At 39.5% G+C, this 144,179-nt stretch overlaps 1 protein-coding gene across 11 annotated transcripts; it reads left to right on the top strand.

Annotated features, from left to right (window-relative positions):
* Positions 1-70,465: 70,465 nt before the first annotated feature.
* On the top strand, positions 70,466-143,383 carry gramd1bb (GRAM domain containing 1Bb). Of its 11 annotated transcripts, none has more exons than XM_088426737.1 (22): positions 70,466-70,797; positions 73,844-73,887; positions 94,159-94,369; positions 95,915-95,935; positions 97,436-97,459; positions 101,070-101,090; positions 101,819-101,842; positions 110,920-111,004; positions 111,636-111,739; positions 113,948-114,043; positions 114,367-114,447; positions 120,141-120,256; positions 125,306-125,468; positions 125,583-125,775; positions 127,722-127,865; positions 127,954-128,072; positions 128,137-128,279; positions 128,369-128,472; positions 129,935-130,235; positions 138,512-138,619; positions 139,070-139,190; positions 139,689-143,383. In XM_088426737.1, exons 1-22 carry the CDS (start codon positions 70,783-70,785, stop codon positions 139,779-139,781), a joined length of 2,331 nt encoding a protein of 776 aa, XP_088282863.1. In that variant the 5' UTR covers positions 70,466-70,782; the 3' UTR covers positions 139,782-143,383. The 11 variants fall into 11 exon arrangements, 10 of the variants coding, with proteins under 10 accessions (XP_088282863.1, XP_088282864.1, XP_088282866.1 ...); XM_088426740.1 differs by lacking the exons at positions 70,466-70,797; positions 73,844-73,887 and adding exons at positions 78,008-78,022; positions 78,504-78,628; XM_088426738.1 differs by lacking the exon at positions 73,844-73,887.
* The last annotated feature ends 796 nt before the right edge of the window (positions 143,384-144,179 follow it).

Genomic DNA, 144,179 nt, shown 5'->3' with positions numbered 1-144,179 from the left:
CCTGCATAAATACAGGGAATTGATGAGGCATAAAAGCTCTGTGAATAGCATAAATAATATACACTTATACTTCCTTTTGGAAATGGAATGTAGTGAGGTGCCTTAATCATGAATAATTTAATATAAAGGAGAATAAATGGTGACGGGACGTCCTATATTCTATATGTGATCTTGCACCTTGGCACTTGAAATGAATGGACTCAGCAGTGACACACCAGCTTTGCTTATAGCGTCCTCTGGTGGCACATGATGTTGAAAACTGCGCTGCTTTGCGTTTACGTACATTTTGCATGTGTTCATTGGAATTGTACGGCACTGGAAATTGAGACAGCTTTCATAACTAAATTTAGAAATAATTGTAGAGTTCTAATCAGCTGCTAAAAGGAGTTTCATTTTTAAGACTTAATTGGTAGAAATCACACGCTTTGTTTTGCTTTATTTTCTGCACCCAGACTCGAGTGATTATTTTGATCGACACTGTTCTAACAATCGTTTGATTTCTTTTTTTAAAATGTAAATATGTACATAATCTCAAAGCAAATGGATTATTCTGCAAGCTTTAAACTCAAATAGCCGCCCTTAATGTATAACGAATGTTACATTGTGGCTCGTGTCATCAGTATATCTCACTATGACAATTTAACAAAACAGATTACAGTAGTTAACGCCATGCTTTTTTTCTGACAGTCCTCGACTTAAAATCTTGATTTTCTTTGCACTTGATGAGGAGTATCTGGTCTGTTTTATCAGGCATGTCAGATATCATTCTGAAATGCACCTAATTCAAGAAAACACTCTTGTCCATTTTATTTTAAATGTGTCCTCATTTTGAATATGATTAAGTTGGATACCAGCTCACGTTTGGTGAGGGGCGGAGTACACTCAAGTCTGGTTTTCAGTCGACTGCAGGTCGCATCAAAATAACCATTCACTGCCACATTCACGCCTCTACACTGTTAGCCTGCGTGTGTTTTGGAATGTGGTGGGAAGCTGTGCAAGCTTAGGTAGGAAATTCTGAAGTTCAAATCCAGAACCTCTTGAGAGAGTGAGGTACAAATTCTAACAGCAAATTCAAATCTGCTTAACTCAATGTATGTTGACAGTTCCAACGTTTTGCCAACTTAAGAGGTGCCATTTCCACAAATAAACAAATTTCAATTGTATACATTAAAGAATTTACACTTTTAGTGGTTCCATCCGAGTTAATTTTTTTCATGAATTTAAGTGAGCTTGAGATCGCTTTAAGATGCTTTAAGATCGGACAGGAAGATTCACTAAGGCTTACACAAAAATAGCAAAGACATGTTGTAAGTTCCCTCTGTGGGTTTAACAAAGTAGAAAATAGTTTGGGTTGTCAGCAGTAACCATGCATACAAAGCAGCTCTGTATCTCAGCACAACCATTCACCTGTGAATAATTGTTGTCAGGTGAGTTCTACTTTAACTGATGCATACATTTTGCTTAGGTTGGACAAGAAGTGTTGTTTATTCCCACAAACGTGATATTGAACAGTTCTAGTTTTTTTTTTTTTAGTTTATGAATTTACACAGCAAGCAAATTTATTTTGATTTCCATTTTCTCTATCGACATAACAAGCCAATATATATAGAGTGACTCAAAATTAATACATCAAAGTCATTACCTTGCAAAAAAGTAAAAAATAAGTCACATTTTGTCACACGAATGGCAACCTCAGGTTGTTGCATATTTAACATCCGCTATGTTTGGCATCAGTCACATCTCAGTGGGACACAGCCTTTTGTCATGTTCGGTAATAGCGAGTGAAGAGAAAGAAGGTAGTGGATCCAAACATGCAGGGAAAGCCAGAAGATAAGGCTCACAAAAATGTAAGTTTAAAGAAACAGAGCACCAAGTCCAAAAAGATCCAAACTGTATTTAAGTAACAGGCGAAATAGAACTAAAAGCTAATAATCCAAAATAACGGGGGACCGACAGGGAGACAGCGAATCTCTTTGACTATCGGCCACTAAACAATAACATAAAGCAATGACATGACAACTGACTAGAAAAACACTGGGTCTTAAATACACTGTACACAATTAGGAGAACATGAAACAGCTGGACAGGAATACAATGCAGGGGAGCCTTGTTGGATGACACATGGAGCGCAGCTACACCGACAGATGGAAACAAATCACGTTAATGAGGACAGATGTGAGGAACCTAAATAATAACAAGACACAGTAACCAGAAAACCAACAATTGACCGTACAAAAAAAAAACTGCAAAACTAACACTGGCCCACAACAGAAACATTTTATAGAGAGATGATGGCAATCTGACTTTTTAGGTGAGTCATAGCCATGAAACAATTTGAAATGAGCTTCATTTTATCTTTTGTTTTTCAGTCTTTGCAATGACCAACAAAGAACCAATAAATTAGCTATAGCAAAACTGTTAATAGGGATCTTTGCAAACAATCACGAGGGAGGCAGGGACCAAAGGGAAACACCAATTAACAAGAGTTTTCTGTGAAAATGGAGCTTTGGGAAAGAAGCTTGTGAACTGTGGTCACAACAGAGCCCCTTATCTACTTTTGCATGAGTCATGACTGTCAAGATTCACCATTTGAAATGTCAACATATGAATTTAGCAGCTGGAGATTTGTGGTCCTACATTGGCACATTGGCTGTTGATTGTTATACGAACCGTCGTGCCAGTGGCCCCTTTTTTTTTTCTTCTAAACCCAGTTTTCAGAACTTTGTACTTCCAAGCCACTGATGAGTGGCGTAGTGGGTTCAAATACCCGAGTGGGATGAACATCACTAATGACTAGTAATAATGACAACAATATTCTGCTGTGTTCCCTCTTGGCTTTATTTATTTATTTTTGCTTTCCTGCACAAACCTCTGATCTGCATTCACTAGGGCAGCTTTGCCCAAATGTTTATACGTCCCCATTTTGTAGGTTTCTCCTGAACACATGAGTGAAAATAATTTTATCTTGGAGAAGGGGGGGGTCATTTATAAAATCTCAGTCGCCCGTTTGAGTGCCACAAAACTGGTAAGAAAATCATGAATTAGGCCACATTTGATGTGGCAAACAAATGAGCTGTTGAAATCATTTGTGTCAGTTTGCTACTGTAGCTGATTCCAAGACACTGTATATGCGTGCATGTGTGTGTATGGCAGTGTGAATCCTGTGTGCGAATGAGCAAACTAATGAGGACTCAAGTCAAAGCTCTGACTACTGAGTCAGTCGGCTCCTGATCTCAGTTGGGAAAATGATCTTTACTTTTCATCCCTGCAAAAGCTCTGATCACCAACCTGCTGAGTAAAAAATCTTGATCATGCATTTCCAATCTTTTGTGGCCTGGATTGTTCGACAAAATTGTTAAAAATGTTATTTGTAGGAATTGTAGCGAAGAAAAAATCTGACGACTTCGGCAGTGTTTTAATTTTTTTTTGCCACGCTCTTATTTCAAAGATTAAAAACAAAACAATGGGTGTACATTCCTTTGGTTGCTCATTTACTCGCAACAAACTGGAATCAGTTATGGTATTGATACAGTGTATTGACATCATGGACGGCGATCATGGAGTGCTTGGAACTGTTAAGCATATACTGGATTCTAACAAACAAAACAGTTACACATACTAAAGTTTGTTTTGAGAGCTTTATAGCAGATGTCTCCAACCACCAGTCAGAGCCCCGGTACAGGTCCATGGATCAAGTTTTACCAAGCCGGACTTGAAATAATGATGTTTTGGAAGTGATTTAGTTAATCCATTAACAGTGTGCTTAATTTGTGGTTTGCTTGCCTTAGTCTTTGTTTATTAGCGCCACATCTGGCTGCTGTTGATGTTACATTTTATAATGAGGAAGGGCGGTGTTGCTTCAATTAAGAGCAGTCACTGTTGGCGATGCAAACGTTGTTCTGTCTCTCTGTGAAATCTGCCCCTACTAATGTATGTAACTTTCTTTGTAAAAATATTGTCATTTATGATAACAGGCCCAAAATGTGTTTGTTTGTTGATCCAACAACTTGTAACTGTGAATAACATGCATGCTAATGTTGGTTCTTATCTTCATCATGTTACATAGTGCTGCCCTGTAAGCGTTTAGCTTGTTCGCATTTTAGTTTGTGCTAGCTATTTCCATCCATCAAACCATCCATCTTCTACCGCTGCATTCTGGGGTCGGGTCGCAGAGGCAGCAGCTTTTGAGCCCAGACTTCCCTCTCCCCGGCCACTTCGTCTAGCTCCTCCGGAAGGATCACCAGGCGCTCCCAGGCCAGCCGAGAAACATAGTCCTTCCACTGTGTCCTCGGTCCGCCCCAGGGCCTCCTTCCTGTGGGACTTTCCCGAAACATGTCCGGGAGGCATCTTAACCAGATGCTCGCGCCACCTCAACTGGCTCCTCTCAACGCGGCGGAGCAGCGGCTAGACAGCAAGTCCCTCCTGGATGACCCAGCTTCTCTCCTTATCTCTAAGAGAGAGCCCGGACACCCTGTGGAGAAAACTCATTTCAGCCGCTTGAATCCAAAATCTTGCTTTTTCAGTCAAGACCCACAAAGCGGACCCCTTCAACTCTTCGGCTGTGCAAGGAAGTTCTGTCCATAAAAGTAATGGACAGAATCGGTGACAAAGGGCAGCCTTGGCGGAGTCCAACCTTAACTTGAAACGATTTCGACTTAATTCCAGAAATGCAGACCAAACTCTGACATCTGTCGTACAAGGACCGAACGGCCCATATCAGGGTGTCCAGTACCCCATATTCCCAAAGCACCCCCCACAGAGTTCCCAGAGGGACACAATTGAACTCTTTCTCCAAGTAACTGCCATGGGCGAACTCCGAGGACCATGCTGAGGGTGTAGCGCTGGTCCTCTGTTCCACAGCCGGGACGAAAACCACACCACTCCTCCTGAATCCGAGGTTCGACTCCCTGACGGACTGTCCTCTCCAGCGCCCCTGAATAGACCTTACTGGGGAAGCTGAGGAATGTGATTCCTCCCAGTCAAACCCCTCCAGGTATCACTTTCATAGATATTTTTTTTTTGGTACATATCAGGACGTTGAAAAGTTTTGCATTGATAAGAACTCATTTGCATCTAATTAACATTTTACAGTGAACCCCCGAATTAGGACATCCCTGCCTCATGTTTTTTTTTTACCTTACGACGTGGACTGCAGCGTTTTTTTGTCCCCTCTTACGCCATTTTTTTAACCTTATGACACCTCAAACATGGCGGTCAGTGCGCACGCATGTCTACTAGGGGGAAGCGCCACTGCTTACGTCACTTCAATGCTGGTCTGCTATTGGTCAGTGTCACGACTCCCAAAGATACTGATCTACTATTAGTCAGCGTCACAGGGGTCACGAAGATGCTGGTCTGCTATTGGTCGCCGGACGGGGTCACAAAATGGCTGCCTAAAGTCTTGATCTCCTTTGAGAGTACTTTCAATATGGTATGTATTGTGCATTTCAGTGCTTAATTCAAACTTGAACTTGTTCGCCATTTGGTCTCAGTATTGCTAGCGATGAAGATGATAGAGAGAAGTAAGAAGATGATTTTTATGGAAACAAAGCTTTATTTTAAGTTTATTGTTAAGGTGAGTTCATGGTGAGTTTTGTGTGCACTTCATATTCGTAGATGAATCACCCATCCCCCCTTCCCCCACCAATCCATAATAAAAATCTCAAGCTTGATTGTGGTGAGGAAAAGGTTGGGGACCACTGCTTTTTGTTGTTGCAACTTGAAATTAACTTGAAATGATTAATATTATTAATCAATTTAATTTTTACTCGATTTCATACAAATGTTTATTCAAATCATGACTACATGCATGCACATTATGTATTCATAGTCTGTTTCACATTACATACTACGCCTATCACACAATTTGACCGACAAATATTTACTGTGGTTTTTCAGTTTGATTTTATTATGCAACCAATTCATCTTTTTTTTTTTTTTTACTTTACATTTTTATTCAAGTCTGCTGCTTTTTCAAGAAACTAGTAATTGGCCTGACTTTTATTGAAAGTGTAGGCAATCAAGCTGATAAACCACAGTAACAGCTAAACCCGCTGTAAGGTAATTAGATACATATAATCCTAACAACAAAACCCATAATCCTCCCTGAATTTACTCCATTCTGTTGGCGTGCAACTGGCAAAACAGTTAACAAAATGCGGCCAGAGAGATTATCAAACTGAGCCCTTTATTGAAGCGCAAAGCACCAGTTATTCAGCATTATGTTATGCCATATGTCATAGTTAAGGCCTAAATATGCCTATATTTATGAATGTGTTTATTTGTTTCTGTGTGTTAGGGGAATTGTTAGCGGCATTGTTGTTTTCACTGGAAAGGTAATAATTTGGCAGTATGCTACACTAAAAGCAATGTGCAGAGGTTTGTGTTCTGTTTTTTCCCACAATTCATAACCATGCATGATACTATGGGTTAATTGATGAGTCCAAATACTAATGGCATACAAGCCTGAACTGAGTGCCTTTTTGCCAGTCCAAGCTGTAACCTGAAATATTTTCTGGGATAGCCTACAGTTAGTTCACTTGCAACTTTAATAATGGCAAGTGCTACAAAAGTAGATTGAAGGAAATGCTGTCACTTTTGTCATTTGTTGAAGTTGGGGCTTTATTAAACTTCAAGGCAGCGTGTAAATGTGAATAGAAAAGGCTTAGCTTAAGTATGAAAGGAATTTATATCATGTCTGCAGATCGGCTCATGTTTATTATTGGGGCTGAGGTCACTTTATATTTGCAGGCAGAACGGTTCACTAATCACTTAATCCTAAAAAGTTTAAAAGCAGACATATTTCAATAAGAAAGAAACCCTAAATTTATGAAGAAAAGACTGCACACTATTACTTGACATTCTGTTCAACTGGCCACTTAAAGTTCAGAGCCAGAAATAGCCCATGGTGGCCATTACATGGGTATTTCTCCTCAATTCACAGTTCAGCCTTCCCAAAGGCATCTCCTTAGAGGCTGATTCTGCCAAGGTCTTTGGTAAATGAGCAAATGCAGGGACATTGATTTAGTCTCTTTCTCCTTTTCTATCTCCTTCCTTTCTAGGCTCAATATAAACCACAGTCTCTCGGGTCGCAGATCAGCAAAGCCCCACCAGAGTTATTTCCTTAGGTCACACTCAAGTACCACATTAATTATCCACCAATGAAAAGTAGACTCCAGTCCAATTAGTGAACATACTGAGTATGCAATGCTGTGCTGCAACGATTTGCTTAAGCGCTGCAGCCTGCATGGCAATGCAAGCATGGATTACTATAGAACATTAATCTCTAGTTTTTTAAATTTCAGTTTACCAAAGTTAGTACAGTGCAGAATGTGTGTTGCCAGAGTGCCTGAGAATTATCAAATGCTGGTATGACCAGCTTTCTCTTGCAAACAATATCCAGAGTTGTGATCAGCCTCTCTGCTCAAATCACGTTCTGCCCTCAATTGTTGAATGCTTGTTTTTTCCCCCTTTAGTATATTCATTACATACTTTTGTTTCTCTGATTACAAATCCAGATGAGCTGCTCCTGAACACCAAATATAAATAATGGAATCAATCAATCTTACATCTCTTCGTGTGTCATTCTTCCTAGTACGTATCCAAACCTTTTAATGCCACAGTTAAAATCTATCTATCCTCCATCCATTCATTATGTTAGCCTTAGACAGTACGCCCTAAAGTAAGGGCTATTATTTTGTAAGTAGTGTGTATCTTGATAACAATTTGTCAAGTGTTGGTCAAATCCGCAAAAGAAAAACATGTCGTGGTGATGGTTACTTGTGTCCACATGGTGGCAGAAAAGCACTACTCTTTCTCTGCTTGCCTTCGTATATTTTCTACCCAAGAACCCTTCTCTCCCTACAAAATACCATTACAAATTTACTCCGTGGGTTCTCCAGGGTTTCATTATTGGTAACGTTGTGAATTCTCAATTATTTTGTCCCAATTATGTTTGCACTCAACACGTCATATTTTGAAGCAGCTACTAGTACATACTTAATATCAAACTTCAGCTTCATCGTTGTTACAATAAACAAAAAAAAATATCTCTTGCTTACGCCTGTTAGGAACAAGCCTTCAGTTTGACGACACGCACGCACTCACGCTCACACGCATCTCCACGCAACGTAAATAAAGAGTTGTGCATTGCGCGCATATTGTCTGGCATTTTGATTATTAAGGTTTATACTCGGGTAACCTGCATTGCACTATTCATAATATCCACGCACTGTCGAGTCCATTTATTTAAAAGCTATAACACAGCCAGGATCCTATTTCCACGTCATGTTGTTTATTGCTTTAGATGAAATATGTGTAGCTCTTTCAAGAATGTGATAGTTTACCAGATGATTAAATATAGGTGAGGTATATTATATTTTTTATTTTTGTTGAATTGGCTCATAGACATAGAAAAAGGGCATTTGAATCATTGTGAGTGTCCTAGTGTGGAAACAGGACGTCCCCATTGCTGGGGAGAGCCACTCGATGAAGATGGAGACCACACTCTGAAGAGAGGACAGTTAAACTTTGACTGTCCGTGATGGGTTGATGAGGCATTATGGAGTGTGTTGGCACACTGACACAATGTGTTGATACTGTGTTGAGATTGTGTCATCAACAAATACTGACTCAAGGGAAACAAAGAATTGCTGACGTTGAATTTATAAAAAAAAAAAAAAATACATCTTTAATTAAAGAGCACCAACAATTACCCATAAAAATGTGCGGAGTCACGACTATGAGGCACAGTTGGGACTGTGAAATATGCGAGTGACAATGTTTCTAACCATGTATTACTATATTTACTAATTAATTATTACTAATTACCTACTTATTATTTACTAATGACTAATTTTGGGCTTTAAAAATGGTTTTTTAAAAAAAACAAAGCTGACTACTTCATGGATTTCACTTTGCGCATGTTATTTTTGGAACGTAACCCCCGCCAAAAACGAGGGATTATGAAGGAGAACCCACATCCATCATTTAGGGTCATGTAAAGCAGTGGTCCCCAACCCCCGGTCCGCGGACCGGTACCGGTCCGTGGATCAACTGATACCGGGCCGCGTGGGCTGCACCTGAAATAATGTTTTGGAGATGATTTTTTGGCAGGCGAGTATTGCCGCAAAGAATAAAGTTGCTGTCGGTGAAAATATTGGCTCTGTCACATCCCAGAAAAGTGAAAGTTCTCAGCAATGCTCTTCTTTCCAGGATCTACCGTAAAGTGCACAGCAAGCTCGATCCACTCCCCTCCCCTCTCCTCGCGTGATAAAAAAAAAAGTGGACAAAAAAATGCAACAGCGACAGAAAGCCCCGTCCATACGTTTGTGATGTGGTTTTTAGCCCCCCCCCCCCGTCCAAAGTCTAAATCTAAGGCGTTGACCGGGCCACGGTGATCAAAAGGTTGGGGATCACTGATGTAAAACATGATAAATGCCATCCAGTAGGGGGGGCTGTTTTTCTCTTATTGTGGTTCCCATTAACGTAAAAAACAAGTGATCGCCGTGTGTGTGTGTGTGTGTGTGTGTGTGTGTGCATGTGTGTGTGTGTGTGTGTGTGTGTGTGTGTGTGTGTGTGTGTGTGTGTGTGTGTGTGTGTGTGCGCTAAAGCTAAATTTCAAAATATAAGTTTTGGAGGCCAGTAATTTAATAACTCTTATACTTCAAGGAAAGTGTTAATGAGAAAAAAATGTGATTGTATAATTTTGACGTCCTGTAGTGGTGACATGAAATATTTTTAAGGTAAATATCTCTGACTAAGTAGCCATCTGGTGGTGAACACAAACAACTTAAAACTGCTCTAATACAGGTTACATATTTAAGAACAGTATTAATTAATTCTGTCATTTATTTGTTTGTTTGTGCTAATTTTGCCTTTGGTGAGAACATAGTAAGTACATGGCCACAGAAAAACAGTCTAAAAACAAAAAACATTGCAGCTGCTTTGCTTTTTATTCACAGGGATTTTTTTTCAGTCTGAGAGGTGTCTGCTTTTATATTCAAGAGCAGCTTGCCGATTTCATTTTATAAACTAAATGTCTTTATTATAATGAGTGTTTGTCCCACTTAGTATGGCAACAAAGCGGGAAACAAGTGGGGTAATTAACTTTAGTTGGTTAACTTTTTTTTAAGACGAACAGGTGTTTGTACCAGCGAACCTCCATGAGCAATAGTTTGTCTGCCATGTTTTGTTTTTTTTAAAGAAATTTTAGAGAGTATACGTTCCAAAGGTTTTTTTTTTTTTTTTTTTTTTATGGGTTGCAGAAGATCTGGCTGTGTGGTTGTCAAAATGACGTCATTTGACACATCTAGCCGCGCAGATCTCACGGACCTGTCAAACATAAACCAAGCCTTGATGCTGACCTTCTCACCACTGCTGCTGCTTTTGCTCGCTTGCTATTTCTCATGCCGCGTTCAGATGGAGCGCGTCGTTCATGCTCCACGCGAGGCGTTTTGTCACAAGGTCAAGATGAAGTTCACTTTTCACGCAACAGCTTTCAGCTGGCTACGCATTTTACAGTAGATCCGGAAAAGAGAGCATTTCTGAGAACTTTCACTTTTCCGGAATATGGCAGAGCCAATATTTCCTCTGACAGCACCTTTCTTCTTCTTTTTTAACACTTCGTGTCCCTCGCTTTACGGCAATACTCATCTGCCAAAAAAAAAAAAAAAGTTTCAATGTCACAATCAAGTGGCCGATATCGTGCTAAATACTAAGCTGTCAGTGCTGCAGTATCGTTCGCTTAGCACAGTAAATATGGTTCAACAGCTGTTAAAAAAGGAAGCAAATGCTGCACATACCAGTTGTCCCAAGTTCTCCCTTCCGCCTTTCTACACGCCAGGTGAGTGCTCTTGCTTGGCTCCGTTTTTGTATTGAAAGCTCAGCTGGCCGTGTTGGATAGCTCTCGGTGACCGCAAAGCGCCCCTGCGTGAGACGTTGAACATTCCCAAAGTTGATTGGCTGTCGCGACGCGACACGCAAATAAAGTTAATTTTTTTTATCTTCATGCGAGAGGCGTGACTTCGAGTGGCGTCTCGCGACGACCCGCGTCACTCCATTCGCGTCCATTGCGTTGCCTGACACGCCATCGCACCCTGCCGTGCAAACTCCATTGACTGCAAAACAAAACTGTCCACTTTTTTGCTCCGATTGCGTTTGGTGTGAACCCAGCATTAAGCTTAATGAAGTCTTAACCTTGTGTTTGCCTCCTGGTGGTAGGACATGTATAGGTTACTGGTTCTTTAAATGTTAATATTGCAGAGGATCATCTTATTTAATCTTGGCAGCTAATATTGTGATCCTAATTAGAATTCGATTAATTGTGCTGCCCTACTTTGAATGCTGAGCCCCACTCGATATCAGAGTCAAACCCCTGAGCCCAACGCTGGGTTATCATCTATTATGTATTCAGGATTTAAACCATTCAATGATTTCTCGAGAATTAGCAGAACCAGTCGTTGTTTTGAGGGTTTGATATGGACCTTCTTCTACTGCAGTGTTTCATCCTCATAATGGACTTTTATTGTTTGCCTTGTTTATCCATCTTCAACCGTTGTACTCTGGGGTCGGGTTGCAGGGACAGCAGCATGAGCAGGAAAACCCAGACTTTCCTCTCCTCAGTCACTTCGTCCATCTTCTCCGGAAGGATCCCTAGGCGTTCCCAAGTCAGCTGAGAGACATAGTCCCTCCAGTGTGTCCTGGGTCATCCCAGGGGCCTCCTCCCTGTGGGACATGCCCGGAAAACCTCTCCATGGAGGCGTCAAGGAGGCATCTGAACAAGATGCCCAAACCGTCTCAACTGGTTCCTCTCAACCTGGAGGATCAGCGGCTTGACGCTGAGCCCCTCTCGGATGACCGAGCTTCTCAGCCTATCTCTATGAGAAAGCACAGAAACCCTGATCTCGTTCTTTCAGTTACGACCCACAGCTCGGGACAATAGGTGAAGGCAGGAACGTAGCTCGACCGGTAAACAAAGCGCTTCACTTTTCGACTCAGCTCTTTCTTCACCACAACAGACTATTAAAGCATCCACAACACAGCAGGCGCCACACTGATACGCCTGTCAATCTCCTATTCCGTTCTACCCTCTTTTGTGAATAAGATCTCAAGATACTTAAGCTCCTCCACTTGGGGCAGGACCTCATTCCTGACCTGGAGGGGGCACTCCACCCTTTTCCGACTGAGGACCATGGTCTCAGATTTGGAGGCGCTGATCTTCATCCCAGCCGCTTCACACTCAGCTGAGTGTTGGAGGTCAGGGCACAGCATCATCTGCAAATCGCAGAGATAAAATGCTGAGACCCCCGAACCGGACACTGAGATGAGTTGGGCAGCATGAAAGGAATTACGGTGAAGCTACATCTCAAACTGGAAAGTAATCTACTGTTCATGAAGACCAGGCCAGTGCCACATGCCTAAAGGCCTCAAGTGGAAACTGATTCGGAGGTGCTGGTCAGAAATGGAATTTTGGAACCTGCAACAACCAGTGAATGGGCCACACCCATAGTCCCTGTACCGAAAAAGGATGGAGGGATTCGGACTTGTGGAGACTTTAAAGTAACGCAAAATCCTGTTCCACAAATTGAGCAGTATCCCTTTCTACTGATTGATTACTTATTTACTGGCCTGAGCACGGTACATAAATTCAGCAAGATAGAGCTCAACAATTACCAGTAGTGTAATGCAACCTGGATGATATTCTGTGTACAGGAGCAGAAGAAGGACAAATGTGAGTTTTTTTCAGTCATTTATGGAATATTTGGGTCGTGTGATTGATGCAATGGGACTTCACACAGCACAATGAAAAATCAGAGTTGTTATGGATTCACTGCCACTCCGAAATGTCAGCCATTTGAAGACTTTCATAGGACTAATGAACGATTATGGACGTTTCATACCAAACTCGGCGTCACTACTGAAATTTTTGGATAACCTGCTGTGCAAAGAAAAAAGCATGGAAGTAGATGTTGGTCTATCAGGAGGCTTTTCAGAAGACAAAAGACGCACCAACAGCTTTAGAGGTTCTGACTAATTTTAATCCGTCACTTCAAATTCAAGTACCCTGTGATGCCTCTCTCTATGGTATGGGGGGCGATAATACCTCATGTAATGCCAAGTGTGAGGAATAACCAATTGCTTTTGCTTTGAGGACATTTAACAGGGCAGAAGCTAACTATGCTCAACTGGAATAGGAAGCGTTAAGCATTGTGTTTGGGGTCACGATCGCTTGCTGCCTCACACCAGTGCTGGGCTTCGCTGTTGTCAGGACATTCATATGACATCAGGTATGGGGAAGGAGAGTCATTATTCCCATGTCACTAAGAACAAAAGTGTAACGGCAACTTCATGCAGGACACAGTGGAATAGTGAGAATGAAGAAAATAGCGAGAAGCTACATTTGGTGGTCAAACATGGACAATCAGATTGGGAAAATAGCCAAACCTTGTTATTCATGTCACAAGTTTCGGAACTATCCACCACCACTCCTCTCCACCGTTGGGAGTTCCCACAGGAACCATGTCAACGTGAGCACATTGACTTCATAGGTCCGTTGGAGGACGGAATGTTTCTTGTTGCTGTCAATGCACACACAAAGTGGCCTGAAGTGACGATCAAGAAGTCAGCAACCACACAGAAGACCATCGAGAATTTGGAGAAATGTTTAGTCGTTTTGGATCTCCTACACAATTAGTCTCTAACAATGGACCTCAGTTGGTTTCACAGAAAATGGATGCTTTCCGACAAGCAAATTGAGTGCAACACATTAAATCAGCTCCATATTATTCTGCAACGAACGGCCTTGCAAAAAGATTTATACAGACCATGAAACATGCATTAAAAGCCTCACAAGGTCAAACAACATTGCACCAGAGACTGCACAAATCCACGTGAAACACTCCACATGCATCCACAAAGAAATCTCCTGCCAGTTTGATGTTCAAGAGAGATCTGCGCGCCACCTTTGATAATCTGATACCCTTACCAGTAAGAGACAATGTGCAAAAGCCACAAAAGAAACAAGTTATGTACATAGAACAAAAAACCAAGGAAAGAGTTTTCATGCCAAGTGATTCTGTGCTGGCCAGGAATTACAGAGGGGGACTAGTCTCCTACACCGTTCAAATTATAGATAACATCTGGAGAGTACACATGGATCATCTCCTGTGTACAACATCAGCACCTACGGAACCTGGACTATCCTCAGGATGCACTTGTGTCCTCACCAGTTCTACCAACTGAAGTGCAGGACTTAACCGGTTCAAAGACAAAGTTCCATCTGTATATGTGTCTGGAAAAGAGGCTGATTCATCTTCGTTTTTTGCATCAACACCAGATGCAAACTTTTCAGTAAAGAGCACAGAGACTATTGTTCCAGCACATTGCTGATACCCTGCCAGACAGTGGCACCCTCCTATTCATCCTAGTTATTAGTTGAATTAGTACTGACCCAAGTTCACAGGGCAGAATAATCCCCATCTGTACAGTCAGGGTTTGAGGTAGTCTCCCCTCATTCCTGCTCACATAGAAAAATAAGTGAACATGGTTAACTTAATGTATGTAAGGCAGTGGTCCCCAACCTTTTGATCACTGCAGCCGGGTCAACGCCTTATATTTAGACTGCGGACCGGGGGGTGGGGGGGTTGCTATCTGCTCTAAAAAACCACATCATCCTTGTCACTACGCCTCAGATTTATATTGATTTATATTGCGCTATCATTAGCTTAGCACAGTAACTACGGTTCAACAGCTGTTAAATGCAGCAAACGCTGCACATACCAGTTGTCCCAAGTTCTCGCTTCTGCCTTTCGACAAGCCAGGTGAGAGCTCTTGCTTGGCTCTGTTTCGTATTGAAAGCTCAGCTGGCCGTGTTGGATCGCTCCCGGTGACCGCAAAGCGGCCGCCATGATTCATTCCTGCCCCTTGAGTGAGCCGTTGAATGTTCCCAAAGTTGATTGGCTGTGGCGACTCGAAACGCGGAAAAAGTAAATAAAAAAATAACTTCACTCGAAAGGCTCTTCTTGTGACCGTGCGCTGCCATTTGGTTTGCTCCATTCGCGTCCATCGCGTCGCCCGACGTGCATTCGCGCCCAGTCATGTGAACGCCATTGACTACAATACAAAACGCTCCGCTTGTTCGTTTCGTTCGCGTTCGGCGCACGCGTACCATTAAACTACATCATCTCCAAAACATTATTTTGTGTGCAGCCCACACGGCCTGGTACCAGTTGATCCACGGACCGGGGGTTGGGGACCACTGATGTAGGGCATCTATTGTAAGACGGGAGGAAATATGGTGTATGGATGGAACGTGAGCTCGACAGGCAGATCGGTGCAGCGTCTGCAGTAATGAGGACTCTGTACCGGTCTGTCGTGGTGAAGAGAGGGCTTAGCCGAACACCAAAGCTCTCTATTTACCGGTCGATCCACATTCCTGCCCTCACCTCTGGTTACGAACTTTGGCCCGGATACAAGTGGCCGAAATGACTTTCCTCCGCAGGGGGTCCGGGCTCTATCTTAGATATAGGGTGAGGAGCTCGGTCATCCGGGAAGGACTCAGTGTCGTGCCGCTGCTCCTCCACATCGAGAGGAGCCAGTTGAGGTGGTTCGGCCATCTGGTTAGGATGCCTCCTGGATGCCTCCCTGGTGAGGTGTTCCGGGCATGTCCCACTGGGAGGAGGCCTGGAGACGACTCAGGACACGCCGGAGGGACTATGTCTCTTGGCTGGCTTGGAAACGCCTAGGGATCCTCCCAGCGGAGCTGGATTAAGTGGCCGGGAAGAGGGAAGTCTGGGCTCCCCTGCTGAGGTTGCTGCCTCCGCGACTCGACCCCGGATAAGCAGAAGAAAATGGATGGATGGATGAACTGATTTTAGTCATCTTATTTGTGGTTGAGGTGGGGGCAAAATGTTTTCTCTTTCCTAGGGAGGGCTTTGCAAAATATAACTGAGAAGCACTGATTAAGCCTAATCACTTGGTTACCTTGCGTAACTAATCACTCACCCACTATTTAATTCTGCCTGTTTTTGCTCTTTCCCGCCAGATTGCCTTACATGTTGAGCACTCTAGCATATCTTCTTGGACTGACGAAGGCCCCTGATTGGATTCTCCCCTCTAGCATTGTTCCGTCTTTCTATGCCGTGTCTCTTGAGCATGCATGTGCAAGTCATCCTCAGTTGCCCAATTGTGTCTTTTCCCCGTCTGCAATAAATCAGTTGTTGATTACCTTTGCCTGTCTTTGCATGTTCTTGGGTCCGTTCTCTCATTGTGATAACTGATTTGATATGATCCATCCAGCATCCATCATTTTTGACTATATAAATATCTACTGTAGTTTTCCGCTCATATGACACACATTCCAAAAACTTGCATGGTAAGTTTTAACTGCAGGAAATATAGTTTGTCAGTTAATTTGTTAAAATGTTATTATTTGTCTTAATAACAACTTTATAACCTGTATTTATTAAGTTTATTTTCTAAAAGTATTAATTAATATGAATTTGTTATTCAATTTGTTTTCGTAACTGTGATGTTGTTTGTTCATTATTACGGTGTATTTTATTCGTTGCCCTGGGGACGTGTCGACTGATACAAAAAAAAGTAGAAGCGAGGGAGCAATCCTATGTGTAACATAAATATATTGTTTCATTGATAGATTTATTTATTTATTTTTCATTAATGTTGTATTTTTTTCTTTATTCATTAGTTGCTTATCTGTTTTGAAATTGTACATAAATATTTTCCTCAATTTTGTAAATCTGTGTATACTGTTCCCTTGGCAATTTACGCTTTATTGTAATATGGCCTATTAAGACTGTTGCCATTTCTGTTTGTTAAATAAAGGTAAAAAAAAAATGTGTCAACTGATACAAGGACAGAGCGGCTCATTTTTCATCAGCCTAACTACTTTTGAAAGTGACTTTCTGTACATTTTTGGACTTCATTCCCCTAGGGTTGGAAAGCAGCAATCGAGGTGTGTTTTCATTTGACACGGTTGCACTTTTTCATTTAATAGCGTTATGGTTTCGTTTGTATAGTAATGTAAATATTGTATCATATTTGAATTTCAATTTGTAATTGTTTACAGTTTGATGATGACGAATTATTAAACGTCAGCTGTACATGACAATCTTGTGGCATGGTTGATCAACTGAAAGGGAGTGACAGTAGGGTAAATTGTACACTGTTCTTAGATGTGTTTGTGAGAGTGAATAATTTTTTCTTTGTGTTTCTTGTATTATGATAGCAACCAGCTCAAGGTGTACACCGCCTACTGCCCGAAGACTGGGATAGGCTGCAGGATGCCCGTGCCACTCGTGAGGATAAGTAGTCGACAATAGATAGATTGGTCTCCATATTTATGAATCACACAATGAACAATATTTACTGCTGTAAACAGTGCTTTGTGACATCATCTTTTGCGCGCCTCAACGTAGAGCTTTGTCGCTTGAATCACATTGTTGCAATGCTTTTGTTGATTTTCCATTGAAAACTCTTGCATTTTTTTCTTCTATTATGAGGTGGATTATCAAAAGAGGCCCTTCATCTGCTCCTGGTCCGGCCCGTTTGTCAAATTATGAAAGCCCTTGTGGCCCTCAAGTCATGAAGATTGTTATTTAAAGTGGGTTATTTAAGTTTATTTTATTTTATTTTTTTCCCGGGGGTGGTGGTGTCAGTCCAGAGAGGTACATGAGAGAGTGGCATCGTGGGACAATCTGGCAGAGAAGAGCAGGCCAGGGAGGCTTACACCGTATACAGTACTGGGTGAGTGATTGGTCACAGCTAGACCACATCAAATGGCAAATCACCTTTTAATTGAAATAAAAATCTTAACATTTAAATCAAATTTCCCATATGGGTAATTTGATAGGTAACAACAAGAAAATAAGCAAATGGTGAATTATGCCTGAGGGAATGAATAGTAAGCTTAATCGGAAAGTTATCTGGAGGTTGAGGTCAAAGAACCATCTTAACCCAATTACATTTATCGCGATCCCAAACTCTTTCAGATTTGTGGGAGTTCCTTTCCAGAGATCATTTAATACTTTCTACGAGTTTTGTACAATATCGTTTTCATAAGGTACTGGCTGCTATGGACATTTGATAGATATGTTTTACTCAAAACTATTAATTTAAACTCGAATTTACACAAGTTGCTGTAATCTTCAATTTTGGTGCTATCTCTGTGTTTTAAAGGCAATTAAATGTAGATTTAGAATATATGAATGTCAGTTTTCATTTTCAGAGATAAACATAACCCTGTAAAAATGCATCACACACGCGCGCACATGCACACACACACACACACACACCCACACACACACACACACACACACATTAGACAGCAGGGGGTCAGTGAAATAAATTTGGTCATTAATTAAAAAAAAATGTGTGTATATATATATATATATATATATATATATATATATATATATATATATATATATATATATATATATATATGGGTGTGTGTTCAGTATGGACCTTTTGTTAAGCTTCCAGGTAGACCCTATTCTGCCAGCTGGTAATTGCTGGGGTCACTGCATGTCTATTTTTATCTATAAGACAACTCCATTGCTCACTACTTGACTCCCTCAGGCTGTTATCCCCTTAAACCAGGGAAATTTTCTGTGCGGTGAGAGAGTCAAAGCATGCGATAGGGAGGGTGGGAGTGTTTCACTTTTAAGACAGCTTCTTCTATTAGAGCATCCTCTTTCTATGGTTGTGCATCACAACTGGAGCTCGAAATAGAACATCCCTACAGATCATCCATTCCAGCACACACACCAGCTTGGAGTGCTTCTGAATGTAACATATATTGTGTTACATTTTTGTGTCATCACAGGTAGCCCGGCTTCATGAATTCTTCTTTTATGGAAGATGACTCATAACATCTGCTTTACACTTGAACCATCTTTCAATTTGTCACAATGCCTTCACACACATTGTGCCTTTTTTAAGTCGTCCATTCAATTTAATTGCACAGGATATAGGAAACCATAACTCTTTTTAAACTCTGCTATTTTTACTCATCCACATTTTCAAGCATCTTTTTTAACACGTGTTCCAATATACAAGAGGATCGTAGATAACTGAGCTAACAGGAGTGTTTTTGTCTGCCTTCTGCTATTTGCATATGATTGTGTGCATGTACGTGTGTGTGCGTGTGTTTGTGTGTGTATACCGCACAGTGCGCTTCTCTGTGGTTGCCCTAGTGAGTGCAAGTCTATGAGAGGGTGAGTGAGTCCAAGTGGAGCAGGACAAGGAAGTAGAGAAAGAGAGGGAGCTGAGTAAGGAAGCTGGAGACGTATGGTGAGAGGGGTGCATTGTGCATGAGCAGCAGTGGGAGCAGGAAGAGGTTCTGATTCCTCAAAGAGAGCATCCATCTCTCTTGGCTCCAGCCTGAAGGAGGACATCCCTAGCTCCCCCCTCTCCTTTGGAAGTACATCTCTATCCCCTCTAATGTAGAGGGAGTGAGGAAGTAGAGGTGTCCTGACACTTTCGCAAATCCGCTTGACAGATGGCAGAATGATTTCTGGCTCCGCTCCACACCAAGGTAATGTATACCACCTCCTGTTCCCATTTTTAGTTGCAATACAAAGCTGCATGTTGCACACGTCAGTCCTTCGTGCATGGTTTGCATTGAATGTGCTTGAATGAATGAGCCACTAAGCAAACACGCTTACATTAAATGTTTGGGCAGCGTCAGGAGGGATGTGGTAGCTCAAAAGTACTTTGACCCCATCACCACCTCATCAGCACCTAGACGGAGTAGACTTTTTTGACTTATCAGGAGGTTTGAGATGAATGTGTTTCACCTTCATTTGCAGTCAGGTATTCTGAGGTAAACAAGAAGTGCACCGCTTCAGCGTCATCCCAGTGTTGCGTACCTGCCAACAGCCATAAATAAAGTCAGCATTGTTTTTTCTCTGCAGGACATGAACCAAGAAAGGTTGGCTTGCTAGAAAGAGTAAAGCGTGTCTGTAAAACGGAGATGCATCTACTTAATTGTGAAACACATGAACAAAGTCGTTAATTGTTCATAACCTTCCTGATGTCACTTTGTGATGAGAGAAGCAGAATGCAAAACCCAGATCATTTGGACCTTTTTTCTTACTTTCTGCTCTGTTTGTAACTGAGGATTAGCATCAGGTGACTTGGATACAGGCCATATTTTCTTTTTATAAAAGTCTTCACACAATGTTCTAGCTTCTCCCAAACATCTGACTCCATAGGACACATTGTTTGATTTCCTTAAGAAAATACAAATCGGACAGTTTTTCAATCTAGGGAAGTTGGCTCCCAAAACAATACTGTGTGTTACTCAGACATGCACACGCACACATACTTGCCATGATACTCATAACAAAGCTTCAATCAGAACATGGATTTGACCTGATTATCAAGTCAGCATAATAATTGGAAAGTGAGTGTTGCTTCAAAAGCTATTAGACATGATTAGATCTACTGTAGAGTGGAACTTGTAAGACTCAACACCAAATATCTTCTGTTAATCTAAGTAATTTAAGTCAAGGTCAAATTTATTGAAAAAGCCCTTAATCACAACAGGGTCTCAAAAGGCTTCACAACTGAACGCATCACAGAGAACGGACTTTGAAAACCTTTATTGAACAGATGCGCTTAGAATGGAAACTCAAGTTATGAACGTGCCTGTTTAATATAAAAATAGTGTAGAAAAATGACGTATGATTTGGAAGCACTGGTGTCGTGATTATTTGATATTTTACGAGAAGATATATTCGTAAAAAACACACACTCACAGGATTTGCTTTGACATGAACATTGGTCAATTCGAATAGGCCAGCTCTATAGTGGAACCTCCAGTATCAGTGTGTAGACTTAATTCTGACAACAAGCTTTTCCCAACTTGTTACATACATTATACAAGAATAATGAGAGCAAACCTGGAAGACAGACAGCGCCTGTGTACAGGATATTCTGCAGTTCCAAAGTGGGATATTTAACACCTGATGAGGACTACTTCAACACTGTGGGTGCAAAGTCGTGCTGAGCAATAATATCGATATATTGCGATACGAAGTGAGGCAATAGGCAATATGCGTATTGCAATACGTTTACTTTCCATATCATGTATCAGTTTTTTAACTCCTTATTTTCATAATATATATATATTTTCAATTTGTGCCTCAGTGGCTTTCGCATCATGATTTTTGTCGTATTATGAATCGTGTTTTACATTGAAATAATTCCAAGCACTTCAAAAACATCACAATAAATGTTACAATACTTTTGAGTGAGGCCATGTTCCAAAGCCAAAGTGGCGGCAGAGGAAGCCGGCAAACAGCAAAAAAAGAAAACTATGATATGAAGATAACATTTCCTGTTTCAGGCGTTGTTGTTATATCTCCGGCGTTCTTCTCCTGTTCAGGTTCTCCATAGTAAGCTTTTATATGTGTTCCCAAGAAGAGTAATAATAATCAATTTGTACTACTTCCCATCAAGCAGCCATATTAAAGCGCAGCACAATCTCATGTTACGTTTCAAACAAATGGGAATTTTGAGATTTTTGAGAAGTTTTGCTCTGTTTTTTTTTTTCATTTTGTTTGTTTTTATATACTAAGTAATTTTGTAATATGAAGAAAAAAAACCTTTACACAAGCGACTGTATCTTGAGGTTTCACTGTGTTTGATAGATCAGTGGTCCCCAACCCCAGTACCGGTCCGTGGATCAACTGGTACGGGGCCGTGTGGGCTGTACCCGAAATAATGTTTTGGAGATGATTTAGTTTAACAGTTCATACGTTTGTGCTTTATCTTTTGATTTTTGGCGCCGCTTCTGGCCGCTGTTGATAGGTTTTGTCCTATTTTTTTTCACGAACCTGAGTGATGTCACAGATCTGTTTTGTTTACGGTTGAAGAGCAAACTTGGCAGGAAAGAGAAAGAGTAAGAAGTGGTGTGCAATAAGAGGCTTGTGTGGCAAAGTGCTGCCTCTGTATTCATGTCACATCAGTGCCGTCTGAAAAACTGCTGGGGACATATGAACACAGTCAAGGGCCAGCTTGAAATAAAAAATGTGGACATGCTTTTTTGAAAAAGAATGTTGAATGTGTGATAATAGATGCCGATGATGTGTGGCTCTTAAAAAAAAAGTAATTTGTCTATTTTAATAATTTCCTATTGTTTTTTCAGTCATTGTTAATTAATACGCCAGAGATTTTTATTCTTTCATTTTTTTACAAACGCCCAATATATTGCAATACATATCGCAATATGCCTTTGCTGTATCACAATATATTGCATTACACTTTTAAGAGACAATACCTAGCACTATTCCAAAGGCAATTGTCAGCGTCCATCTAGCATTTCATACATCACGCCAGAGAAAATGGTGAATGACATTGTGACACATTGAATCTAATTATCTGTTTGTGGGATTGCCATGTGGGTGACTGCCGGTTGTTATGTATTGCCTCACAATTCTGAACTGAAAAACTCAGTTGGGGCATTCTTTTGTGCCGTTTGAATTTTCTCCTCATGCTTGCATCGGTTTTTTATCGGATGAAAGTAGATCTCTTAAGTCATTCATCCATTATCGTAACCACTTATCCTCAAGTGTGTCACATGAGAGACAGATGAGCAAACCAGATTTCCATCTTGTTCCCCATCACGCAAAAATAATAAAGAAATCAGAAGTGCTTTTACTGAAGTTATTTGTACAAACAAATCCAAATTCTGCATGATGAGGTGAAAATGCTAAACTTTCTGCCAAGGTGCTGCCTCCTTAGCGATCCTTATTCATAAACAACCTTTATTAACATTCCTGCACTAATCTCCTGCGTGCCAATTCCCCATAAAAATTACAAAAGCTTAGCATATTTGACATACTTGACTGGTATTAGAAAGTGTTAATAGGAGCCACATTGACCCCATTTTGTGTCCGCAGAGATTTATGTAGTATATATTGCATTTTGACGGTCAACAGTCATTGCCATATTGACATGAATTAAGTTCCAAAATAAATAATTGATTGTTGCCAAGTATGAACATTATTTTTGATATCAACAGACATGGGTCTTTTTGTGATTCATCTGCTTTGATTAATTCCTACCCCCCAACCACATCTCTTTCTTACACCGATGTGCTCGTCATTCTGCTAAAAAGTAAATGCTAAAGTGTAAATATAGACAAAAACAGACTCATTATACCTGATGACCGTTTCGGATTCCCATCCTGTTGTACATTCGCAAATCTTAAAACAAAAAATGTTTTCTGATTTTTACCCAACTCAAACAAAAGAATATGAATTGTGCATTTCACTGGCCTTCAGTAATTGGCCCTCTCATGCACACACGTACGCATTACTAAGCTATGCAGGCTATTTTTCAGAGAATTTAAACATCAATAAACCTGCATCAGCAATTAAAATGTATTATTCTATGTACCAAAACTTGCAATAAGTAATAATATTTTCAAATTATTTGTCCATGAAGTCCACTTACATCATAGTCTACGTGTGGTTTCCTGAAGGCGTTTTTATGGTTTATGGGCTATTGCAGCTGTCTAAAATAAATACAGTGGGCCCCTGTGTTACTGTCACGTCTTTTGCCTTTTTAGTTTGTGTTGATTTGCAGACTCTCTCCTTCCCCCGCATTGGGCGGGTCCATCAGACACTCACACCTGTTGTGCATCTCGTCAGAGGGCTTTATAAGCTGGCCGGCAATTACAAGCCTTTGCCGGGTTATTCCTTCGCCAAGCTTGCTTGCTGTTCCGTGATTCCCAGCGCTCTTGTCCTCACGTCCTCCCTTCCCGAGTCCTTTTGGTTTGTACTTTGTGCGTGTTATGTTTTTCAGTTTGTGAACGATTTCTGTTGCTACTTTGTTTGCAGCCGTTTCCCGTGAACTCACGCCCTCCTTGCTGCCCTTCGTTCCCGTGGACTTTTGATCCAGACGTTCTTGTCTCGCTTTGTGTTGGTACTTTGTGACTTTAATTTGCTACTTTGCCTTCGGACAGTTCTTGTGTTTTTTCTCACGCCTTGTGCGCTCTTTTTGTTAATAAACTCTGTATCACCACCTCTCGTGCCTGGTTGGGGTCCATCCCCATTTGGGATCCGCGGGTTATTCGCAAAAGTTACAAACTTAATCTGTTCAGCGGCTATGCTCGTAACTCGAATTGCTCGTATGACGGGCAATCCAAACCTATGTTAATTAGTGAATGCGTGCAACGCGTGCAAAAACCTTAGGTAAAAACATAACGAATTTATACACATATTAAAAATTAGTAACATAATCTACTGTACAGTTAAATTAAATAACAAATATACAAAGCAAATATGACATTTACCCTTGGGGCGACGTGACTTGAGCTGGGTGGAGGCGGAGGGGAGCAGAGACCAACCCGCAGAATTTATTTATTTATTTTCTTAAACGAGATCTTTTTTCAAACAAGAACATATCACCGGCAATTTCCTTCTCTTTAATCCATAATAGAAGAAGCCTCTCCATTTTTTTGTTGACCGAGGTCCGTCCCCTGGCAAGGAAAGTCTTGCCCTTAGAAGATTGTGGAACGGTTACGGCCATACTCACTAGCAAGGTTAACTATGCATGCGCCTCCTTCGAATTTTTTTATTATCTCCTGCTTCGTTTCTATTGTCATCATCCTCTTACTTCTTCCTTTAACGCCACTAGCAATTTTAGAAGCCATGTCTAACAGATAAAGTTTGCAAAGTCTTCACAACACACCGACCAGCTGTGCCAACAAGCTAGATAAAGGCGTTTGGCCAATAGCATATCGGCATTTCTGTGATTGACGTGACACTGGCCAATAGCATATCCGCATCTCCGTGACTGAGACCGGGACTGTGACCTTAATCGACCAATAGCATATCGACATCTCCGTGACTGAGACCGTGACTGTGACCTTATAAGACCAATAGCATATCGGCGTTTCCGTGTCATGCGAGTATAGTGAATTTGTTGATGCAGCAAAGCGAAAAAAATAGTGCGGACACACTGACCGGCATGTTAGATTGTTCGTAAGACAAAAGGTTTGTGCATAAGAGGGGGGCAAAAAACTCTGCAGTCCACGTTCGTAAGATGAAAAGTTCGTAAAACAGGGAGTTTGTAAACCGGGGGCTCAAAGTATGGGCCCGTACACAATATGTGATTGCACACTGCACAGAAGCCTTCGACTGTTCAAGCGAATGCTCAGCATCTCCGGGATCAGGCAGACATGAGGTCTGCCATGACATCGGCCTGGCGACATATGTTGGGTGAATTTTAAACTGGCTAAAAGCTCTACACTAAAACTGCTGCATCTAGGGGGAGTGTGACCATATGGATATAACACGAACATCCTATTAATAAATGGTATCAAAGTAATACAGTAAGTGCTATGTATATATAATGTACATGTATACGATTAAAAACATCATAAATGAAAAACATAGAAAGGATTTATTTACCTTTATGTGACGAGCGTGTTATGGCCATATTCCCTAGTGAGGGTAGCCTAGCTATCAGGGCTGTCAGGGTCAGGGTCATCAAGGCCTCTGCTGGCCTAACATAACATACATATATATATATATATATATATATACAGTCGGCCCCCGGTTTACGAACACCCTCTTTTACGAACATTTCGACTAACGAGCGTGGACCGCAGAGTTTTTTGTCCCCCACTTACGCGCAAACCTTCCGTCTTACGAACAATACGAAATGCAGGCCGTTGTATTCATACATTTATTCGTACTTTTATTTTCGCTTTGCTACGTGAACTAAATCAAAAGTTGACGCTCATCCCGGCAATGTTGAACGCTATTGCTCTTACAATGTCACAGTCACTGTCTCAGTCACGGTGTCAGTCACGGTCTCACTGACGGAGATGCTATTGGCCGGCGTCACGTCAATCACAGAAATGCCGATATGCTATTGGCCGGACGCCTTTATCTAACTTGATGGCACAGCTGGGCGGGATGGAAGGAAGGAGAGAAAATGAGTGACAGCGGAAGGAAGGAATGTTGTGAAGACTTTGCAAACTTTATCTGTTAGACATGGCTTCTAAAATTGCAAGTGGCGGTAAAGGAAGAAGTAAGAGGATGATGACACAGTAGATTATGGAACTAATTTTGAATATGTGTGTAAATTCGTGATAATTTTAACTACGATTTTGCCACACGTTGCCAGTCATGTGTACGTACAATGGACCTTTCTTTGCTACATCAACGAAATCATCTGCTCACGCATGACACTGTAACTCTGATATGCTATTGCTCTTACAATGTCACAGTCACTGTTCCAGTCACGATGTCAGTCACAGAGATGCCGATATGCTATTGGTCGAATGCCTTCATCTAGCTTGATGGCACAGCTGGTCGGGACGGAAGGAAGGAGAGAAAATCAGTCAAAAACGAAAGGAAGGAATGTTGTTAAGACTTTATCTGTTAGACATGGCTTCTAAAATTGCTAGTGGCGGTCTCTGCTCCCCTCCGCCTCCACCCAGGTCAAGTCACATCGCCCCAAAGGTAAATGTCATTTTTCCTTTGTATATGTTATTTAATTTAACTGTACAGTAGATTATGTTACTCATTTTTAATATGTGTATAAAGTCGAGATGTTTTTACCTAAGGTTTTTGCACGCGTTGCACGCATTCACTAATTAACATAGGTTTGGATTGCCTGTCATACGAGCAATTCAAGTTACGAGCATAGCCGCTGAACGGATTAAGTTCGTAACACAGGGGCCCACTGTATATATATATATATATATATATATATATATATATATATATATATATATATATATATTACACATACAAGTTGGTTTGTATTAATTTTTCACTTTGTCAGTGTTAAAATGATTGAGAAGCACTGATCTAAAGTAAACAGTCTTCCTGAACTTTATCTAAAACAAGAATACACCTAAAGTAAGTTGACATTTGAAATAAAGTCATTACTTGTGTGAGCAACCTGCAGCATGTGCTGGTGCACCATGTGTTTTAATTGGACACCCATGATATGTGTAACAATCAAGTCAGGGGTAGACTTATACTTGTGTTCTTGTAAAATTCACCAAAATTGAAGTTAAAAAGGGGAGCGGGGAGGGGGGTGTGAAATATGGTTCTTAATACTGGGTCAAAGTATGACAAGCAGAAATTGGGGTTGAAATTATTTCTATAATATACAAAACTGAAATGTATCTCTTTTTTTTGGGGGGGGGGGCTAATAACTAATAATAGCTGTTTTCTGACAGTTTAGCTTGTAGCTCATAAAAAATAATAATTTGGAAGTTCAAATTTAGCTAGTGTCTCTTAAAAAGATGAGGAAATATTGTTCTAATAGAAATACTTAACCATCCTAAGTCCTTATTAATGCCAAATTCTGAAAACCCCAAAATCTTTTTTTTTTTTTTTTTTTAATGTAGTTTGCATCAACTGTTGGCCTAGACCAGGGGTTTGGTAACTCAAAATGTTGAAAGAGCTATCTTGAAGCAAAAGAAAATAAAAGACAAAACCTTCTGGAGCCGCAAAAACACTGAAAGTCTTCTATAAGCCTTAAAACGAAGGCATCACATGCTGTGTCTATGTTATCTATATTCGTCTATAATTCCAAATAATTTTATCATTTGAAAAAGATTAATATAAAATATATTATAAATTTGACGTAACAATGTCAGAGATTTAAATCCACATAACCACGTCATTAAATAAGTACCGGTGATAGGATTTAATTTGTTAATAGGATTCCACTCAGGCGTTTGGGTGTGAATCAAAAGCAAGCTTTTTCAAAGAGAAGGGTCCTTTCAAATGAACTGTAATATTTGTTTCTGCCAGGAGAGGTCCCTAATTGTTACAGATGCTTCCCAAAATTAAGCAATTTTCCTAATACTGTAATTGGTCCTGAATGGCCCACAAAAAATTAATTTGATCCTCACTAAAAATGTGCATGGATTATCCTTAACATTGAAGCCTGATAAATTATTGAAAGCTCCGTATTCTTTGCTGTTACATTCCACTATTGTCTGCTTGACGCATGTGCAGTGCGGCTGACTCACAGAATGATTTTTTTTTTTTTTTGACTCACAGAATGATTTACTTTGCCCAATAGCTTGGGTCGAGATTCACACGAGAGATTCAAGCACAGACGTGAAATTCTGTCTTGTGAAGAGTCAGAATTGTGCAAATGAATTTTACTCAAAATACTTGCAAGGTTTCAATTTGTAGTCACAAAAAGAAAATAAAAACATGTACTCACACGAAGACAATTGAAACAACACAATTTAGAGTCATGGTTAAACATGCATGCACATTTTGAGTGATCTTACTTCATTGGTCCAAGCTCTGTTTTAACTGGCGCCAGCCGTTTTTCCAAATAAATGTCGGTTGCTAGACATCTTGGGTGGTGTACTCAACACTGTCTAAGATTCTGCTCGGCGTACAAAGCAGCACAAAAAGCAGAGTACCAAACGACTAAGTCAAAACAAATGAGGAGTACTGTTGTATAATCTCATCCCCTTGCCGTTCAAGGCGAGCTGAATGAAATGTGCGAAGCAGGCACCATCATTTCCCATTTTCAACCATTTTGAAAAAGTGCCAGGGAGACACTAGGGCAACACTAAAAAGTCGCATGCGGCTCTGGAGCCGCAGGTTGCCGAACCCTGCTTTCGACAAACAGATGTCAATGAAAGCGTATCCCCGCAAGACGATTGAGCGGTTGTTCACTGAATGATAATGTTGTGGTTCCTCCCTTGGTGAATCACAAATCACTTAGTTTCACTACTAACTGGTGTATTATTTATTGCTTATTACTGTTTCAAATTTCAAAGTAATTAGTTACATTTCATTATTACTGGATTTGTAATGTACTGTAAGACATTACACTAGTATTTGATTACTTTTATATTACTCTCTCCAACATAACAAACTGTCGTCTGTACTCACCTCTGTAGTCGGTACTAATAACAGAATGTAAACCTTTTGCCCTGGACATGTTTCTTGTGATCTCGTGGAATTTTTGGCAAATTTGGGAAAAACAAAAACAAAAAAAGAAACCACCACTTTCAGGTCAAAAATGCATTGTAATGCATTGTGCTAATCTAATTTGTACCGAGTAAAAAATTACTATTTTTGTGTGTGTAATCCATTACACACTACTGTGTTGAAGCAAAAAGTAATGCCTTACAGTAATTTCATTATGTTTTTCATACAATACTCCCAACACGGGTAATGGCAGTAACTTAACTGATTTGTTCATGAGATGCAAACAGATCAGTGGGAATAGCTTTACATTTACTTAGTGGCTGTGTCATAATGTTATCCCCCTAGCTCTGAACTAAAACTCAAAAACCCTATCTAGTGAAAAAGCGAAACATTCAGAAGGGACCGGGGAGGAGCCCCCTTCCAGGCTCAAAAGTAGCACTAGATGCCGAGTGCTAAAAATAACACGTTGTGTCATAATAAGCAGGAAGTGTAAAGATGCCTTGACGGCAGTCTATCCGGTAAGATCATCCTCACAGTCTGGCCAAGTGGGTCCATCATAACAAAAGCCACATCGTTAAGTTGAGTTTCCCTGTTCCAATATTACAATGAGAACAATTCAAATCAAAAGTATATTTCCTTTTAGCTGTGGATTATACCAGGCATAAAATGATCTATGAATCAAATTGATTCTTTTACCTTGTAAAATTAGTTAACTTCCGTTTTGCATTCGCTCCTCATACAAAAGACATTTCTGAGGTAGGGAGTCAAATTGCAGTTGCCATGAGCCCATAAATGTAAAAGCTTACCATAATCGTAAGATAATGAGCCAAGTCCGACCCTTATTGCACACCCCTGGGCAAGCTACACAACACAATCTCCACTTGCACGATTCAAATTGCGAATAGAATAAAGAACTGAATTACATCTTCAAGCGATCACAGAAATTTTCCTCTAGCTTTATGATGTTGAAAAGTCCGTGGTCCTCTTTAATCTGAGCTAATGAATAACTGAGATGGGATTTTATAAGCATCCCATTGGCCAGTAATGTGGTGTTTGAATGGCAGACATCGTTACTGAGTGTGTGCCATGAATTACTCTTGGTGACCGCACATTACAATCACACCATCAATCCAGAATTTCTCTCCCTTACAGTATGTGCTTAGTTCTAACCACACTCTTATCACGCAAAAGCTACAGTACATTATTAGCCTATGTTTTCAAAAAACAAATGTGTAAACATAAGGGAGTTAACAAGTCTTATTACAATGGAGGGATAAGCTCCAGTGATTTTAATCATATCTTGAGCTGTGAAATATCACGGTTATCAAACTCTATTCGTGTCATGATTTGGAATTGTTCGATTAAAGGAACTCAGAGCCTTGGTCTTGCCGGTGGGGATGAATTGAAGTTTCCATCAACTGAAAATATGAGGTGTTGAGGCCAACTAGCATAGATCTTTGGAGTTAAGTGTGGTTCTGTCTTTGAGGCATATGATCAAGCTTTGCTGTGTATTATATTGCTAGGTTGAAAGTGAACATCTGTGTTTTTATACATATGATGGGTTTTAATAAAATTAGGCTTAGGGCTCCAAAAAGGGAAAGTGAGATATTCATATATTCTTGTTAACTTTAAAATGATGTATTGAAGAGAATTATTGTCACACGTTTAACACAAAACCACACGATGAAATTGTGACTCTGGTCAATGCCATCATGCTAAACATGCCATTAAATTTTATTGCTATGCTGATGACACCCAACTATACATGCCTTTAGAAAAAGCATTTATACATATCCATCCATCCATCAATTTTCTAGAGCCCCTTATCCACTCAGGGGTCGCAGGCTTGCTGGCGCCTATCTCAGCAGGATTCGGGCAGTAGGCAGGGGGACACACTGAACTGGTTGCCAGCCAATCGCAGGACACACAGAGACGAACAACCATTCACGCACCAATCACTCCTATGGACAATTTAGTATGTCCAATTCACGCCGGAGTGCCCGGAGAGAACCCACGCGGGCTCAGAGAGAAAGCTGCCCTTTTATACATATATATATATATATATATATATATATATATATATATATATATATATATATATATACATATATATATATACATACAGTATATATAGACATACATATATATATATATATATATTATATATATATATATATATATATATATATATATATATATATATACACATATTGTGTACAGGCCCATATTTTTGTTGGACAGCTGCAATAGCCAATCGACCCTCACGTAGAACGTGTCGTAACTGGATGCTCACTGCATGCAAGCGGTGCTATATTGATCCACCATGGAAGAAGTTCTAGAAAAAACATTCTGTTCAACCAGCTAACGTTAGCATTAGTGTTAGCGTATATCGAAGCCAGACCCGCAGACATTTTTTTAACCCACAATTGGAGGAAAACGGAAATTGGACCGACACGACTTTCAGCAGCGACGTCCATGTCAATGAAAAAGGATTTACTATTGGCAATGAAACGCAAAGACAAACCCCAAGTCATGAAAGTCTGAGGAAAAAATGAAGAATGGATTTTGTATTGAAAGAACTTTGGGTCAGGTGTTTTTGGTGAGTTAATATGTTTTTGTCATTTTATGTCATTCATATTCAATTCATATTTAGTCGGGTTTGGCTATTGTGAGTTTGTGGGGTTTTGTCTTTATTGTCTGCCTTCTCATTAGACTCATTTGGTCCACCTGTCTGGTGATATTTTGTCCAGTTTTGTCCTGCCTCAATTCCTTGTTAAAACATCCTTTTTTCAGCCACGTATTTTTCAGTTTTCCTGCATTTTTTGGGTTCCTTTCCTTCCCAGTGGTGTAGTGGGGATCTTTTAAGTGGTTGTACGCGATTTTGGGATGTTCTATATATACATACAGAACATCAATCATAGGCTACAACACCAGTTGAACTAACGTTAAATTTAATGTTTTACTTCTCCAAAATAATCACAGGCCAATGTTATTAGGCATAACTCGAACCGAAATAAAAATTGAACGTGGCGTCGGGAGAAGTGGGTGGACGGCGTACCCCCGCGTACCACGCCCACTACACCCCTGTTCCTTCCTCCTACGAACTAAACATGCCCAGACGTGACACTTCTATTAAATTGCCATTTGTAATTTAGCGTACAATCTTATCAAAGCTATTAAGAAACTTTGTGGACAAATAATTTGAAGTTATTATTACTTATTCAATATTTTGGCATGTAGAATGATCCATTTTAACTGCTTATGTGGGTTTATTGATGTTTAAATGCTATGAAAAATAGCGTGTGCTGCCCAGTAACATGAAGTGTTGAAATTAATATCATTTGCAATTCAGTTATATGATTGATTTAATTTACGCAATTTGTGTACGTTGTATACAATCTTTAACAAGATTGTGCGCTAAATTACAAATCACACAAATCATTTTATTCCTGTACCACTAATTGAATGTGAAGGAAAATTAAATTACAAAAACATATTAAAAATGAAAAAAATAAATCAAATGCTCAACTCACCTTTTTCAAAACAAAACCCAGTCCTCAGAAAGACTTCAATGACTTTTTTGAGAGTTTCTGCATTTCATTTACAATAATAAATCCTTCTGTATTGACATGGACGCCAATGCTGAAAGTCGGGTCGGTCCAATTTCCATTTTGTTCTTCTTCAGCCATTGTTGGAAAAAATAAAAAAGCGTGGGTCCGGCTTCGATGTACGCTGTGCTCATGAGCTAAAGTTAGCTGCTTCAGCAACATGTTTTTTTTTTCTTTTTTTTTAAATTAAGTTTATTTAACTACTTCCACCATTAAACTTGGTAGATCGATATAGCACCACCTTCCTGCATTGAGCGTCCAGTTACGTTACGTTCTGCATGAGGTTTATTTGTATTTCGTAAAAAACAATTTAAAATGAAATTAACTTTAATTACAGTTATTATAATGATTATAGTTTATTATATTTATGATAATGTCAGGTTATATTAGGACAGCAGAGAAGGCCTTGCTGGCCCTGACGGCCCACCACTGAAATGTATCCATCCATCCATTTGCGAGAGCCGCTTATCCTCATAAGGGTCGCAAGCTTGCTGGCGCCTATCTCAGCTGGCTTCGGGCAGTAGGCGGGGGACACCCTGAAGTGGTTACCAGCCATTCACAGGGCACAACCATTCACGCAACCAATCACACCTAAGGACAGTTTAGTATGTCCACTTCACCTGCCATGCATGTTGCCGGTGCGCCCAGAGAGAAGCTCAGGCAGAACATGCAAATGACACACAGGAAGGCCTGAGCCAGTTGGATTTGAACCAGGAACTATATATATATATATATATATATATATATATATATATATATATATATATATATATATATATATATATATATATATATATATATGTATATATATATATATATATATATATATATATATATATATATATATATATATATATATATATATATATATATATATGTATATATCAGTGGTCAAGTCAAAATGTCTCTTTGAATGTTAAAGGTTGCCGACCCCTGGTCTAGCCCTAATGATCGCTCTCGGAACTAATATATATAATAATATAATATATGTAACAATATAATATATAAAACAATGTAATAATATTTTCATCTATAGATCGCTAATTATAATATTAAAAATAGAACACGGGAAGTGAAAGTAGCAGTAGCGTCCTCCAAGAATAACAGGTACCAAAAATGTGCTAAAATGTCTGGATCTTTGGAAGCGCTGTCCTGGCATCACAGCATCGCTATCGGGTCTAGTAGTAGTGATGCACAAGTTATGGTTCAAAGGCATTTTCATACAAACAGTTATTTGCAGTTAGTTTATCGCTGCTTAAATGCAGCAATTGTTTCTTAGAACAAAGAGTGCAGATGGAGGACACTTTCAACATACAATATTTGCATGTAAAACCAATAGCACTTTGCTTCTAGTCCATCCATCCACCCATTCATCCACCCATCCATCCTCCATCCATCCACCCATCCATTTTCTATAGTCGCTTATCCTCACAGGGGTCACAGGCTTGCTGGTGCCTATCCCAGCGGACTTGGGACTATTAGGCAGGGGTCACCCTGAGCTGTTTGCTAGCCATATGCAGGGCGCACAGAGACCAACAACCATTTATGCACCCAATCCCACCTAAAGACAATTAAGTATGTCTGCCACACATGTTTTTAGAGTGTGGGAGGAAGTTGGAGTGTCCATAGACAACCCAAGTAAAAGTTTTACCAGACACTAATCCTCCTTGTGTGGGCGTGAAGTCAATTGGCTTGACCATGACACATAATGTGTGCACTCATGGTTTCGGTCACCAATTATGTCTTCGGTCATTCCAACAATCTTTAAAGCATTGATTGATTCCAGCAATGACCCTGCACCCAAGCAGTTTTTGCCATACACGGTGTTCTCTCAACTTCAAAGTGAACACTGTATTTATCATTTAAATAAGTGATTTTTTAAAAATGCGTTTGGCTTTAGGAAACACAGTGTGCACAATGTGTCTCATCAAAACTCATCATGCTTAATTCATTAGTGTTCTTTTCCTAACATCTCTAAAATGGATTTATATGCATGGGTGAATGTAAGAGTTCCTGGAAGAATACACATAAAATCTTCAGTAGATTTTAGATGTTATTGCTCCATTAGCATTATCAAGTCTGTGCCGTATATTACCAAAGGAACTCATAGCTCTTGTCATACTGCCCTCCAAAAAGAGCACAAAAAGGACAACATACAGTCCAACATACACTGGACAATGAACCAGAGGTAATGTTGTTGTAGTCTTTCTCTATTGTGGCTATCAAATTTACGGATCAAGGACATGGTGCTGTAGTTTAAAAAAAAAAAAATCAGAGGTAGACAACCGACATAATTTTGCTGGTTCGACATTGGTCATTCGTCAGACACTGCCCCCTTTCCATCACCATCAGTCATTTAGTCAAGCTAGACAAAATTGTAATCGTTGGTTCGTCTGTCCGCCAGTGTATTTTTGCTTAACATTATACCACCACTAGAGGGCGACATTTGACTTTTTTTTCTGATACGTCATTCGTCAGACGCTAGACTACTTCTGTCTGCGTTCACACTAATTCCTTTCTCTGTTTTAGTACTCACACTTAAAATTAACACCATCTCTATGGTTCTACAGTTAACTGCAATTAAAACACAACACAATAATATAACAATAATATAAGTGTAACATGACAACAAAGCCAGCTGAGGGGTTTAAATCTAGGCTATAATACACCATCATGTTTATTATCCCACATTTGAGAAATGCATGGTACAAGAGTGCAATTAACAATCATGTTTACTAGATGGCCTATAATGCTTTCCACGTCAATCAATTGATGGTCAGTTCTCATTTATAACTACTGTACATTAGAAGATTAACTGATACACCTATAGACGATGGTTTTATTAGCATCTGTCACATACACTACAAGTAAAACAAAGTATTGCTGAGGTTAAATTTACTATAAAATGTCTTTAATTATAGATTAAAAAAACCTTTATTTTGCAACTCCTGGCCAAGAGCCAATCGGAGAAAGAATGCAAAATTTTCTGCATTCCCAGACCTGAAACCAGGACTAAGAAAGGGATAGACTACAACTAAATCTCCGGTAAAGTCAGCTGTGTTGTAGCAGTGAATGACAAGTAGTGAATTGAAGCAACCCAAGTTTATTGACTCAACGAAACATATTTTTCCGCTGCTTGGTGTTGCTATTTACACATTGACTGCAGGTTGATTGTAGTTTGTACTTAAAATACAGCAATATGTGAGGTAAACACTCAAGTCAGTTGACGGACCTATGATGGAGAACTGAAGATACGACTGTCCCGATGATTACAACGAAGGATTGCAAATTGCAATTATAACATTTTCAATTTTACATTTTTTTTTGACATTCCCGTCATTTATCGGCAGAACGCGCAAGCGTCAGCGACAGACAGTCCGTCAGTGCTGATGAAGTGCCCACCTTTTAAAAAAAGTAATGTGACATTTGATGCTCTCTGTGACATGTATGACTGCTAGCCACCTACAGGACTAGATAGGAATAGCATCACCCAGCATGAGTTCAAATGATCTTACTCTATTAAGTGCATCATGTTTGTCCAGTTTCAGGGTATGTACAGCACACCCCTATGTAAAATCATAGGTGGTTAAGTGAACTATTCAAAACACTTTTTTTATCGACTGTCCAAATGTTTGCTTGCCTCCCTAATCTCTGACAGGGACACATTGCTTAGAATAGAAAGGCACTGAACCTCCAGTAAGTTAAACTTTGATGATCCGTAATGATGAGTCCAAAATAATCAGTGTGTAAAAATTTGTACTCCGTGTACAGAGATATAACTGTCATCTCAGTCGCAGCTGTAACAGCAAAGCTCCTCTGTGGTTGGTCCATCTGTTTACGGCATTAATGTATGCGTGACAAAGTTCTCAACTGCGTCGCACAAGATGGCTTGACTGCTCGCCTTCCTCCCGCTGCGAGCTCTGATTTTTAATATAAGGGAGTGCTCACAATGCACAGGTGTGCCATCTCTTGCTATTAAATATTTTTTCATTCATTTTTAAATCCAGTTCACCTCCTCTATAAATGTGAAAGAATAAACTCATCAACACTCAGTGAAGTTGCTCGAATAACACGACATTCTGTCACAGCTCACTGAGTTAAGCCTGGCAATGGCAGACTTTGACCCAAAGCTGCCAGAATGTGTGAGGCTGTAATGAGAAACGTTGTCTAGCCATTATTAATTCATGATGTTTTCCTGCTTCCCCACACCAGCCTCCAGGTCACAGGGAGTGTGTGCTGTCATTTTGCCCGCAACCATGCATATAAGATGGTTTGGATGTCGGCTGTCATTTCCTTTTCTTGTACTGTGTTATGGTTCCTCTTTTAAATTTCTTTGAATAATTGTCCGCGCCACACTCCCCTTCCGCCATCATCGGTCTGCCATTTTTTTCAAGCCAAAAATTGTAGTCGTTGGTCCATCGCTCAGTTGCATACACACCCCACCACCAAAAAAACCCCTCTATCACCCAAATGAAAAATAAAAAAAGATTAAACCCTTAAAAAAAATACTATTAACTCTTTCAGTTTCATGGACAAGAATTCCCATCTTCTAAAATGGTAATAAAAATAATAAAATTCTCACCAAACACAATTTTATAGAGGGTGGCTGACACCCTTGACTAATGCCTATTTAATAGTAAGCCATATGAGCACTGTAGTGATAACTGTGACCATTGGATGGCAGTGTTTTCATACATACAACACATATATTATATATTTGTAATTCCAAGTAAGAAATGGAAAACAAGCTTTCATATGCTACCACCCAAGTTTACATAGACACAGAACACAATATTCTGTCGGGCAAGAAAGAGTGAAAATGCTAAACATATTGGCAAGCTAGAGGTTGACTTTTCTGATAACGCTTGGCACCGAAAGAGTTAAATAATAGCAATAGCAAATAGCAATCATGTCACGAAGCAGCATTATTGTGCTTCAAATAGTTTTTAACCTCTGCAGTACGCCGTCCACCCATCCAACTTTTTAACTACATTAAAAAATATTTAATGTGACAGTTGTATACAACAATATAATGCTTTTTGGGGGAACTTTAATAACGTCTATGTTGCAATTTCTGGCTAAAAGCCAATCAGAGTATGATTGTCACTTCGTGATGTGCCCATTGGTCACTTGAATGAAAAGTCATCAGCCGAACAAAATGGTGTGCAGTATGTACTTTAGTTCTTAAAACCATGAGTGAAACACAGCACCAAAAATGACTTCCCAGCCATGCTGGCTCCTTTTAATTTACAAAAAGTGTTGCTTATTGCAATACTTTAAGGACAGTTTCTCTCTTAATAGTAGATACTGCATACTAATGCTCTCGTTTTCAGCCAGTTACTCCTGTGTGCATGTATGTAAGCTTGCTGGACTGTGCTTACACTCCCATCCTCCCAAGTAGATGGCAGTTAAAACATCTCTTGGAAATTGGAAGAGTTATCTGAGTGAGGTGACAAACCATTACCGACAATAACAGGTGACACGGGTGGTGTCGATAACCAACAACTGATTAAAATGGAGATGCATGGACCAAATCCACTGTTCTGTCAGTCTTAGTTCGCATCGTTTCTAAATGTGCTGTCATGTGGTGGTCCGTCTGTAAAATGTCGGTTCGTCACACAGTCCATCGGTATCTACAAACTGCCCACCTCCGGTGTATGTTCACCTATTTCACAGCACCTAAAAGGTTATTAAATGTATGAGATTCGTGAGCCAAAATTACAATTAACAATAGCTCAAATTTATTGGATAACTGTTTAAATGATTTATCATTATTGATGTAAATAATTCATTATATTTAGTTTGTATGTACATGTGGATTGTTTAATGTCTTTTCTACTCTTTTGTTAAAAACCTATTTATTTTAGAACTAAGAATTTATCATTGATAACTGCTGATTTGCTATAATAAACCTATGAGGAAGACAGTGGAATATTGACTGATACATTTGGACTGGTGCTAGGTGGTGGCTTCATTTTGATTTAGGATACGTTTATGTGATAGTAACGTTTGCATCTTTCCACAACAGTTCTGCCTTCTTTTTTGTGGTTGAATCATTGCTGTCTACTTATGTGTTTGTGTGTTATCAATCAATTGCTTAACTTGGCCATCATCACCCTCAGGCTTGCCTGAACACTGCAGTCCTATCACCTTCCTCTAACCCTTAGGCTACACAACTGTGTGGAGACAAAAATACCCTGGAGAACAAGACTGGACTTCAGACCCAGCCCTGCAACAACCACCATCAACATCACAATAACCTCATCACATGAGTCCAGTGACTTTAAACTACGGCAACATATGTATTAGCGGTGTCTTCTGTGTTACAGTTAGCAGAAAACACGAAGGTGAAAGCTATGGCAGCAAGGTCTTAACCAAAGGCAGTGCGTGTACCTTGGCTGGCAGGTCCACTGAAACGAGTGGGGAGTTAGGTTTCATTTCCGTACATGCCTTATACATGTTTCATCTGCTGCTCAGAACAAAAGCCCCTTTTGTTATATGATACGGCCTCCCTGGCCTGAGAGGTTGAAATTTGTACCATAAATTAGCCACTCACAAAATAGGTGCGTACCGCGAAACAGACTTGTCAGACCTTAGATACTGTAGCTGCATTCATTCATTCATTACTTCACTCTGCATTCTGGTGTTTGACACAAGGACTCGCGCAGTCCATTAGGAAAGTTGAGCCAGCAGCGTGAGGACCACCTATTACACAAGGATATAAATTGTGCTTGGTTCCAGTTCTTCAGAAGTCCTGACCCCTTCAAGCAACAGAGGTGTCATTTCTGAATTGAATCAGTAAGAATTATAGTTGCCATGAGTGACACACTCAGACCTCCTTCACTCCAAGTGAGTGTTCCAAACGATGCACCGGTATATTCCGATGGAGGTAACAACATTGTGTCCGATTGCTCCATGAGATCCACTTCCTCGACCCCGACGCTCCGCCGCAAACGCTTCAAGATGCGGCGCATGAGAAACGTCCCCAGTGAGAGGGTAGTGGAAAAGGAGCAGCTTGGCGGCAGTCGCCTGAAGGCTCGTTCGCACTCTGGCGCCAAGGAATACCTTCAGCTGCCGTCCATTGAGATCACGCCATCCAGTGATGAAGATGCTCCCTCTTCGTGGTCTAGCTGCTCGACGCCCAGTGCCTCACCACGACGGAAGCGTTTCCTGTTAAGGAAGTGGCTGAAAGTCAGAGAGAAGACGGAGCAAGGCAGTGAGAGCAGGTTGGTATGGAGCTTCCCTACATAGCTATCTTTTTCCCACTATTGCTCCACTCATCACCTTCATCCATGCTGCTTCAGAGCACATGCTAATTTTACTGCACATTACCACATGCCACTAACTTTTGTAGAATAGCTGCAACACATTATCAAGATTGGAGTCTCGAGACAAAGATCAAGACTGCAAAAGGGGAAAAAAGCTTGGGCAAATGTAACTCGTGGGTCTTCCAACGCTAGTTTTCACTGCCCAGCTGTCCCCCCCTGGCTTTTATGGAGTAGAAGCATAGCAGATTACAAGACACAACAAAAGAGCCAGCCGGGCGCCACCGGCAGCTGGGCCAAGGTCCCGGTTCACACTTTCGTGCGTCAACAGTTCTATCTAAGGACAGGGTCAAGATGAACTAGGATTGCATAAATGGGTAACAATGAATTAAGCACATAATGATAACAACCTAATATATGATTCCCTTCACAAAATGTCTTCGACTGCGACCAGACAGAGACCCTTAAAAAGCGTCCTTCAGACCAGTGGTCCTCAAAGTGGGGTGGCCTGACTGCAGGGTGTTCATGAAATAATTTGCATTACTAATAAAACAATATAAATATTTACGTTAATTTCATTTTATATTTAATTGGGAAAGTATTCATGACTCTTCAAGAAAGCAAACAATTGAACCGGTTAAATATATTTTTAAACATGTAACGATTTAGTCAAAATGCATTTGGTGTGTACAATTGCTTGCTAACGAGGTGAAGTAGCAGCAAAGCTAAAGCAGCATTTTATTTTATAGTGCTGTTTTTTACTAAATATTTGGATTTGCTAAGGGGCTCCTTGGAAAATTTACTTTATAAAAAGGGTCCCTGACTCCAAAAATATTGAGAACCCCTTCTATAGAGCGCTCAACAACAAGATCATTCTTTATAGCTAAAAGTCTAATAGCAGCTCTGATATTATTCAGAGTTGTTACGATACATCGGAAATCAATTCAATATTGATCTAATCAGGTTAAAATATGCATTGGTGTAAAAGAATTGATGTGAAATGCCAAGTTATCCAGTCAATCTCGTGTGCCTCTACTGTAAACAAACTGCATACACACACTGCGTAAATTACTTGACTTGAAATGATTTTGTCATTTGTGGAAGGCTGCAGCACCAAATTAGCTCACAGAGACAAGCATCGTAGTAGTAGTAAGCGACTTTAAAAAAAGATGACCCTCCAGCTAATTTGAAGTCAGTTGTGTGGCAGCATTTTGACTTCCCTGTGTTTTATACAAAAGAAAATGTAGAATACTTCAGACAGGGTGAAGCCTGCTTACAAGTATTGCAAGAGACTGATAGGACGTCCAACATTTCCTAACATATTAGCTGGTAACACGGTGTCCTGCCAACACTACCACCAAAGTGAAGTCAAACTTGCATATGGATACCTTAGTTGAGACATGGAACAAAAAAATTCTCCATTTTAAGACAGTACAGAATGGTACAGCAAAATTGAAGTAAGTAAGTAAAATGTTGATCAAAAAAGATTTGTAAGTCAAACATATTTTTTCATGTTTAGTTCTGGCACTAAGAAAACAATGATCCCAAAACAAAAATGTGTATAAATTATTGTCAAAATTCAGATGCAGAGCTGACAATTTTTGACCACATTGAGTCATTGGTCGCTTGGTTGTAGCGGTGGTGGTGGTGGTTTTTGTTGGGTGTCATGTATCGTGCAAGGGGGAGGGATTAATTTTTAATGTTACGTACGACGGCACCTTTCACACTGAATAACAAAATAATTGAGCATGCAATAATAAGAGTTTGAGCGAGCAACGATGGATTTTAAGCACAGAAAACTTTTTGCTTGCTCAAAATCTTTGATTGCTCACTCGAAACCGATAGCCCTCCCTCTCTCGCTCAATATCTGGCTCTACACTCACTTGAGTTGCGTCCCCTCTGCGCGCTCAGTTCGGCACACACACGTTATGAATGAACATAACACAAATAATATTAAACATTCTGGCATACATTACTTGTTTATAAAAATTCCCATTTCCATAGATTAGGTTACAGACCCATGGATTTTTTTCTCCCATTGATATTTTGAATAGTAACAACAACAACAACAACAACAACAATAATAATAATAATAATAATAATAATAATAATAATAATAATAATAATAATAATATAAACGTACCAGAGAAGTGAAAATGATCACCAAATGCCTGTAATACATTTTAGTCAGTGTAATCTACAGTATAACACATATATAACACATTATCAATATATTTCCGCAGTACTAGATGGTTAATTGACAAAGCAAGACCCCTTGTTGACAGTGCATGGGCCCAGCACTGGCTTGTAGTGCATGGAAAAGCTGCTAAAGGCCGCTAGAATGTGTAGATAGGTGTGTAATGAACCGCTGTGGTGCCATTTCATCTCATTGCTACCATTTCTATACCCACTGCCATACAGTATTTTGAAAAGGTGTGGGCTGCATCTTCCCAACGTGAGTGAAAGGATTAAAACAAACTTTTATACACTGAAGCATGAGAATTGGTCAATACACAAGGTGAAGGAAATTAAGATAAAATTGATTACATCACTAAACTGAGACTATCAATCCCAAAACAGAGGTCCGATGCATTTTCTACACTTATTCTCTTCCAGTCTGATTTAAGCCGATATATAGGATGTATGCTAGGTAGCTCACCATAGAAATGTTCTAGCAAATGGGCAGTAAATGTCTCCAGTTTGCCCCACCTGCTATACCTGTATTTGTCTGAACTTTTTGTTTTTCATCCAAACAGAAGGTCTCAAAAACTAGCCAAAGTGGAGATTTGCCAAATCATCTGGAACCACGTTTGCGTGTAGCAAGCGTAAACCAAATATTTATATAATCACTCTACTCATTTCATGCCAAAAACACCAATGCCAGTGATGTTAAGAGATGGAACTTCTTCCTGATTGGACAGAATTCGGAGACACAACTTTTGCCTTGCGGCTTCAAATCTTCATCGGCCAAGAAACGCAACATTTATGGAAAGTCAATTTCTCTAACAAAATAAACACTTAACAGCAAATTGCTTACTGCACCATAGTGTGGACTTCTATTACAGCTCAATTAACTCAGCACATTGGCTGCACCTGTTTATGTGAAGTGATGTCCACATAGCTCTAGTTTCAACTTGGAGATCTTTTTAGCACAAGAAAATAAAAACTCTTGTTTAAATAGTAATGTTTTGAAGCACATTTCAAAAAAATGTTAACCTGCACAGTACTAACCATGTAAGAAATTCCACCAAAAGTCTTTTATTTAAAAAATTCAAACCCAATGAAGTTCTGTACAGTACTACAGTAGACAAGATAAACGCTAGACTTGCATGCAAGGACATAAATCAAATGCAACCTGATGGTTTCTGAAAGAAGTGTACCCCTCATTTTCCTTAGGCAAAGTCATAAAAATGACTCTCCCCCAATCACGCTCACCTTGCTTTTTCTCACAGTTAGCAGTGATAATGCAATTCAGAGTGAGAAGTACACAATCATTTTTTATCCTTGCCCCTAATAAAATGACAATAGTAATAATCATACTCATTAAAAAAATAAAAAATACACACAAAAAAAAAAAAAATTGAGGTTGTAGTCAAAGAGAATAAATCATCTAACAGTGTCCAAACTTTGCGGCGCCTGACTGGTCTTTAAGCTGCCCAGTTAATATACAAACATAACAGCTGATTATAGTTCGCGTACGGACTACTTGCCTCTCTTGCTTTACAGGCGTTACTCTTGTAGATAAAAGTGTAGATTCAGAAATTGACCAAACAATAACTGAAAGCTTGCCCACATAATACCATGGGTTTGGATCTGAGTGCTATAGGTCCAAATGGGTAGACACGGGTTAAAATTTAATGCTTTTCCACTTTTCCACTAGTCACTGCATTTAAATCTTTTTTGTGATGGGTGTATTTTTTTTTCTGCTATGCTGCTATATTCCAAGTTTTTGTCTTTCTACACACACAAAAAAAAGAAGGTACTTGCATTGATCACACCAAATCAAAAACATCCCAAAACAGGATTAAGAGTTGAAAACAAATAGTGGGTTACAGCTTGACCGGCACACGATTTTGACATCTTTTATGTCAGCAAACCAATACCAACAATTGTCTCAATGAACCAACAAGGACAGACAGAAACCAGAAAACTTGAATAAAAACAGACCAGACAACAGGGAAGACCTGGACAAGAGACAAAGGCTGGGAAGGAGTTTATAAATTGACACAAGAGACGGGATTGACAAGCAATCGTAAAAAGCTATATATAAAACTTAACGAGACAGACAAGGGTCACAAGAAAAACGAGAGAGCAAATCTAAAATCTAACCAAGTCAACAAAAGACAAATCAGGACAGTTTGAAATGTATTGTTCTTAACAATACATAGCACTTGAAAGAGCCACTTAGGCTGTAGAGTTGCCATAAATAAAAACAGATGAGTGAGCACTTTTATTAAACCTTCGTTACTAACCCATCAGGAACATCACATTAACTATACAATAACTAAATTCATTTACTGACCCAACCATAACTCGAGATCGTCAATGACTCACAAGGACCGGTTTTGCATCGGGTAAAAGTTCACTTAGTTTAACAGGCAAAGCTTTAACACAAGGATGCACCTTGTGCCCAAACATTAGTGTCTTGGTAGTGGGCCGAGAGTCAGCGAATTCTCTAAAATGCTGGAAGGCTTCGATAATTGCTATAACAACTTAGAAGATGCGAGGAGAATCCAGAGCAGGTGATCACTTTGTATGACTTCGATTTTGTAAGATAAGTACAGTATTAATGAAACTAGTAGCTGGCGTTGGACAATGAATTGCATTCACTCTTTCTATGTTATCTGAAAAGACAACACCGTGAGTGCAAGCCGATTTCAAGCATTTTACGCATTTTTCAAGACCGACAGAATATTGTATTGTATGTCTAAGCAGATACTGGTGGTACCATCTGAAAGATTGGATTTAATTCTTTACCTGTAAAAAGAAAGAAAGATTTTACTTTATTATCTTCTTTAGTAATAACTGTTTGAAAATAGGTCACTGGAGTGACAAAAGCTATTCTGGACAAAAGGAGAAATTAAGCATTTTGGTGACACAAATATATTTTAGTAGCATCTGAAACATCTCAACAATCCAAAAACGGTTTCCAAAAATGTGTTTCTGGTGGCAAAATAACAGTTGTGTATGTATATAAGCACATTACAACAGTATTCAATTGGCATAATATTAAAGTAGCGCTGGCCACGAGTGTTATCCATCCATTAATTAAAAACAAAAACAAAAAATAGGTGATAAGAATTCTTGTCACTGGCATACAACCGAAGTATTTTACATGACGAGAATTCTCGTCCATGGCACTGAAAGTGTTAATGAAGCCACTACAGTTACTAAACCATTTGAATTTACATATATTGTCGGTTGAAGAGTACATTTGTAAATTAGGCTGCACAGGGATGAACCTTGAAAATGTCTCTTTACATTTTGCTATCTTAAAAAACTACAGGAAACCAATAAATGGATTCATTGAGATTTTTTATATATATATATATATATATATATATATATATATATATATTTTTTTTTTTTTTTTTTTTTTTTTTTTTTTTTTAGATTTTTATTGTGATGGGAAATTTTATCTTTAAATGTACTGAACTTCTGTTTTGTGCCTTTAGTTGTACTGAGTAGAATAAGAATGTGCTACTTATCTTTTAACTTCATGAGATAGCCTTGCTTTGACTGAATAAGTAGAAATGCATAGTGTCTTAACCGCTTCTAGAACAAATTAATCAGCAAACAATTATGCACTATCAACACAATTCTCATTTTATCTCTTCTGGTGATGGATTTCAGTGTCAGCGTCATGTTATTTAGGTTACGTCTTTTTGCTGTCATGCTCAATGAGCTATTGCATTAATTCTACATGACTAATGAATAAATTAGAGTTAGCCCATGCCATGTTAACTTGAGTCCTGTTTTCATGTGAACAAGTGCCAAAAGGAGACATCCAGGTGCTTGAACCTAACCCAAACACACCCACCCATGAAAGACCCATGTTGTGTACTGGTATTCACGCTTTGTGTAGACAGTTGCTGGTTCAAACCACTTTAGAATATGTTTGAGCTGACAGTGTTTCTATGGTGGTTTGAGTCCATACAACCCCCCCCCCCCCAAAAAAAAATAAATAAAAATAAAATAAATAAATAAATAAACATTTTGATCAAAATTTTTGTTTTTAGTTATTCTTAAATAAATTCTCCTGTAGTTGCTATTTATTATGAGTCATATTCAGTTGAGACTTAGCCACCACTTTATATTTCAGGCATACATATTGCAGACTAGGAATAACCAGTATTGCGCATTGTTCTGATTATAATAGAAATCCCATCACATATTATTTTTTCAGGGGGGTGGGGGGGGGGGGGGGGGGGGGGGGGACACACACTATCGACTTACCGTAATGTCTTTTTTTTCTTCAAGTCAGTTTCAAGAAGCAGAAGAGAGTAAACATCGTCAAGGATGTCATTTAGCACCCTCTTGTGTCAGTACATGATATGTACATGATAAACCTATAACTAAAAATAATCGACCGTTAACAAAATCATTTATCAATATTCCTCTGTTTATGCTTTGGTTGTTTTATTGATTGAATGAAAACGCGGTGCGCATGTGAGCGTGCATGGGTGTTTGTGTGTGTGTTTGGTAGGTAATTTTATCAAGGATTTTCATTGTTCTCCATAGGTTTCCTAATATAGTACATTAGGTTCTTTTATTGCACGTTTATCAGTGCAAAACATCTGTGGTGGGTTGTTTAGCTGATTCAGCTGGAACAGCAACACATTTAGGGCAGCATGATGGATAATGCCCTACTTTTGCTCCATCGGACTAAAGGTGCTACGAAGCAAAATTATCCTACATTCATATAGAAACTGGGACAAAGCGTAGTTAATATTATTTCCCGTGCCCAAGATGCTATGCGGTTCCTTTCCCACCTCTGAATGAATGAATGATGTGAGAAATACCGTTTTTCTTTTGTGTGACTGCAGCAGTCAGCAAAGCAGCCAGCAAAGCAGCCAGCAAAGTAGCCATGAAGATGACAACACTCGTTTCTTGACTCCATTCATTAGAGAGGAGAGGTGAGTAATATATTTTACATTCTTTGGAGTGTGCTTAAATTATGACTATGGCCGCTGATTGATTCCTATATGAGAGTATATAAGAGTATTGAGTTCCCACTACACCTCTAATATTCCTTTTACTAGACGTACTTACTTCCAGTGTCCACTAGAGAGCATGCCCTATCACCGGGAAATTATTACTTATACGGTTTCTCACTGTATCGAATGTATTTACACATCTACTGTACAGTTATCACTGTAGTTGGTATGATGTTTTGCCTGCAGAGGAAGGATGAGGAAAAATGGTGTTTTTGCCTTAGCTCGTACCTATTTCTATTTGGAAACAAGTACACTTGTCCAGTGAGACACTAATTGTGTGAAGGTGGAACCTTCACACATATGTTATTGTGTTCGGCCATTTTCTTTATTATTGTGTGAAGGTGGAACCTTCACACATATGTTATTCTACCGCTTTATTATTATTATTATTATTATTATTATTATTCCGCCCTGTTTTTCGGCACGTTTCAACTCATTCCCAGTTTATTTAATTCACCCCGTTCCACTTTCATGTTATTCCACTTATTCGGGAATGAGGGGTTTCCATTTTTCACATTCCAAATATTCACAGTTTTCCCAGAATTCCCGGTTTTCCACCCCAAAAAGTTCCATTGACTTACATTGGGTCATTTTTCGTTTCATTATTACAGCTTTCCTTTTTAATATTTTCAATATTTAACTCATACATCTCGTCTTAGGGATCCTTCCCGTCATTCCAGTAATTAATACATTTCAATATTTTCCCATAATTCCATATTTTTCCATCTTTAAATATCCATAATTCATTTCCAATGGGAGGGCTTCCCATTCATTCCCAATGGGAGATTGAACATTTCACATTTTGAGCTTTCCTTTTTCATATTCATAACATTTAACTCATTCATTCTGCCTTATGGCTCATTCCCATCATTCCTAGAGTTCATAATTATTCATATTTTCCCATAATTCCATATTTTTCACCTATTACAATTCATAATTCATTCCCAATGGCCGATTTAACATTTCTTATTTGAAGCTTCCCAATACCACATTTAAATCATTCAGCTAATGCATTTCACATTGTCATCATTATACATTATAACACATTCCAGTATTTCATAAATATATTAAAAATATTACCCATAATTCCTCATTCCCATTTTATTCAACAAAACTTTGTAACGTTCTATCTCGGCCATTCCTGCTCCGATTCCCACCGTTCCAACTTTAATCGATTCCACTGATGCCCGCCATTCCATTCGTGTATCCATTTACCTCTTCTCAAAATTAAAAATTTTGTCACAATTCCACACACTGTACCTTTAATAAACCAATTCATTTTCAATGAGGTCATTCATTGTGTGGGCGTTTCGCCTTCGGTGACTGCTGGTTAGGAAGACAAAGTACTCCGTTTCCCAAGGGGTCGTCAAGCGGCCATCTTGGACACTTGCCCACATACACTGAGACTCCATTTCCCATCAACCCTCAGGGGCGGCCATCTTGGATATCTGATCAGACATCTCTTGAGCGCTCAGCCCAACTTCCACCCAGGATGGCGGCCATCTTGGTTAACTCAGAACAATAAAAACAACACTCTCCTAATGTTGAACATCCAAACTAATAATTATAATCCCCCAAAATTCAGAATTTGAACTTTAAGTGTACTTTTTTCTTACTTTTTGAAATTTTGTGATATTTTACAAAATTCAAAAAATTGTTGTTTTTTTCACTTTAATGACTACAGGTGTTTGTCCGATTCAGTTTGACTCAGCGTTTAACCGTTCATCTTGACCCTGCCTATGACCTCAGGGTGTCATTTACCCACAATGCATCTGTTTTGCATAAGTAGTAGCCCCCTAAAACTCGCGAAAAATGCAATTTTTTTTGTTTCCTCTTGTGATATCTCCATTTGCGTCCGACCTATACTTATCATTCCAACTTTAGGTGTTTCCCATTCTGGGTTAGATTGCCAAGAACACCCCCGCACCAACAATTTATAGTTTTTCCCATTTTTTACCCATAATTCCTCAGTTAATTGTTCTCGCCAAAACATTTTAACCTTCTGTCTTTGCCATTCTTCATCCGATTCCCACCGTTCCAACTTTATATGATTCCATTCATCCCCGCCAATTCATTGGTGTATTCATTTACCTCTTACCAGAATTCAAAGATTTACCACAATTCCACACACTGTACCTTTAATGAACCAATTCATTTTCAATGCGGTCATTCATTGTGTGGGCGTTTGGCCTTCGGTGACTACTGTTCAGGTAGACAAAGTACTCCATTTCCCATGGGGTCGTCAAGCGGCCATCTTGGACACTTGCCCACATACACTGAGACTCCATTTCCCATCAACCCTCAGGGGCGGCCATCTTGGATATCTGATCAGACATCTCATGAGCGCTCAGCCCAACTTCCACCCAGGATGGCGGCCATCTTGGTTAACTCAGAACAATAAAAACAACACTCTCCTAATGTTGAACATCCAAACTATTAAATATAATCCCCCAAAATTCAGAATTTGAACTTTAAGTGTACTTTTTTCTCACTTTTTGAAATTTTGTGATATTTTACTAAATTCATAAAATTTTTGTTTTTTTCTCTTTAATGACTACAGGTGTTTGTCCGATTCAGGCCAAGTCAGCGTTTAACCGTTCATCTTGACCCTGCCTATGACCTCAGAGTGTCATTTACCCACAATGCATCTGTTTTGCGTAAGTTATAGCCCCCTAAAACTCGCGAAAAATCTGATTTTTTATGTTTCCTCTTGTGATATCTCCATTTGCGTCCGACATATACTTATTGTTTCAATTTTAGGTGTTTCCCATCATGGGTTAGATTGCCAAGAACACCCCCGCACCAACAATTTATAGTTTTTCCCATTTTTTTACCCATAATTCCTCAGTTAATTGTTCTCGCCAAAACATTGTAACCTTCTGTCTTTGCCATTCTTCATCCGATTCCCACCGTTCCAACTTTATATGATTCCATTCATCCCCGCCAATTCATTGGTGTATTCATTTACCTCTTACCAGAATTCAAAGATTTACCACAATTCCACACACTGTACCTTTAATGAACCAATTCATTTTCAATGCGGTCATTCATTGTGTGGGCGTTTGGCCTTCGGTGACTACTGTTCAGGTAGACAAAGTACTCCATTTCCCATGGGGTCGTCAAGCGGCCATCTTGGACACTTGCCCACATACACTGAGACTCCATTTCCCATCAACCCTCAGGGGCGGCCATCTTGGATATCTGATCAGACATCTCATGAGCGCTCAGCCCAACTTCCACCCAGGATGGCGGCCATCTTGGTTAACTCAGAACAATAAAAACAACACTCTCCTAATGTTGAACATCCAAACTATTAAATATAATCCCCCAAAATTCAGAATTTGAACTTTAAGTGTACTTTTTTCTCACTTTTTGAAATTTTGTGATATTTTACTAAATTCATAAAATTTTTGTTTTTTTCTCTTTAATGACTACAGGTGTTTGTCCGATTCAGGCCAAGTCAGCGTTTAACCGTTCATCTTGACCCTGCCTATGACCTCAGAGTGTCATTTACCCACAATGCATCTGTTTTGCGTAAGTTATAGCCCCCTAAAACTCGCGAAAAATCTGATTTTTTATGTTTCCTCTTGTGATATCTCCATTTGCGTCCGACATATACTTATTGTTTCAATTTTAGGTGTTTCCCATCATGGGTTAGATTGCCAAGAACACCCCCGCACCAACAATTTATAGTTTTTCCCATTTTTTTACCCATAATTCCTCAGTTAATTGTTCTCGCCAAAACATTGTAACCTTCTGTCTTTGCCATTCTTCATCCGATTCCCACCGTTCCAACTTTATATGATTCCATTCATCCCCGCCAATTCATTGGTGTATTCATTTACCTCTTACCAGAATTCAAAGATTTACCACAATTCCACACACTGTACCTTTAATGAACCAATTCATTTTCAATGCGGTCATTCATTGTGTGGGCGTTTGGCCTTCGGTGACTACTGTTCAGGTAGACAAAGTACTCCATTTCCCATGGGGTCGTCAAGCGGCCATCTTGGACACTTGCCCACATACACTGAGACTCCATTTCCCATCAACCCTCAGGGGCGGCCATCTTGGATATCTGATCAGACATCTCATGAGCGCTCAGCCCAACTTCCACCCAGGATGGTGGCCATCTTGGTTAACTCAGAACAATAAAAACAACACTCTCCTAATGTTGAACATCCAAACTAATAATTATAATCCCCCAAAATTCAGAATTTGAACTTTAAGTGTACTTTTTTCTTACTTTTTGAAATTTTGTGATATTTTACAAAATTCAAAAAATTGTTGTTTTTTTCACTTTAATGACTACAGGTGTTTGTCCGATTCAGTTTGACTCAGCGTTTAACCGTTCATCTTGACCCTGCCTATGACCTCAGGGTGTCATTTACCCACAATGCATCTGTTTTGCATAAGTAGTAGCCCCCTAAAACTCGCGAAAAATGCAATTTTTTTTGTTTCCTCTTGTGATATCTCCATTTGCGTCCGACCTATACTTATCATTCCAACTTTAGGTGTTTCCCATTCTGGGTTAGATTACCAAGAACACCCCCGCACCAACAATTTATAGTTTTTCCCATTTTTTACCCATAATTCCTCAGTTAATTGTTCTCGCCAAAACATTTTAACCTTCTGTCTTTGCCATTCTTCATCCGATTCCCACCGTTCCAACTTTATATGATTCCATTCATCCCCGCCAATTCGTTGGTGTATTCATTTACCTCTTACCAGAATTCAAAGATTTACCACAATTCCACACACTGTACCTTTAATGAACCAATTCATTTTCAATGCGGTCATTCATTGTGTGGGCGTTTGGCCTTCGGTGACTACTGTTCAGGTAGACAAAGTACTCCATTTCCCATGGGGTCGTCAAGCGGCCATCTTGGACACTTGCCCACATACACTGAAACTCCATTTCCCATCAACCCTCAGGGGCGGCCATCTTGGATATCTGATCAGACATCTCATGAGCGCTCAGCCCAACTTCCACCCAGGATGGCGGCCATCTTGGTTAACTCAGAACAATAAAAACAACACTCTCCTAATGTTGAACATCCAAACTATTAAATATAATCCCCCAAAATTCAGAATTTGAACTTTAAGTGTACTTTTTTCTCACTTTTTGAAATTTTGTGATATTTTACTAAATTCATAAAATTTTTGTTTTTTTCACTTTAATGACTACAGGTGTTTGTCCGATTCAGGCCAATTCAGCGTTTAACCGTTCATCTTGACCCTGCCTATGACCTCAGAGTGTCATTTACCCACAATGCATCTGTTTTGCGTAAGTTATAGCCCCCTAAAACTCGCGAAAAATCTGATTTTTTATGTTTCCTCTTGTGATATCTCCATTTGCGTCCGACCTATACTTATCATTCCAACTTTAGGTGTTTCCCATCATGGGTTAGATTGCCAAGAACACCCCCGCACCAACAATTTATAGTTTTTCCCATTTTTTTACCCATAATTCCTCAGTTAATTGTTCTCGCCAAAACATTGTAACCTTCTGTCTTTGCCATTCTTCATCCGATTCCCACCGTTCTAACTTAATATGATTCCATTCATCCCCGCCAATTCATTGGTGTACTCGTTTACCTCTTACCAGAATTCAAAGTTGCACCAAATTCCACACACTGTACCTTTAATGAACCAATTCATTTTCAATGAGGTCATTCATTGTGTGGGCGTTTGGCCTTTGGTGACTACTGTTGAGGTAGTCAAAGTACTCCATTTCCCATGGGGTCGTCAGGTGGCCATCTTGGACACTTGCCCACATACACTGAGACTCCATTTCCCATCAAACCTCAGGGGTGGCCATCTTGGATATCTGATCCGATATCTTCATCCGATTCCTACCGTTCCAACTTTAAACGATTCCCCTGAGTCCTGCCATTTCATGGTGATATCCTTTTTCTTTTTCCCAGAATTCAAAAACTACCCACAATCCCACTTTCAGTTTTTCCCTTGTATCTTTGTCATTCCTGCTGCGATTTCCACTGTTCCAACTTTAATCGATTCCCCCAATGCCCGCCCATCCATTTTTACCCACAATTCAAAAATGACCCACAATTCCGTTTTTTCAGTTTTTCCCTTATATCTTTGCCATTCTTCATCCGATTCCGACCATTCTAACTTTAATCGATTCCCCCAAGTCCCGCCATTCCATGGTGGTATCCGCTTTCTTCCCAGAATTCAAAAATTACCCACAATTCCACTTTTTTCAGTTTTTCCCTTATATCTTTGCCATTCTTCATCCAATTCCGACCGTTCCAACTTTAATCAATTCCCCCAATGCCCGCCAAAGCATTTTTACCCACAATTCAAAAATTACCCACAATTCCACTTCTTTCAGTTTTTCCCCTATATCTTTGCCATTCTTCATCCGATTCCTACCGTTCCAACTTTAATCGATTCCCCATATTCCCGCTATTCCATTCGTGTATCCATTTTTCTCTTCCTACAATTCAAGATTTTCCCACAATTCCTCATTTTTCAGTGTTTTCTTGTATCTTCTACATTGTTTGACCTTTTCAAACAATTCCAAATCTGTATCATTCACATGATGTCACAGATTCAAGCACTCAAACTTTCAACATCACTCTAGCGTTCAGCACCGCTACCTTCAAAGGTTACACCTTCACACGCAATTTCTTCAGGAATTGCATATTTTCTAGTTATTATTGTGTGAAGGTGGAACCTTCACACATATGTTATTGTGCTCGGCCATTTTCTTTATTATTATTATTATTATTATTCTTATTCTGCCTGTTTTTCGACGGATTTCAGCTCATTCCCAGTTTATCCGATTCACACCGTTCCAATTTCACATTATTCCAGTAAAGCGCCCGAAGGGCGTTTCCATTTTTGGAATTCCAAGTATTCACAGTTTTCCCAGAATTCCCGGTTTTCCACCCCAAAAAGTCCCATTGACTAACATTGGGTCATATTTTGTTTCATTATTACAGCTCTCCCTTTTCATATTTTCAATATTTAACTTATTCATCTCGTTATAGGGATCCTTCCTATCATTCCAGTAATTAATACATTCCAATATTTTCCCATAATTCCATATTTTTCATCCTTCAAATATTCATAATTCATTTCCAATGGGAGGGCTTCCCATTCATTCCCAATGGGAGATTAAACATTTCACATTTTGAGCTTTCCTATTTCATATTCATAACATTTAACTCATACATTTCGCCTGTTGGCTCATTCCCACTATTGTAACAATTAATAATTTTCAATATTTTCCCATAATTACATATTTTTCATGTATAACAATTCATAATTCATTCCCAGTGGCGGACTTAACATTTTTTATTTAAAGCTTCTCCACTTCACACTCACATTAATCAGTTAATACATTCCCCAATTTGAATACTACTCATATTCACACCTTCCAGTAATTCATAACTATTTTCATATTTTTACCCATAATTCCTCATTCCCATTTTCCTCATCCAAAACTTTGTAACCTTCTATCTTGGCCATTCCTGCTCCGATTCCCACCGTTCCAACTTTAATGGATTCCCCCAATTCCCACCATTTCATTTGTGTATCCCCTTTCCTCTTCCCATGATTCAAAAATTACCCACAATTCCACTTTATCAGTTTTTCCCCTCTATCTTTTCCATTCTTTATCCGATTCTGACCATTCCAACTTTAATCAATTCCCCCAATGCCCGCCACTCCATTTTTACCCACAATTCAAAAATTACCCATAATTCCACTTTTTCAGTTTTTCCCTTCTATCTTTGCCATTCTTCATCCGATTCTGACCGTTCCAACTTTCATCAATTCCCCCGATGCCCGCCACTCCATTTTTACCCACAATTCAAAAATTACCCATAATTCCACTTTTTCAGTTTTTCCCTTCTATCTTTGCCATTCTTCATCCAATTCTGACCGTTCCAACTTTAATCAATTTCCCCAATTCCCGCCATTACATGTTGGTATCTATTTTCCTCTTCCCTGAATTCAAAAAATTACCCACAATTCACCATTTTCAGTTTTTCCCTTCTATCTTCACCATTCTTCATCGGATTCTGACCGTTCCAACTTTAATCAATTCCCCTGATGCCCGCCACTCCATTTTTACCCACAATTCAAAAATTACCCATAATTCCACTTTTTCAGTTTTTCCCTTCTATCTTTGCCGTTCTTCATCCGATTGCGACCGTTCCAACTTTAAACAATTCCCCCAATTCCCGCCATTACATGGTGGTATCTATTTTCTTCCTACCTGAATAAAAAAATTTACCCACAATTCCACTTTTTCAGTTTTTCCCTTCTATCTTTTCCATTCTTCATCCGATTGCGACCGTTCCAACATTAATCAATTCCCCCAATTCCCGCCTTTACAGGATGGTATCTATTTTCCTCTTCCCTGAGTTCAAAAATTACCCACAATTCCACTTTTTTAGTTTTTCCCTTCTATCTTTGCCATTCTTCATCCGATTCTGACCGTTCCAACTTTCATCAATTCCCCCGATGCCCGCCACTCCATTTTTACCCACAATTCAAAAATTACCCATAATTCCACTTTTTCAGTTTTTCCCTTCTATCTTTGCCGTTCTTCATCCGATTGTGACCGTTCCAACTTTAAACAATTCCCCCAATTCCCGCCATTACATGGTGGTATCTATTTTCCTCTTCCCTGAGTTCAAAAATTACCCACAATTCCACTTTTTTAGATTTTCCCTTCTATCTTTGCCATTCTTCATCCAATTCTGACCGTTCCAACTTTAATCAATTCCCCTGATGCCCGCCACTCCATTTTTACCCACAATTCAAAAATTACCCATAATTCCACTTTTTCAGTTTTTCCCTTCTATCTTTGCCATTCTTCATCCGATTCTGACCGTTCCAACTTTCATCAATTCCCCCGATGCCCGCCACTCCATTATTACCCACAATTCAAAAATTACCCATAATTCCACTTTTTCAGTTTTTCCCTTCTATCTTTGCTGTTCTTCATCCGATTGCGACCGTTCCAACTTTAAACAATTCCCCCAATTCCCGCCATTACATGGTGGTATCTATTTTCTTTTTACCTGAATTAAAAAATTACCCACAATTCCACTTTTTCAGTTTTTCCCTTCTATCTTTTCCATTCTTCATCCGATTGCGACCGTTCCAACATGAATCAATTCCCCCAATTCCCGCCTTTACAGGGTGGTATCTATTTTTCTCTTCCCTGAGTTCAAAAATTACCCACAATTCCACTTTTTTAGTTTTTCCCTTCTATCTTTGCCATTCTTCATCCAATTCTGACCGTTCCAACTTTAATCAATTCCCCTGATGCCCGCCACTCCATTTTTACCCACAATTCAAAAATTACCCATAATTCCACTTTTTCAGTTTTTCCCTTCTATCTTTGCCATTCTTCATCCGATTCTGACCGTTCCAACTTTCATCAATTCCCCCGATGCCCGTCACTCCATTTTTACCCACAATTCAAAAATTACCCATAATTCCACTTTTTCAGTTTTTCCCTTCTATCTTTGCCGTTCTTCATCCGATTGCGACCGTTCCAACTTTAAACAATTTCCCCAATTCCCGCCATTCCATGATGTATCTATTTTCTTCTTACGTAATTTCAAAAATTACCCACAATTCCACTTTTTCAGTTTTTCCCTTCTATCTTCACCATTCTTCATCCGATTTTTACCGTTCCAACTTTAATTAATTCTCCTAATGCCCGCCACTCCATTTTTACTCACAATTCAAAAATTTCCCACAATTCCACTTTTTCAGTTTTTCCCTTCTACCTTTGCCATTCTTCATCCGATTGCGACCGTTCCAAGTTTAATCGATTCATCCAATTCCCCCCATTCAATGGTGGTTTGAATTATCCTCTTTCCAGAGTTCAAAAATTACACACAATTCCACTTTTTTCAGTTTTTCCCTTCTATCTTTGCTATTCTTCATCCGATTCCAATCGTTGCAACTTTAATCGATTCACCCAATTCCCACCATTCCACATCATTCAACACCTTTGCCTTCAGAGGTTACACCTTCACACGCAATTTCTTCAGAAATTGCAAATATTCTAGTTATTATTATTATTCTTATTCTGCCTGTTTTTCGACGGGTTTCAGCTCATTCCCAGTTTATCCGATTCACACCGTTCCAATTTCACATTATTCCAGTAAAGCGCCCGAAGGGCGTTTCCATTTTTGGAATTCCAAGTATTCACAGTTTTCCCAGAATTCCCGGTTTTCCACCCCAAAAAGTCCCATTGACTAACATTGGGTCATATTTTGTTTCATTATTACAGCTCTCCCTTTTCATATTTTCAATATTTAACTTATTCATCTCGTTATAGGGATCCTTCCTATCATTCCAGTAATTAATACATTCCAATATTTTCCCATAATTCCATATTTTTCATCCTTCAAATATTCATAATTCATTTCCAATGGGAGGGCTTCCCATTCATTCCCAATGGGAGATTAAACATTTCACATTTTGAGCTTTCCTATTTCATATTCATAACATTTAACTCATACATTTCGCCTGTTGGCTCATTCCCACTATTGTAACAATTAATAATTTTCAATATTTTCCCATAATTACATATTTTTCATGTATAACAATTCATAATTCATTCCCAGTGGCGGACTTAACATTTTTTATTTAAAGCTTCTCCACTTCACACTCACATTAATCAGTTAATACATTCCCCAATTTGAATACTACTCATATTCACACCTTCCAGTAATTCATAACTATTTTCATATTTTTACCCATAATTCCTCATTCCCATTTTCCTCATCCAAAACTTTGTAACCTTCTATCTTGGCCATTCCTGCTCCGATTCCCACCGTTCCAACTTTAATGGATTCCCCCAATTCCCACCATTTCATTTGTGTATCCCCTTTCCTCTTCCCATGATTCAAAAATTACCCACAATTCCACTTTATCAGTTTTTCCCCTCTATCTTTTCCATTCTTTATCCGATTCTGACCATTCCAACTTTAATCAATTCCCCCAATGCCCGCCACTCCATTTTTACCCACAATTCAAAAATTACCCATAATTCCACTTTTTCAGTTTTTCCCTTCTATCTTTGCCATTCTTCATCCGATTCTGACCGTTCCAACTTTCATCAATTCCCCCGATGCCCGCCACTCCATTTTTACCCACAATTCAAAAATTACCCATAATTCCACTTTTTCAGTTTTTCCCTTCTATCTTTGCCATTCTTCATCCAATTGCGACCGTTCCAACTTGAATCAATTCCCCCAATTCCCGCCATTACATGGTGGTATCTATTTTCTTCTTACCTGAATTAAAAAATTACCCACAATTCCACTTTCAGTTTTTCCCTTCTATCTTTTCCATTCTTCATCCGATTGTGACCGTTCCAACATTAATCAATTCCCCTGATGCCCGCCACTCCATTTTTACCCACAATTCAAAAATTACCCATAATTCCACTTTTTCAGTTTTTCCCTTCTATCTTTGCCATTCTTCATCCGATTCTGACCGTTCCAACTTTCATCAATTCCCCCGATGCCTGCCACTCCATTTTTACCCACAATTCAAAAATTACCCATAATTCCACTTTTTCAGTTTTTCCCTTCTATCTTTGCCATTCTTCATCCGATTCTGACCGTTCCAACTTTAATCAATTCCCCCAATGCCCGCCACTCCATTTTTACCCACAATTCAAAAATTACCCATAATTCCACTTTTTCAGTTTTTCCCTTCTATCTTTGCCATTCTTCATCCAATTGCGACCGTTCCAACTTGAATCAATTCCCCCAATTCCCGCCATTACATGGTGGGATCTATTATCTTCTTACCTGAATTAAAAAATTACCCACAATTCCACTTTTTCAGTTTTTCCCTTCTATCTTTTCCATTCTTCATCTGATTGTGACCGTTCCAACATTAATCAATTCCCCTGATGCCCGCCACTCCATTTTTACCCGCAATTCAAAAATTACCCATAATTCCACTTTTTCAGTTTTTCCCTTCTATCTTTGCCATTCTTCATCCGATTCTGACCGTTCCAACTTTCATCAATTCCCCCGATGCCCGCCACTCCATTTTCACCCACAATTCAAAAATTACCCATAATTCCACTTTTTCAGTTTTTCCCTTCTATCTTTGCCATTCTTCATCCGATTCTGACCGTTCCAACTTTAATCAATTCCCCCAATGCCCGCCACTCCATTTTTACCCACAATTCAAAAATTACCCATAATTCCACTTTTTCAGTTTTTCCCTTCTATCTTCACCATTCTTCATCCGATTTTTACCGTTCTAACTTTAATCCATTCTCCCAATGCCCGCCACTCCATTTTTACTCACAATTCAAAAATTTCCCACAATTCCACTTTTTCAGTTTTTCCCTTCTACCTTTGCCATTCTTCATCCGATTGCGACCGTTCCAAGTTTAATCGATTCATCCAATTCCCCCCATTCAATGGTAGTTTGAATTTACTTCTTTCCAGAGTTCAAAAATTACCCACAATTCCACTTTTTTAGTTTATCACTTCTATCTTTGTCATTCTTCATCCGATTCGGACCGTTCCAACTTTAATCAATTCCCCCAATTCCCACCATTCCACATCATTCAACACCTTTGCCTTCAGAGGTTACACCTTCACACGCAATTTCTTCAGAAATTGCAAATATTCTAGTTCTGTAATGAATTGGTGTTTTCCGTATTATTTCTGCCAAGTGACGAGATTAAGGACTAATGTGTCTGGTGGGAAATTGTCACGGTCTGATGTAACAAAAGTTGAACATGCAAACACTGCTCACAATCCAAAGAAAACTATACTCAAAGTTGTAGTATTGTGCATTGGGGCTATTTCTGTTAATAGGCAAAATGGAAACAATTAAGAACAGTCCAAAATTGTTACGCTTCTGATGGATAGGAAAAGAATGTCAAGAAATGCCTACCCAAACATCTGAACATTATATGGCATGTGCTTTCTGGCATACATGTGACATGAGTTTGATGAAAGAGATTAGTTAATTCTGAACACGGCGGTAATTACAATTGGTTGTGCACACATTTGTAACATGATCCCAATTTTGTGATGCCCTCGCAAAAATGATGCATGTTATCTTTCAAAAGAATTGTGCAGGTTTGAGGTCATAGTCATGGAAGGAAAATGTTTGAAAACTTGTCTTTTGAACATTTATCTTATTTACTGTATAGTGCTAGCCAGTGTTGGGCAAGCACTAACTTCAAAATTGTATTGCATCATTTATTACTTATTACTCTCATTTCAAATTAATTAGTTAGATGACAAAAGTACTGTATTCATAAGGCATTACACTACTATTGCATTAGTTTTATATCACGGCCACTACCATAACTGGAAATATGGATTTGCCGTTTTAAATGTAGCTCATTACGCTCATTGTACATCCAACGGAAGGTTGGCTTAAGCCTAAAATCAGTACAAATCATTTAGTTGGTATTGTAAACCTTTAAAGACAAGATACAAAATCTTTTCTCTATATTAATCCCTTTATTACTTCGCCTCACAGCAAAGTGATGCATTGTTTATGCTTTAGGCAGAAATGGTTAGTGCATTCCACAATTTCAATGTTAATATTCAAATTCAACTTCAGTCAGCTTGATTAGGTGCAGACATTTCAAAAATAGGTTTCACTGGGGCTAACTTTAGCAGCTAGCCAAGGCACAACACACATGAGTCTCCTAACCTCTTGCGGCATCCCTTGGCGAGAGAATGATCATTTTGCCTGCTTTGTTTTATCCACACTCTCAATCCTCTGCATGTTTTCTTTTCGCTAAGTCATGTTATTTTGGCTCCGCTCGAAATGGTTTGTCAAATTACTGGTGCTATTTGGCGAGGTGGACAGCTCTTTAGGTGCTAACTTTTATATTCTTCTTGTCTTTGTCTCTGATGAACTACAAGAAATGGGCATATATGTCCATATTGTTTACGTGTTGTTCATATTCAACCAGTCGTCTGCTGCTGCCGCGCTCATCTCTGCTGTAGCAGTTACTAATAACAGAAAGTAAAAAATTTTAGTTGGACTTTCTTTAGTTGGACAATCTCGTGGTGTTTTGGGTGAATTTGGGGGGAAAAACACCACTTTCTGATTAAAAATGCATTGTAATGCATTGTGTTACTCTCATTTCTACCAGGTAAATTATTATAATTGTTTTAAGTGTAATGCGTTACAGTAATTACGTTTCTTTTGAAATGCATTACTCCTAACACTGGTGCGAGCATAGTAGCCTTTGGGAACCACACAGAAGTCTGTCTCTGGTGGCTAGATAACATATATGAGTGTATTTTGAAATGCAAAAAAATGTAAGCGCACCACCAGCCGGGCTAGACAGTCTTGGGTTCCGTGCAACGCTCAGCACACCTCCACTTATTCTTTCTGTGCTCCTCTCTACACGCTTCTTTCTCGGCGTGTCCCCTCCTACGCGTCGTTCTAGCACTGTCTCTTGCATGAACTCGGAGCAGTACCCATGGAATGCCTTGCTGCTCTCTCTTCTTGCGAGGGGCTTTTGCAGTTCTGTGGCCAGCATTAGAGGGCACGGGATGTCATGTCTCCTCTGCAGGTAAAACAGCGGCATGTTTGCTGGGGTTGGGGGCGCTGCACTGCTGCCTGTTCCAGACTCGGCCACCTCCATTCCTGTCAGTCTAACTGCATTCACGTGACTTTTTACTGCTGCAGTCAGGTTGCTGAATGCTTTGTGTGCAGATGTACTGTATTTTCTGGTAGCAGCAGGCTGCTGGCTAATTAGTGCTGCTGCTGCTGCTGCCGGCTGTATCAGGACACTGACCAGTTTCGTGTCATTGTCAGACTCAGAAATGTTCTTGTGGAGTTCCTTCCTTAGAACTGCATGGATTATCTTTCTATAGTAACACAATGTGTCTTTGCAAAAGACATGAAATATGACTCATGGGTGAATATGACACAGCTTGTGAGGTTCAATGAGACGTCACCATGTCTTTATATTGAAAAGGTTTATGTAAAAACACTGACAGACGGTATTGCAAATGGACTTTAAGTTCAAACTTAGATACACGAACCGTATGGGCTAAACCTCGTCAAATTAAACATACATGTCACGTCACATAGACAAGTAATTATAACTTGCTTCTGAGTAATATGAATGTGTACATTACAGGTCCAAAGTTTTTAAACAGTTTGAGTTTAAAGTGAATGATTTTTTTTCCTTCCTTTACTCAAATTTAAAGTGTTGTAGAATTTAGTTTCTTCAAATTAGGCTTCTTTGCCAAGATGGCAACTTTGCGCGATGATGCTTTATGAGCTGGAAAACTTTAGTTCACAGCTGTGCATTTCTAAGCATTAATTGCTTGAATTTATAGCCCTATTAATGTGTTTGAGACCATTTGAACTTGAAGATCTTTCCAAACCTTTAATCAGGACCCTAAATACTGATGACTGTTGTGACAGTCAGTAAACATTGAAGAAATCCTGAGATTCTGATATGCTACATTTTTGCTAGGCTATTTAAATACTACGATGTAAGATGGTTTATGATGTGGGAATGGGAGAATGTCTCTTTGGATGTTTTGAATTCCCGTTGTACCATTAAACCAACAAAACTGTGTTTCTGCTGTTTTTGTGTGCGCAGGTCTGACAGTGCAGCTGACAAAATCAGGTGAGTGAGCATTGTGACCCACAAAAACAGATGATGTTGTTGGGCTTGAAATGCAGCAGGGCACAGTGGGGTTGCCGTCTCTCTTATCCCAAGTGACCCTCCCATCCCGTGTGTGACACATATTGACTGCTTTGTACGTGACAAGCAATGTGTCTAAATGTGCTTTGACTGTGGACTCAATGCAGTTGCAAGCCATGGAATGCCATTGTTGGTTTGGATTGCTGGAACAACGCAAACAAGGGGGGTTGTGAACTGTGAATACAGTGCTGTGGAGATGTTAGTGTTTTAGGCAGCTTATTCGTGTGAGCCTGCACGGTACCATATGCTTCTGATGGGGTTAAAGCTGAAAAGGTATGTCAAGACGTGATGATAGATGTGAGATAGTCCGATGAGAATTTTGTGGTCATTCCGTTTTTTTTTTACATGATTCTATGTTCTGTTGTAGAATTCTCAGTCAATGTTTTGGTGCACTCTGGAGGTCAAACATTGTTTCCATACTAAGTATTTGCATTAGTCTGACTGTGTTCATGTATGGTGATTGGTGATGAGTCAGAGACGTTTTGCATATGTAGTGACTTTGTGTTTAGCCTATATCAAAATTATAATTTTTGTGTCACATATGCTCTCACAGGGAATATACTATGAGAATCTTCCATTAAGTGCCTTCCATTAGGTTATTTCCTGGACCATCTGTGGTGACAACTATTTTTTTTTTAAATATTTTTAATAACGCAATAATTACTTGCAGAGGTTTCGACTAATCTGTTTCCATGTCAATGTTGCATGGAGCAGCTCAATATACAAATTGTGATAGACCCAACAGTGGCACCTCTAGTCGAAGCCTAGTAGTGCAGAATATTTGCCTCCAATGCGTCAGACTCATTCACTCATAAATCTTTCGACACAATCAAATAATTTTGAACAATTATCCAAGTTATTTAATGTGGCCATCCCAAATTGGCATCGCCAGGATGTTTATTGTTGTGGTTATGGTTAGACATGCGGTACACAGATATGTATTCATATGTTTTATTAAACAATACAGCCAGTATGCATCTTGTTAAGTGAACATGAGGGATATGAGCACTGTTTAAAATAGAAAAGAATGTCTCTATTGCAAAGCAGGTACACAACAAAATTAGGAGTGCTACTCCGATTGGTGCATATGAAATAAATATGAATATTAAATAGAAGCAATAGAATAAAATATAAATCGTAGTTTTACAAGAGTACAGTGTTAGTAGTATTTTCAGGGTGTCCTTATTTTGTTGTTCGTGACATCTATTCTGCATTGTTATGAAATAATGCAAAAAAATATATATATATACAGTTTGCCCTCGTATGAGAGCACCAAAACTCACCACTATTGTGGTCGCAAACATGGCATTAAAATAAAGACAAAATATTTGAAAAACTTGAGTTCTATTTTTAAATAGCGACCAAACAATAGCCACAGTTGAATCCCTTTTGTGAATTCTATTGTTATAACAGGGGCAAAAGCAAAGTCAAAGGTCAAAGGTTTCTTCATTTATACCTTAGGGTAAATTTTCTTTGCTGGCAGAAACTCAGCAGTCAGGGTAAAAAGACACAAACATCAAATAACAATACATCAGACAATACAATACTTAAAATGCCAGTCATTAAGAGCCATAAAATCCTATATCTCCTAAATCCAAAGGTTCAATGGAGCCCATTACTCCTTCCTCTCTTTGCCTCGCTGCTGAGGTTGTAAATGGCTGCTGGTATGAAACTGTTTTTGTCGTGTTTGGTCCTGATCTTGGGGACCATGAAGCGGCAGCCGAAGGGAAGGAGCTGGAACTCGCTACGCAGAGGATGCGAGCTGTCCATCATTATGGTGTGGGCTTTAAGCCGCAGCTGGGCCTCATAGAAAGCTGTTGAGCGATGTCCTTTTTAATGAGCGATTCTAGAATATTATATTTTGAAATTCCCTTCCCTTTGTCGTAAACAAAATGAGTGTGTCTACAATACATCTATTAAAGAAAACCCAATTAGGTTATCCCTCTTGTTTGTTGTTTCCATTCTTTATGACATTCCTGCAGGTACTTGAGTTCTAAGTGGTCCACACAAAGATTGATTACATTTGTATAGCAGCACATGGTCTAAATAATGCATGTTGAAGTGGCTTGCTGTTCTAGAAACTTCGAGGTTGCATTCAGGTAGTTATAATAATGCATCTAAAGGTTCATGTCTATACTAGTTTATCGTGTTTTTCTGTGTGTAAATGTTCTTTATTGGAAATTTCAGTGCTCATTTTGATGCTGTTACATTTGCAGATTTTGTTCAAATGACTCAGTTTCGTTTTTAGTCGTTTTTAGTTTTATTTTCGAAGTAATGTCCTCGCTGCTCTTCCTCTGTTCTGATTGCAGTATTATTGATTTTTGTCTGAGGTTTGAGATGTGCTCCGTCTCACATGACCTCAGCATAATCTGATCTTTTGAGTCAGGAGCCTGACAAAAACTCATTCATATCAAGGCTTCAGGTGAGCTGGCAGAAAGCAAAAAATATCCATCCATACATCCATTTTCTATAGCTGCATATCTTCTCTGGGGTTGCTAGTTGCCGGTGCCTATCCCAGACCTTTAGAGGGGGACACCCTGAAGTGGTTGTGAGCCAATTGCAAGGCAAAAAGGGACGATCAATGACATCTAAGGACAAATTTAGAGTGTCCAATACACCTGGCATGCATTTTTTTGGGAATGTGGGAGGAAGCCAGCATGCCGGAGGAAACCCTTGTAAGCAAGGGGAGAACATGCAAACTCCACGCAGGAAGGTTGGGGCGAGCTGGAATTGAAATTGTGACCTTGAAACTGTGAGGCAGACAAGCTAACCACCCCTCCACTGTTCCACACCAGCCTCAAAATGTTTATCCTAAAAAGGTTTTCTCTTTCCTTGGGGGCCTTGGCAAAATATAATTGAGAAGCACTGAAAAAAAAAAAAAACATTCAAATGAATTTGGCAACTATGATGTCAGAGCACCAATATGCTGTATAGCACACCAGTGTCACAATGTGAAGGAAATGGCACCACAGAAGGTATAGTTACAATTGTATTCATATTTAATTTCAAATATCTTAACAATTTCAAAATATGGTTGTGTAACATATGCTGGGTCAAATATTTTGGCCAAAAGAATATGTCCAAAATCAATGGATTTGACAACATGAAATTAATTCCTTCATGAAAATGGTATTGAGAATAACAGATGTCTGGTTAAACGACTCCTTAAAAAGGAGAGAGAGGAGAGGAGGAGAGAGTATTTTCATTTACTTTGTAGTAAATGTTTATTTACAAAAGTGTGTCTACTGTAAAGAAAAAAAAAGGAATGCAACAACTGCCATTGGTTAAATGTTTTTTTTTTTAATTAAAATAATTAAAAAAGGTATTAGTTACATTGAAGTGAACTTTCTCATTTAAATTTCTGGTTAATGTATATTTTTTCATTGATGTAATTTAACTCACCAATTGTAATGGATTGTTTTATTTTAAGCATGTGTAGTACTTTAAAACGTCAGATGAAGTTTTCTCGCTGCAACTGCAGATTGGACTTGAGTAGATGTGACAGACATTGACAAACTATTATTATATATATATATATATATATATATATATATATATATATATATATATATATATATATATATATATATATATATATATATATATATATATATATATATATATATATATATATATATATATATATATATATATATATAATATATATATATATAATATATATATATATATTATTAATAAAACCTGCAAATAACCTGCAAATAAAATAGATCATTTTGGCTTAACCTGAACAATATCCTTTATGTAAACCATTAGAACAGAGAATGTATCTTAATAATTTCTCACATATTCAAATTTTCACAACACTGAATTAGAAAACTATACTTAATGTGCATTTGGAATGACTGGCAAGGCAACTTTAAATACAAATTGCATGATTACAACATTTCAAAGCATGAAAAAAAACTGAAGCCATTTCTTTTTATTTACAAGAAAAATAAAAGTCTTCAAAACTTGATTTGAAAATTTGTTTTAAAGGAGTGTAGCCATATAGGCATGCGGGACAATCATCATAGTTTTTAACAAAAGGGAAACGAGTTCTGGTCCCAAGTGTTCCTTCAGTGGCTTATAACGTCTTTGGGGCGGGGCAAGGTATCTTCTCACCATCATGGTTACGTGCTCAACGTTGTCAGCCTCATTTCCTGTAATTGCAGAAAAAGCAACGATTGCTAGGAAAGTGAGACGAAAACACAGCTGAGTAAAGAATTGGGGGGGTAAAAACTGACTTTATATTTCTGGATACATGACATTACAACTGTGAGTATAAATTAATAGTGGTGCTTAAAACAGTACTTACATATCTTTTTTTTATTTTTTTGATAGCAATTTGCACATAAAATTTAAAGTAACAGATAAAAAGACATAAAAAGGCATTCATTGAAGGTGTGCCTTTATAATCCGATGCATTTTATAGTGCGGAAAATATTGTACTTATGCTGCACCTGTGTTTGTTTTGGAATAAATATCAGCTGGGTTTATACATTGGTTTGCTGACTCACTCTTTTAGTTCCAGTTAGGTGCAGGCTTACTTGGTATTGGTATTATTGGTACTATACGTACTTAGCCGGTTTTGATTTCATGTCCAGATATGCGGCATTCTGAATGTTAGTCTGAATGTCAGTGCCGCTTACCGAGTCAGCCCAGGCAAAATAACTGACCTAGGGTGAAAGCCAGTACTGGGCGATAATATCGAAATATTGTGATACAAAGTGAAATAATGCACGTATTGCAGTGCGGCATTCAGTTTCCAATGTATCGCATATTGTTTTTTTAAACGTCTATTTTCATAATATTTCGTTACGGCTCCACAGTGGCTTTTGTATCACTTTTGTCATATGAATCATTCCAAGTGCTTACAAAACACCACACTAAATGTTACAGTACATTGTTACTCATTGTTAATATTAAATCCATAGATTTTGGGGTGGTCACACCAGACCAAGAGAAGCATCTGCAATCATGTCACAGCTTCAACGACGGGAGGGGCTATGTGGCGCGTGCACACCTTTGTGTCGATCTTGCTGGAAATCAAAATCCAACACTGACATTTTAAAATCTGGATGATTCCTGGAAACAAGGAATGACAGTCCCTATTTCAATTGACTTCTGTTTCTCGGTGCCCATTCATAGATATCGGGAAGTTTAGAACCCTTGTGCTGTATTCATCCAATCCTTTGAACTTGACATCAAAGTTGTGTTACATCAAAAGGAAAGCATTGAAAAAGACACTAGGGAGCTGAAGTTTTACCCAGATGGGGACATCATGTCAAAATTTGAAATGAAATTACTAATTAGTTTTCACACTTCCTGGAGTGCGCCATTCCTTGGCTAAAATATAGTGAGTAGAGTATGGAAGAATGTGTCCAAAAAAATGGCACAATACTGCACAATTTATAATAATAATGCATTCTGGACACTCAAAGACACTTCACAACAGATATATTACTTGTGCACGTGCAAATTTATGCACCTTCATCTCCTCCGACCACAAGCAAGCATTCTCACCAAGTCACACACCAGTGTGAGTGACACTGAAGGCAAGGTGGAAGGAGTGTCTCGCCAAGTACATAACGACACATGACTCAGACAGAGTTGGATACGCACAGCGTAGTTGCTGGTTGACCTGTTCTACTGCCAGAGCCATGGCCGCTCCTATTAGGTGACTTCTTCAATCCCAGGCGAAACCTACAGTAGGTCTTCTGGGACACAAACGTTGTCCCTTAGCTCAAATGTATCACTTCAACCCTGACCATTGTACTAATTTCTTATTGGAGAGTGATTTGGCGCCATCTCATGGCATTGTGGGGTGTTAAAAAATAATATTTTGAGGATGTGAAATGAGTGTGATTGTGTTGTTCTACAACCATGCCTTTCTCAAATGGTTTCATACGTTTACTATTACAACAATTAATAATTCATTCAACTGTTACATGTCATCAGTGTTGGGCAAGTTACTTCAAAACTGTAATGCATTATTTATTACTTATTGCTGTCATTTCAAAGTAATTAGTTACATTACGATATTACTGTATTTGAAATGTAAGACATTACTATTGGAAACACAAACGTAAATGTAAACCTTTAAACAAGATACAAAATCTTGTTTTTGTATTTTAATACCTTTATTGTTTAGCTTCACAGCATAATGATGCATTGTTTATGCTTTAGGCAAACTCACTGCATTACACAATTTCAATGTTAATATTCAAATTTAAGTTCAGTTGGCTAGGTTAGGTACAGGCTTTTCAAAAATAGATAGTTTTGGTGGGGCTAACTAACAGCTAGTTTACGTCATTCTTATTGTGTTTAACTTACTGTTTAACATAGTTTTTGTGTGCTTCATCTTGATACACATTGACCACATTATTTATAGACTACTATTAATAGCATTTGTACAGTGAAAATTAGCATTAGCTTACCTTGTCATTATTGCTAGTTTCAAAATGCTGGTGAATCCACTGTGGAACACGGCGGCAAGCCTTTTACGTCCGACATACTCCACCACGAGTCTCCTAACCTCTTGAGTGAGATTGTGTGCTAATTTTGCCTGCTTTGTTGCATTCCCACTGTCAAAACTCTGCATGTTTTCTTTTCACTAACTTCATGTTACTATGGCACCAATCTAAATAGTTTGTCAAATTACTGCTATTATTGCTATTATTCAAAGAGGACAGCTTTTTTAGTGTCGCGCACAAAGTGCAATTAAATATTATATTCTTCTTGTCTTTATCTCTGATGAACTGGAAGTAATGGCCATACTGTATGTTCATCTTGTGGACGTATTATACATATTCAACCTGTTGTCTGCGGCTGCATTCATCTTGGCTGTAGTAGATACTAACAGTACGTAAACACCCCCAGACCTTTCTCCTCCGATCTTGCTGTGTGTTTTGATGCATTTGAGGAAAAAAATCCCCAACCACTTTCAGGCTAAAAAAGCATTGTAATGCATTGCTTTACTCTGATTTGTAACGTGTAAAATATTTCTATTTATTGTGTGTAATAAATTACACTATGGCATTACAGCAAAAAGCAATACATTACATTACTTTTGTAAGGCATTACTTCTAACACTGCATGTCATTGAGTTGAATAGGTGTACCAAATGAAGTGTCTGACACAGTGGTTGTTGATGCTATGAAACATCTGCTATGTATTGTTGTAATGTTTGTATCCTCCTCAGCAAGCTCAGTGCACTTGCTCAGCGGGCCCAGCTGCAGCTGCACATAAGCTCTGCAGGATGTTATGACTATGATGTAAGAACGTGTCTTGGTAAAATTAGGTCACAGGGCTTAACCGGGTAGCTGTGTCTGAAAATGATGAATTTGGTGATGCGGTCGCAGCCTAGTTTCATCTGCTTTCCTGCTTATTAAGGCTTGGGGAGGGAGAGAATCAGGCGGAAGGAACATGTTGAAGCCAGTAGGGGATGAAAGGTAGAGAAGGACCACCCTTATCGAGCACAGCCATTCTCTGTGAGCCTACCAAAGGGGCCTTCCCACACACACACCATAGCCAGCCAGCCAATCAGAGCACTTGCATCCTTGAGCCGTCCTCCCTCGTGCGGCTGCTCATCCATGCCTCAGCGACTCACATTTGAACCGATGAGTTTGGAAACGAGGTTGTGCGCCGCTAAAGCAACCAACAAGCTAGTTCTGCTTTTTTCTTTTTCTTTTTCTTTTTAAACCTCCTATTAATGACAAACAGCAAAGACAGCTTTTTTTTTTAATGTGCTTGTGCTGAAACAGAAACGTCCTTGCTGTCTGAACATCCTCTGGCTTCCTAGCAGTCAGTTTAGAAGAAACACTGATCACTTATGCATCCTAAGGACTTGTCATCCAGTGCAAGAGGATTTGTGCTTGGGAAGGTAATGTGGGGATGTAATGAGGCTAGGTGATTTTTTTTTCTGGACAAGAGAACAAAAAAAGAGAAGAGCTGAAGTGATTGAAAAGAGGCCATGAGAGCGAGAAGAGAGGCAAGGATGGTGTCCACCTGTTCACCATGCACAAACAGAAGGTCAGGTTGGATTTCTGTTTCCCTGGTTAATATACAGTCCTGTACTTTATATAGGATTGCATTATTGAAATCAAAAATGACCTGAATTGTAATAATTTTAAAAAATCCAGTGTATAAAACATGTCTGTTTGCAGCAAATAATTTTGACCCCCTTTACAAAATCACATTTGATACACGCTTTGCAAAATATATATTTAAGAAAATGCTGTTTCAATACCCGTAGATGCAAACTAGTGCTCCTATTACAGTACTTTTATTTTTATGATTCATGTAATTTACGCCTGGGCATTGAATCATCCTGCAAGGTATTTCTGAAGTACATGCAGTATGATCTCTTTATCATCATCATCATCATCATCATCATCATCATCATCATCATCATCACCATCATCATCCACATCATCTGTAGTATATAATAAGTTAAAATCCCCCACAATATAGTATTCGTTTTAGGGAATCATATGATATGAGAGTCTGTTTATGCTATTAAATGAAACTTGGTGAGGATATTTAAGTTACGTTTATAGTGTAAGCGTGACAATGAAAAACCTAATTCCATTATGATTATGAACATTTTAATGTGATTGTGCAGTTGTATTTTCCTACTGTATTATATGAAAACTAATCTTAGTTTTATTTCTTATTCAGACTGGTCTCACACCAAATGTTATTTTTTTCTCCTCCTTTTTGTTTTGCTGAAAGTATAGCCATAAACGCATTGGAATCATATATTCACATCCTTGTCTGGTTTCTGACCAGTAGCAAAAGTCACTCATGCCATTGTCTTTGTGAATATGATTGAGCTGGTTGGGGTTTTACCAAGCCAGTCTTAATAAACACTTGTTTATTTCTTTTATCGAGAAGGAGAGCAGTACTTGGGACCAATTCAAACAAAAAAAGAGTCACATAAACACACATAGACACAAGTTCCACACTTCAAACCACTTGAATGCAACAGCCTCTTAAAAAATGTGATGGTTGGGTCGCAACCCACATCATGCAATCCGGTCGTCCACCAGGTACCCTCAGGATTCTCTGCTATCATCCTAGTTCAAGGGTCACAAACCAAGGTAGTCTGTCATGAGACGACAAAGGAAACAGCTGGCTGTTCACTTCTCCAGATGCGCCATGGAACTGTCCTGCACTGGGAAGCTTACAGAGAATGATGTATTAGCTGGAAACACTCTCATATTTGGAGCAGAAGCTGCTCCCAATACACCTTTGCCGGACCAGGGACCAGCAGCCTCCCTCTACCTCATAGCCACTGTCCTTTTCATACGGGAGAGAGGGATTTTTCTCCCACTTGTGATTGTCCCATCTGGCGAACACGCCGATATTTGATTGGCTAATGTCCTTCAAGTGCCTCTAATGTGTCAATTTGGTCCAGCTTCTTAAGGAATGCAATCAGGCACGCAAAATCCCTCGACCCACAAAACAGTGAAATAATAAACAGACAAAAAAGAACCACGCATTAAAATGACATCGCTTTGACAAAATGAACAATTTATATGTTTCATATTAAATAAAATTAATCAGTTAATTTCTCTGAAACCATTCTTAAAGGGATAGTGTGTAAGCTTTAGACCATTTTTCATTTCGGACAGCAGGAGGTGTTGTAGGTGCTGCATTTACCATTGTTCGTAGCTATGACAAACATGGCCGACTCCGGAGAAGTGCCACCCCCATGTAATATAATTTAATGATAACTAGACCTTTGATTTTGTACATATATATATATATATATATATATATATATATATATATATATATATATATATATATATATATATATATATATATATATATATATATATATATATATATATATATACACATACACACACACACACACACACATATATACGTTTGGTCAAGAACACTTTCATTTGCAACTTTTGAAACTTACAATCATTTAATGAGTCCTTTTTAATGAAAAACTGTCTAAATCTTACACACTGTCTCTTTAATGCATTGCTTATTTTATGTCATTGAAATCATCTTAAATGTAGACTGAATTGATCTTAATTCGTGAGTTGGGGCTCATTGTCAATTATAGCTAAATTATACCATTTTCTTTGTGTTGTACATAGTTCCTGCTTGCTGTATTAAAAAAAAAAAAAGAATCCACAGATGACATCAGTGGTGTTTCACACTTGCATTCGTGGACCATGCGTGTGCATTCATGACGCTGAGTCATCTCGAGGCTGGCTCACTGTAATTTTTTTTGTAAATTTATCAGGCCACAAGTTAACGTACTATAAATTTGAATGCACACACTGCTATTCTGGTGATAATCCACAGGGATGAAACATAAATCGAACCGCATGAATGAAGATTCTCTTTGCTTGGTCTTCAGCATTTTTTCCATCTTTTGATCATCCTCTGCTGTGTGTTTGTTCCACAACATCCATGACCAAAAGGTACATCGTTTATTACTGACATGATCATTGATTAATGGATCCTGCCGATACGCCAGTGTCTCTTCCAAAACCTTTTACTTGGCTCACTTTGTACTCAAGAAATAATTTAGTCAATGGAAAGTATCCTCCTGCCGTCTTGTTTAAAAAAAATCGCACACCACTTATAGTATTTCGCATGTTGAGTTTCACTGACACATCATTGACCGCAACATCCAATGTCATGATCGAGTGTCAAAACGACAAGAAAAACATCGGTGAAGGAGCAGTAGTGGGTCTCTGATCACAGTGATTCATGATGCATGTGGGCTCCTATTATTGAGTCACTGACACTGGAGTGAAAAGGGCTGTGCTACTTTGTACTCTTCTTGCAATTAAACACACACAAAAGCATTCTGCGTGAGGTCTTACTCAGAATGACGGAAAATGAGTGTCTTGTTCCTCTGGCAACATCCCTGGTTATGTTATGTGATTCTAAGGTGAATGTTACAGTATGATAGTGTTTCAATATTTGAATTGAGGACATCTGTTCTAATATACAATATACACATTGAAACAAGCTTCTCTCTATGCTTGCCCAAATATGATAGCAAGGCCTCTCACTTACTTTTCTGTACCTTCACTGATAGGCCAAGCAAAGGAAGTGGAGGAAACTGATATGGAAACCTCAAAGGTAGGATATAATGATATCCCACACATTTAGCAGTAATGCTTGAAACATTTATTTGGATCTTCATTTTCTATCAGCAGGATGACATCTTTGAACAACGTTTACAAATCATACACATGAACATTACGTGGCATTCTACTGATTATATTGGGTTTATGTAATCCTGTTTTTTCCCAGTGTGAAGGTTGCAAAGACTTTTTCAAAGCTGAAATGCTTGAAAGGTGTGAGACCTTGTTGCTTTGTCTTCACAAGTGACGTGGATCATTCACGAGGTTGAAAATAGCCTCAAGTGGTGTCCTTGTCAGTGCTTTGTGGGTGATAATGGAATAGCATGCAGATAAAGCCAAATTTTGAAGTCAGTGTTTGTGCTTCAAGACCGTTTAATGATTCCATTTAATATAATGCCTAAAGTCTGTCATTTACATTGCACACAGCAATACAGTACTGCTTGTTTTGAGAACAGCTTGTAGAGTTCTGTCTTGACATGACTTTCATGGTTAAATAGGTGCCCTGAAACCAGCACTAAACAAAAGGCAGTTAAAAAAGGTGTGGCATTTGCCAAGGTCCACAGTCTGTGCAAAGGACAGGGTGCTGAAAAAGTGGCAAATGCTGGATTTGTGAGAAGAATGACTCGAATTAGATCACAGCCACCGGGGACCAATTGGAGCCAGCGTGGCTCGGAGCTGCACCCATTTCATTTTGGTGACGTAAATATCATGGTCTGAGGTTACATCTAATATGGTGGTATGAGTGGAAGGCAATATCAGTAGCCTAAAATATCAAGTTGTATTTGCCGCCTCTCACATTTTCACCCATAAAAGGGGTCAAGCGAGCATTCCATCCCATGCATCTCTACATCACAGCCCAAAGAGCTCCAGGATTGGCCAGCCCAGGCACCAGCTACTGTATGAACATCCACGAGTTTGTCTGGAGTAGAAAGAAAGCAAAGTTGCATGGAAGACCAAACCAAAAAGTATTGATAACTCTGGGAGGTTTGCAGCACAGCATCTTTGTGATTTCTGATGACTTCACAAATGAATTCTGTGAATCACTGAATGCAGCATTCCAATCACAAGACAGTCATACAAGATATCACGTAAGGCACAACTATTTAATTTAATCATGTAACGTATAATTTTTATTTTAAGAAAGTTAATTTGTTCCATTTTGATATTATTCTCTGGGGGCCAAAAATGGAATTGTCTGTGTTCATTTAATAAAAAATCTTTCTACAGGGATGCAAATTATTTTAATATAGTACCGTCGTTTCCATTTAAATCATCACGAGTGAGGCCGACCGATAGTAGACCAGAACTGTAGTGACGCGTTGCAGGGAGGCAAGTGTGACGGCTACTGAAAATAAGTGTAATTACCTAAAAACGCCTGCAGATGGAGACAAAACAACACAAATACAACCAAGCCCCTAGGATCATGACAGTTGTTTTTGTCGTAAAACCGGGAAAATACCATTAAGAGTGGATGAAAAAACTCAGTATTCCACGTCGCAACATGAAAATAATAAGACAGGGACGCTGTAACACAGGGATCCACTATACTCCTGATAATCCCAGTGTTCACCTTTTTTCTTCTCCTCCCCCATTCCTTGTTTTATAATTATGATTAGTGTGTTATGAGGGTTTATTGAGAGTCTATTTTCATCCTGTTTGCTGCTGCAGCTGGTGAGTCAGGGATTGGAAGGCCCCTTTTAAAATGAGCGCTTTAATGTTAGTGCTTTGTTCTTTTATTCATGGAACACGTGGCACTCACACGGAAGCCCATCTGCTTCTGACTTTACCTTTTATACACGGAGCTGGACCCAATAATAGTGTGCTGTTAGTGTTTTTATTCTCTCTCTCTCTCTCTCTCTCTCTCTCTCTCTCTCTCTCTCTCTCTCTCTCTCTTGCTCTCTTTTTTTATAGATTATGACTGCCATGCATCATTAACATCGGCCAACTTTTGTTATGAATTCACGAGTTTGGCCATCAGACTGTCTGTAAAAAATCTTGAGATGTGTCCAGTGTACATTTTGAGTTATCAGATGTATCTCATTCTGGCCTTTTCCAAGAGCTTGCAATTTATACATAAATGTGGGCCTACACACTGCTGATGTGCAATCCCTGTGTACCCGGAGTAACCAGTAGTGCATGACAAACAGATGACGAATTGACAATGAACCAGTCACATATTCAGAGTAAATCGGAGAATTTACTTCACATTGGCATCCAATCCTGCAAATCATAGCACAAGGAATAATTCAGATTCCTAAATTCAAATGGAAAACAAAGTAAATGGGTGGAGGGGGTAGATGAGGGTTGAATGATTGCTAAGAAAACTGAATAATCATAGCTATAAATCTGTATTTCAGATTTCAATGCGTTTGCCATTGTAAATTAGCCAGCAGGGGGCATTAGTGAGGAGAAAAAAAAATACATCGACTTGTTTTTTGCTGACGTAAGAGAAGGAGCTGTCCATTCAGCACCACCCTGCGTTTCTCTTCAACGTGCTGGGCATAGAACTTGCGTCAACGAGGAGTACGTGTATCAAGGCAGCCGATAGGAATATCAGGAATATCAAGCTTTAAAAAAGCTTGATATTCCTGATTGTAAAAGTAATGCACTTTTATAAATGTAGCCCTTTTGTGGTATTGTGGTCATTTTTGGCTTTTCCAGTGATGCAGAAGAATGCCACACAATGACCATACAGCTCGTATTGGTTAGTATAGCTCTTGTCTATCTGCTTGTGTTAATATTATTGGGGTTTTTTTTAAATACAATTGTACATGCTACTGCATACATTCATATTGGTAAGACATTTGCATTAATGTGTTCTACTTGACAGAAATGGCCTCCAGCATTTGCACTTGTCATTAATTAGGACTTTCCCCATGCATCTTTGGTGGATGCATTTTCTCTTGCTTGCTTGCATACTATGATGAGGTGCACACCAGATGGACACTGTGCGAGACGATTAATGTGCTCTCACTGTGCCACACTGCCATCTTATCCTCCTTTCTCCTCACTTTGTTTTCCCTGCTCTCTCTATGTCTTTCGTGTGGTTTTACTCAATTAACTGGATCATAATACAATAAAGGTACAATTTATTTAAGGATGGGCTTTTGTGTAGTAAATTCTTTTAATTGAAAGTTGTGAATAAAAATTGGTTACTAGATGTTTAATTTTTTGATATTAATAATATCAATTGACTAGAAGCCCCTGTAACTGGCTGTTGACCAGTGCAGTGTGTCACATTCAAACTCAACTGGGATAGTCACTTATAATTTGAATGCAAACAAGCAGTGTAGAAACTGGATAGATGATTGGATGAATATGAATCTTCATTGCAGTTGCCTATTCTTTGGCCAGCACTCTATTGTTGCTAAATAATACATACCATTTGGTCTTCATTGATTCTTTCTTGTGATTGCATGCGGGGAACAAGCATGGGGTATGGTTCTTGGTGAGTCAGCACTGATAGGCACAGGTTCACCCATGATCCCTAATGAGCTCAAGCACGAGTATTGTTATTATTTTTTTTCATATAAATTAAAAAAAAAAACAACAAAAAAAATCGAATGTCTTTAAGATCATAAGTTGCAATGTATGTCTATGCTGAACAATAGTTCCTTTATTTCACCGAGTGCAAGTTAGTTATTATTAGTATTAGATTGGACTTCTAATAATGAGGATACATTTTCTTGTCGTGTCAGGAGAGGATTTATAGCACAAGGAATGTGTTGCTCATGACCCACTGTGTGTGGTTTTTAAAATGACTTATTTTCTTAATGTCCGTGAATCACTGCCCTTTGGCCTGCAGATTAAACAAGTACTGCTTAATTTGGCACAGCAATTGTGGTGCTGTGAAGGTTAATCCCTTACAAATATAGCTTGCTAAACATGAGGTCACAGTGACTGGTTTCATTAGCAATAGAGTTCCCAAGAGTAATATACCATTTTTAGTTGAAGAATTTTCCTCGAAAAATGCTCTGAAGGAGAACGCATTAGGAGTTTAACACTGCCAACTGACAATGGTCAAGACTGGAGCCCGACACGAACGCAAAGAATTGCAACAGAGCCCACTCTTAATACCCTCAGCATGGAGGATGGGATAGCTAACGGCTACAATCAGCGTTGCACTTCAGGTCAGTAGGGTTTATCTTGCAAAGAAGAGAAAGGGAGCCATCTAGGGAAGTGGACAGAGGCAGAACGGGAAGGGGTGTTAGGGGAGGGGGAGGGGAGCTATCCTGCGCCTGCTCACTGTGAGCACTGCAAGTGGAGCTTTCATCCGCAGAGGCAGTGGCTGAGAGAGCGATGGGGGAGAGTTTGAGCCAGAAAACTGTGAACACTTCACAGGCTTGAATATTAGAAGGATCTGCAGCAGCTGCAGTTGCTTTTCCGTGCAATTTTTAACTCCTCCACTTGATGCTATGGATTGCTTCGGGGACATCGTACTGCTGTGTCACCTGCTTCTCTTCAGGGAAAACTAAAAAAAAAAAAAATTCCAGAATTTTTGGCACAAGCTCCCAGCACTGCGGCACAGAATGTAACAGGAAGCGAGATAAATGCTTGTGGAGTTTGGTGGCCTTAAGCACGTCTCGTTATTTGCTTTCCCTGCATGCATAGGAGGTGACGATCGTGGAGGTTGATAGTCAGCATGCAGCGGCATCAACGGGCAGCCTGGTGCCCACTACACGCTATGGACATTAGACACACCTCGTTGTACTGATGAAAAGCTTCAAGCTCGCCTGGTAAGGTGCAAAATGAAAAGTGGAGTATCTCACTCATGGTGTGTTCACTTGTGTATTGCATTGCAATCGGGCACATTTCAAGCAGTCGTAATTGCAAAGGACAGCCCAGACAGATTCTGGTCGTGGTTTAAAGGGTTAACACCTAAGGTAAAGTGCTGTGCAAGACTGATTACACTGAATAAGGTAGAATGCATGCCATGCGGTTTATAAATGTGTGGTAGAGACTTCACATATCCGTGCACATGTGGGCTTGTTGTCAGGCTGTGACAGTGGTGACCTCGCTGTACTCCCCTCTGCTGTGCTCGATATGAACACAGAGCAGCAGAGAGGCGATCACGTGGCAGAAAAAAATGAAATAATAATGGGGGCGGCACATGCTCCCCGTCATCCCTCACATGGGCGCACGCATCCACATCCAGGTGTCTCGCTCTCCGCTTTTGCTGGCCGCGCGAAATCCCTCTTTTACCAGCTGCCCTCCTTTTCTTCCATCATCTCCTCCCTTTGTTTTTTTATGCACCTCCTCCTCTTCTTTGAGTGGTATTTTTAGACAAATTACAGTGCACTGCAGGGGTGAAAAAAAAGGGAGAGGGAGAGCTGTTTCAGCAACGTGAGTCCCGCTTGCTTCTTTGATGTCCACTCTAGACTTGATGAGTTTAATGAGATTGATTGTTGTCTCAGCAAACTCAGCGTTCTTGATGATTTGTATGTCTCAGACAGGCTGTTTCTACACAAACACTATTAGACCAGTCTGCCATCCCTTAGTCACCCTGATAGGCACAAGTTGAAGCACCATCTGTTGACATCCCCTTGCCTTTTATGCATGGAGGCTGACCTGTCTGGCTGCCACACTGTTGTATAACCTCATGTATATATGCAGACATTTGTAGCTGGGCTGAAGCCAATTGGATTGGACAGGAATGCAAATGTCCCTCATGTTTATCTCTGCCAATGACTGACCCTAATCCTAACCCCTCAAAATTGAACTTGTCCAGAGACAAGAGAACGAATTGAAATTAAATAGTAGGGATGGAGACATTTCATGCTTACTTGACAATCGTGGTAATGAGCCTGATATGGCGAAAAGGTGTTTTAACATTCAATGTTGAAAAAAGAAAAGTGAGAAGTTATTAAATGTGTCTTGTGCATTCTCATATATGAATGCATATGGTAATTAATTTGAAAATGTGATCTGATCATTTGACTGCTAAACACAAGTAACAGTTAATGAATGGAGTTAGAGCCCTTTTTCACATCCATTAGGATGCATTTCATATTGCTGGCGTAAGGGTGGAATTCTCATACTGTACCTCAAAAATCATCACTTATCAGGATACTCCAAAAATGGCAAGTTGGCTCCGCTAGTAAGCGGAATTCCCCATTTTGGATTGCTTCATCCATCCATCCATCCATCCATCCATCCATCCATCCATCCATCCATCCATCCATCCATCCATCCATCCATCCATCCAATCCATAATCTCATGAGGGTCATGGGCATGTTGGAACCTATCCCCCCCTTAACTCTTGGCCAGCCAATTGCTGGTCACCCAAAGACGAACAACCTATTCACACTCAAAAACATAACTGAGGATAATTCAGAGTGCAAGTGAGAGAGGAAACCAGAGTGTCTGAACAAAACCCATGTGGCACCAGGTAAACATGCAACTCCACAAAGGAAGACTGGGGTCGGAAGCCATGACCGCCGAATTACTCGAATATTCGTGGAATCAAAACCTGGATGGCTGAATTTGGAGGCGGATATGCTAACCTGTTGGATATTATTCTGCATGTAAATGACAACAGAATATAACATATGTTTATCCAGCCCGTAAAGTTTACTCTCTTGAAACAATTTTGTTAGCCGTTTGGCTAACCAATAAATTGATAATTCTATAACAGTTTGGTCAAATTTTGACCACAACGTATTGGTTACTATCACCAAAATTGGGTTCAACAAATGAGAGTTTTTCAAATCCATTTTTAGAGTGTACTCATAGCTCATCTTGCGAATGTTGCATTGGTGACCATGATTGGTTTGAGCACTGGAGCACTGGACACGTCTGATGTCATTTTCAATTGACAGCAAGTGGCAAAATTTGTTGTAAAAGGTATTAGTTGGACATGAAACCTAATATTAGTTATTTTAGTTATTACATTTAAGTTTTTATATGCTTTTCTAACATTCAATCATATTAGGATAGAATAGATTGGAATAGAATAGAATGGCTTTATTATCATTGTGCAAGAGTACAATGCAAATGGGGATTTGAAGAGCTTCGAGTCGCTGCACATATACTGATAATAGCAATGTGATGGCGTATGAAATAATATAATAAAATTAAAAAAAAAAACATTGAATTGTTATTCTCATCATGTATTTCATTGTTTTCACAGTGAATTTTGAGCAACTCCCATCCGTGCTTCAATGTGATTGAGTTCCGCCATAGCAAAAAGCCAGTTTCAACACTTACACAATCACCAGATCTCTGACGGGCAAATTTTATTTGTCAGCAGTGGAAGGAAACGTTGCATTCACGTTTGTGGCCGTGTGGTTTTCTTTATTCACGAGAGCTTAAAAAAATGCAACAAGACTCTTTTCAATGAGGATTTGTGAGGTTAAATTTTTTCCATCGTTTGCCTTGCAGCGCTGGCTTGACTTTCCAGAATTGGCTGTCTGGTGATATCACAGCACAGCTCACCTGCAACATAGTACAAAAGCCCATTGGGGCCATTTTAAATGGAATAAAATCGTAGTAAATGAGAATCCTGATTCCTATATGATTTTCTGGGCACACCCCTAAGAAATAATACCCCTAATAAATATGGTAAATGAATAGCTTTCTCAAAGGAAGACCTGTCAGACAAACTGAGACGGATTGAGACGAATTTAAGTATTCTCCCCACTGTTTCAAGTTGAGGTCTCCAGCATCCCACTACACACAGCATTACTGGCGCACTGCTTCCCCCTCCTTAGATGCCGGATGGTGGGCTGGATATTCATTGAAGCTGTCCGGAAGTCGTTTTCCAAAGACTCACCAAACTCCTCTCTCACTCAAATTTTTGGCTCGATTACCGCCGAAACCACATTCTGTTTGGCGTGTCAAAACCTGACAGCTGCTTCTCGAGTCTCATAGACTAAAAAGGCCTGATGGGAATATCTCATCAGCTTGAGGGCATCCCCTACCGTTGGTGTCCACCAGGGGATTCAAGGACAGACACTGCCCAACTTACGGCCACAATTTCCATCAGCGGCCTCAACAACGGCGTCTCGGAACATGGTCCATTTGGGCTCAATGTCCCCCACCTTCCCTGGGACTTGTGAAAAATGCTGCCAAATTCTGCCTGATGTGGAATTTGAAACACCTTCCGACAGGAATTTCCAGACTTTCCCAGCAGACCCTCATGATAGGTTTGGGTCTTCCAAGTCGCATTGGCATCTTCCCCCACCATCAGAGCCAACACACCACCAGTTGTTGACAGCTCTGCCCTTCACCCGATTGTCCAAAACATGCAGCCACAAATCCGATGACACGACCATTGAACTGCAGCCTACGGTGTCCTGGAGCCAAGTTTACATATGGACACCCTTATGTTTCAACATGGTGTTTGCTGTGGCCAATCAATGACAAGCACATAAGCCCAATAACAGAGCACCATTCAGGTTCAGATTAGGGGTACAGTTCCTCCCAGTCATGCCTCACTCGCTGTCATTGTCTATTTCCAATGTACAGGCGCTGAGCAAGGGAGCAATCACTAGGCCCACACTTTTTCTGCACCTTTCACCATGAGCAAGTCAAAATATGTCTAGTTTGAGCTTTTCTGCCTCACACACCAGTTCATGTTTGTTGTCCCTAGCATCTGCACCCTGTTGATTGGACTGCCAGTTACACAAAAGATGCACAATCAGTGACTCTATACCGGTGTTCCAAATGGGATACTTGGGAGGGAGCGTTGTTTTTACAATAAAGCACTGCATCATCCTTCATCACCATCCAGACTTGCATTTTGCCTTCAGGATCTCTGCAGCAAAAGAGGATAGCCGACTGAACATATTATTCCTTCATGGCTCCCACTATAGATTTTTTCTTGACTTCTTCTCATGTTTCTTGGATATTTAGCCTGCTGCACCTGCTTTGTTCAAAGCACATGCTATTTTGTCATCGCCATCACATACTCCTCTCAGTCCCAAATATCAGACATTCGAGGGGAAATGAAGAATGAGCACGGTTTTATCAATGTTGTATTTATGAATGCAGTCTCTGGCTAAGACAGAAGAGTGTTGGGTCAGGGCCACATGATGGAAGAGGTAGTTCTAAATTAGCAGAGAGGAAGCACCAGCACACTGTATGCACATTCATCATTGGAATGATATTGGTGCTCAGTATAGATGAAGGCAACGTTTGCAATATACAGTAACGCTATATTTTGTTCAGATCAGTTGTTAAGCAAAAATTGTTGGTCATTTCCGTTTTGCTCTTCTTCAGCCATTGCGGGTTTAAAAAAAAAAAAAAAATCATCCACGAGTCTGCAAACGCTAACATTAGCTGGTTGAGCAACATGTTTTTTTTCTTGATTTAACCACTTCCACCGCTAAACATGTATATAGCGAGAGAGAGAGAGAGAGAGAGAGAGAGAGAGAGAGAGAGAGAGAGAATATGTGTGTGTGTGTTTAACATGCGTACTTGGTACATGCGGGGACATTCAAGCCATCTCTAGTCTCAATCTGCAGATCTGCAGATGGCAGCGGCCCTCTGGGCTTTAATCCGTTTGCCAACTTCCTGACCCCTCTGACGTCTTTGAGTCCTGAGGTAACCTCTCTAGAGTGAGTTTTATTCCAGAATTTGAATTAGTTAGTTTAGTTTAAACCCAGACAAGTAAACAAAATTTGTCATCCTGTCAACCACAGGAAGAATAACCAATATTATGAGTGACTACATGACTGCATGAAAGGTCAATTAGTAAATAGTTTTTGTTCATAACAGGATCAAACTATAACTCGTTTTAAAATGGAATGAACCCACCCATTGTCTTGAACGCAAAGTAAAGTGTGCTTTAACTCTTTGTAACCACCTAATCAAGTGTGAAAGTAAATGGAGCATTATCCTCTCACCCCCCCCCCCCCCCCCACACACACACACACACACACACACTCACGCCTACACTCCTCTCTAGTTGGTAACAGTTCAAGTGACGGAAAACATGAATGGCTTGACTGGCTGCCATGGCAACTGCACGGCCAAGATGCAGTCAGACATTTCCCACTGAGCAGGCGGCAGCCCATTAGTTTTGCCAAGGACATGCCTTTAAAAAGCACCCTTCCTTTAATGTAATGTAGGCATTTGTTAGGTTTTTTTTTTTACTATTTTTCACTTTTTCCTAATCCTATCCCTTTTTCCTATCATCATGTAAAATACTTTGGTTATGTGCGATGGACAGGAATTCTTATCTACCTTTTTTTCTTTTTGAATGGATAGATGACAATTGTGGCCAGCACTCCTCTTAATATTATGCCAATCGAACAGTGTTGTAATGTAGTATATACAAACTGTTATCAGAAAATACATAAACAAATACTGTTTTTGTTATGTTTTATCGAAGTGAAGGACTGTTGAGTTTTCAGAAGCTACAAAAAAATAATTGAGTCAAAATCACTGTTGTGCAGAAAACACATCTCTTCACAAAAAAACCTCATTTTCTCCTTTTGTCCAAAATAGCTTGGTGTCTATCATAAGACCCATTTTCAACAAACAGTGATTACTGAAGAACAGTATAAGGCAGAATCTTACTTTCTTTTTCTGGGTAAAGAATGTAATCCAATCTTTCATATGGTTTAAACAATGACTCTACTTAGTTTGTAGGCATATATACAATACAGTACAATATTCTGTCAGCCTTGAAAGATGCATCAAAATGCTCGAAATCGGCTGGCACTCAAGGGATTGCCTTTTCAGATAACTTGGTACTGAAAGAGTTAGTATAAAGTGAATATCAACAACACATATACCTGTAGTCTGTTATTGGTATAAGTTTGTCAAATTTACTACTGAAGTGGCATCAAGTCTGCAGTGACATAATCCAAAACTGCAATTATACTCTAGAAAGCATAGCTCTTTGCCAAGGTTGATCCGGCAACAGAAAAGTCCATATGTCTCAGATTTGTTTTATTTATATTTATAATAATAATATAATAATTTTGATACTAATAATTAATAATAATAATAATAATAATAATAATAATAATAATAATAATAATAATAATAATAATAATAATAATAATAATATAAAAATATGCCCTAAAATTAATAAAATTCCGTTTCACTGGTAATCATGTGACAATATTACATTGATACAATGCAGTAATTGTAAAATGAATACAGTATTGTCTATCAGTGACTATGGCAGTAATATTGCATAAAATCATGCTAAACTTTGTTAGTGTGCAATCATTTTGCCGATAAGCTTCTGCGCCCCAAGTGCCCCAAGTAGGTCAGTTGCTGTTTGCTTATGTAGGCTCATGTGGACACATTGTGTTTCGGCTCAGTGGACCAGCTTGGTCCTTTTTATTTCCGCTACATTCCTCTTCCTGTTCCCACCGAGGTCACCGTTTTGATGAGGTCATGTTGGGGAAGGGGTAGAAATCAAATGTTTGAATTGAGGAGTTGCATTTATGTATTGTGTCATCGGGTTCAAGGTAATAATTCATTGTATAGCTGGTATACAACAACAATTGGAGTGCTGCTCTGCTTATAAAATAAATATGAATAGTAAATAGAAGAAAAATTACAAATAATTATAGAGTGCAGTGTTTTTTTCAGTGTGTTTTTGTTTCGTTATGCTGAGCGTCAATACATCTGGGGAAATTGCAGTCCCTCAGTCTGTTTGCCCGGCTTTTTTGAGCTCTGAAGCACCAACGAGAGAGCAACAACATAATGACCAGGATCAATTGTGTCTCTTACTATGTTCCCTACAACATCCACCTGGAAGAGAGCATCCAGTGATTTTTCTGGGTGGTGTTGATCACCCTCAGCCCCCACAGCGTGACGCAATACATTAGAATACTTCCAATGGTGTTAGGGTAGAAAGTCACCAGAACCTGCTCCTCAACATGGTTTTTCCTGAGCGCTTTTAGGAAGTGGGATTACTGTTGGACTCTCTTCCCCACCGCTGTGGTGTTGATGGTCCAGGGGAGGCTATCGGAGATATGGAATCCCAGAAGTTTGAATGAATGGACCCAATCCAGTTTCGAATCAGTTTGTTTGTATTTGTGGAGTTCAGAGTGACGTGGCTCTCCAACTCCACACTGAGAGTCTCTCAACCTCATCCCTGCAGGCAAACAAAACTCCATCTGAGATGAGCCTGACCACAGTGGTGTCATCCGCAAATTTAAAGACGGAGTTGGAGATGTGGGATGGAAGTTCTGCGTGTATGACGAGTACAGTAAATGACTCAATACATAGCCTTGTGGTGAGCGAGTACTGAGGGCCATTATTGGGGAATGATATGGGCCCAACCTTGAAAGTTCCTAATCCGCAGCAGATAGAAGTGAACATGCCAAGGAGGAAGGGTCTGTTAATGAGATTGTCCTGATAAGATTGTTAAGACTGATATTTGTTAATGTTTAGTCATTAATAGAGAGATGCATTAACCCCTGGGTGTCCAGGGATTTTTCACTAACCTGGTTTTATTATCACCCAATTTGAGCTGATTTTGCAAGGGTCAAAACATCATCAAATATGAAAATGACATTTACCTTTGGGGCGTCGTGACTTGAGCTGGGTGGAGGCGGAGGGGAGCAGAGACCAACCCGCAGAATTTATTGATTTATTTTCTTAAACGGGAACTTTTCTCAAACTAGAACATATCACCAACAATTTCCTTCTCTTTAATCCATAATAGAAGAAGCCTCTACATTTTGTTGTCGATCGAGGTCCGTCCCCCGGCAAGGAAAGTCTTGCCCTTAGAAGATTGCCGAGCGGTTACGGCCATACTCACGAGCAAGGTTAACTATGCATGCGCCTCCTTCGTATTTTTTTTTATTATCTCCTGCTTGGTTTCTATTGTCATCATCCACTTACTTCTTCCTTTACCGCCACTAGCAATTTTAGAAGCCATGTCTAACAGATAAAGTTTGCAAAGTCTTCACAACATTCCTTCCTTCCGTTTTTCACTCATTTTCTTTCCTTCCTTCCGTCCCCGACCAACTGTGCCATCAAGCTAAATGAAGGCGTTCGAACAATAGCATATCGGCATCTCCGTGACTGACACCGTGACTGTGACATTGTAAGAGCAATAGCATATCAGCGCTACCTTAACTTGCATAAACGGATGATTTCGTTGATGTATCAAAGCGAATTCAATCGTACGTACACATTGACTGGCAATGCCTGGTGAAATCACAGTTAAAACCATCTTGAAGTTACGCACATATCGAAAATTAATATCATAATCTGCTGTACAGTTAAATTAATTAACATGGATATACAAAGGATAAATGACAGTTTCCTATGGGGCGACGTGACTTGAGCTGAGTGGAGACGGAGGTGAGCAGATACCAACCCGCAGAATTTATTTAATTATTTTCTTAAACATGAACTTTTCTCAAACTAAAACATATCACCGGCGATTTCCTTCTCTTTAATCCATAATAGAAGAAGCCTCTCCATTTTGTTGTCGATCGAGGTCCGTCCCCCGGCAAGGAAAGTCTTCAATCAATCAATCAAATTTTATTTATATAGTCCTAAATCACCAAAGTCTCAAAGGGCTTCACAGATGAAAAGAGGTCGTACAGAGACATCTTTTCAGTATAAGGTACACAACAGCATCCCCTGTCAAAGCTCCCAGAAGGGGAAGGAAAAACTCAAAAACCCCAATTTGGGGAAAATCAGAAACCTCCAGAAGGGACCACAGGTGGGAGGAGCCCCCTTCCAGGCCCACAGGTTGAAGTGGATGCTGCATGTACCAGACACAGAAACAATATAAATTACAGAAAACATATTGTGCTATATAGTGCAGTGATGTCTTGACAGCAGGCAAAGCCATTGGGCAAGTCTTGCCCTTAGAAGATTGCCGAGCGGTTCCATCCATACTCACGAGCAAGGTTAACTATGCATGCGCATTCAAAAACATCTAAAAGGCCGAGTTGGATCAAAATTTCCCCCAGGGGTTAAAGGATTTCTAGTGTGCCTTACTGTTAAAACTTAGGGTACAGTATTTTAGATTATGCTGTATTAAAAGGTTGAGCTTGCTTTCTATCTTTGTCATGGGCTGCTTGTAAATCCACCATTTTCAATGAAAAAAAGGAAACTGGCCCATGCGGGTGACACCTCAAAGCAAGAAGTGACCTGCTGTGAGATTTAGAGGGAGCTCGCAATGTAAAGTGACCTGAATGTTGGTGATGTCAGCTCCTCCATTCATGAAGCACATGAATAATTGAGCGTGCAGCAGGCTCACTGTAGCAGCAGCCACAGGAAGAGGTGGAATGCAACAAGAGAGAGAGAGCAAAAGAGACACTGTCAATCCTTTTCTATGCAGCCGTCCGTCGTATTTGAAGGAGAGCAAAAATCGCGAGAGCAGAGCTTCACTGGGGTAGTCGCGGATGCTGCAATCAAGCAGATGATCCAACGGGTGGAAAAGCAAAGATAAGGAATAATGAGGACTAAAGATGGCAGCTTGCTTGGCGGAGCCTATCAGCCTCAATTAGACAAGGGAGACAAGAGCAAAGGATTGAACAAGACAAGGCAACCTCCAGTGTAGCATTTTTATTTATCTTCCATTGCCGTCCCTTTTTGTTCCTGCTCATTTTTTTTTCGCCATTTCTCCTGGCATGATCAGGCACCCATCCTCCCTCCTCTGTAATGCGTCTCTATTTTCTCCCCCTTCTTTTTCTCCTCTTACCTCGGACCTCATCACCACTGCTTGAATGAAGCTGCTTGAAAAGGGCTAATCTCGCGGCTAACTAGATGGCTACGACCAGGTTAGTGCTTCAAATCACCTGCCTCCATGTAATGACCCTTAGATTCCTGAGAGGCTAAATACGCCTGTGCTATTCAGCATGGAAAACATCCTGCCTCATAGTACCCCACTGTCTCTGCTTTGACAGCCGGAGTTAAGGGTGATGTAAGCTGGTTATTAGGAGATCAGAGCTGGACGAGGAAGATCAGTGGCCCTAAGCCTGCTAAAGAAAATCTCCCTGCCTGCCTCGTCCATCTTTTTTTCCTGTGCGCGAGTTTCCATTCCATTCTTGTGGAAAGACAAAGGGGATCGGAGAAGAGAGCAGTTGTGGGATGATTCGCTGGGTGAACAACTCATTGCTGGGGCTCGTCTACGAGGACATGGTGGTGTTTGAGTGTGTCAGCGTGGCCAATGAGGGCTGTCGCTGCCTCGAAGGCTGTTACGGCGACGTGTTGAGGGACCGAGGCTTTCACCAGGGGTATGGCGAGCTGCAGTAGTTTCAAGTTATTTAGTTATAGAATGTGCACAGTTAGTAGATTCAAAATGTGTCAGTTTTTAGCATTTTGTAGAATTTCAGTGAAAAAAAAAAAGAAACCTTCATTATCCACTTATTTTTGGCTGTGCGTTGACAAACACACATGTCCATGAGCACATGCATTCTCATGTTTATGTGTGCTTGTATATCCTCTGTGTGCACATGCACTTGGCGATGCCAAGCATGGCGCTCCACATGGTTTTTCACAGCCACAAGACAGGATGAAGGGCCTTTTGCCACATGTTTTTTTTTTTTTTTCAGGGGTCAGCAAAACCATGAAAACAAGCAGGGGTGCCCTTAGAAAGGCCCGGAACTCTGAGGGTATTGTGGAACGGAACATTTGGACCGCTTGAGCTCATGCGGATTTAAGAGCTTTAGAGCTTATTTCGCGGAAAGACAATAACAAAGTGGTGCAAGTAGCATGCTTGTTTACTTTTTGCTTTTTTGACCTACGTCGTATTTGGGATGACTGTGACATGCATCTGTGGTGACTGACACCTGAAAGCCCCTCTGCTCTCTGTCGGTGCGACACATGGAGTACCTTTACCTTGCTGCTGTTTTTCTGCTCAGCCAGCAGACAACAGGGACAGTATGCTTGGCGTGTCAGCGAAAGGATACTCTTATGCACACGTATACACAGACACCACACTGCTTGTCACAACTCAATACCTATTTCAACCCTGAGTTCTGGACCACGTGATATGACCTACCAGAAATGCCCCTGGATCTGGCTGCCAGTTCGCGTGGTTTGCGTGGTTTGCCCACTTACATGTAAGTCTCAAGATTTGTGGTGATGTTTCTCGGTTTAGGCACGTGGGAGGTTTTTTTCTCTAGGCTAATGAAAAGCCCTCGCTAGGAAAATGGCAGAAGACTCAATTTTCCCTTCTCATCCCTTGTGGGCGGTATGGCTCGGTGGTAGAGCGGTCATCTCCCAGCAGATAGGCCGCGGGTTTGATCCTTCGACCATCGAGACCATGTCTAAGTGTCCTTGAGCAAGACACCGAAATCCCAGTTGCTCTTGATGCTGTGTCATCAGTAGGTAAAGGACTAGTTAGTGTAAAGCGCTTTGAGTACCTAAGGTAGAAAAGCGCTATATAAGTGGAAGTCCATTTACCATTGTGTTTTTACGTTCTTATCTATGGATTTTAGAGCGCCGCACAGTGGCTGCATGCCAACAGGTCTTACTATTCTGTATTCCCCTGTTAGTTATTGTTTTTGTGTGCCTTTGGACAGTTCAAGCCTGTTTAACAATTATTTTTATTCAGGTGAAATAAATGACAATTAAGATATCCTATCCTAGCTTATCCTATCCCAGACATTAAGAGTATACCGAATATTTAAACCACTGTCGCCATAGTGATCTTCACTCTAAGTTGAGATTTGGGATAATTGTGTAGCCGCAGTCACTGCCCCCAGTATGGCTGCTTCATTATTATGGCATTTGTCAGCACTCCTCCCTATCACTGGAGGTAAATATACATAGTATAGACCTCAGCGTTTAGGCCAGTGAATTAATGCAGCCGTACAGTCCTGGGTAGGATGGAAACTCATTATACCAGTAGGGTAGACTATCATCATTTCTGATCAGTTTTATGCAGGGACATAACATAGGCCTCCACAGACGTTCTGTGTCAATAGAGTAACAGTACTGTAGTAGTAGTGTGATTAGATTATTTTTGTAGCTGGATTGTGTTATGTAATTATTACTCATTATTGTATTATTAATACTGTCACAGGTGTCAAACTCAAAGCACTCCTGAAAGCTTGCTATTACTCTTTTTCTGACTCCTGACATTATATACCATGACATGAAATGCATATAACACATGGATGTCAGGGGAAAATATGTAAAATGTGAAGTAAATGAATGGGAACACGGTACCTCGCATTTTAACCGTATTTTGACTTTAAACGAGTAATGTTAATGTTCCTCAGCTTCTGGCAAGCAGACATCATAGCTAAACCTAAGTTATTCGTTTCAAAAAAATATTAGGCAAGAAAAGTACCTTTGAAAATCATTTAACCAAACATTTTCTTAAAAGAACAAACTGGCCCCATGTTACATGGTTAGCAATTATATATTTACAGAGGTGGGCAATAACAAATGTTACTTATGAATTCCCAATTTCATAAGTGGACTGACGACTGATGTTAACTTTGTATCACTGATGGAAGAATTAGCTTTATAATGACAAGTTATGGTGACGACAGTTCTGTATGTATGAACACCTTTCATGAACATACGCCGATGTTTTGTAACTGCACTGCATATCCTGACGGAAAGTTATCGTACTGCATTCATTTATTTACACCAGGGGTGTCAAACCTGTTTGATCCAAATGAGGCCATTCTAACCCGAACCAGGTGAGTGTGCACCTGTCAATGTTTTGAGCACACAGTTAACTGAACATTAACATCCACGAAACAGGAGTGCGGTGAATAAATGGTCTTGCCATGTAATGGCAGGCCTGCATTATTTCTCCCCGCTGGGTACAAATGTGCAGCCCTTTGATATCATTACCTTTTAATAGCAGCCACCAAAGCTCCTTGCACTTCTCCCCTTGATACACCTGAACATGGCATCAGTAACGCATGGCTAATTTCAGTGAAGCTATGCTGGTTGAGAGCTCATGGCTTGTATAAAGTTGTGCTCAATGGTGGACTCATCTCTTGTTGGCTGTGATCATTGTGAGCATATGAATGTAAGGTGCACATGCATGAACACAAGTGGTTCAATGCAAGAGCTGTAATTCATGTCTTTTTATGTCCCTATGAAGGCAATAATGCTGCATTTAGATTTGATACATCTGCTTATATGATTTTCACAGAAGTCACTCAATCGTTTATGTGAAGCTGACATAGCTCATAACTACAAGCAATTATGTGAAGATATTTACATGTAATTTATGTTCTTCTAAACTTTTATGCAGCACCACGTAAGAAGGTCAAAATGACATTTTTTTTCCTCAAAGAGCATGATGTCATCAACGCAATGCATTCCAGTTTCGCAAATCAGCATGAATCATTGGCGAATCGCGATTCAGCCCTCTAATCACACATCATCATAGCCCATTTTAAGGAAAATATACAGTGCATCTGGAAAGTCTCACTGTGCTTCAGTTTTTCAATATTTTGTTATCTTATAGCCTCATTCCAAATTGTATTAAATTGATAGTTTACCTGAGAATTCTACACACAATACCACAGTACATTTGAAATGTACAAGTGTACATTTCTTTTTACATTTACAATTGTCTTAATAACAACATAAATAATAATAATAATAATAACAACAACAGGAACAGGAACAAAAATCGTATGTGTTCAAACAAGAATAATTCATTTTAAAAAAATCTGCAAGACCTCTGTTTCTACATCTTTTCTCCACTGACCATACTTGATACCTGTATGTTTCCATGGCTTAATCGGTATCAGCCTGCAGTAAATTGTGTTGATTAGACATGATTTGAAAAAACACACCTGTCAATATAAGACCAAGCATGAAGTCAAGAAGTTCCAGATGAAAACGGGAAGGGATAACAGTACTGTCATTGTTTGTATAAGGTTTAATCATTTAGGACTTAAGTAAATATGGTACTGCAGTAGTTCGGCGTCTGAGGAATACCATTGGCATGTCCATTTACTGACAACTTGTGTGTCTGGCATGCAGGGAACGTTCAGCGCGTCTCTGTAATACTTTTTTTTTTTTTAATGAAAAAAAAAATTCCACGATGCACTGATGACAGGTGAGGCGCAAAGAAGCGAGGGATCGCTGTATATAATTTTTCTGCTGTTTGCAAGAAACAAATGGAACAAAAATGGCTAAAGGAGTTATATGAAACTAATATTATAAGGGATTCGGGTACAATTTCAACACAAAATGTTTTGTTTAATGACAACTACAGTCTCAAAATTATTCAACCTCTGCATGTCCAAAAAGCGAAAGATATCTTAATATTTTACCGAATCCATCATGCCTGGTACAAGATGTTGCTTTTCACTTCCAGAGAAAGCAAAGCAACCCCTGGGCATTACTCAGCCACTGCTATGCAACGCTGTAAGCACGGTATTCCTTTTAGTATTTGCATATTTTTTCCTCCAGAAATACAGCTATTGTAATGCGCCAAAAAAGTTAATGTTTTGTTTCTTCACACCACAGAATACCAAAACTTTTTCACCCTTTTACATAGTTTTGAGCATAATTGAGTCTTGCTACAGGTATTTAGTAATCAAGTGTTTTAAAGCCCCTCGCCTTCTCTTGTGGATTCTAGGTAGTGTAGCCACTGATCCTATAACTTTGAACCGGGCTAATGGTTACACCTCTTTCTATTTGTCTTGAGCTTTTGTTTACATGTCGTGCGAGAAATGTTATAGTGTCTTTTTGTTGACGCATGAGCGGGGATTTTTTTTCCAGACTTGAGCCATGTCCTCTGTTTGGGGGCATGGCCGAAGACTCTTTTTTTTTTTTTTTCTGCTCTGCTCCAAATGGGAAAAAGGACTTTCACTTGTATAGCGCTTTTCTACCTTGGGTACTCAAAGCGCTTTACACTATCTAGTCGTTTACCTACTGATGACGCAGGATCAGGAGCAACTGGGGGTTCAGTGTCTTGCTGGTCGGGGGATCAAACCCATAGCCTCTCAGCTAAGAGACGGCCACTCTATCACCGAGCCGTGCCGCCCAGATCCAACACCCCTTCGTGTAACCTTATCTCTGCTAGGATTTCAGAATGCTTAGCGTAGAGCATCCCGATGGGCCTTGCATCTGTCTCCCCCATGTCAGTCCAGTTGTGTTGTATGTTTCTTGGACGATTGAGCTCGTTAAATCAAAATTCCATACCTTGTTCTAGTGCAGATGTAATGAAAATAAAGGTTATCGATCTAATGCAATCAAACAAATGCAAAAATACTTTATCTCATTGATGCAGCATACATTGCTGTGATTTAGGTCCACATAGCACAAAAATTATTAACGTGATACAAAGCGCATTACAAAGGTATCCATTTTTTTTTCTCATCTCTTCACATAATTATTTTTTTCTTTCAGCACTGCCAGTAACTCCAACAAGAGCACTCCTGCTTGCTCTCCAGTCCTACGCAAACGCTCGCGCTCTCCCACACCACAGAGCCAGGAAGGTGACAACATGGTGGAGAAGGGCTCAGACCATTCCTCGGACAAGTCCCCATCCACGCCTGAGCAGGTTGTGCAGAGAACTTATTCACTACAATCAGCACGCAGTGGGGGAAAGAACTCAAAAGTGAGTGACGCTGTTTGCATTTTCTAACCCTTAGAGACCAAGCCTGTTTTCTAAACACAATAAACTTAAAAGCCCTATAGCTGCAGTGCTCACAGTTGTAGTGACATCATATACAAATTTGCCCCACACTATAAATGTAAGCATTGGGGCGGGCACCATAAAGACTAAAGTTTAGTTACTAAACAAACAATACGCTTTTTTAGATGGCAACAATAAAGGTTCTAAATTACATTCATAAAAATGTGAAATCATTGTTTGCTTTTTCCTTCATTATTCGTGAGATGTTATTAAACCTTAATTGAATTGCAGCTGCTCAACTTGATTGTATTCAATTTCAAAAGATTTTGCAATTGTCTGTATCAAGCATTACACCTGTGATGGCCCTCGAAGATGGAAGGTCATTTCGGAAGGACAACCATGACTGCAAGCAGGTCTACTAGTCACTGGTCTGGGTGTCAGTGTCAGAGTGGCCTGAGAGAGATAAAATGAGAGGGGGTGGAGCATGAGATTATGGTGGCCCTGAAGTGCAAATCACACAATCCAGACAAAAGAAGCAAACTAGAAAAAAAAAGGCGCAAACAAAAAAAATGACACAAAAAGAAAAAAGAACTAAACAAGAAGAATAATTGTTTACATCTTTTACCTTGTTTGCTTTTTTCACGTGTGCTTCTTTTTTCTTGTTTGAATCTTTTTCTCTTGTGTGCGTCTTTTTTCTTGTTTTCTTCTTTGTTCTTGAGTGCTTTCCTTTTGTATGGTCTTTTCAATTTTTGTTTGCGATTATCTTTTTTGTTTGCTTAGTTTTTGGTTTGTGTGATTTGTACTTTAGAGCTACCGTATGAGAGAGACGGAGGGAGGAAAAACCTGTAGAACTTCTTCTTGCCACATTCTAAGTTAGCATGTGCATAAGAAAACAAAATACTCTGTAGTAATTGTGCAATAGGTTGGGCTATTATTGTGAAGTAAGATTAGCAATCTATCCGGGCAAAAAGACCATCTCTTACAATAATGGCTCAAACATTTCTGTCATGTTTATTTTAAAATTACAAGACTGACAGCCATTTTTGCAACTGAAAATTGTTAAGGCAAGCTCATTGACAGTAAAACCTTCAAATGGGAGATGCTTCCATAGTTTCTTAAGTCTACATTTTATCATAATGGACTAAATAGACTTAACAAAATCCAAAGACTGCATATGCCGCAACCAAATTATGGTGTGTTGTGATTTTGATGTTTTTAAAAGGGGAAATAGATTATCTGCTTTGTTTGTCATAAATGCTAATGAATGCTAATGAAGCCATGTCACTTTCACGAGCTCATTGTTTGTCTACTTTTTAAATTTATTTCCTGTCCTCTTTGTTCAGTCGTTCACTCACATTGTGCACTCCCTCTTTCTTCATAAATGGCCACTACATGTCACATATTAACCTGTGCCATTCGATGACAACAGTTTTGTTCAGCTGTTTCTTTTCTTGCTGTTAATTTCTTTGTGTTCATCTTTTTTATCTGATTTTGTTTTTCTTTGTTCTTCTCCTGTTTGCATGCTAGTCTCACAAGCGACTTTCCAAAGTAAGCATTACTCTTTCTGTTCTTTAAATGTCTCTGTGCTCCTCCTCTGCACCTTTGCATCCCTCGTCTTGTGAGCAGCTATGTAGAAACATCTCACCCTCAACCCAGCCTGCTTCTCCATTCTGTAACTGTGTTTTTTGCGCCTCGCTCACCTACTCTTCTTTCCCTTGTGTTTTCTCTGCAGTGATTTGCAATGTAGCACTTGTTAATTGATTGATGATGGGAGGTTTTTTTTTGCACTCACTGGCCTCAGTATTATGTGGATCTCTCAGTACAATCTAATGAGGACCAAAGAAAGAGCAGCGCCATTTATTCAGATAAAGGAAATAAGAATCATTACTTTCCAAGAGTTGAGTTGTTTGTTAACGTGGTTGTGCTCTTCAGTGCATTAAAGCTAAGGCGGTTTCTCATTTAATGTTGCTCTCATTGAGGAGACAGAATCGAAAGGGTTAAAATAACTTAATTGTTGAAAATCCTTAAACTCAAGATAATCTTCAGATAAATATTAATACTGTAATGGTATTGGAGCTCACTGATTTGTACAAGTGTACTCAATGATTTGACTGTTAAGTGAAAATGCTTTGGATCTACTGTACAGTATATTTTAAAGTGCCTGTACAAGATTGAACCAAACAAGCTTATTCACACACACTTCAAACTGTTTGTGTCCTTGTGTACATATAGTGCACTAGGACAGGATTTTCCAAACTCCAGAGAATGTTGTACCCTACATAAAAAGTTTGACTGTGGTTAGGTCTAATAATTACCCATACATAGTTTCTTTCTCTTCACAAATGTGAAGGTTGAATATTAGTAATCTCTCTATCAGTTTTTAAAAATATGATTTACAAATGCTGGGCTGTAATATTCTCATCTGTTCCTTCCTATTGTTTCTAAAAAAAAAAAAAAAAACAGGCTCAAAAACATGATATTGACAAAATACGTAGTACATAAACAGGGTTGTTTTAAGGCTGCCTCGTGAGGCATTATTTGGTGCAATGCACAATCCGCCTCACACACACACATACACGCACAACAAATGCACACACATACACAAAGCACATGCCAAATGATTACATCACATCTCACTTCTGTGCTTTAAACTAAGCCGTCCACAACAAGCTCCCCCCTCCGTCCAACCGCAACACCCCCCTTCCCTCCCTGTAAGCCAGTCAACACTGGTCACATGACCCAAGCCGTTGCGTGAGGTCGTCCCAGCAACGTGAGCTTGATCACCCTAACCCTAATGTAATCCAAATAAAAGAGCATGCTCAGCAAACGGGGGCACCCTGCTTCCCTGCACAAACACCAACAATCTCGCTGGCCTGTCTGTCACATGCAAGCTGGTCCCAGTAGTGACATCACAGACATCAGGCCTGCGCCACTCTGTACTTTGATGGCAGCGTACGAGAGTATTAAACCCTTTATTTATTCTTATGACTCTTGTCTGGTTTGTGGTCATTTAACTCTCTGGTTGTTTTCTCTTGAATTTTCTTTCAGTATGACAGACTTAACCTGATTAAAGTAAGCATTGTTCTTGTTTGACCTTTTTGGCCTTCCTTTCCGCTCGATCCCTAGTCTCGCCTCTTCCTTAGTACACCTGCCACTGTAGAGCCCTCTGTGATATCTGCATTCCTGTCAGTGGTAGTAACCCTTCCTTGTGAAAGTAATTCTTGTCACGTTACGTAAAAGTTCAACTCTCGAGAGACAAGCTTTTTCATTTTGTTTCACTTATTACTTAAAAGTCAACCTTTTGTGTCATTGTGATAATATTTTTGGTTCAAGAAAAAAAAATAAAACACTGTGTCCATGATATCAAGAACAATATCAGTATCAGACCTCAGCAGTTGTGTTCATGTCCATACAATACCTTAGCAATGACAGTAGAGTTCATAGCAACCCGTTTTTGACTGCCAAAGAACTCAAAATGACATTTATAAATGTATTAAATGATGAAAACAAACTCTAATTAAAAAGAAAATCAATAAGACATACACAAGTGTGTCATAACAGCTTAATCACCCTGGTTCAAGGCAGCGTTTCTCAATTATATTTTGCCAAGGACCCCTAGGAAAGAGAACCCCCCCCCCCACACACACACACACACACACACACACTCAATGCACTGACTATAAATAAGATTTTTGTCTTTAAAACTTGTACCTAAACCTGAATCCTTTTTAACATTAACAAAAGAAAAAAAGCAATACAAAACAACTTTAATTTATTTTTACAATGTTTATGAAGATTATAGCTTAGTCTGAAACTGAAAAGAAAATAACCAAATGCATCAAAGTGCCTGAAACTAAAAAAAAAAAAAAAGAAAAAATTGATGATGAAAATTCTTGATGAATATTTTATTGTGATTACACTTCACACGGCAAAAACAAAGTGTTTTCCCTGGGTTCATTTGCGTCCCCCTGGAAAAGGGTTCAGAGTTTGGGAAATGTAGTCATATCTCTTCATCACTGTAAAATCTTTGTTGCAACACACCAAAATAAGACATTTAATTTTACTCTTACATCACGTAAGGTTGAGGTTGACCCAAATGCAGATGCCGGGATTACTTCAAAACAGTTTAATCTGAAAATGATAAAAAGGCATACATGGTCATTAGAATAATCAAAAACAGAAAAGATCAACAGATGTCCAAAATAACCCAAGCAACACTAGAGAAAAGACTTGACTTAACAGAGACTACTAACACAAAAACCAACAGCAACTGGATGTGACATGGACAATGAAAGAAAGCGTAACAAGCATTGGTGGACACAACAGAGACAGATATTGACAGTAGGTACACAAGGAAAACATGACAACCAAAATATAATGAAAACTAAAATCCAAACACAGAGCATGACATAAACAAATGCAGAGGTGGGCAGTTTACATTTTTTTGTTGGTTCGACAATCGTCAGAGTTCCGCCCCCTTTTCATCATCGTCAGTTTGTCATTTTTTTAAAACCAGACATAATTGTAATCATTGATCCATCAGTCCATCAGTGTATTTTTGCCCAACCTCACGCCACCACGAGATAGCAATATATTTGTTTTTTTAAATTTTTTGGTCCGTCATTCAACAGGTTCTGATCTACTGCCTGCACTTGTGACACCCTGCAGTCATACTAATTCTTTTTTCTGTTTTTGTACTTACACTTAACATTAACACCCTGTCTATAGTACTACAGTTACACTGCAATTGAAGCAAAAGCAAGGCAAAAAGGGGCGTGGCGGGCTGACTGAGATCTGATGGGACTGACGAACTTCTGACGTAATATCAACGACGGATTACAACAACGGATGAAAATTGCAATGCCGAAATTTTTAATTCACCATTTGTTTGTTATTTAGCATTCAATGGTCGGGCGGCAAAACGGTGCTAATGAAGTGCCCACCTATGCACAAATGTGTTTTAGCTAGTATTAAACAGTATAATCAAAATATTCAAATTCAGGTCAAGTGCCATACTGCAGTTGAGAAGTGGAACAAAATGGGAAGTGATAAAAACTGGTTGGAGATCCTTGGAAGATAAACATTGTGCGTTGGTCACGTTAAATCCTACTGGATGCTAATGGCCATTAAACGGGCTGTCTAGACAAAAGAATATTTGAATACTGCATAGGAAAGTGTTTTATTGATGTCTAGCACATAACCACATGTTTCTTTTCTCAAAGAAATGGAAAATGCCCCACATCTTATCACCTTGTCATTTTGCTTTCTGCACTATGAGCAGAACACAACTGTCTCAATGGCTGTCAAACATCAAATGCACTCTCCACGTCAAACATGTCACACAGGCGCACACCCATCCGTGCACTTTATCCGGCCGGCACCCTCAAAGTAATTCCTCTCTTGTGTCTCTGTCACCTTCAAATCAGATTAGTCCACATTAGCCCAGCGATTGTCACAGTCAGGCCTCGGCAAGCACTGAGCACTGCTGCGTTAAAGCAAATGGGCATATGAAAGGCACTACTGTCCTGGAAAGCAATTACACAATATCATTATGTAAAACAAGTGTTTGAAATATAGTCATCATGTAATATTTGTGTACCCCGTCAACTGCCTGAAGATGGCTGGGATAGGCACCAGCAAGCCAGAGACCCTAGTGAGGATAGGGTTAGGGTAAGGAAGATGGATGGATGGATGGATTCAAAAAGACCTGTTGTTCACCTTACCTAAAAAGACATGAAAAAACTACAAAGCTGATGTAAAAGCAGGTTCAGTTAAACTTATATTATATTTTGGACATGTGTTATTTTTATTATAAGAAAATGCAAAAACAATTCGACGATGGGGGGGGATAATTTTGCACTGGACCTCGTTCTCCTATATGTCTCTTCCATGTATTTCCCCTCAATGATCTGCATGATTCCATTGAAATGCCCTACTGATACATGGTTAAAACGAGTTGTCGTTGGAAATTAAAGTTGAGATACTCTGCTGCCCTCTGCTGTATTGATGGCTTAATAGTGAACAACTCATTACTTATACACTTGTATAGTTTAATGTGATAAATGTATTAAATTAGTAAAGGGAAGATGTTCAGTTTTGATCGACAATGTGAGAGATGTAGTCATTGCTCAGATATTTTTTGTGGTTGTACAGTACTTTGCAGAAATCACTGCAACTAAAACTGAGCTTTATTAGCTTTCTCTATTCATTTCTCACATTGCACGTATGAACATATTGGAAATCATTATGAAGTGCAGGTGTAATATTTTGAGATGTTTGAGGCATTGATTAGGTAGAATGCAGAGATGATTTTTTTTGTATCGCCTAAACAGCAGTATGTCTAACTGCTTTTTATTTTTGCATTTCTCTTTCAGCCTATGAGATGCAGTTTCATATCATTTCACTATTGAAGATAACTATAATCTAAAAACATGATGATAATAATATTTAAATTGTATTCATGCCTAACATTTGTAATCAAAACTGATCATTATTATACTTATTATTAAATGTATTTTATGAAGCGTTTTATATCTAATATAATTAGTGCACGTAACTTCAGTTTGACTTCCACACATGCAGGTCATTTTTATTCCATTTTCATCCCGACACAAGAATACATCTTCACTTTAATAATTGAAATCTCCTTTCTCTCTCTTTTTCCATCTATTTGCTTCTGCAGAAGAGCCAAAGCTGGTATAACGTAAGTGCTTCTTTTCATACTGTATATGTCATCAACTTGCTTTTGTGTGTTCATTGTTTACAACTGCGTATGTATATTGCTGTCATGTCAACTGAGAATTATGCAGTTGATCCAAACAAATAATAAGGGTTTAAATGTGCAACAAGTGGACTTCAGTACGACAGACGATATTTACGTGATCATGCTGGTGATACACATGCTTGAATGTACTTCAATTTATTAATTTATTGGCAAATAAAACCCGGCAACAGGGGTATAATTTCAATTGGATATGTATGCCTTTGTTCCTGAAAATTCACGGGTTTATATATATATATATATATATATATATATATATATATATATATATATATATATATATATATATATATATATATATATATATATATATATATATATATATATACAAATGCGCGTTGATGAGTGTTATGATAAATTCAACAGACCGAATTGAGTGTTGCCGTTTTTCATCATAACACCAGGGGGGGCGCTAACCCTGTTAGGCAGGCAGTGAGCCCTCAAAGTGCACAAGAACAGAATTTTACACTTGATTCCACAGTCATAAAAAAAAAAAAAATGTTCTTTTTGTTTTTGGGGGGGGGGCGTCCCATTTCTGTATTATTATTATTATTATTATTATTATTATTATTATTATTATTATTATTATTATTATTATTATTATTATTATTATTATTATTATTCCCTTTGTGTGTACACTCTCTCCCCAGCATGAAAGACAACACATCATGAGAGTAAGCATGACTTGTATTCTTTTGCTCACTTTGGCCTGTCAGACTGGCAGCATGATAATAATCTGCCGTCCGCTTAGTATGTTTGTCATTCATTTACCGAGTGCTGTTCCCACCTCACCACAATGCCAACACTACCTATTTCTAAAGATATCATTTGCAAAGCTTTGAATGCATGATAACTACTGCTTGAAAGGCAATGTCAAAATGTATTTACTGTAGTCTTCAACTCTGGATTGGGATTGCACAAGTGTGAATTTTGGTATTTAACAGGTGGCAACTGGCATGAAGGTTCTCACTGTACTAATCAAATCCATTAATAAGGGCTGTGAGCAATCTTCAAACACCTTTATATTATATAGTAAATAAGCATGAGACTTCATTTTTTTTATATTTAAATAATAAATAAATAAAAATAGAGAACGGGACTTGCCACAGAAGTTGAAAGGGGACAACACGAACAAGGTATTGTCCAAAAAGCGCCAACAGATTCTTTATCACCTCACCAATGCAATGCATTGTAAGCATGTTACTCACATCTATTACCAATATTAGCGAAAGTATTAGTGACCAATATTTGACAAAATTCCAAATGACATCATTAACAATTCACTTTAATGACTAACCTTTACAGGGCGAAAAGTAATTCTGCTCATTGTCTTGATGTATGACTAATTAATTGATATCCACCCCCCAAAAATCTTGTTCGTTGTCTTTCTGTATATGTTACTTAATTGACGAAAAGATTTATTTGGATGGCACAGGGAGGGTAAGGTTGTTGGTTTGGTAAACACGCTCACCTCAGTGTGTGGTTGTGCGTTTGAATTTGGGTTCTGGTCTTTTTTTTTTTGGCATTTGAATGTTTTCCTGTGTGATTTTTCTCCTGCGTCCTGTCACATGTCAAAAAATGTGTGATATTTTCATTGAAAACACTGAATTGAATGTTAATATGAATGTGAGGGATTTGGTAATGTTTCGTATATTTTGATTGGGAAAATCATACAATTGAGTTTCTGAACCATTGAGTGATGAAGGGGTACATCAAGCAAGGAAGTGTCCGCTGTCACCAAAATGCTTAAAGTATGACGTTATAGAGAAAGCTAACATAACAAAGTGATACACGTGCACGTGTCCGGTCTTATTTGGAATATTTTGCAGGCATCACATTCAAAATAAATGAAAAAATAAAGTGCATCAGTTTGAGCCTAAATATATTGGGTTGATATTGTATGCAATTGATTGTAGGTTGGCAAGGATTTAGTACTTTTTTTTTTTTATCAAAGGCCTGTTTTTCAAAACAGTATCTGTTAAAATAAATATTCAACGCAAGGCCCACTCCTATAAACAATGACGAGAACACTTGCTCCTCCAGCAGACATTTATGCAAGCCAAGAGAGGATTACCTATGGCCTACCTACTAAAATGCAGCATCAACAAAAGCATGATTCTGCTGACACTTCTTAGAGTTATAGAGCATCACTTGTACCAATTTTAAATTTGTGGGTATTATAATCCTACACTTGAAGCATTTGAACAAACCAGTTCAGTAATAGAAAATGAAATCTGAAACAAAATCGAATAAAGGAAGCCTACAGTGACTTTCGGGGGTATAATAAAATGAGAAATAAAATAAGAATTTTTTCTTTGGCTAGATTAATAGCTGTTTTATCTTGTGTAAGTGTTTTAAACTAAGGAAGCGTTGAGCTGACAATGTGATGTAAACATTTTTGACGGGCAAAGAAGTTTGAACATACTTGCATGTGTGTTCGAACATATTTTCTTATGCTTGTTTTTCAAAATGTGTTTGAAAGTACATACTTGCAAGTACCTCCAAACATGCTTGGTACTAGTATCAACCAGCTGCTCGCCACCGAGCCCCGCCTCCAGGCCTGGTTCCAGAGGGGGGATCCGGTGACCCATCTCGGCCACAGGCGTGAAACTCAAGGCCCGGGGGCCAAAGACGGCCCCCCACATAATATTCTGTGGCCTGCAAAATGCTAATTCTGACTTTAAGGTTCTGACTAAATGATCAAATTTGCAAGTTGTCTTCAACGCTTTGTTTTGGGGAAACAACATTTTTTTTGTTACCACTCATTCATTTTGAAGAGTTTTTACTGGCCTCAGAGCTCAAAGCATCTCAGCAGCATTATGGAGAATAAGGGTATGCTTTCAGCATTTAGCTTACAACAACATTCAAACATATTTGCTAGTGTGTTCAAATGTATATGCAAGTACTTTCAAACAAACCGATTCATTTGTTTTCTCATGGACTATTATGGGTCTTCTTGGAACACCACAATTCAAGGAATACAACAGTCCCTCAGGCTGCAAAAAAGAAGAGGTAATACATTGTTTAAAAAGGCGGGGAGTGCATGTAGTTAGTTTTTCAAAACAGCAGAAGAGCTGTTGAGGCTGCCAAAATGAAATGCTGTGTGCAAGCGGTTTTCCTCGTTCTTCATCTGTATCAGCACTGACACCCATGCACATTGCTGGTGTCGTCATGCAATAATCAAATGGATTTAGGTCAAATATTAATGAAAAGCTGCTGTTGTGAAAAGGATGCGCTTATCAGTTCCACCAATCTTTCAGATGACTCAAACCCAACCCTGGTTTACTGTATCAGCCTCTTCTATCTCTGTCTGTTTGTGCAGAGTGTTAATAGTTAATCGGATCTATGAATACTGTTTCTCGCTCGCTCCCTAACTAAACATTGCATTGGTGTAACAATGGCTTCGTTCTTCACTTGATTTATTGGACGACAAAGAGTTGAATGATCTTTAAATAAAGGGCCACTCAGAGCTGTGGCGCCGCAAGTCATCTCCAAGGAAAACCTATTCCGTCAACTTGAATTCAACTCAAATTTGTAATCACATGCTCGAAAGGCATTCTACATGAGCACTTCTTTTTTTTTTTTTTTTTGAATAAGCAATGCTCTTCCATTAGTATCTGTTGTTTCAATCCCGGGTTCAGCCTTTCCTGTATGGAGTTTACCTGGAGAGTTTGCATGTACTCGCCATGCCCTACATTGTCCCCCGCCATGCCCTAAGTCCTGACCTCTGCGAGACACCACTCATAACGGGAAGAGATTTATAGGTCGTGTTGCCGTGACAAACACGATACATCCCTTATGAGATAAGATCTGAATCAAGAGAGTGCTTAACCTGAGATACCAACATGTAATTCAAGACGTTCCATAAGTATATAATGATCAATGGTGTCAAAAGCAGCACTAGGCTCAAGAAATAATAATATTGATGAGGTGTTGGAATCCATGACTGAGAGAAGATCGTTTGTCCCTTTTAAAAGGGCTACCTCAGATGAGTGGTTGGCGCTAAATGCTCACTGGAGTTCAAGTCTACATTTATCAGCTATGTAATTGCTGTTGTGCAACAACTTTCTCAAGAATTTTCGAAATAAATGGAAGATGTGATACTGGGCTATAATTAGAGAGATTCTCAGGATCAAGATGAGGTCGCTTAAGTAGTGGTTGAATGACGGTGGTCTTAAACGCTTCTGTTACTGTGCCAGAGGAGAGTGACAGATTGAAAATATTCAAGACCGATGATCCTAAAATCGGAAACAAGTCTTTAACGAGTTTACCTGGAAGTGGGTCTAGCAGCAGGATGTCGGCCTTGCTGCATTAACCGGGCGTGTAAGACACTCCAGCGTATCTAAATCAAACTGGGAAAGGGTTATCAAGCTTTTATCTGCCTGATCATCCAATCTAGTGTCAGCAATCACAGAATCTAAATGGATATTTGGTGCTGCGTCCTTTTTTCGTCCCTTATTATCTGAATTCTCTGAGAAAAAAATTGCATGAAATCGTGCAGTGAGTGGGGGGAGCTATGAGTGGTCTTCTGCCGTTGTGTTAGCTGAAGTACCATATCAAATGAATATTTAGGGTTGTATTTGCTAAGACAAATCATTCGAGGGAAAAAAAATCATTTTAGCTGAACTAAGAGCCTCTTAATATTTCATCACGCCATCACACCAAGCCTGAAAGGAAGACCTTGAGTTTGGACAGCATTGCTATACAGCAATATTGTGACATATGATTCTGCTGAGCCACGGGTTAACACAAAATCTAAAATACTGCCAATCAACAAAGTATGCAGGACACCTTGTTTTTTCCCCACACATTAAGATCTTCAGTCGTAAATGTTGAAAGATTCAAGATAGTGGACCTCCACTGACATCCAAAAATCCACTCTTAACGGATCTCACAAAGAAGGATTATCATATAAGACATTTTTTTTATAAGTTATAAGACAGAATAAGGGGTGTTTGTCATTCTCGGTTGGTAGGAGGCACAATGGGCACAAAAACAGGGTGGCTGACTTTATGTACGTGGCCTTTGGTTTGGCATGTTCTTCTTGCGTCCCTTTTCATCAGTCTCCTGTGAGGTTTAATTGTCAACCTGTGTGTCTTATCAAGGTGTTCCTCATTGTCTCATCAATTGGTTTGTATTTAGGTTTCCACTAGGGCTGTGCATCAATGTGCTCCCCCTGTCCAGTGATTCTCAAATGGGGCAATGAAATTACTCTAGCGGGAATGCAAGATTTTAAGAGGTGTTTAAAAAGTAGCTTCCAGACGAAAATCCTTTAAATATTTCAGGAAAAGATCCTCCTCAGACCCACCATTGATTTAATTTGATTCATTCACCATTTTGAGGATAAAATTCATTGCTTCTCATCCAAACACATGAGCTGTCAGGATGTCCCATCTGAGGAGACAAGGACTTACTAGGTAGGACAAATAAATCAAAGGATGTAGAATAGAATAGAATAGAATAGAATAGAATAGAATAGAATAGAAAGCTCTTCCTTAATCTGTTTGCCGGCATTTTTGAGCCCAGTAGTGCCGACCATAGGACCAAAAACAAATGTCAACTACAGTGGACAAATGAATAAACTGGATCTTAGGAGAATACAGTACACTGTAAGTTCATGATAAGGATTTTAGCTAAAGAAAGCTTTCACTGTCCTTAAAAAAAAATAATAATAAAAAAGGTCTCCTCATATCAGCATTGTTTGACCCAAACTGTCATATGCCATCAATCGTCACTTGTCAAATAAAATAGTTTTTAAAGTTAACTTTCATTTTTTGAAGTATCTTTTAGATCAGAACTTTCTGTTGATCATTTTATGTGCATAAATCTTTATTTAGAATTAACTCAATCATTTCTTTTTGTGATCTTTATTAAATAGTGACTAAATAGTTCAAGAGACATCAGTATACAAATGCTTTGAGCTGATTAGGCCAAAAGCAAAAAAAAAAAACCCAACAACAACAACAACTGTTGCAAACTGCTGTTTGCAATGCATTGTCATCTGTCTTTTCAGCACTACTTTTTCATGGGCATTGTGGGTAATTTTAACCACATTCAAGTTTCCTGGACACCCCCATATACTTGCCAATTAACAGTGCACTCCACAGGGATTATTGTGCAGTTTTGGGACATAGCGCTTGTTTCTTTTTGTTCTCCTTACAAAGTGTGCACCTTTGGACACAGCCCTGGTTTCTTTTTGTCCCCGTAACATTATGTTGCTGTTGGTGTTTGTGTTGGCTGTCTATTTGATGTCATGTCAAGTAAATTCTGGCCAAGTCAAGTCTTTTTCTCAGGATCTCTTTAATTACTTTGTCATGTTGAACTTCTGTTGTTTTTGTGTTTTTGATCATTCCAAGTTCCTTGTTTACCGTTATTTTATGTCTGTGATATTAAACCACCTTTTGAGTGCACTTCTCCCATGGCTTTTGGTATGCCCTTATGTCAAAACGTGACACTTGCTAAGAAACAGCTGCCAAGAACCAACAATGTCACCATTACGTGATATACTGTACATACTACATACTGTGAGATAATATATATATATATATATATATATATATATATATATATATATATATATATATTGATGCCCTGTACTGCTTACAGCGTATATCGACCATATTTCCTGGATATGTACAAATTGTATAGTGGAGGGTTAAAGTTTGAAACATTCAATTCATGAATGTTATTGAACTTAATTGGTTTGTTTTATCTGTGCATCAGCTTGTCAACTAAAAAGCAATGATGAAGGGAATTGCAGTTTCCCGTTTTATCATCTCACACTAACTGTGTAGTTCTGCAGCCCAGTTCTGACACTGTCATGATTGATGGTGTTGTTTTGCAGTCGGAGGTAACTGGAGGTTATGCTCACATCTGTTCGCTGTAACTCAATCACTGGGCCAGACTCAACAATCCTTGCAACAGGATTAAAACGTAATGTTTTCTCAAAACATCCTCTGCTATGTCAATTGCCCTGGCCCATTCACCATTCTCTAACTTCTTCGCGTGCTTTATTTTGAAAAAAATAACAAATTGCAAACCTCTCAGAACCTCCTCAGCTTGCACTCTTCCTTGCACTAAGCAAGAGGAGTGGCGTTGTTGGGGAGGTGGGTGCTTCTGCCATAATAATAAAGGACTTGTTGCTCGGGGTTACTCGAGGGCAACGGCTGTAACTTCTCTCCCTGTGTGTGCATGTGTGTGCGTGTGCGTGCGTGTGCGTGTAAAAGGAAGGGGGAAAGAGAGAGAGGGAGACACAAGGCTCATGTGGTTGAAGCGTGTCCACTGCTCAACATTGACAGGCAACGGCAACCCAAAACACCGAAGAGGGTGGACACTCACCAGCTAGTCTTTACATTTCCTGGTCACTGATAATCCCTTCAATATCAGTGACCGGCAGTTGGAGAAATTTGCTTCGATCAATGAGACACAAAGGATCCAACATGGAACTGGATGAGAATTGTTTGATGTCAGAATGGGAGGCTGTGCTGGAGCTGGATGAGGCCCTGGCAGGGTGGCTTCTCCGAGGCCCAGGAAGAGGGGAGTGGGGTTGGGAGTGGGGCTTGGCGACCTCAGACCTTCAGGAACCGGAGTGGAACTCTGAGGAGATTCCTGCTGTAAGTCTTCGTCTACTTTGTAAATAAAGCCACATTCAATGGGAAATGGTGATTTAGAAAGATTTGTTTGGATAAAGTTGAGGCTGCGTATGAGCACTATGTGCCAGTGGTTGGCAACGTGGGGTCCGCAGACCCCTAGGGGTCTGAAGCCTGACTGTAGGGGGTCCGTGACATAATTTGGGTTACTAAAAAATGTATATTTGTGTTAATTTCATGTTGTATTAATTTGTGAAGGTATTAATGACTCTTTGATAAAACAATCAATTTAACCAGTTTAATATATTTATAAAAATGTAACAATTTTAAACTTTGTTGTTGTTTTGTCTTGAGGTGATGAAGCCAGCAAAGCTAAAGTGGCACTTTATTTAATAATGCTGTTTTTTACTTCAATAATTGCCAGCAATGTGTTTGGGGGAAATTGACCCATTTTCTTATAAGGAGGCGTACAATTTGCATTTTTTATTTTATAAACTTCAGTATAGCTGAAAAACAACAAATATACTTGGCATTTGCAATGGAGGTCCTTGGAAAATTTGCTTACTGACATTTCAAAAGTTTGAGACCCCCTGCAATATGCGACTGTCAAACATAGTTTTCTGGTCATTTCTCGTTGATAAATAAGCACTGTCCTGGTTGTTTCTCATTGCTATTTAAATCCTCAAAGAGCTCTATTGTCTGGCGTCATCACAGGCTGGTTTATCATTGGCATAGCACGCAGAAAAGTACTGAACATATTTTCAGATTCAAACTTTGCATTTCAAATGCAATGTTTTTCATTCTCACATGCCTGGATCCAAGGGAATATATATATATATATATATATATATATATATATATATATATATATATATATATATATATATATATATATATATATATATTGTTGCAACTTACATCTTGCAACTCAGAGGGCAGCTATTGTTTATCCACAATGTTTCCTGTTGAAGAAAAACATCTGGCACAGACAGACAGATCCTTTACCCTGGCACACATTTGGAGATTTCATACAGCGCATCATTTTTCTGCAATAAATGATCCTGTCTGATGAAGCCAACAAAATGAAGATATGATACAACTGTAGAAGGCATCACTTCCCTCCTCCAAAACAATCTGAGCATTTGCACCCTTACATTTAAAATTTAGGAACCCATCCACTTTCTACAAAGGACTCAAACCTTAGTCATATTTAAATATTTCAAATATAGCCATTGCATTATCTATACCCATGCAATGTAATGACATACAAACTTTTACAAAAGGGATTCACAACTAATGCCTATTTTAAAAATAATTAATCTGTCATTCATTTTGTAATTTAATCAATGTATTGCATTAAGAAAATGTTTCAAGTTTAAATTGTCATTCTTTTATTCAAAGACAGGACATTGTTTCAAATAGACAGTGCAGAAAATGTAAAGCATACATGAATTATGTTCAGTTACTTGTTTAACATAACATGTCAGAAAAAAAAGGCCAAAAGTGTGCTTTTTGTTGTGGTTGTCCATGCATTGTCATTCACAGTAGAGGAAAACTGCTGCATACAACTGCACAATTCATTTATACCATTTTGTTTTATAAATAAAAGAAATACAGTACATGAAATCAAGCTCTTCGGTATGGTGCAAAACTGCAATATTTATATGTACTACTAGTAACACATATAACATACTATCACATACTGTACTAACTCCATTGATACATTTCAAGGCATATTTTGAAACAGCCCCTGCACTTGATCAATCGTGCAGGTTCATTAATGGTATGGCTCTTGTGCAGTGCAAAAGCTTGCGGTGTTATGCCAAACCAAGAATGCTCACAGCATGCTAATCCAATGATCTGCCATAGGCTGTTTTGGAATTGAGCTTTTACTAAGAGACAAATGTTTATGTGAAATTCTGCTTGCCATTGAGTCAACAACCACCAACATCATTTTGTCATAATCTCTCTCACAACTCTTAATTATCATGAGTGTCAGTAAAGGGATTGGAAAAGCTTTGAAGTGAATGAAACGGGCTGCATAAGAGAGACCACGCTTGTGTGTCAATGAGCAAGCATGAACCTGCGTGTGTGCGTGTGTTTATGTGTGTGCATGCATGTATATGGTGCAGTAATGTGTCTCACTGTGCTCATCTCTGTAGGTGCTGAGCCCAACATATAAACAGCGAAATGAGGACTTCAGGAAACTTTTCAAGCAACTACCTGATACAGAGAGACTCATTGTGGGTGAGCGGATGCTAGAGACACACAGAAACGATTTGACACGATTGGCTTACACACCCATAAGGTCACATGCTTTAACTTGTTGGACAGTTATTATTCAATTTGGCTTGCCTCACAGTTCTCATGCGTCCTGTGGTGCTAAAAAAGCACAACTGGTGAAAACTTATATCAGCACCAAAAATACGAATCCAAAATTGAGTACCAACTAATTCACGTGTATTTGTAAGTACACTACTGTATATTCAAACCTATTTGCAAGTAAGCTCGAATGCATTTAAATATGTTCAAACTAGGACTGTCAAACTCATTGTTAGGAGATGAATTAAACTTTGATGAAGCCTTACAAAATATTAACCAACTTCAGTCAATTCTGGTTGTTCTGAGTTCTGTTAGCTTTGCAACCAAACTCAGGGGGAAGTCATGGACAGGCACTAAGACAGAAAAAGATGAGAGTTTATGCAATTTTGCTTTAGACAGTTGCCTGATTGGAAAAATAGCAATGATTTGCATTGGTACGTCTGACTCACGTATCCCCATTTTAGAATAATACTGACCGCAATTTGAGATGCTAAATAGAAAATGGTTGTGTGATATGTGTTGAGCCGATGCTGTGTCATGTATTGTTGTCTATCAGACTATTCCTGTGCTCTGCAACGGGACATCCTCCTACAGGGACGACTCTACCTCTCCGAGAACTGGATCTGTTTCTATAGCAACATATTCCGCTGGGAAACACTGGTATGCTTGTTGCCTTACTCTAGGCTTTATTTTTGTGCACAGTGCTTGTTTGGTGCATGGTGCTGATAAATCTGTGTAGGTCCTAAATAGGTTTCTCCGAAGAACACCTAGCACGACACAGTTCTTGGCAAAATTCGAAAACCATAAAAATCAGGATATGCCCGTATTTACTCAGTGTTCACATGGAGCTGCACAATCTATGAATAAAGAATGCTCTTTGTTATCATTTAACTCTTTCAGTGCCAGGGACGAGAAGTTTTGTCATGTAAACTACTTAGGTTGTGTGCCAGTGACAAAAATTCTTACCCACTACGGTTTTTCTTTTAATGAATGGAAAGATGACACTCATGGCCAGCACTCCTCTTGATATTATGCCAATTGAAAACTGTTTTAATGTAGTTATATGCATAAGCAAACTGTTATTTTGCCATCAAAAAAGACATTTTTGTTCATTTTTTATCCAATGGAAGGACTGTTGGGATGTTTCAGATGCTACTAAAAAAACAATTTGTGTCAAAGTCACTGTTGTGCAGAAAACACATCTTGATAAAAAAGCTAATAGAAAATTAGGAGTCTTTTTTTTGTCAAGATGTGTTTTGTCCAAAATACCTTGGTGTGACTCAATTGACTTATTTTCATACAGTGATTATCAGTGTTTGGAGTAATGCATTACAACAGTAATGTAATTACTTTAATACACTACTTTTGGCTGTGACGCGGAAGTGTAATTCATTATTCGCAAAAAATATAGTAATATTGTACCTGTTACAGATGCGGCTAACGCAATGCGTTACAATGCATTTTTTGCCTGAACCGGTGGGGGGACCCCAAATTTGCCAAAAACACAGCAAAAAATGTCAGGGGCAAAATGTTTACTTGCTGTTGTTTAGTATCTACTACAGGAGATGAGTGCAACAGCAGCAGACGACTGGTTGAATATGGACAATACGTACAAAAGATGGACATATGCCCATTACTTTCAGTTCATCAGAGATAAAGACAAGAAGAATTTCATATTTAGGTGCACCTTGTGCGCAACACCTAAAGAGCTGTCCACTTGACAAAATAGGACCAGTAATTTGACAAACCATTTAGTACGGTGCCCTACTAAGTGAAGTTAGCGGAAAAAAAAACACACAGAGGATTGTGCTTGCTCTCTGAGGGATGCCACTTCCACCTCAAGAGGTTCGGAGATTTGTGGCGGGGTATGTCGTACGTACAAAATATGCTGCCGCTTCCCACAGTGGATTCACCAGCATTTCAAAACCTTGTCAGCAAGAGCCCTGTCGTAACTAGCAATATTGTCAAGGTAAGCTAACGCTATTTTTCGCGGAACAATTGCTGTTAATAATAGTCTATAGATAGTTCTGGTCAGTGTATCATGATGAACCTTACGAAACCCTAGTTAAACAGTACATTAAAAACATTACCAATGATGTAGGCTAGTTTCTCATATTAGACCCACCGAAACCCATTTATTTTTGAGACATCTGTCCCTAACCTAACCGACTGAAATTCAATTTGAATATTAACATTGAAATTGTGGAATGCACTTACTGTTTTTGTCTACAGCGTAAACAATGCAACTATGCTGTAAAGCTAAGTAATAAAAGGATTAAAATGCAAACATTTTTTTATCTTTGTATCTTGTTTTTAAAAGTTTACAATGCAATTCAGATGAAATGATTTGTACTGGTTTTAGGCTTGAACCAACATATCACTGGATGTTGATTGAGCGTAATGAGTTACATTTAGAATGGCAAATCCATAGTTCCATTTATGGTGGTGAGAGTAATATAAAAGTAATGCAATAGTAGTGGAATGCATTACATTTCTAATTCAGTAATATTGTAATGTAACGAATTACTTTGAATGACAGTAATATGTATCAAATAATGCATTACAGATTTGAAGTACTGTAACTTGCCCAACACTGGTGATCACTAAAGAATGGAACAAGGTAGAATCTTACTTTATTTGTCTAGGTAAGGAATGAAATCCAATCATTCAGGTGGTACCATCAATATCTACAAAGAACGTAGTCATGCAAATAAATTTTCTGCCGGCCTTGAAAAATGCATCAACATGCTCGAAATTAGCTGGCACTCTAGGAGTTGCCTTTTTCTAATAACGCTTGTCACTGAAAGAGTTCATTGACTTGGCTGATATTTTAAGGAGTGTTTGTACTTTACATCTTCTTTTGTGCAGCTGACTGTGCGCCTAAAGGACATCTGCTCAATGACAAAAGAGAAGACTGCCCGCCTCATTCCCAACGCCATCCAGGTCTGCACTGACAATGAGAAGGTAAGGCTTACTGCTAGAAAATATTGGAAAAAAAAAACCGCATGAGGTGAGACTGAAATGAAATAACAATGTAACAAATACCAGAGATGACTTTGAAATGAATGAAACATCTACAGTTATATGCAAATAGGCATATCAAAAATATACTGGTAGTAATTGAAATTTTGAATTATGTGAATTCAGTCTACTTACCTTAGGAACTTTACCAAGGCTTTACCAGTGTTAATTGTCCTAGTAAATTGACTGGATTAGGTTTGTTATTCAGAGGATATCCTAATTATCACCTCCATTCTTACCTGCATTACATTTTTTTTTCTTGTCAGCACTTTTTCACCTCTTTTGGAGCCAGAGACAGGACATACATGATGATGTTTAGACTATGGCAGAATGCGCTGCTTGACAAGGTAAGACAATTAAGCTGGAAACTGAAATACATTGTTGGTATATATTGTGAACGTTGGCAACAAGGCACAACTTGCATGCTTAAATCCAGTTGGTGACAGTCATAAAATAAGTAATTATTATGTATACCGCAGTACACAATCACACCATGTATTCACTCTGGGGTGGTCGTGGCTCAGGCAGTCGAGCAGGTCGTCCAGTAACCGAAGGGTCGGCTTTTGGAATCCAGCTCTGTCAGAGTCATGTGTCATTGAGTCCTTGGGCAAGGCATTTCACTCACCTTGACTCCAGTGGTAGATCGAAGGGGCCGGAGACACAGAGATCCCTCATTTTTCACGGTTAATACATATATATATATATATATATATATATATATATATATATATATATATATATATATATATATATATATATATATATATATTTAAATACAGTGGGCCCCCGTGTTACGAACTTCAACAAACAATCTAATATTGAGCATATTGTCATAAATGACAACATTCTTACAAAGAAAGTACAACACATGGGCCAGATTTCACAGAGACAGAATGACATGTGTGTCAAAGGCAGTGACTGCTCTCAAGTAAAGCCACATCGTCTTTCCCTATTAAAAAGTGAAAATAAAATAAAAACAATAAAATACAAAAAGAACTTTAACAGCAGCCAGAAGTGGCGTCAAAAAACAAAGATCAAATCAAACAAAGCACAAATGAATGAACCGTTAAAAAATAAGCTAAATCAGTTCCAAAATGTCATTATTTCAGGTGCAGCCCATGCTGTTATGTTAATTGTTACTTCGAATGAGATCGTGACATGTGTGTAAAACGTCAAAAGACAAATATAGTGGGCCCCCATGTTACAAACTTAATCTGTTCAGCGGCTAGGCTCGTAACTCGAATTGGTCGTATGACGGGCAATCCAAACCTATGTTAATTAGCGAATGCGTGCAACGCGTGCAAAAACCTTAGGTAAACACATCACGACTTTATACACATATTAAAAATTAGTAACATAATCTACTGGACAGTTAAATTTAATAACATAAATATACAAAGGAAAAATGACATTTACCTTTGGGGCGGTGTGACTTGAGCTGGTAGTGGGTGGAGGCGGAGGGGAGCAGAAACGAACCCGCCGAATTTATTTTATTTTTTTCTTAAACGAGAACTTTTTTTTAACGAGAACATATCACCGGCGATTTCTTTCTCTTTAATCCATATTAGAAGAAGTCTCTCCATTTTGTTGTCGGCCGAGGTCCGTCCCTTGACAAGGAAAGTCTTGCCCTTAGAAGACTTGCTTGCTATCACAGCTTCCTTGTTATTGAGTATTGTACATCTTTTATATTTCTGTGTCTGCAGAGGTTACATTAACCGACAATTTTCCATCGTTGATGGATTTTTTTAAGAGTTGACGGGGAAAATTTTAAGGCCGTTCGTCATTGGTGCGCACTTGCTTAATTTCGCAGAGAAATACTGCAGCCCACTAGGCTTCAAACAGAATAATGCAAATCAAATGAATGGGAAAAGACATATTAAGATTTTTAAGACGGTGGCGTTCACGTGTGCAGAGCATGCTCTGGCTCTGCGGCTCGTATAGCAATTAAATAGCAATTACCTTACAGCACCTCCTCTGTTTTATCCAAATTATTTATTGTATAACAAGTAATCCTTAGTTTAGTTTCCACATTCCACACATCGTTTTTGTATACATTTTCATAAACATATATTTATTTTAAAAAGTCAGCAAGATAGAAGCCCCGCCCGACCCGACCCGAACGTAATGAATGACATTTTAGGCCCGACCCAACGGCTTGTGTTTAAAATCTTACCTCTAAGTGAATCTGTGATGGTCAAACCACAAAGTAGCGAGAGCTCACTGTAGCAACTGTGGCTGCAAATGTGTGTGGGAGTGCGTCAGGTAAATGAGTTGTGTACTGTCCAATCAAGATTTTGTTTTTGAATTCATGGGACTCATACAATTCATGCTAATCCTGTTGAGGCTGGTGGAGAACAGACATCAGGTGACTGCCAATCTATACCCTGGACTGATCACTAGTCAATCATCAGGCACATACAGCAGGAGAAACAGACAAGCGTTTGCATTTGCACTGCTCCCGTGTGGTAACAATTCAGGAGAGCAAAACAATACACAGGGGCTGGGCTTATATTTAAGTGACAAATTTCTTTTTTTTTTTTTTAATTAGATATTCCTAATTATAAAAAAGGAAAATAAATGTTTTGATTGATAATGCGTAATACATGCACATTCACTATCCCCTGTTCTGTATAAAGAACGACTTCTTCGCAAATTTGTGAATATGACTCATATTCTATTGAGCAATGGTTCTCAAAGTGGGGTCCGCCGACCCCCAGGATTCAGTACTTAACTAAATTAAGTAATCCACCTCATCATCAAAGAGCTTGTTTATTTTGTCACCAAATATTTGGCAGCAACCTGTCTGTGAAAAATGGACCCTGTTTGAGATGAGGAAGCATGCAATTTGCAATATTTATGTTGTAAAGTTCAGCACAGCTGAAAAGTAACAAGTATACTTGTCAAATTTAATATGTGTGGTGAATAAAAAGAGCACTTATGTTTTGCTTAATTGATTTTACTTGTTTTGTTTCCGCAAACATTTGCAATGGGGGTTCCTTGGAAAATTTGATTTTTAAAATGGGGTCCCTGACTCCAAACAGTTTGAGAACCCCTGCTATAGAGAACTTGCTGATTAGGAGGAGTCCTTTTTATGCACATTGGGATAAATGCAAGACAACTTTGGCAAGGCAATTGAAAGGGGTTAAAGAAAAATGTACTATCACCAGGATCTCTTAGGAAGCCTGGCAAAGTCACAAAGACCAACGGATATTTAATGCAGTGTTCAAGGATTTTTACATTGAATTGTACACTTCTGAGGCTCCCACCAACTCTTTTACTTTCCACAATCATCTCTGGAACTAGTCTCAGAATTAAATAAACTTCTGACTTGATAGATATTAGGAATTCTATAGCTGGGCTTTAACCCAAGAAATTGCCTTGGCTTGGATGGCTTCACTATTGAGTTTTATTTTTAAAAATTGATTCACCATCATCTCTTATCGTGACAGCTGTATATGCATCGTCGTTTAGGTCACCTTCCTAGCATTATTAGTAAAAAAAAAAATAAAAATAAAAAAAAAATAATAATAATAATAATAATAAAGAACCAATCGGACAGAAGTACAATTCAGTGAATCCTTTAATTTAATATATACAAGGGCATGACAGAGCTGTGGATTATGGACTCCTGGGTTTGGTCCGACTCTATTTTTAACGCTTCATGAAATAATCTTACGGGCCGAATTTAACCTCAGCAGGCCTGATCCAGCCCGCGTGATATACATTTGAAACCGTTAAACCGATATTGATTTCAAGTCAAGCAAAGGAAGGTTGTGGAAGTGAAAGCTTTTCCTCTCTTTGTTGTTCACCGTTAATGGTGGCTGTTTACTAATTTACACATTTTTATTTTAAAAAAGTTATTTCGATGTTTTAAAAATAAGTCTGTTGTAATTCATGCAAGCGATTTCTCCTGCCGTGGAGAACACATGCACACATGGCTCATATGATCCGGCGTACAGGAGTTCTTTAGCTATCAGGATGAGAGCGGGATAGGCAGCCTGCTGGCTCTTCCAATATAGCAGATTTTGAGTCCAGCCAATTTCCCCCTCTTCTAAATATCGCTTCCAAGTCGTCCAACTTTATCATCCAAGAGCTGCTACAGGTCTTCTAAAACATACAATTTCCAAAAATAAACTAATAATGGTAACATGCCAGATGTGGTTGCAGTGAGCTCTGGTGATGATCCAGATGGGCCTTGCTTGCGCTCCTGATGATACACACATACACACAGACTCAGGCAGCAGTCCCGTTATAGTTTCAGTGCACCTACAGAACCTACAAGTGTACAAGTTGAGTTTTTCTTCTTCATTTTTCAACCCCCACCATGGTGGGGTCAGCTGATGGTAAATGGAAAATGGAATTTCACTTATATAGTACTTTTCTGATGACGCAGCATCAGAAGCAACTGGGGGTTCAGTGTCTTGCTCAAGGATACTTCGACATGGTCTTGATGGTCGGGGGATCGAAACCACAGCCTCTAAACTGGGAGATGACCACTCTCCACCGAGCCATGCCACCCCACTGATACCCGCAGAACTCAAAACCAGACCAATGTTCTTCACATATATGTGTTTGAATAACATTAATTGGAAACCAAAATAAGTAATATTATTTAATTTACAACTCTTAAAATGGTTTTGTATACCTCTAATTTGCTAGAGTATGCATCCATTTAAGCGTTTGCACTTTCAAATGCACTTTCGTCAAGCACCACCTAATTGCCTCTTTGTTGTCAACAACGAGGCTGCATGGATCATTTTTCGGGTGGACTTTGACCCATTATGGAAAGAAGAAGACTTGTCCGTTCAAGACAAAAATGCGCGAGCAGTGACAGGGCACAGGTGGATGTCAGCAGGTGGGAGGAGAAACACAGCGAGAAGAGCAACTGATCCACGCTCTGATCTGTCCACAGTCATCACTTGGGTAAAGAAGGCTTCAGGAAAGCATTTCTGGAGCCCTCCATTGCAAACAAATTGGACGGGTCAGAAAATGACTACCTATGGAAGAGAAACGAGGATGTTTGCAATAACGACGAGCAGGAAGGAGAGGACGCAATGATGACTTTTAGGACTTTTTGAAAAATTCATATTCAGCTGTGTCAAAAAATATAAAGCATGGAAACTTCAAAGGCCAGAGATACCCACACTGGTTCCCTCTTTTCATGTAGCCTTGCCTGTATTTCATACGTATTATTCCAACATGTTGGCACCTCCTTGATGAGTTTCTAAGTTGATCATCTCATCTGTTGCTCCTCTTAAATGAACTTCTCCGTGGCTGCAGTGCTCGAACGAAAATATGTTGCAATGTGACCAGCTTTATTTCTGCTATAAGTGCGGGGACCTGATCACATGACTTTCTAACAAATTAAGACTACATGCGATGCAAATTGAGCGGTAAATTTGGATGTGTAGCAGATGCTATCATATTTTCCACTGCATCACTCACAAGACACAACTTTATTGGTTATGACCCAGTCCTCCATCATGCCCCTTTTGACCAGGGCAAAACTGTCTTGCTGTAAAATTGTATGTCTCTGTGGAAAGTATTGTACTGCACTCTGAATATGAGTGCAAATTGTCCATGTTCATAGAGGTCCATGTCAGGTGTTGTACTCACTGTTTCAGCTGTATTTACGTTTTCATTTTTTCCTGATCCTCCTTGTAATTGTTGGCCTCCATATGTTTGATAGTCAGAAAATTAAACTACAAGTACAAGCAAAGCAATATACATTTACATTTCAGCTCAAATAAATTGCATATCTCAATGACTACTACAAACCTTTCTTGGTAGCAAAACATCTTGGTTCAAAGACCTAAATCAGTTCCTTGAACCCATCACACGATGCTTAGGGGCTGTCAGTCCTTGCGAATGAAGTTCAGTAGTGCCTGATCAAGCAGCTGCTTCCTGGAAGCTTGAATTGTGAACATGGCCTGGAGAATAAATCAATAATGACTGATTCCCAGTTAATTATCAACAAAGCAACTGAGAAAGAAACATCCACTTTGAGTATAAATACTGTGATGTTCTTCTTTGTTCTCAGCCGCTGTGCCCCAAAGAGCTGTGGCACTTTGTCCATCAGTGCTATGGCAACGAGCTAGGCCTGACCAGTGATGACGAGGACTATGTACCCCCTGATGACGATTTCAACACCATGGGGTGAGTGTGGCTGCATGTGATAGAAGTTGGTTTCCATGGCTACAAGCATCAATCCATCCATTACCTTGACCGATTATCCTCACAAGGGCCGCAGGCGTGTTGAAGTCTAACCCAGCTGTCCTCCGGCATTTGGCATGGTACACCCTGATCTGGTTGCCAGCCAATCGCAGGGCACACGAAGACAAACAAACATTCGCTCCTACAATTCCAGTCCAATTTGCTTACCATGCATGTTTTTGGAATGTGGGAGGAAATTTGAGTATAGGCATGGTGAGAGCATAAAAACTCCCTACAGCGAACCCACGACCCTCATTTGTCAGGCGAATGTGCTAACCATTTTTCCACCGTGCCCTCTTGCTGCAAACAATTATCCAAATTACTCGCTGATTGATTAAAAGCTGTTTACACTGGCTCGCCTTTAGATGCACAATGAAAGTATTAACAGTCTTCTCTCTTCTCTGTTTATTTGCACTTACTTAAGTGTTCCTAATAAGTGGGAAGTGGATTTCTAAATTAAAAGCAGCAGAGCTGTGTTTGAATGTGTTTCCCCGAGTAATTATTGTGCTTTCTGTTGTGCTGCCTAGTGACGAGCTTCAGGAAATTGTCACTCTTAGCAGCAGGGAGTGCATTTCCCTGGTTAAACCAACTGAGACTTGAGAGGTCAAACGCAGTTCTCCTAATTAGGAGCAGCTTAAAGAAGAACTCTCTATAGTATGGTGCAGTTTGGTTGGAATAATTTTATATATACTATATATATATATATATATATATATATATATATATATATATATACTATATATATATATATATGTATATATATATATATATATATATATATATATATATATATATATATATATATATATATATATATATATATATATATATATGTGTGGCGGACACTAGGACCATGTCTCTCACCCAGTAGGCATGTCTCTATGATCCTTTGATGCTTTGAACCTGTTGGCTTTGTCTTTGCTGTTTTGGACTTTGCTGTATCAGTTTTGTGATGGCATGCGAAGAGTAAAGATCTCCACTAGCACAGCAACGTGTGGTTTCTTCGCCTCGCCACATTGGTGACCCCGACATGATAATGGGTGACCCCGGATGGGTCATCTTGCCATATTATTATCCCAGACGTTAGAAAGTTTCGTCAGGCTGTTGGAGATGTAGTCTCGCCACATGGGTGACCCCGGACGTCAGAATGTTTCAGCGAGGAATCACCGCAGACGTCCCACATCGTGACATTCCTCCACCAGCCTACTATACGTCAGGTAATGCAGCAAGCTGGTACCACGTCAGCCAGCCAACACCCCGACGAGGGTCCTCTCACCCGTCGCCCAGTCCCTTGGCGCACCAGGGATCGAGCCAGCCAGCAACAGGCTGGTACGGGCGCTGGTGAGAACGGCTGTGCAGTCCAACTTCGGAGTCCCTGGCCGTCGACCGGGATCTTCCAGCCGGGCGGCCTCATCTACTACCGATGTCCGTCCGGCCTCAGCAGTAGGCCTCCAGCCACCATCATTCAGCCGCCCCTCCGATTCACCATGCCCGCAGGTATGGTCCGAGTATACATCGGAGCGGGTCAGCTGGTGTTGGTGCCGCAGCAGGTTCATGCCCAGGAACAGACTGGGACGCAGCCGTGACCGGCCGTCCCTCGGAAGCCACTGTGCCTGCCAGCATGCGGGTCAGCACTGCCACTCCGGCTCCTGCGGAACTTCAGAACATCCCTTTGCCAACGCTACCTCATGGTTTTCACGCTGAGCGTCTCACCCTTACTCCTGTCGCACCTGGGGCCCTGGTGTCACATACACCGCCCAGGACCAGACTGAGTCTCAGGGTGCCAGACTGGTGAATACCCTGTGGGGTTTTCCGTTATGCCTTTCTGGGTGTTCGGGGGGGAGCTGTGTGGCGGACACTAGGACCATGTCTCTCACCCAGTAGGCATGTCTCTATGATCCTTTAATGCTTTGAACCTGTTGGCTTTGTCTTTGCTGTTTTGGACTTTGTTGTATCAGTTTTGTGATGGCATGCGAAGAGTAAAGATCTCCACTAGCACAGCAACGTGTGGTTTCTTCGCCTCGCCACATATATATATATATATATATATATATATATATATATATATATATATATATATATATATATATATATATATATTATTTATTTATTTTTTTTTAAAGCCAACTTTGATAGAGATTTGATAAAGGACAAAATTATTTTGGAAAATATTCATGACCCTCATACTGTTGTAATGCTATTATGAGCTCATTCTGAATGTTAGTTGCTTAGTTGCCATATTCTACTGTATAATTAAGGGAAGTGTAAAGAAGAGTTTTATTCTAAAAGGGCCGCCAGGTCCAGCCAATTTTCACAAACAAACTCAATTAATATATCCTCTAGCCAAGGATATTAGCTTACTGATTCAATTGTATCAATTATTTTGGCAAAATTACTAAATAATGATCAGCTTCCAAAATGCCCCCTGGAAAAAAATCAATGTGGCAAGAGTTTTATTGTCATTTGCATAGTAACACTATACTATGACATTCTTATTCTGTTCACTTCCCCGAGCAGACTTACTTTTCACACAATGGAGCAAATAATAAAGTAGTCAACAAAAATCAGTAATAGGGCAATAAAGATAGATATAGCGAAGCACGAATAAAGGAATAGACTCACATTTTGAACATGTTATGGAATAGATGAAGAGGAAGAAACGTTATACAAATGGCAAACTAATGAGAGAAATTAGGGTATGAGCACGTACAATTCGAGTCATGCTGATGGCTAATACACCATACCTGTTTTCTTCACCAATATATGCAAAAATTATACAATCTGAGCAGCTTTTGGAAGCCTAATAGTTCGCATGTCGTTGTCTATTAGATTTTAATTCACAAGCAATAGCTTTACTTACTTTTTCTCCCAAGTACATCTCTGAGGGTATGTATGAATTTTGGTGCTGATTGCACAGCAGTTTAGTTGATTAATGAATGAGAAAAACCAAGCCAGGAACCACTGCTATGCATACTTTCTCCCTTCAGTTGTCTTGAGTGAAGTTGATTCCTCCAAATTTTGGGGCATCCCAGAATTCGTTGAAAGACCACAAAAAAAATCACTTCTTAGTTTTTACTTCAGGTAAATTTTAGTCCAAACTTGGGCCAAGTACCAATGTTCAACCCAATCAATTTTCCTTTTAAGGCCCATGTTTTACTTTTTACATGGACAGATGGAATAAGTCATTTGTAAATGTAATCGCAAAATATGTCAAATATGTTAAAAAATAAAGTCTCATTTTTAAAATGCATTACTTTAATATCTATTGAATAATAATTAATGATTTTATTTTTTATTTAAAGAAAATGTAAAATGTATATATTTTTACAGATCAATTAGTCAGTATTTACTGTAATTGTGAAAAACTCACCAAATTTAGTGCAGAAAAACAGCAAAAAAAGTGCTTATTGTTCATGTAAATGTTCCCTGTGTTAAAATTTAGAACAGCATGTTTACTTTCTGTGTGTGTAACAAGTGGCATAACATCATGGTGATAGGCCCCACTGCATTTTTTGCGCATCCAGACACCTGCCCTAAACACAGACACATGCGGGCACATATGCGCACAGCCATGCAGAACTTCTGGTTTTGCAAGCAATCCAATTTTAATAATGTAATTTTTATATTGAACGTTAAAAATACCACCAAAAAATCCTCCAATGTTATATTATATATTATATTCTGTTTTACAACTTTTTAAATCAAGCTCATCACGCAGAAGCTCATCATGCAGAAGTTGTTCTCAGCAAAGTTGTTCACGAGTCTGTAACAGTTTTACTTATGGGTATAGCTGGATCAGCCAAAATCATGGGGCCGCACAGGTTGTGCCATTTGACTGACCACTTGGTAAAGTGAGACATGGCAGAATTGATTAATTTTAGTTCACCTCATTAGGAGTACATTTGAGCTAGTCTATCTCAGTTGCCTTTGGGAGACACTCTATGACATGACCATCCATCTATCCATCCATCCATCCATCCATCCATCCATCCATCCATCCATCCATCCATCCATCCATCCATCCATCCATCCAGCTTATATAACTGCTTATCCTCACAAAAGGGTCGCAGGCTTGCTGTTGTCTATCCCAGCTGACTTGGGGCAGTAGGCGGGGGCCACCCTGAACTTGTTGCCAGTTACAGGGCACACAGAGACCAACAACCATTCACCAACCACACTTAAGGACAATTTAGTGTGTCCAATAATATTCAGTGTTGTTGTCATGTGCATAGTGTAGAAACAAGTTTTTCCACACAATAAGTTTCTTACTTTGCTGTCTAGACGAATGTTGTAAATAAAAAAAAATAATTAAAGTACCAAGTTAGGTCAAAAACAAGTAATAAACAGCGCATAAGTAACAGAGCACAAGTATGAACTGTTGGCTCAGCATGGAGTAGCCCCACTTTGCCCCTCCTTTAATGCCGCCTCCGAAGCACTCGCCTTGGGTCAGCTGGCTCACTCAAAGTCGGTGTTTCGGGGCCTCCTCAGTGGAGGAAGGATTGCTTGTGTGATCTCACAATGAGCTGCAAGTCAGCATACGGCCATTAAACTCGAAACTACGAGCGTTGTCAATGCACAACATCGCCTGCCTCTCGTGTACTAGCAGTGCATGGCAGTGAAAGGAAACTCACAACAAAGAAGAAAAAGCCGACATTCATGAGCATGTGAAAAAATACATGCATGTTTTTGGAGTGTGGGAGGAAGCATGCCAGGAGAGAACCCATGCGGGCACGGGGACAACATGCAAACTCCACACAGGAAGGCCAGAAAAAGTTGGATTCAAACTCTGGCCTCTTTAACTGTGAAAGTGACATGCTAACCATTGCGCCACGGGTTCATATGTGGAAAAGGGAATGAATAACTTTGAACGTCAAACTTATTGTCAAAAAGTAACGAATAAACCCCCCTCAAATATAATCTCTAGAGATCATTGGTCAGGTATGAATAATGCTCTTGACAATATCTGACTCTGTGGCATTTTGGCACCTTCAGGTTCAGTGAAGAGATACCAAATGAGGAGAATGAAATGAACAACGACAATTTGTCTAAAAGCAGTGCAGAGGCCAAGCCCGAGGGGAGTCCACCTCTTCTACAGAAGAAGGTCGTGCCAAACAGCACCATCGACCGCATGGCCAACAATGACACACCCATCACAGTAAGCTGCACCATCAAGGCCACATTTTATCTCCAACCATCAAATAATCAAATACTGTCCATATTCCGATTGCCAATAAAAGACCCTCCTGTGTTGTTATCCTCCCTACGCAAGTTTGACCTCCCCACAGATGATTTCACTGACTGTCAACCGGATGGCGAGCTGATTGCTGTGCCTTTGTTGTTGGAAGAGAAGAACGAAGAAACCAGTGGTACTGGAGTTCCCGTTCCCTCGCCCTCACTTGACTTCAATGACAACGAGGACATCCCCACTGAGCTCAGCGATTCTTCAGAGACGCACGATGAAGGTGAGTTGTTTTTTTGGGAGACATTCAACAAACCCTTAGAGAAAATCTGTGGTCATTTTCTCCATTCTGCCAAAAGTCAATTTGTGATGTCAGGATTCACTGATATTGGGACTGAGAGGGCCACCATCTGAATGAAAAACTCACATTTAGAAGCAATAATACATACACTCTCTCACACACACACAGACACACACACACAAACGCACGCACTCAAGCATTATATATTATATAGTTGTTAATTATTCCCTTGAGCTATTGCAAAGTCACATTTAATCTCTTGAAATGTGCTCTATAAAGCCAAAGCTATCTTCATGATATAGAGGCCATTCTGGTGGCTTCATGGATGTTGTTTGATCCCCCTGTGCAAGCATGGATTTTCTTGGTATTCCAATTCTTAGATTAATAAAAGACTCTAAAATGTCCTTAAATGTGAATGCAATTGGCACTCTGGTTTTCATCTAATCAGCCAAAAAAAGCTCATGAGTCACACTACTGAGGAAAGGTCATATAATGCATGGATGGATGAATGGATGGATGGATGGCTCCATTTGCTAGCTTAAAATATATGTTCTATAATTATACCATGGTTCCATCCAGAGGTGGACAACTTACGTTTTTTTTTTGCTGGTCCAACATTCGTCAGAGCCCCGCTCCCTTTCTGTCACCATCGATCCATTGTTTTTTCAAGCCAGACAAAATTGTAATCGTCAGGTCCGTCAGTCCGACGATGTATTTTTGTCAACCTTCCGCCAGTACTAGAGAGCGACATTTGACTTTAGTTTTTTCCTGGTCCGTCATTCATCAGATGCTGGTCTACTTCTGTTGCACTCTTACTAATTGTTGTTTCTGTTTTAGTACTTACACTTAAAGTTGACATCAAGTATGGGGTTCTAGTTACACTGCAATTGAAACACGACACAGTAATATAAGTGTAACACGAAAATGAAGCCAGCTAAGGGGTTTAAGCCTAGGCTATAGTACACCATCATGCTTAATGCAGGGGACAAGAGTGAAATCAACAAGCAAGTCCAGTGGATGACATTATCATGTTTTACATAATGGTGGATTTCTGTTTTCATTTATAACTGACTGCCCTACTACAAAAAAATAACATCTTTAATTTGAGAATTTAAAAAACTTATATCATGCATGTCCTGGCTAAGAGCCAATCAGAGAAAGAATGCAAATTTGTTCTGCACTCATTGGTTACTTGAAACGCATCCCAGAATCCTCTTCTCAGCAAGAAACCTGAAATCAGAACTAAGAAAGGGAGCAACTACAAATAAATATCTGGTAAAGTCAGCTGTGTTATATCTGCGTATGACAAGTATTGAATTGAATCAACCCAATTTATTCACCCAACAAAACATATTTCTCCACGGCTTGGTGGTACTGTAAAGTGCCTATTGTTACTTTGACTGAAGGCTGATTGCAGTTTGTACGACAAAGATGCAGCAACAAGACAGATAAAAATCCAAGTCAGTTGAATTATGTTTCAGTAAGCAAAAAGAGGTGTGCAGGCTGATGGACGTATGACGGACATTTGACATAATATTGATCCCGACGATTACAACGATGGATGAAAATTGCAATTGCAATATGGATGAAAATTGCAATTCCAATTTTTTTGTTCGCCATTTTGAGCAATCCCATGATTCATCGGGCCATGGACAAAACGGGCGTCCGTCTGTGAAGGACTGACAGACAGTCCATCAGTGCTGACGGAGTACCTTCCTCTGGTTCCATCAAGTTTCACTGCAAACATCCATGCATGCGATCCATGGACCTTGCATCGTTCCACAAAGTTGATTGTGTTCAAAATGTCTGTTGAATAAATTATTGTTTCATAAGGAATTGAGAGTTCATTCTGTCCTTCATCTGGTGATTTAATCAATTGTGTAAGGTGTTCTCTTGTTCTTTTACTTGTTTGCATGTATCTGTAATAGGTGAGGTTCAAGCCTTTCATGAGGATCTGAACGGAAGACAGCACATCAACGAGATCTACAAGTTTAGCGTGGACAAGCTATATGACATCCTTTTCACAGAGTCACAGTTCATGAGCGATTTCATGGAGCAGCGGCGATTCTCAGGTCTGCTATTTAATGCTGTCAGACTCCCGGTATCTCAGTATCTAGCTATTAATTTACGTGTCCGGTTATTGTTATCTTGCGTATTCAGATGTGGTTTACCACCCATGGAAGAAGCAAGAGGCCGGGAACCAGACAAGGGAGATCCTGTACACCATCTCACTGTCAAACCCTCTAGCCCCCAAGACAGCGACCGTCACTGAGACACAAGTATGGTCAACATACTGTGTATCAAAACTACATTCGATAGTTACATCTAATATGCACCTTTCAGACTCTGTACAAGGCCAGTCAGGAGAGTGAGTGTTACATCATCGATGCTGAGGTCATCACTCATGACGTGCCCTACCACGACTACTTCTACACACTCAACCGCTACATGCTCACCCGAGTGGCAAAGAACAAGTGTCGCTTACGGTGAATAAGACTATCAGATAACTTTTCATTCTGTTGTTGCTGCATTGTTTGCATCAGTCAGATTAGGAGTGGTTTTATTTGTCTTCCAGGGTATCAACAGAGCTGCGCTTTAGAAAGCAGCCGTGGGGGTTGGTGAAAGGCTTCATTGAGAAAAACTTCTGGAGTGGGTTGGAGGAGAACTTTCGCCAACTCGGTAAACTTGAGGCGTATTGCATAAATCCTGAAAATCAAGCGGCATGGATGGCTTTTATTTTTACAGTGACTGCATAGCAGTTTTTTTCTGCAGGAAATGTGTATCACAAACAGAGGAGTGGCGATGTCATAGTACAGTAGCTCTCACCATTCAAATACAATTCAGAACTCACAATTACTGGTTTGACAAGTTATTTCTTGACTAATCTTTCATTCTATCCCAGCTAAGAACACCATCACACTTAGAACTTTTTATCTTTCTCAATGAAAACAAGTGTGGGATTCCAGTCAAATGGATTGTTTCTAAAATTCTACTGTTCAACTTGTTTATTGTATACTATTTTTTTGTGAAATTAATGAGATAATAGAAATAAGGTAATAGGTGTCGCAGGCTTGCTCGGGCCTACGCCTATGCTTGTGCCTATGCCAGCTGACTTGGGGCAGTAGGAAGGGGACATCCTAAACTGGTCGCCAGCCAATTACAAGGCACACAGAGACGAACAACCATTCATAGAATCAATCACACCTAAGGACAATTTAGTATGTCCAATCTACCTTCCATGTGTGTTTTTGGGGTGTGGGAGGAAGCCGGAGCGCCCAGAGAGAACCCATGCGGGCTCGAGGAGAACTTGTAAACTCCACACAGGAAGGCTGGAGCAAGGTGGATTTACTAAGCACTGTCCACTGAGTACCAAAACAAATATAATCTATGAACTCAAAATAAGAACTCTGCTGATGTTTTATTTTATTTTTTTAAATCAGTGCAGAACGACCTATGCATACAGAGTTTTGAAGGTCAGTCTGTGAGGAAGACTTTCAACTGATTTTGATTCAATATTTTATGATTATCTTTCCAGAATCGAAACTAGAACCTTGAATCAGATCTTATTCAAGATGCTGGAGCTTGAGGGAGCTGGGGTCATTTTTTTCAATGTAAAAGCGAAGAAAAGCACGAGAGAGCCAGGGTCCTTTTTGTTGTAAATGCAGAGAGACAAAAATTCATGCAAATCCTTCACAAAAAAGGAAATGTTACATATTTTCTCGTGATTATGCTCAACAGACTAGACCAATACACTAAGTTATTTTTAAAATTGTAATCCCACTGACTCAGACAAAATTGAATTGTTCCACTTTCAGATCAAGCCATCCTTGAATCATATGTATTAAAAACCGTGTTGAGTCGTCTTTAGAGGAGAGATGCACACACCTAGTGTTTTTTTCTTGTTTCTTTTTTTTAAATTCTCAGCCCAAAAAAACTCAAAAACTAAAAACGAGATAATGTGTGGAGAAGCAGTAAATATGGATTACTCTGATGTAGTAACCATTTGCCACTTAAGTCTGCATGGTTTTCTGGGATTGCTATGTTGTACCTAGCAACACGATAGCCCTCCATATACAGTACTTCCTTACATCTCAAGGAGATATAGAAGGTCATCATTCACACTCGGAAATGTCTTCCTCAGAGGTGGAGCTGTCAAAGCTGGAGGAGATCCTGACTGAGGCACACCAGCTCTCCCCGAAGGCTAAAGTGGTGAAGAACGCCACGATGAGACGGAAGAAAAGGCAGTCGCCCCACATGCGCAGCCAGCATCTGGATGAAGCGCTCAGTCCCGTCACCACTCCAACGGATGAGGAAGTGATTCAGCGAATCAAACAAGTGGCGGGTTCTACACAGACCAGACATCAGAGTCCTGAGCACCGTCGCTTGCCCGCAGGCTTGGCTCTATACAGTGTCTCCAAACTGCTGCTAGTCATCAGCTTTGTGTAAGTAGTTCTGCATTAATAGGACACCTGCATGATTTATTTATTATCCATTTTCTACATCTCTCGTGTGCTCGAGCCTTTCCCTGACTGGGTGGTCACCACCCAATCACAGGGCACTAAGATGGGCAATTTATAAACAATATAGAACACGAGTGCAAATCAAGGCCAAAGAGCCAAGCGCATCTGCACTAACTACAGGGGGCCCTTGGCTTGCTTGAGTCACGAAAATACTCAAAAGATACAAAAAGTATAAAAATGTGCTTGAATCGCTTTGATTAAATCAATCATGTAACAGGATTCCAAATGCAATTAATTTCGATACGGAACATTAATTAGATGCAAATGAGTACTTATCAATGCAAAACCTTTGCGTAGGCTAACATAAAAAAAACGGGCACAAACGAAAATGCTAACCAGCTAAACTCATACAAGGTAGCACCACATAACATGCTGAAGATAAGAACTAACATTAATTAGCATGTTATTCACAGTCACAGCGCACAGTGTTGGATCAACAGACAAACTAATACTGAGCATATTGTCATAAATGACAACATTCTTACAAAGAAAGTACAACTCGTGGGCCAGATTTCACAGAGACAGAATGACGTGTGTCAAATACAGTGACTGCTCTCAAGTAAAGCCACAAAAATAATATAAAATAAAAACAATAAAATACAAAAAGAACTTTAACAGCAGCCAGAATGGCGTCAAAAAACAAAGATCAAATCAAACAAAGCACAAATGAATGAACCGTTAAAAAATAAGCTAAATCAGTTCCAAAACGTCATTATTTCAGGTGCAGCCCATGCTGTTATGTTAATTGTTACTTGGAATGAGATCATGACGTGTGTGTATAATGTCAAAAGACAAATATAGTGGGCCCCCGTGTTACGAACTTAATCTGTTCAGCGGCTACGCTCGTAACTCGAACTGCTCGTATGACGGGCAATCCAAACCTATGTTAATTAGTGAATGCGTGCAACGCGTGCAAAAACCTTAGGTAAAAACATCACGACTTTATACACATATTAAAAATTAGTAACATAATCGACTGTACAGTTAAATTAAATAACATATACAATGGAAAAATGACATTTACCTTTGAGGCGACGTGACTTGAGCTGGGTGGAGGTGAAGGGGAGCAGAGACCAACCCGCAGAAATTATTTATTTATTTTCTTAAACGGCAACTTTTCTCAAACTAGAACATATCACCGGCGATTTCTTTCTCTTTAATCCATAATAGAAGAAGCCTCACCATTTTGTTGTCTACCGAGGTCCCTGCCCCGGCAAGGAAAGTCTTGCCCTTAGAAGATTGCCGAGCGGTTACGGCCATACTCACGAGCAAGGTTAACTATGCGTGTGCCTCCTTGGTATTTTTTTTATCTCCTGCTTCGTTTCTATTGTCATCATCCTCTTACTTCTTCCTTTACCGCCACTAGCAATTTTAGCAGCCACGTCTAACAGATAAAGTTTGCAAAGTCTTCAATCAATCAATCAATCATCAATCAAATTTTATTTATATAGCCCTAAATCACCGAAGTCTCAAAGGGCTTCACAGAATGAAAAGAGGTCGTACAGAGACATCTTTTCAGTATAGGGTACACAACAGCATCCCCTGTCAAAGCTCCCAGAAGGGGAAGGAAAAACTCAAAAACCCCAAATTTGGGGAAAATCAGAAACCTCCAGAAGGGACCACAGGTGGGAGGAGCCCCCTTCCAGGCCCACAGGTTGAAGTGGATGCTGCATGTACCAGACACAGAAACAACATAAATTACAGAAAACATATTGTGCTATATAGTGCAGTGATGTCTTGACAGCAGGCAAGGCCATTGGGCAGGAACCATCCCACATTCCAGCCAGGTGGACTGCAGACGGCCGAACTCCTAACCTGTGATGGTCGACCAACGCAGGACCCAATGGAGGCGGTCAAGTCAACCCTCACCATCTAGCTAGCCCCCTCTCCCAGCCGGAAGAGGGGGGCAGGAAAAAAGAAAAAAGAAGAAGGCTACAGACAGGCTAAATTAACTAAATGCTTTTGAATATAAATGTGTTTTTAGTCGGGATTTAAAGATTTCTACTGAGGTGGCTTCGCGAACTTCCATTGGTAGGGCATTCCATAGTACTGGCGCGCGAATGGAAAACGCCCTTGATCCCGCAGACTTCTTTTTAGCCCGTGGGGTCGATAGCAAACCGGCATTTTGCGATCGAAGTTGTCGGGGCGGAACATAAGGTGATACTAAGTCGACGAGATAGGAAGGAGCTAAACCGTGTAGAATTTTATAAGTAATTAACAGCACCTTAAAATCACATCTCACGTGTATTGGAAGCCAATGCAGGTCAGCTAGAATCTGAGTAATATGATCAAACTTTCTCGTCCTTGTCAATAGTCTCGCCGCTGCATTCTGTACACACTGCAGGCTTTTAATGTAGGACATGGGAAGTCCAGAAAACAAAATGTTGCAATAGTCTAGGCGCGACGTAACAAATGCATGAATTAATGTTTCTGCATCGCTAAGAGAAAGAATAGGGCGAATTTTAGCTATATTGCGGAGGTGAAAAAACGCTGTTCTTGTCATGTTATTAATATGTGTTCGAAAGGAGAGAGTGGAGTCAAATATCACGCCGAGATTTTTTGCAGAACTACTTTGGGAAATAATACAGTTTTCTAGGTTCAGCGTGGTATTCTTAAGCAAGTGCTGATGATGAGCAGGGCCAATAAATAACATCTCAGTTTTATTAGGGTTGAGAAACAGAAAATTGGAAGACATCCATTGTTTAATCTCGGCAAGGCAAGCCTCCAGTTTACTGCACTTGCACGGATCCGTTATTTCTAAGGGCATATAGAGTTGGGTATCATCAGCATAGCAATGAAAACTAATAGCATGTTTGCGTATAATATCGCCGAGAGGAATCATGTAGATGTTGAACAGTAAGGGACCAAGTACTGACCCCTGCAGGACACCACATGAGACGGAGAAAGACTCAGAGATCGCATCACCATAAGAAACACTATGCGTCCTTCCCAGGATGTAAGATCTGAACCAAGAAAGTGCTGATCCCGAGATACCAACACATGATCTAAGACGTTCTATAAGAATATGATGATCAATAGTGTCAAATGCGGCACTAAGATCAAGCAGTAACAATACTGATGAGACGTTGGAATCCAAGGCTAATAGAAGATCATTCGTCACTTTTACTAGGGCTGTCTCAGTTGAGTGGTTGGCCCTAAAACCTGACTGAAGGAGTTCAAATCTATTGTTGTCTATCATAAAATCGCTAAGCTGTTGTGTTACAACTTTCTCAAGAATTTTGGCGATAAACGGAAGGTGTTACACTGGCCTATAGTTAGAGAGATCTTCAGGATCTAGGTGAGGTTTCTTAAGTAATGGTTGAATGACAGCCGTCTTAAAAGTCTCAGGTACAATGCCAGAGGAGAGTGACAGGTTGATAATATTCAAGACAGATGACCCTAAGACCGGGAATAAATCTTTGACGAGTTTGCCTGGAAGCGGGTCGAGCATGCAGGACGTCAGCTTTGCTGCATTAACTAGTTGTGTAAGACACTCCAGGGATACTAAATCAAACTGGGACAGGGTAGCCAGACTTTCATGAACCTGATTGTCCGAACTAGCATCAACACTCATAGTCGAGGTGGTGAGCGGCGCTGCCTTTTTTATTTCTTCCCTTATTAGCTGAATCCGCTGAGTAAAGAATTGCATGAAATCGTGTGCTGAATGGAGGGAATTATGATTAACCTGCTGCTGCTGTGTTAGCTGCGCTACCGTCTCAAATAAATACTTTGGGTTGTTTTTATTAAGACTAATCATTTTGGAAAAGTGATTGGTTTTTGCTAACCTAAGAGCCTCTTTATATTTCAGCAAGCTATCGCACCAGGCCTGACGGAAAACCTCGAGTTTAGTTGTTCGCCATTTACGCTCAAGTTGTCTACTTAACAATTTACACATACGCGTTTCCTCCGTAAACCACGAAGTGTGCCGCTTCGGACGAGTTTTAAGTTTCAGCGGCGCAATAGAGTTAAGGGAATTTAAAAGAACCGAATTAAAATCATTCGCGAGCTTATCGACTGAGCCAGTGAAAGACGGAAAGGCAGCTGTTGCGGAAGGCAGTAATTCAGAAAGTGCAGCAGTGGTTAAAGAATTAATATCACGGCTCTTAAAGCCTTGGTTGTGGACAACAAGACCACACTGAGCTAGGACTTCAAATGTTATAAGATAATGATCAGACATAACGTTAGAAAGCGGCAGAATTGTGACGTTTGAGGCAGTTAGGCCATGGGTTAGCACTAAGTCTAAGATATTACCATTCTAGTGTGTTGCTGCTTTTATTATTTGTGTAAAGCCAAATGCATCGATTATTGCTTGAAAAGCTACAGTAAGTGGCTCTAGTGGGGAGTTCATATGAATATTGAAGTCACCCATAATTAATATATTATCTGTGTGAGTTATTAAGTCAGCCATAAGTTCAGGGAATTCATCTAAGAATCCAGAGTATGGGCCAGGAGGACGGTAAATAACTACCACACAGAATGGTGGTGAGGAGCTCGATCGCGTAACGAGAGCCTCAAATGTCTTGAAAGTGTGACTCGTGCCTAAGCCTAAAATCAGATTCTGAAATTAGGGCGACACCCCCCCCCTTTTTTACAAGGACGGGCAACATGTGAGCCCACAAAGTTTGCGGGTGAGGCCTCATTTAATGGTAGGAATTCATTTGGTTTTAGCCAGGTTTCGCAGAGACCAAGCACGTTAAGGTTTTGATCTGTAATAAGATCGTTTACAAGAAGGGCTTTTGAAGGGAGTGACCTAATATTTATAAAGCCGAATTTAAACTGGGACATTTTTCCCGGACTATTCTGAGTCCTCGTGTTGGTAGTACTAATACCAACAATATTTTTATGGCTGGGGCTTGCTCTGTATTTTGAGTAATTAAAACCTCTTCGCAATGTTAGTAAAGTAGGAATTCGATTGTTGACGACTACAGCGCGCGTATTGATGCTAATATTCCGCCTAGGCACTTTGTCACTAGTCTTACTGATTAGAGAGGCAGGGCTCTTTTCCTTAATCCACACCCCCTCAGCAGAAGTCTTATCATTAGGGCATTCAGCATTAGGTATTGAAACAGTGTGTGGATTGCAGTGACCTAGACTAAGTATGCTATGTGTGTTGTAACAGTCCAGCCTATTGCCGGTTAACTCTAGCCTTAACGCATAGGTGTCAAACTCAAGGCCCGGGGGCCAGATCCGGCCCACCACATCAATTTATGTGGCCCGCAAAATCCTGGGGAAACTTCAAATTTCTGGTTAAATTACTAAATTTGCAAGTTGTCCTCAACATTTAAAAATTTGGAGGTAAAAATAACAAGCATTTTTTGTTCCCAATATCTCTTTTGAGCAGTTTTTACCGGGCTATTAGTTAGATTATTAGTTAGAAGTGTGACAAACACACCTAAAATTGATTTGATTTAACAATTATACCGGCCCTCTGACAAAAATTATAACTTCAATGCGGCCCCCGATAAATATGAGTTCGACACCCCTGCCTTAACGACTCCACACCCGTTCTAGCAGGCTCGCTACTCGCCTGCGACCCGACATGCTCTAATGTGGGAAGTCATGGAAGGCTCAAACAGTAATCTATGTTTCTAGAAAGAGTAATGGCGCCTTTCCAGTTAGGGTGAAGGCCATCCATTCTCAGCAGGTCGGGTCGGCCCCAGAAAGAGGGCCAATTATCTACAAACTGGAAACCCTGCTCTTTACAGAAACCAGCCATCCACCGGTTAAGCGAGAATAATCTGCTAAACCTCTCATCATTGCCTCTCGCAGGCAGAGGGCCAGAGACAATAACTCGATGCCGACTCATCTTTCTAGCGAGATTACAAGTCCTAGCTATGTTCTTCTTTGTAATCTCAGACTGCCTCATTCTAGTATCGTTGGAGCTGACGTGTATCACTATGTCCGAGTAGCTAGTGTTGTTTGCACTAGACTGGTGTCTAGCCCTCTTGCGTGTCAGCTCCCTAAGGTTAGCTTCAATGTCGGGTGCTCTGGCCCCAGGGATACACATTACAGTGGCTGGCTTTTTAAGCTTGAGGTTACGGGTGATGGAGTCCCCTATAACTAAAGTGCGGGAGCCAGTAGACTGAGGAGGAGTTTGCCTAGCGAGGGGGCTAAAACGATTATGCGTCCGAACAGGCTCACCGTGGCTAGCAGGCTTCTTAGGGCTAATGCTAGCCGGACTAGCGGGTAGGCTACGACCCGCACTAGCCGACGCTAGCGGCATTGCGGGAGGGCTACGGCCCGCATTGTCATTATCAGATGTGTCCGTCTGATCTGCGATTATCAGACTACTCTGCTCTAGCTGACGGACACGGCCCTCTAGGAGAGAAAGCCTCTCCAAAAGAATAACGCAGGTGTCGCAAGTGACAGATGAGGTGGAGGTGCACGGAGCGATGCTTACCTTAGTACAGCCGAGCGACATACTTACGCTAGCAGAGCTGCACGAGGACGAACGGAGCTAGGGGCTGTTCAGAGAAACGGCGAATCACTAGTCTTCACAACACACCGACCAGCTGTGCCATCAAGCTAGATCCATGTTTTTCAACCGCTGTGTGCCGCGGCACAGCGGCACAGATACTGTCAGTTGTGCCGCGGGAAATTATCCCCCCGTTCCGCTGTCTAAATTTACGGCATTGACTGTGCCACGGACAGCACCCCCCCCCCCCCCTCCCCCGGTCCGCTGTATACATTTACGGCATTGATTGTGCCGCGGACAGCACCCTCAAGGCTTTAACACCAAGGCTTTAACTGACACCGTGACTGTAACAGTGACTGTGACATTGAAAGAGCAATAGCGTTCAGCATTGCCGTCACAAGCGTGATCATTTAATTTCGTTGATGCAGCAAAGCAAAAATAATTGTACGAACACATTGACCAGCATGTCGGATTGCTCGTATGACGAAAGGTTTGTGCGTAAGAGGGGGGGTTCATAAACCGGGGGCCCACTGTAGATATATTTTCCATTTCCTAATTTCTACTGGCCTTAAGGCCTTGTCTACATGTAGCAGGGGTTCTTGCAAAGGGCAGTAAATGTCTCCATTTTGTTGCTAAATGTGGCTGGGCTTTTTTTTTTTTTTTAAATCAAATTCCAATGTTTCAAAACCTCCGGCCAAAGTGGAGATTTGCCCAAGCCTCCAGTTTCGTGGATACATGTAACCAGCTTCGACGGAGATTTGCGTTGTCGCACTATTCTTGTTCCTGGCAAAGACGCGGATTCCGGTGGGCAGAACCCACTCAAGGAGGGAAGAGCACAAAAACTCCACACCGAAGAAGTGGCAGTTAAATCCTGAAGCTCAGATATGCAAGACAGACTTGACAACCAATATGGTTCTCCACTGATGATAGAAGGAAATCCAACACAAGAGAATGAATGAACTTTTCACAACTTGTGCAAGATAGGATACAAAATACTTTATATTTTCACCATGATGCAAAGCCGATTTACATCAATACAAATCACTACTAGCAAATCTTCCATCACTATCATTCGCACCAGGGAATTGTAGAAATTACCGATTGGTCCAGCAGATGGTGGTATAATACAGAAAATAATGATGACATCATACGCCTATGCTGTTTTGACAATTGTATTACCGCTACCTGCTGGTATCCACTAATTGTAATACGTACAGTAATAAGTACAGTATATCTGGCATGTCCTATTCAGTCCTGTTTGCATTTGTTTTACATTGATGGAAGTCTACTGAATGCTGTTATAGTTGGCAGATTTCCGAAAATAATGGCTGTTACTTTGAATGTGCACCTCCTTATTACCTGTCATTGCAGTGGGGGATCACCTTGGCTATTTTTTGATTCCTCACTTGATTCCAAATTTTGTGGCGGAGGTTTTTCAGTATGAAACAAAGTGGTCATTTGCAATAACACTTAAAGGGCCTTGAACATGCATTTCATCTGTGTTTCCCTAATATGTTTTATCTGGTTTAAATTTACAAGCATATACTGTATGTTGCTGTTGACTATAACTCCTCTCTCCTTTTGTTGCATTGCTGCACGCAGGATCTGTTTGAGGTACATGTACAGTATTTTGTAGTATGATTTTAGTATTATGATTTGGATAGCCAGAATAGCCAAAAGATTTTTCAAACGTCAATTCACAGATGAGCTTAACAAAACTCCTAAGGAAAATTTCTGTTAATGAGTTACTTTTTGGGGCATTTTATTTTCTGTCCATCCTCAGTCTAGTCCTGTTGGTGTTTCTCAATATGATGCTCTTCTACAAGCTTTGGATGCTGGAGTACTCTGCACAGTCTTTAACAACCTGGCAAAGTCTTCGGCTGCATGAAAGGTTTGCACACACACACACACACACACACGCACACACACACGCACGCACACACACACACACACAATACACACACACACAAGCACACTAACACACATGCACATGCGTGCATACACACATGCATGTGCACATTTTACAGAATGAATTCTTATTTTCTTTTTGTCTTATTTTATTCTTATTTTATTTTTATCTTATTTTTGTGCACAGACACTACAGTTTCTTCATTGTTTACAGGGCCATGTCATATATATATATATATATATATATATATATATATATAGCATAGCATAATAGCACATAGCATAAAGATGTGCATGCAGTAAGCTGTCAAGACATTCAAGATTGGAACCCAGGAAATCAATTGCCAAGTTCTTTGAAAGAAAGCTGAATGCCAGTGTCTGTTTCTTGCTAAAATGGTTAAATGCATTTGAGTGTATTTGTATGTGTCCCCAGTAAACTTCCTCAGACACAAATGGAGTGGGCCCAGCTCCTGGAGGCGCAGCAGCGTTTTCATGACGCAGAGCTGCAGAAGTGGCGAGAGATAATCAGGTCATCTGTGGTACTACTTGACCAGGTATTCACACACTAGAAAATTTCTTGTTAAACCCTGGTCCCCTACATTTTATATATATATATATATATATATATATATATATATATATATATATATATATATATATATATATATATATATATATATATAAGGTATTCAACTGTAAATGAAATAGATCGGGGTGAAGTCACTCGCGTTGATGAAAAAAGTACGACAAAAACCAAGTATAAATCTGTTGTTATAATTTATCAAATACAGTAGGAAAAAAAGCAAATTTGATTGTTCATCATACAACATGAACCAAAGACAAATGTCGGGTAATGACCCAGGGTGATCGAAGGATTTTACCTGTGCTGAGCAGTAGCAGAATGAAGCTAGATGATATTGCTAATGCGAACAGAGTAGTATTCTACTCTGGATGGGTGGGTGGATGGATGGATGGATGGATGGATGGATGGATGGATGGATGGATGGATGCTAGTGCCAACATTTCTTTCTCTTTCTTCCCATCTTGATCAGATGAAAGACTCTTTATTGAACCTCCAGCGAGGTATCGGATTGAGGGACTACAACTCGGAAACTGACAACAAGAGGAGGACTCACTACCACTGACCCGCCGCTACAAACAAGGCCATGAGGGCATGCTGTGCAATATTGGACTGGTTGTTTTTTTTTTGTTTTTTTTTGTTTGTTTTTTTTGTTTGTTTTTTTTTTTTATGAGTCTGTATGCAGGGAGATTAGCAAAAGCGGGTCCAGGAACAGGAAGAGTGGGCGAGGGGCGAAGACAGATGGGAATCGATGTTTCTAGCAGCACCAACGCCATTCTACTGTAAGCCATGTGTGTCATCCTGGAGATCAGGCGGGGGGAACAAGTTCACACAACTGCATGCATTTAGACAAGTTACAGTAACTCCTGTCAGTATTCATGTGGTTCCAATTCCAGTATGTGTGTATCAAAAACAACTGGAAGAGAAGAGACAGGGTTCATTTGGAGAGCTAAAAGTCTTTAGACTCTCTCGACTGTTCCTCATCGTCCCCCCAAAGGTCCTTGCTGTTGTGTCTATTTCAGTAGAGAATACCTGACTGCAGTCTGTTTGATTGTCTTGCAAATCTGGTCTTTGTGGTGTTTGTCAGGGCCGGTTCCCTGCATGGCATCCATATATGAAGTTGACACAATCTGCTTTCTGTACAGCGCTAATGAACCTTTCCCAATGATTGATGGTGTAATGTAAAAACAGAATGAATGTTTCAATTAGGAGACTTTAAAACAGAAAAGAGACACTGCAGCCAGACTTGTAGGGAGATGTCTTCTTACATGTTTTGTTACTAAACTGTGACTATATCTCTTTAGCAGTGTTTCAAATTAGAAAGGATTCTATGAATATATTTCAAAAATATGAGTATTTCATTATTTAATATATATATTTCAAAATATATGAGCATTATCTATATTTATTGTTAATTTATGTACATATGAAATGAGAGCTCAACAGCTTCTGAAGAATTTATAAAGAAAAGTTTTCCTCTTTAAAAAAAATGCATGCCAGATATGTCTGTGACATGTCCAGTGTGCAAGTACAAGTCAGCATTTGTGCGATTATATCGCACGTGTGTGGGTGTGTGTGAGTATGCATTTGCACACAGGTGTGTGGTGTGTGTAGAGTGTGACGTTTTTACCATTCCACACATGTTTTCCCCTATTCCTGTTTCCTGCATCCAGACTGCCTTTAAAATAATCTAATGCTTTGGAATGCAGGCCTGCATTAGCCCCAATCACTCTAAAGTTTACAATCCAGACCTTCTTACATTATCAATCAACTGTCAGGGAAACGATGTCAATTTACTTGCAGTACTAACCGGTGGTGCTTTTTAATGGAAAATGAGCTTCTTTGGCCTCAATCAAATGAAGTAAGACCCTCCACAAAAACAACAGATTCAGTTTAAAGCGAGACAAATGGAATAAAGATTTATTGGTAACAAAGTCTTTGTGCAGCCATTTGTCGCTAGGTAGAATTCCTAACTGCCAAAAATGATTGCTCCCCAACCCCAAAAATAAATTTGCCTTGACAAGTTCACATTCACGTAGAGTTTTTCTGTCCCGAAAAAGGGCATGGCATAATGGCAGTAGTACTCACATCCTCTTCACTGTCACGTCATTGTACCCCTCACAAGCTATTTATTCTGAGAGCGTAGAATAAGCAGGGAATTGTTAGAAATGCATCAATGAAGGTAAATAACACTTCTAGCATGTTTAGGGTGTTAACACTGTAACATGTTTATAACCTCAAAAAAGTTGTATTTCCGTGCTAGGGGCCCTTAAAAATATTTAGCTTTGTTTTTTACACTATAGCACCATCTCCTGGGGAACATCAACACCTGCCCTTAATTCAAAATGGCGACAAAGGCCCAAATCGTCTTAACCCGAGCTCTCATGCTCTTCTTTAAAAGTAAATGATTTCAACTGTTTTCAATGTTTGTCTAGGATGCAACAAAGCATAAGAATGTATGTAACCAAATGGAAGAATTCTAGAAATAGGCATGTGTGTTCAATGAAGTTTTATTATATGTGTAGTAGATTGACTTCAAGAGCATGACTAGAAAAGAAAACCTTTTAAGAAGAACTTTAGCCGTAAAACTCAAAGCACTTCCAGACTTCCTTGTGTTCAAATTTCACAGTAGAGAAAATAAGACAAGCACTTTATTCCAGCATTGATAATGTCATCAATTGTGACATCATCTTCCAATCGTTGATTTGCGTTTTGTTCTCGATGAGAATGGCTTTAGCCCATAAAAAGTATATTTCTGCATTCTTCTATATGTGTGTTCAATGTGCTTGTGATGAACAAGAAGGAAAAGGAATCTTAATCGTTTATGTGTGTCACTAAAACAGATGAACTCCTGCTGTGTGGGGGGCTCACTTGAAGGTTGTTTTTCTTGTTTTGTTTCGTTTTTGGGGCTTATGTGTTTCACCGCTACATGTTTTAATATAAACAGAGAGAGAGAGTGAAAGTAAACACAATAATGAGACTAATGATAGAGAGAATCTATGCTTCATTTTTATGGTGGTAAAAAATGTCATGAAAAATGTCAATGGGGAAATGTTTTTACCTTTCCAGATTATTTATTATTCTTATTGGTTTATTTAAGAAACACTCAAATGATCAAGCTATAGAGCAAAAAATGACTTACATGTATTTCAATGATTATATATATATATATATATATATATATATATATATATATATATATATATATATATATATATATATATATATATGACTCACTGACTCTCATTTTATTGGAACACTTTTTCGATTTTTTTTAAGAAAAATTTTCAATTAGATTACATCAATTATACTGTACTATTGAAGAGTATAAGCCCGCATTGAACCTGTATTATGTTAAAGATTTTAATTGTCAGTGGAATACTTTGATGGTATTAATTGGCATGAACTGTTATAGTGATTTCAAAAATGCAGCCTTTTTTAAAGCAACGGTAAGACAGAATCCTTGCAAAAGTAATGCAAAATTAAATATATTTAAGACAGGGTGACAATTACAAAGTTTGCTTTAGGAATCTAATAAAATGTACGTATATGTTTGTCAATTGAGCAGTGTCCTGGCTGGTCCACAAATATAACCGACCACTACATCAGATGATCTGTGGTCTCTCATGGCAATAATTAATTCCCAGATTTGCGATCACAAGTAGCCTGTATACTGTACTATTCAAAAATATTGTATATAAGGCTTCTCAAATGACTCGGAGGCAAATGGTTTTATTGCCCCTTTTTTAATTGTCACATCATATTGTTGCTTTATCGTGGAAAATTACCATAGACTGAGTCTAAATCAAAAATTCTACTTTATGTTTAGTTTTCTTTCTTTTGTTAGAAAATCTTGTGATCTTCTCAAGGAGAATTTTAGTAACATTTCTACATAAAGATAAATATATATACAGGTATATGTATACTGTAAGTATATGCTGTGTGTATCCCCAGTAGGTGCATATACAGACACACACACACACACACACACACACACACACACACACGCAATCTCGAGAGAAGTGACAACCCGCGCTGCGCGTAGGTTTTCTTTGACTTGCTGATGATTTTTGTTTTCCTTTTTGCCTCATAGAGACTAAAAGACAAAGTGGCTTTTTGGTTCTTGTGGAGTAGAGACTGAACGTATGAATAAAGATACAGATGATACATTTGTTGTCTGTGTTGCACTTTTGCTGTATTCTGACAAGTGTGACTTAAAGAGAGTAGAACCGCTGCTTGAGTGGCTATAAAGTGGTGCTGCTCCTCCCACCATGAAATATTCATAAAGTGCCGCATGTCCCAATATGAAGCACAGTACAGTGCAAATACAGACTAAAATATTGATGTCAAAACCTTTGTGTGTGTGTGTGTGTGTGTGTGTGTGTGTGTGGGGGGGGGGGGGGGGGGGGGGTACTAATTTAGAGTGGGTTCCCCATAGGCCATCTGTTGTATCTTTTGCACTTTCGATAATCCTCTCAATCTCTGAATTCAATGACCTCATTTACAGCACAAACTTGAGCTACATAAAGAAATGAATACAGCAACTTTTGAAGATAAGTAGAACAATAGATTTAATGGACAAAAAATGATTACATTTTAATGTACAGTCCTCGGATACAAACGAGTCCATTCCCACGCTGGCAATGTAACCCAAATTTCACTCAAAATCAGAATTAACTCTTTAATACCACTAACTACTCCCTGACTGTCTAACTGAGGGGTTCTCGAACTTTTTGGAGTCAGGGACCCCTTTTAGAAACAGAATTTCCAAGGACCCCCTTTGCAAATGTCAGTGGGAAAAATAAAACGTTTAAGCCAAACATAAGGGCTCATTTTATCAACCAGCAGATTGAATTTGACAAGTATATTTGTTACTTTTCAGCTATACTGAAATTTAGAAAATAAAAACTTCAAATTGCATGCCTCCTTAAAAAAAACTGGTCTGCTTCCCCTCAAAACAGCT

This window comes from Hippichthys cyanospilos, chromosome 11, assembly GCF_059441005.1.
Source record: "Hippichthys cyanospilos isolate Australia breed blue-spotted pipefish chromosome 11, RoL_Hcya_1.0, whole genome shotgun sequence".
NCBI lineage: Eukaryota > Metazoa > Chordata > Actinopteri > Syngnathiformes > Syngnathidae > Hippichthys > Hippichthys cyanospilos.
Note: the sequence above shows the minus strand (reverse complement) of the source record. Positions and strands in the feature narration are given on the sequence as shown.

Bases quoted from the DNA above. Each gene is read 5' to 3' on its own strand.
- gramd1bb (XM_088426732.1), top strand. From the start codon at position 88,912: ATGATTCGCTGGGTGAACAACTCATTGCTGGGGCTCGTCTACGAGGAC. The intron at 125,469-125,582 runs GTAAGCTGCACC...TCCCTACGCAAG, and splicing joins ACAATGACACACCCATCACA to TTTGACCTCCCCACAGATGA. The intron at 138,620-139,069 runs GTTTGCACACAC...ATGTGTCCCCAG, and splicing joins AGTCTTCGGCTGCATGAAAG to TAAACTTCCTCAGACACAAA.